The 144179-nt window shown below is 37.7% G+C and overlaps 1 long non-coding RNA gene across 1 annotated transcript; it reads left to right on the top strand.

The window, feature by feature from the left end:
- The first annotated feature begins 26319 nt into the window (after positions 1–26319).
- On the top strand, positions 26320–117328 carry LOC131479581 (uncharacterized). Its single transcript, XR_009244985.1, has 3 exons — positions 26320–26457; positions 106351–106400; positions 117272–117328. It is a non-coding gene; the product is annotated as an uncharacterized LOC131479581 (long non-coding RNA).
- The last annotated feature ends 26851 nt before the right edge of the window (positions 117329–144179 follow it).

Here is a 144179-nt window from a genome sequence, read left to right as displayed (position 1 = left end):
TAAAGGCACAATATCAGTTTCAGTGAATGGATTCCTGCCTCTTTCTTTTTATATGACAGACTTTTTATATATATATATATATAAACATCTGATCCAGATTTTGCACAGCTTGGAGAGTAGATAGATTATGATGATGATCAAGGTCCATGTGCCCCAGTAAAGCTCCTATTGACTTGATTTTTAACATGTCCTGCCCCTCAACAGAATCAGCTTTAGTTCAGCCTTTATACAGCCTTTCATATTTTCAGATTGCTACAAACACCTGCAACTAGTGCCCTGTTAAGTGGTTGAGGGATAAAAAAAAAAAGCCCTGTTTCTATCTGTCGATTCACCCATGAATGGAATATTTTAAAAATAGTCCTTTAATTTTCTATCAGAAAAGGGAAATGACAGGATATCATGACTAGGACTCATCTAGAAGGGGGAAATTTATTAAATGGCTCCCCATTGCACTTGAGGTTTTGTAACAATTAAAACCATCATGTGTACAAAGAACCCAGAGCATGGCACATGATGAATACTCAGTAAATGTTAGCTGATACTGTTGTCAGAGATGACCTCACAGGGAGGTGGGACCTCAGTTGGGTGACATGTAATCTGTCAGAAAAGGACATTTGTACAGCAAAAAATGCTTTACATGATGGCATGGAAATGAGAAAGAAGCAAGCATACCTCAACTCAAGGTGCTGAAAGGTGGAGGATATTGTCAACATGAAGTATACAGAGAGCCTATTAATGTCTAAGTACTAAGTCACACACTAGAATACAAAGAGAACTTTGTACCTTCAACTGAGGCAGTACTGTAATAGGTATGTTGTGCTTAAAAAGAGATATTTCATTTCCAGATGCTTCAGTGTGTAATTAGGTAACTGAAAACACTATGCAGTAAACAACATGAACCATTCAGTATTCTCCTGTCAAAATGCACTTAGATTCCTGTTGAAAGACAAAGCTGTTTCTAAAAGAAATAACTCAATCTCCTAGTACATACCAAAGTGAGCCCTTCTCTCCCATTTTCGCTGCCTTGGTTCCTGTTTTACCTGTACAGGAGTTATGGAGTGCATCATGGCATAAACAGAGAATTATGTCTTCACAGAGAAAGATTGTGTAATACAACTTAAAAGTAAGTGATCATTCTTATTTCTTTCCTGTCCTTTAACTTTTCTTTCAAAGCCAAGGTCTGCTTTGTATCGCTGTTTCTTTCAGCCAAGCAAAGAAAAACAAAAACCTACTATATGGTACAGTTTGCAAAATATTATACAGGAGTTCTTCAGGAATATTTGGGGTTTCGTCTAAGGTCTTCTGGAATTCTTGATTTGTTAATGAACTTTTTATAGGGCTGAATGCAGCATACATAGTTTTTGGCTTTTTTGCATGGAATGTTTTTCTGTCACATGACATGATTTCCATTCTTTTTTTGGATCACACTTGGGCTATGAGGCTTAGTCTCATGATTCTCCAGTAGAAGGAATATTTATACAACAATAATGGTTGCTACTACAGACTGGAGATAAAGAAAACAATTTTTAAGGATGTTTATTTTTATTTGAAAGGTAAATTTTACAGACTAAGAAGGAGAGTTGGAGAGAGAAGGTCTTCCACCTGCTGATTCACTCCTCTAGCAGCTGAAATGGCCAGAGCTGAAAGCATCTGAAGATAGAAGCAAGTTCTTTTGGATCTTGCACATGCCTGCATGAGTCCAAGACCTTGGGTCATCATTTACTGCCTTTCCAGGAAATAACAAAGAGCTAAATCAGATGTAGATCAGTTGGGACATGAACCAACGCCCATATAGGATTTTGGCACCACAGAGAGGAGGATTAGCCTGATGCCCCATCATGTCAAACCCAACCTAAGAATAAATTTCAAAAAATACTGCAAATGAATGGAAGCATAACACTTACATACCTTGATTAAACCAAGAAAATGAAAGTTTTTCCACTTCATGTATGGACTCCTTAAATGTGGAATATTGTCTGATTGATTTTTGGAAATGTAATAATATAAAATCAGCCCGTCCACAAGGAAGTTGAAATTTTACAGCATCCATTTCCTCTGCTACATATGGTTAGTCTAAGAGGAAGAAAAAGAGGAAGGGTGGGGAGAGCAAAAAAACTCTGATGTGATTTCAACTTTTAGAGTCCACAGTACTGGAAGCCACTATATCCCACATTTTTAAGTTATATAAACTGATTATACTTCCTTTTGCATGTAAGTTACTGTGAGTTGCTGTTTCATTTATACCCAAGACTGTCCTACTATATCAGTAGTGCAGTTGGTAGATCTAAGTTTTGGAATTAGCCATCCATGGCTAACGTGAGTGTGATGGACTGAAAATTACTTGATTCTACCCTGTTCTTTATTGCTACCATAATCCAAAGTATTTTCCAAGTGACCAAGTGCCCAGCCAAATACTGCGTTTTCAATAATCCTTTGTCAACCGGATAATGGTGTGGTGCAGCCTTGGGCAGTGAGATATAAACAGAAGTTTTAGCTAGCATGTATCTTTCACCTTGCATTTTTCTCCCTTCTTCCTGTCTGTGCTGACATTATGTTGTCTATGACTCTGTTTACTGGGTCCACACACTAAAGCTACAGAGAAGCAAAGAAAAGGCTGCTGTACCGATGATATCATGTTACACTAGCCCTGAGCTATCTACCTCTTGACATCTTATTGTGTAGAGGGCTAAAATAACTTGTGTTTGATTAAGCTGCAGTCTCTGTTATACATAGCTGAGTCGGCTTCTAAAATCATACGTGAAGGCCTATGTTTACTCAGTTGCCTGTGAATTAGTGGGACGTTAGAGAGAAAACCTGCAGACAGTGAAAGGGTACCAGAGGGTGCTGATGACTTCTGTCCCTCCTTAATAAGTCCTCTGAGAAGGAGGTGAGCTGGTTCTTACAGCTGATCTGACCAGAAAGTCAACTAATTATGTATTCTATGGATAAAATCCAATGATGTACAGCATCAGTCTACGTAAAAATTAGTTGGATTAAATATGGACATTTTTGCTGAACACTGAAGACAAACTTTGATGAATTCAAGAAATTTAATTGAGTCAGCCTTAGGCCTGCAAGTGAAATGTTTTGATATGTAGGGTTGATTAAATACCTCTATCACAGTATTGCTCAATTATATGGCATGCTCATTATTGACTCTATTGTGTCATGCAACCAAAACTTATTCCCGTGATTCTTGGTTTTTGAGGGGACAGGATGATTGTTTAAGATGATTCTATTCATACTTTTTTAAAACAGCATTGATTCTGAAAAAAACTCCCTGGATTTACCACTTATCAGTTGCTTGACCTGTGCAAATTACTAAGTCACCTTAGGTTCTTCATCCATAAAATAGAGACAATAAAAGCATCTCTAGTGGTGATGAGGATAGGAAATATTAATACATGGGCAGTATGTAAAAGAGCAGTGCCTGATTTTACTAAACAGGAGTGCTATCTGCTATAAATATTACTAATTTATTTTCATAGTGTAGAAGCTTCTAAATTTTACTAGGGTTTTGAATCCCAAAGTTGTGCTTTATAAAATGTATTGCCTTCATATTTGGAGTATCCAATGAGGGGAATTCTAGAGATAGGGATCATGGAAATAGTTGTTTGGGAAGGAGGGGTGGTCTCCAATTCAGACACTTACCCCTTTATGTGTACCTAGTAGATTCTGAAGAGATGCCTTCCAAAAGGTGTTTGTTTCAATCAGGCAGTCTATGATAATTAAAATTCTTTTCTAAGTGAGGTAAGTTGGGAAGCCTGGCAGCCACAGGTAGTGTCCTCCCATGTGTAAGTATGGTATGCTGAACCCCAGACTTTGTGCCTATCAGGGGCAGCTGACATTGGCTGCCATAGTTGGCCCTTCCAGTTCAAAGCAGCCCCCATCTGAGAAGCATTCTGCCTTGTGGCTGGGTGCATGCTTTGGGTCTGATGTAGGTAAGACAGAGGAATCACCCTGTTCTTCTGTGACCTTTATTCCTATTTGAACTCCCACAGATTTCTCTATCTCTTCCCACCTGAAAAAAAAATGTATTCAAATTAAATCCAGTTTTCATTTTGTTCAGCGTGATCAGGGCTTACAGAGGTCCAGAGACTTTATAGGTCTCCTAAGGGTTTTCATTGATCTAACAGTGTTGCATCTTCTAGGATCAATAAATAATGAAGGAGTGTTTTGAAGAGACTGCCAAATACATGTTGCTTTGAACTGAAGTGATACTATTGTTGATAGAACTGTGTAAATTTCTGCCTATTTACTGACTTGACACAGTTGGGGTTTCTTTTCTAGGCAGAATATCCAAACAGATAGTAAATGTTGGTTTCTGAAGTACTGAAGAATTAGTAGTAGTTTTATGATATTTAAGTTCTTGATTAAATATATAGGCATCCAAATAGTAGACCTGAGTTGAAAGAAATTAATCTGAAGAATTAAATTTTAATATCTAATAACTGCAAGTCTGTGACTGAAGGTAACTGAGTCTAGCAGGCAACGACTTGGGTTCTCATAGCTCAGTGTCAGGTTTTCAGAATGATGGCTGCAGGAAAATCAACCTCCAGCCCTGAGAAGGAAATCTCACATTGTTGAGTCACATGAAAGATCTACCAAATACATTATCCAAAAGTAACAGGTGTTTGGGGAAATAATATTATTTTCAACATGATGAAATGATATCAAAACAGATTTAAAAAGATGTTCCAAGAAGTTCTATCTGAGCATCTATCTTAAGGTGTTTTTATACTGGAAATGAGGTGGTGGTAGCTTGTGTGGACTCCTGTGAGCTCATGGCTTCAGTAGTGTTTTCTTATTTTTTCCTTTTGGTTGATGAATTATTGACCAATACGGGTTTCAAATATGTTCAGCTTCGAAGATTAGTGGCACAGGGCTTCCAAGAAAGTACAGAAACTAGTATCTTAATTTTAAAAAAAACATTTATACTGAGATTTCACATATTTTACACAATTTGATGATAATGATACTTTCCTTCCTCCTTTCTTCTTTTTTCCTTTTAATTTTTATGATAACATACTGTCAATTCACTTTATAGTCATAGGCTTAACCCTCTACTACAATGTGGAATTCAAGTATAACGTAGAAGGGAAGACAAGTGTATAATGAGTAATTGAGTACCAGGTTGACAGCTTCACTCAGGTGTGTTACAGAGATTATACAGATCAAAATATCTCCTACTTTTGTATTCTAGAAAATAAAAACTTAAATATGGGGGTCAACCAATGAATATTGATCAATGATAAACTTAACCATAACATTTGGGCAGGCTTAAAGTCATTTATGAGAATATCCAGTTGCACTTAGGCTCTTTCAGCTTTTTCTGTTTTTCTCTGTTTTCTTTTTTTTAGTTTTATTTTTTTTTAAACTGTAAATGCTAGATAACATTGAGTTAAAAGAAATTAGTATGAAGAATTAATTAAAATCTAACATCTAATAACTGCAAGTCTGGGAAAAGATTTCATGGGTGGATGATTACGGTATTAAATGGAGGCAAAAAGGTAAAGGCAGATGTTTCTCTCCCTTTATTCATATGCTCATTGAAAGAGCAATTGAGGGAGAGTCATGAAACAGGAAGACTTAGACCCTCATGAGAACAAATTGGAGGCTTTAGGTAGCATCATAAAATAGCCATTGAGTATATTGACCTCGTGTATTTAAAGATTATGAGATTTTACAGTAGTTGGGTTATAAAATATCAATTTAGAGCAACAGCAGATTTCTTGAGATTCGTTTCGGTTTATAGGCAATTGCTGCTCTGACAAACGATTAGGCCCAGGTGACCAGGTTTTCTGGACTGATGCGTCAGGGATGGGGAGTGTGGGAGAAGGCTTAACGGCTTTTACCCAGAACATCAGTGGACTAAAAACTTCCTTCTTAGTCAAGATATTTGTATTATAAGAAGCTTTAAAACAGCTCTGTTACTTCTTAGAGGTTTGTTGTTGTTGTTTGCTTGCTTGTTTTCCTTTCTGGGCCATCAAGGGAAAGGCAGTTTTAGGTTTATTGTGTTAACTTCATTCTACTTGGTGTGGCTTACGTAATTTCTGACTCCTACACATCACTAATTGCGACAACTAAAAATAAAGTATGACTAAAAGAGTACTGCTGTTGTGAGCCACTTGCTGTGTTAATATTCAGATGAAGAGACTTCTTGATTCATACTTCATTACAAAATTAGGGTATTTTTTCCCCTGCTTTAAAGATGTATACTTACTGAATGTATTTAAATTACTAGCTAATTTTTTCAGGGGGAGAAAAAGCCCTGAGGCAAGTGTAAAACTAGTAGCTATGGAAAGCTGGAGAATCAGATGTCGGCTGGGCAAGTTGACAGAACTCATTAATCTTCGATGCAGTGTGCTATGGAGTCTGTCCTTTCATGCACCTGTGCGGGCCCAAAGTCATTACATGATGGCACTATTAATACTGAAGAGCTGGAGTGGGGAGCTGGTTATCTTCTCCTCTTAGTAATTGATTGCCAGCTGATTAGTACACAGCATTTTTCTTGCAGTGTAATTGCCTTTGTGCTATCGTAGCCTCTCTGACCTAGGTTTAGGCCATCTCACAGATTCTGAGGCCCTGAGAATACATGGCAGCCCTGAAAGTAATGCTGTGGGACTCAGTCAATGCAAATTCCCCAAACAGTAGATGCCTAGTTAAATGTATTTCAATGATATCTTGAATAGGAGCAGTCATACAATAGATTACATTTTTAAAAAACTTTTATGAAAACCTGAAGACTTATGTTTGTAAAAGAGTGTTTTCAGAAAGGAACAAGTAGAAACCCTGATAAATACAATTTCTTTCTTAACTGTTGTGATGGATATCTCAGAAGCTGATTTGGTGGGGGCTGAAGGACCTCGTAGATTAACACTGATGTAAATAGATCCTTATTAATGCTCAGGTCAATGTTTTGCCTGGGCTTAAGATTGTTAGAAGTATTTTCAAGTCAAACCAGAGAATTAGAAGATTTTGATGCCAATCTTGTTGTATGATAGCCACAGAAATAAAAAAATGACAACTTCATTTTCATTAAAATATTTGGTGGTCTTAAGTTTTCTATTGGATGCTGGCTGGAGAGCAATAGATGGAGATGTATGTGTTTTAAACTATGAGCGTAACAGTTCAGCAAATTGGGAGTAAATGTACACTGTGCTTATTGTCTAAATGCCAGTGATGCCAAGAGGATGCCCCGTTGGATAGACCCCACATTTACACAGGTGGTAGGTAGTAAAAACCTGACAGTTTAATGCTTAAGTTTAAGGATATCACTTTAAGCTAAGGATATCACTTTAAACTAAAAGTTTAAGGATAACTTTTAAAGAGAAAAATTTTACAATGGGCAAGAGAATTAGTTTTTAAGAACAAGATCTAGCTCCTTAGAAGGGGTTAAAGATTTTCCTTATGTGAACACTGATAAAAAAAGAAGTACTGTAATGATAGTATCCCCCATTTTTAAACTAAATATTTTAATGGTTTCAAGAACCTACTCAGCAATATTTACTCATATTTCTAATTGAAATCATTGACCCAGAAAAGCAACATGACTAAATTAGCAAGTAATTTGGCAACATTACCAAATTTGTGTTTCTGTGCTTAAGAGTAAATTTTCATGAACTCCTAAACAAGAAAGCTGTGCTTTAGAGTATACAGTCCCAAACCTTTAGATATGTTCAGCAATAAGCACCCATCTTACTCTCACTTATTATTTGTGTAAGCCTACATGTTTATGGTAGCTGTGAAGACTTCTTGCAATATTAATCATAGCATAATAGTAAGAGCCGTGTTGGAAAGCCTAATAAACAGTTTCAGGATATACTGTATATAGTGGGTAGGGTGTAACTGTTTAAGCGTTGTAGTGAGCGGTGAGTGGATCATTAGATAAAGGGGGAGATTCTACAACACAGAGTGAATCAGCCAAAATACGAAAAGTATAGCATGTACATATTCAACCAGAATCAACAGGAGATGGAAAAATGTGATTGACATTCTGTTGTGTGTGTAGATGGAGTATCAGAGTGAATCCTGGGAGCATATTACCTTAAGGTAAATTTCAGTGGAAGGTTAAGAATCTGAGAACCTAAAAGCTGTGCATAGTGGAACATGAACAAACTTTCATCAAGCCCTGTATGCAACTTATTGCAATCCATACCTCATCAAAGTGAGTGGTCAGCACATTGAAGGTGCAACTGTAACTGCTGAGAAGTTCCCCATTACCCTGGCTGTGATTTTCACGAAAAGGGTTATTTGCTTCAGTGGATCTTCCACATAGATTAAATTGATCTATTTTAGAAAAAGATGCCTGAAAATGTGGCATAAACAATGTTTAAAGCCATCACGGGCCAACGTACCTGTTTGATGGAAATGTTCTGAAACTGCAGCTGAAGTCCCTTGTATTTTTGTAGAGAAAATCCAAGACCCCTCAGAATATTACCAAAGATCCGCAAGCTGTTGAAGAAGCTGAATTTTGAGTATGATTTTGACCCAGTATTTTTGAAGATTCCTTTCTCACCACATTTCTCAGAATTTTAAAAAAATGTAACTTGAATAGGTTACTTTTAAAAAGAGATTTATTAAAACCTTTTTGTCTCCCTAATTCTAAAAGCATTGGGTTTGTTTCTCATTTAACATTTAGTGATTTTCTTCACAATATCCATGTTATTTACCAATGTACCCATAACCAAGGAACTAGATTTTGGTTTAAGAAAGGTAAGCTCAAACTAATGATTAAACTGATTAAGTAAAAGCATTTTCATTTTTTCCCCTCAACACCCACCAGTAACAACCCTATGAATATGAATCACAAAAAAAACAGAATGTGCTACATATAAAAAAATAAATTCTCATCCATGACTGAAAACTTGCATCCATAAGCATAGCTCTTTAATGTATGGTCTGCAAGGGAATTGAGGAGGATGCTGAGGACCCATGAATGGCATTTTGAATCCAGAGCAGAATCTTTTATCAAATTGAGCATCTTTGCACTGAAATGATCTTTTTGAAACTATCTTTTCATTAACAATGATATTTAAGGATAGAGATGGGCAAAGAAAACACATACACACAAGAAACTGGACAGTACTTCAACATATTTCTTAAAGTACTATTCAAAGATACTATTTAAATGCAAGCATATGGCAGACCTCTAATCTAGCAGTGAAGACACTGATAGACATTCCTATATTTTGTATTAGAGTGTTTGGATTTGAACCCCAGCTCTGCTGCAGTTCTCAGCTTCCTGTTTGTGTGCTGAAAGGCAGCAGCTGATGGTTTTACCAGGTTCCTGCCACCTGTGTGGGAGACCTGATTGAGTTCCTCGATCCTAGCTTCAGCCTGGCCCACCATGGCTACTGCCAGCATCCAGGGAACAAAGCACTAAAGCAGAACTCTTGCTCTTTGTCAGTGTCTGTTTCTTTTCGGCAGCTTGTACCATCATTTATGCTTCTCTGCATGTCCAATAAAAATAAATACATGCTGTAAAGTATTCTCCACAACAGCATTGACTCCTTTTGCTTGTCTCTTTGCTTGACGTTGTCCCCAGGAAAAAAAAAAAACTTGTTAAAATAACGTTTTCTAACTTGACAACTCAGTTAATCGCTAGATTTAAGAAGAGTAATAATCGTAAAAGGGCTAACATGGGAATCCCACGCATAAACCACAAAAATAAAAGAGAAATGACTATAATCATAAGACAAATACAAAGTATGACAGGAATGATTAAATAGGAAAAGACAAAAAGTTTAGGCTTAAGAAAGTGCATGGCACTTGAATTCTCTTGAAAAGAGCTCAACATTCTAGTCCACAAGAAAAGTTTAAAAAAAAAATGAGAGCGTAAAAAGAAAGTGTGCAGTGGTTAGAAAAGAAATGCACATAATAAAAATCATGTGTTTCATTATTTCATGTTCTTATTCATTCTGTTGAATGTGAAGAAGAGGTGTGCAAGATCTTATAAAACATTGGAAAATATGCAGAGACATTCCGAGTTTCCCCATTAGAACGAATTCAGAGTCAAACCAGAATTGGGAATAGATACTGTGGAACTAGTTGGAGGAGCATCTGGTGAGTGTAGAGGGCATTAAGGAAAACAAGGAGGCAGTTTATCTGTGAGATATGAAACTAGTGACCTCCAAATTAGTCACTTCTATTTCTCTGAAACTTGCTGTTTGCATTCATTTAAAGATTCTAAAAAAATATTTGCATCAAACACACACATACAAACACACACATTGCAATAAATACAACAAGTATGTTTGCCTCTCATCAATTTTCTATCTGCCTCAATTCTCAATCACAGAGTCAGTCTTTTTTAGCTCCTTTTATTTTGGTGTTAACATTCAAAAGAATACATAAGATATCTGCACTTTGTTTCAGGATTCATGAGCTTAGGACAGTAGTGATTAGCTATGAGATAAGAAATATGAGGAGCTGTGTAATTTAGAACACTCCTTATCCTCTAAATATTTAGTATTCATCTTTGCAATTATTCAATAATGTCTGAAATACCTTTGCTTTATCAATTTTATGTGCTATTTCTTGACTCTCAAGTTAGTAAGAATGCTATCATCGCACCATTTCCTCCTTTTCATGTTTACTTTCCTGCCAGTTTTGTATTTACTACTCACATTGTTAAGGCTATAACAAGATATTGTGTCCAACAATCACAGCCAAGTATTCCATTCTATATGGGTAGAATATAAAAAAGTTTAAAAGCTAGGAACAGTGTTTGCATCATGTGACTGTTGTTTAAAGTTGGTACAAGTTGGCTGTTAAATTTCCTTCCTAGAGCATAAGTGGTTTATTGTAGAAGCAAGCAAGAAAGTTCTTGGAATCTGAGCTACTTTTTGTTTCATATTTGGAAGAATCCTGATTGACATATATCCTGAATTGTTACACTGCCTTTCTTTTCCTTTTTGATTTAGTTGTTTTCCCTTTCCTTTAAGCCATTTAAATTATATTCTTCTTCTTTCCCTGAGACACTTGATAGAACTTTCTGTCCTACTTTATGCTGGGAGTTGTAATCATCAATCACAGAATTCTTTGTGACTCATCCTGATCTGTATTTTTCTAGATTTTCTGCTTGCTTTTTATACTTCATTTCTGTTTTCTGGAGGTAGATCCATACTTAGCATTCTTGCCAAGGAATATGTGAAAAAAATCTCAAAACTTAACGTTAAGAAGATATATCTTATGATGTTAATTTTTCTAATACATTATTTGGAATTCAGGATACAAAATGATTTATGTAACAATCCGAGTCTTAAGTTGGTTACTGACTCAGTGAATATATACGCCTCATTATTTGTTCAGCAAATGCCCATGCACATATAAATATGTGCACTATTTCTTCATTGTTAAAACTTTACATCAGTGAAAATGAGAGGCTCAGTATAGTATTAAAACATAGTATTGGGACTGGTACCATGGTATAATAAATTAAGCCTCTGCTGGGGGTGCTGGCATTCCATATAGGTGCTTGTTCTAGTTCTGGCTGCTCTACTTCCAACCCAGCACCATACTAATGTTTCTGGGAATGTAGCAGAAGATGGCCCAAGTTCTTGGTACCCTACACCCATGTAGAAGGCACAGAAGAAGCTCCAAGCTCCAAGCTCTCAGCTTGCAATTGGTCCAACGCCAGCCATTGCTGCCATTTGAGGAATGAACCAGTGGGTAGATGATCTGTCTTTCCCTCTCTCTCTCTGCAAATCTGTCTTTCAAATAAAAATAAATGAATCTTTAAAAAATAGTATTTGTGAAGGTGCAATGCATTGCAAATAGTTAATGAAATGTAAGCCAGTATTATTTCATAAAGGGCAAAAGAGTGAGCAAAAATCATAGTCAAGGTAAAGCATGAATCATTCAAAGCAAATTTAGTAAGTATGAACACGAGTTTTGATAGGAATTAAGACTGGAAAATTATCCTCACCTGCTGTATGGCTCAAAGAAGGTTATTCAAAGTAATTAAATACCCTTTTAATATTTTTTTTCAAAACTTGAATTTTCTAAAAGAACAGAAATGTAAGTAAGCTGTGAAGTTATATTAAAACACATTCTCTGGATTTTAAACTGGCCGGCATCTTTGATGTGAAAAATACCAGTTTCTTTTATGAATTTTTATTTTTCCTGATACTATTTTTTTCTGATATTATTATAGTCTTTTAGCAACAGTTACAAGTCCATAATTCTGATATTTAAGTGAAAATACCAGTTCCTTAGATGCAACTGTAGGAGAGACTAAGTTGCTTTAAAACTGATGGGAGTGGGCCCAGTGCAAGAACCTATTGGCTAACTCCTCACCTTACTTCTGCTGGGGTCCCATATAGGCACCAGTTTGTATTCTGGCTGCTCCACTTCGCATCCAGCTCCCTGCTTCTGGCCTGGGGAAGCAGTAGGGGATGGCCCAAGGCCTTGGGACCTTGTACCCATGTGGGAGACCTGTAAGAAACTCCTGGCTCCTGTCTTAAGTTGGCTGTTGTGGCCACATGGGGAGTGAACCAGCAGACAGAAGGTCTTTCTCTCTGTATCTCCTTCTTTCTGTGTATCTGCCTTCCCAATTAAAAAATAATCGATCTTAAAAAAAATATATACCTGATGGGAGTTCATGCATCTAAGAGTTCCTGGTAATCTTTTAGTTAATCACTCATTGAGAAAGTAGCTTAAAGTCAATTTTCTTGCTTTTCTCTAAAATTGGCTAAGATTACACATCTACTTTCCTGCAACACCCCCCCCCAAAATGTTCTGCACCTTAATTGTCGACAAATGTCTTGTTAGAGTTACAAGCCAGTCTAGATTATCCTAAAATCTGCCAAGATCAGCAAAATTATACTTCAACACAACAAATGGCTAAATACTAAAGTGAAATAGACACAAGACAGCTGAATGGTACCTTATAGCCATTTTAAGGTATATAGCAGCCGGTCCTGTATATAAACTAAAATTGAAATGTCAATGAGCTAATCATAGGTTGTGGTTAAGAACTTGCTTCTTTTTTTTTTTTTAACATACTGGTTACTCAAAACCATGTCAATTCCATAATGTTGCAAATTGCTGTTGATGTTATATTGGGACTCGTAATTGACTGGGATGATATTCTACCAGCTCTAACTTCGGACCAGAAATGGTCTCCCCAAGAAACTGTTCAACCCATCTGGACAATAAGTAGCTGGACTCTATGCTTGGTATACGTTTGCAAGGAAAGAATCTTGATTGAATTTGAACTGTAATACTGCATCAAGGTGGAGGAATCCACCAGGGGGAGGGGCGGGGAGGGGTGGAGGGATTCCCAGAGCCTATGAAACTGTCACATAATGCAAAATAATTAATAAAAAAATAAAAAAAGATTACACATCTACTTCCTAAAGACATGATATTTGTATATTGATAGAGAAAATGCTCAGAATGGGTCAGTGCTTTGATCAAAATTTCAGGAATCCTGACTACTGTTTCTGTGGATTTACTGACACTTTTTCATTATTTATAGAGTATCTGAAAATTGATAATTTGTGGAAAATGAATATAAATATTTATGCTTTTATGTAGAAAGCATCCAGAACTTTTATACTACATTTTCTTCATCAGTCCAAAGGCAATAATCTATTTAAAAATATCAGTCTATGTTATTATGCACTTGGAGTGAGAATTAACCTTATATGATTTTCCCTTATCTGCAAATTCTGGAGAGCACAGCATTTATTGAAATGTGAATATTCTCCATAATAGTCCAAATTGTTAATTGAAGATTTGTCCAAATACTGGTATTTTTAATATGATATGTATTGCGGACAGATATTGTTCTTTTTTATAAAAATAGAAAATACATTCTTGAACATCCATATTTCTTCAATATTTTAACCACCAATTGAAAACCTCATCATAATCAATTAAATCAGATTTAATGTCTGAATTCTTCAGCCTCCAAAAACTTTCCAAACTTCACTAACCCATCTCCCTTACACTTGTCATGGAAATGAAGAATCTCAAGAGGATCAATGATTTGAAGAAGGCCTGATTTTCCTGGAGACTCAACTGTTTCTTTCCAGTTGACTCCAGGAATAAACCCTATAAAAGACATGTGGTGGGATTTTAATGTTAAATTCTATCACCCACTCCTAATCTGCTCCACTGACAGGTGGGTCATGACAGGATAGCAACGTCTAAAAGGAAAGTGAAATACAATTTTATTAATAGCTGGAATGTGCTCATTACATCCAAGTTCAGGCCTTATCTGGTAAATGGAGTGGCAGTAGTTGTCAGACCTTGAAGCCGAGGCAATGATCCCACTTCATCAAAGCTGGAATGTTAACAATGTAGGCCCATACCTTACTGTATAAGACCATGTTCTCCTGGATATAGTCTCTGAGTCAAAGTACAGCAAGTTGAGTGTTTATTAATGACTGCCCTTGAAATTCACACTTAGGGAAGTGAAGACAAGGAAGCAGGAATGGATGGATTGAAGTTGAACAGTTATGCAGATCCAATGAGAACTTTGACTGACTCTGTGGGCACTTGTAGAGCTAAACGGACCTTCGAGTTTTCTTGTGGCAGGCTGAGATTAGCAAGCCTTTATATACCTGTGTCAATCTGTGATGAAGTATGGGCACCCCTGGGAAGGCAGGGACTGAGGATGCTTGTCTAAATCTAAGTTAGTTTCTCAGGGAGCCGACTTTGAAGACCATCTGCTGGCAGCAATCCCAGAAGTTGATATGACAAGCCCTTCATTGAAGGACGACCTGAGCAGTGCATCAAAGTGGCCACCATATCAACAAATGCCATTAAATTTTTTTTCTTTTAAGTTTTAAAAATGTATTTGAGTGATAGATAAGGAGCTTCCATTTGCTGATTCACACCTTAAATACCCATGACTATAGAGAATAAACCTGACAAAAGCCAGGAGCCAGGAACTCAATCCAAGCCTCCCACATGGGTGACAGAGACCCAGCTACCTGAACGCACACTGCTGCCTTCAAGAGTACACATTAATACAAAGTTGGAACCATTGCTTGAACTCACACACTCCAGTACAGCACGTGGGATTTGGATATTCCAAACAATATCTCCTAGATCTAATGCCTAATACAAATGCTATTATCAACAGACCACATGGGCAACACTGACTGCTCTGTCTCTTAGACACTGCACTTGCAACTTCAAAGTCACATGCTGAAGAGATATTCCAAGAAGAAAAAAAAGAATGTTGATAGTGGCTCTGTCTTGAAGTCACCTTAAATAGGACTGTTAGTGAAATGTGACCATTCTGTATTCCAGGTATAAACAATGTGACCAACCACTCTTGCCTGAGTGAGGAGCTTTAAGGACTGACCTCAAATGCTTCATATTAGACACTTGCTCCGGTAAACTGACAATGAGGTGAATACAGAGATGTACCCTCAACCACTCTCCCTAATCCCTTTCAGCTACTGATGTTAAGTTCTTTTTACACTTGTGTGGCCTTATTAAAATTGCAAATTAACTATTGGAAACTAAATGAGCTTGCTACACACAGAGTTTATGAATTTTCTCTAATACATCATTTTAGGTAATTCCAGATTATAAAGAGTGGCATCTATCTTTGGTAGGTTTAAATAGGGACTGCAATGGAGATTTTATGGGTAAAGCTTGTAATAGGGTTTGCTGTTGTTGTTTTGTTTTCTCTTTAAAAATACTTTTATTTCTTATGGGTAATGGATACTGCAACCCTGATGCTGTAAATACATGGTACTTCAGTTTCTACGTAGTGAATGTCAGTGGCGATAACAGATTCTATTTGGAGGTAGTAGGCAGCCTTTGTTCATTGTTGTAGGGATTATTAAGTTTCCCTGTAAGTAGACTCTGCAATCATAGAAAAACATCCTGAAAAAATTTAGAGCTGCTTTGTATGCATCCAGCCAAATACAGTCCTGTAGTACCACTGTGTTCAGGCCAAATCTGGCAACTGTGTGTTTTTAAGAATTAATATGCAAAAATGGAGTGGCATTTCTTTTAGTGTGAAAGAGGCCTGATATTTAACTGTACCGTATAAGTTCCTATTAAATATATAAGTTATTTAATGAAAGTATTAATGAAATGCATTTATAATATATGTGCACTCAGTATCTAGTTGTGCCTCTTGTACGATTTTTATAATTATTGAAGAGCTATAGCTTGGTCAGATTGTCCTTTTCTGTCAGGTTGAATCAAATGTTCATTTCAACAAGTATGAGAACAAACTGAGCTTGTCATTAGTAGATGAGTTGCTGCTACAAAGCCTTATGTTCAGGATGAGTTCTTTTTTACCTGCCTGAAAAGTGTTTCTCTTGGAGAGCAATTACGTCTGATTGACATGTTTTCATGTGCCTCCAGCCCTGGTGCATTTTTTCTTTGGTACACTAAACAGGCCTAGATCAAGGACTGCTATTTTATTTTATTTTATTATTTTTTGCTCTTGTTGTTATTTTACTGCTATTAACTAAAATCAGGAAACCAGAGAAAAACTCACATACCTTGTAAAGTACAACTTAAAACAAATTATAAAATATGTATAAAGAGGTGTGCGTATTGTTAAGGGAGGTCACTAGACTATGTCTGAGCTAGAATTGCTGAAAGTCAATTGAAAGGCAAAAGCATAACACAGTTGGGTATGTTAATGCAAGAAACAATTTATATTTTCTGTACAAATGCAATACCTTATTTCTCGTAAATGTTCAGAGAGTGTTAGCAGAAAAAATGGAGAGCCAGGAACCTCAGTTGTTCTCTCAGGCTTATTGCTAAGTTGTGTGTAATTTCCAATAAGGCACTTGATTTCAATGGGATTTCATTTTTAACATGTAACAAAAGAGAGAAATTGTATGGTATCTGTGGATTCTTCAGACCCTCACACTTCATGATGCTAGTGCTAGCCTTTCACTGACATGGCCTTCTATGACAGAGAAGTGAAGAAAGCCATGTAAATACTGCTGAATCAGCAGCTCTGTGTACATCGCTCTGGCTAACAGAAGGAGCTGACTCTCCAGATCTGTCCACCTCTTCTCCTCCAGACTATACACTTCTTGGAAACAGGGAAAATGTCTTCTCTGTGTTGTTGCTTCTGATGATGGCTCCTTAAATTTTGGTTGTGTTGACTCTCAAAAAATATTTGACAACTTAGCGATTGAAGAAAAGCCTACTATAATTCCTGCCTTTGATCACCGTCAAGAACACTTTAATGTATTTTGTCATTATCCCAGAATAAGTAACTTTTAAAAAGATTTATTTTTACTTGAAAGGCAGATTCACGGAGAGAAGAAGACATACATACATACACACACACACACACACACACACACACACACACACACACACGGAGAAATCTTCCATTCACTGATTTGCTCCCCAAATGGCCACAACTTCTGGAGCTTGACATATCTGAAGCTAGGGGCCAAGGGCTTTGTTCTGATATCCCATATGGGTGCATGAGCCCAAGTGCACAAGCAGAAGGCTGCAATCACAGGGGAGCAGCCAGGACACGCACCGGTGCTGAGATGGGAAGCTGACACTGTAGGCAGAGGATCAACCTGTGAGCCACTGCACCAGTTCTATAACTTGTTGTTTTGTGACTCCTGGTGATTCCAGTATTCAACATGAGACATCTTTCTATTTATCTTTGAAGGGTGATCAGTCCGTGAAAAGATTCTAACCTGAAGAGAATTCTCAAATATAAACCTTAAAAATTCCATGTCTTAAGATAAAATACAAAGCATATTTTTGTTTGCCTTCATGAGATGGAGAGAATAAGAGAAAATTAGAGACAGACAGCACACCTTCTGCTGGTCACAATGGCCGGAGCTGAGCTGCACTGAAGTGTGAAGCCAGGAAGTTATACCTCAATCCTGGTCTCCTATCAGGATGATAAGAGCCCAGTTCTTGGATTATCGGTGTTGCCTCCCAGATTCTATATTATTAGGAAGCTAGATGTCAGGAGCAAGAACTGGGAACTGAAGCCAAGAAACTCCAGTGTGGGACTGTACTGGATGTGCTAAATATGTCCCCGATACATCTTCTAGTATTGAATAAACCTTCACTGTGTGCCTATCAAATACAAGTCATTATGCAAGGTAAAAGGTATGTGTTCTGTGTCATTGCATTTTTGGTTCATTGAGGGAGTTAGGCATCTAGACACAGGGAGAGTTGAAGTTATATAGCAGCTACTACAGCACAGACTGAGAGCTTGTAGTTAGAGCAGCATTGTCTTTACGGTGGTTATGGACTTAACACTTGTACTTCTGATCTTGACACTCAGCATTACTTTTTCCCTAACCCAAATGGTAAACCAGACTTACAGTGACCCAGAATAACTTCTGTGATATAAATATTCTGTGTATTACTTTCAGAAGAAATAATTCTATGGTTGATCTCAGAAGGCATACAGAATGTACTTATGTTTAAGGTATAGTTACTGCACAGAACTCCGGATGTCAAAATGTATTTGTGATGTGTTTCTATGCTAATACATCTCTGCAGGGTTAATTCAAGAATACTGACTCCTTTCTTTGTTGTTCGAAGTAACTGTAAGAGTGATTAGCAGATATCTGGATTGATTAATGTTTCCGTGTTTTTGTCACTTCTTTAGGGAAACTAGAATTTTGCAGTGTAGCACTGAAATTGTGATCAACAATTTTGACTTCTAAATTATCCTTAAATTTTTTTTACCATGATTTGTTTCCTTTTCATAGGAAGTTTAAAATGTTATAGTCATTAAAATCTTTTATAAGAGGACAATTCCTTTCCTACATTTTACAAGTACATGTTGAATGTAGACATTTCTGTATATAGAAACTGTTTATAAATCCTGAGATTGTAGAAAACAGCATATTCCCATCATAGGAGGAGCTGTTTGACAGGGAGATGCATTCCTGTTCCCAGGGAGCTCACAGTCTGGTGGAAGACACGACCGTTTTCTAGTAACTAATAATTCCCAATAGGGATTTTTCTGAGCAACTAAGGGCTGTGTGAAAGCAAAGTGACAACTCCACAGAGACTGATGTAGTCATTGCTGTAATTTTATCATCTCATACAGAGCAGATACCCAACAAGTATCAATCGCAAGGCTAAGTGTGTGAAGGAATTTTCAGTGGAGTAACACTTGAACTAAGCCCTAAAGAGGAAAATTGTCTTTACCCAGAATAGAGAACATTCCAAGAAGAAACAATTGCAGAAATGGAAGACTGAATGTTCAGAGACCTGCAGGTAGTTGAGGGTAGCAGCAAAGGGATGTTTGTATAGCAGAGTCCACTGGAGAAATATGGTGCTATGGGGTATGAAAAATGGGCAGCAATTAGAAACTATCTTTATATGCTGCTTCTTGTTCTTGCCTGGCTTTAAAATGTCTTGTATTCTGGAGATTCCCTGAAACAGATGAAAGTCATGGGACTAACTCAGAAACTTGATGAATAGTCTCCATGTGTTTTTACTAAGAGCATTTCTCTATTAAACAACAATGCATGTGATTAGAGGTTATAAATTGCTAGATTACATGACATGGAATGCATTGTGCATATTTTGTTTGGTCAGCACACTGTTGACCAATTTGGTTTGCATTCTAAAATTCTGACTTTGTGATTTCTTCTGTAATAAAGTAGATGTGCTGACTGGGTCCACATTTCCATCCGAGAGTACAGCTAGAATGCTCCCCCTGCTGACCAGCTTGCTGGTTCCACCTGCTGCACACGTGTTCCCACCCACTGCATGCCTATGAGCCTCTCAAACAGACTCTTCAACTGTCTCACCCTGACCCTGGCAGTACTGAAGCTTGATCCCTGTGCTTTGGTCTCTAAGCTCCTACTTATTTTCCAGGATGTGTATCAGTCCATATGAATTTCCCATAAAATAAATACACGGTCCCTTTGAATTGGTGTATTTCCTACTAGTGTTTTCCTTTAACTTTGTTGTCTTTTAACCTATATTTTATTTTATTTTTGCCTGATGAAAATTTGAATGTAGTCTTATACTTTGCTATGGCTTTAAAATCTTTTTCTTCCCTCCCATTCTTCTTTCTTTTTAAATAATTCTTTTAATTTACAAAGTTTTCCATTTCTTTCCCATTCATTGCCATTCCCTTCTTCTGAGTGATTTCTGCTTTTGGATAGGTATAAAAATAAATAATGTGGGCTCTGCATGATAGCTCAGTGGCTAAATCCTCGCCTTCTACATGCCAGGATCCCATATGGGTGCTGGTTCTAGTCCCAGCTGCTCTACTTCCCATCCAGCTTCCTGCTTGTACCCTGGGTGACCCAGAAGAAAATCCTGGTTTCTGGCTTTGGTTTGACTCCAGCAGTTGCAGCTATTTGGGGAGTAAACCAGGACATGGAAGATCTTTCTGTCTCTCCTTCTCTTTGTGTATATCTGCCTTTCCAATAAAAATAAGTAAATCTTTAAAAATAAAATAATAAATGATGTGTATGTGTTAGCCAACACCTGACACACATAGGAACTTAATATGAGATAGTACGTTTATTAACAATATCAGTATTGAGTTTATATTTTAAAAATTCACATTTTGTTATTGTTGGGTAAAATATTGGTTGAGTTTGAAATAGATATCTTTCATATATATTAAAATATACTCATAGTTGTGCTACCAGTAATATTACTGTTTATAAATGCATTTGATTAGAATTCAAATCTACTAATGTTTTATAGGTTTTCTAGTTTTAGACCATTACTGGATTTCAATAATAAACATCCTTGATTAGAGGTAAAAAGTTACTTACCTCCTTCAGTTATTGCTTTGTTTTATCTAAGTAAAAAAATGTTTTAAAGGATTTGTTATTTAAAAGCCAAAGTTGCAGAGAAAGACAGGGGAGAGAAAGAATGAGGTCTTCTAGCCAGTCATTCACTACTCAAATGGCTAGAAAAGTTGAAGAGTGGGCCACGTGAAAACCAAGAGCCAGGAGCTTCTTCTAGGTCTCCCAAGTGTGTGCAGAAGCCCAAGCAGTTGGTCCATCTGTCTGTGCTTTCCCAGATGTATTAGTAAGGAGCAGAATTGGAAGTGTAGCAGCTGGGCCACAAACCAGCACCCATAAAAGATGCTGATGTTGCAAGCAGTGACTACCTCTTTTGCCCCAATGCTGGCCGTCCATCTGTTTCTTGAAGTTAGAGGAAATTTATATCTATTATGACATGAATTTTTTTCAACATGGTTTTAGATAACATTTTCAACTAATTTAGTTGTAACTTGATATTTTTAAATGTATTTTAGTTTCATAAAGCATTACATGTATTAAAGTTCTGAAATTTATGAGTATGTAATCACATTTTCACTAATGTCTTCTTGACCTTTGTATACTCTTTCTCATTTTAAAGATTTGTAATTTTTTTTTTAAAGATTTATTCATTTTATTACAGCCAGATATACACAGAGGAGGAGAGACAGAGAGGAAGATCTTCCGTCCGATGATTCACTCCACAAGTGAGGCGCAACGGGCTGATGCGCGCCGATCCGAAGCCGGGAACCTGGAACCTCTTCCGGGTCTCCCACACGGGTGCAGGGTCCCAATGCATTGGGCCGTCCTCGACTGCTTTCCCAGGCCACAAGCAGGGAGCTGGATGGGAAGTGGAGCTGCCGGGATTAGAACCGGCGCCCATATGGGATCCCGGGGTGTTCAAGGCGAGGACTTTAGCTGCTAGGCCACGCCGCCGGGCCCAAGATTTGTAATTTTAACCTGTTTTTCTTGATTGCCTTTTTAGTTGTATACATTCCCTGAGTATTTTCACGCTGCCAATTTTTGCAGCATGATTTTTATAAAACTATTTTTGCATAAATGTTCTTTTTGTAACGTATTTCTATGACTGTAGTGGAACAAAAACAATGCAGTAGCATTTCTGTCCTCATTCATTAGCTTCTTATTCACTAGTTTAATAAACTTTCCATATCTAGGCATATGAGTATTTTGGAATGAAATTAACTGATTCCTATTAGTATAGATGGTTATTTCTGAACTAGAGATTTCAGCTCATGCCCAGGAATGTAACCCAATCAGATCTTTATGGCACCATTAGCCTATAATACTCTAGTTCTTATGATTAATGTGTTGGCCTAGACCTCATAAAGCTCTATATTTTAATTCATTTTAAGACACCTTCTCTAACAAGCATTTGGTGTGCCTTAAGATATCCTTCCTAATAAGCATATGCATGTAGATGCTATCCTCATTCTTTACAAAGCAATGAGTGGAGCAGTTAATTAACTTATTATAGTGCCATAAATCCTTACTCTAGCCATGACCATGGACTCCGCCTCCACCCTTACCAAGAGCATTTTCATTTATGATGAATTATCCCCAGGATAACTCAACACTGAGTTGGGTGACCATGCAGAACTCAGGGTCAAACACGATAGCAGAGTCCACACTGCGGGGCCATGGCAAGACCTTCACTCCTACCATTTGCCTTCCTGTTCTGGGGTGCCTTTATGTGTCACTGACATCAGCAGGCATTGATGACAAAATGAGGGGCTTTCTCTCCTCCAGATTTCAATTCTCTGGAAAGTAATATTCAGCATGTGGGTAGATTATGGGGTTATATTCCAGTCTTACAGTTATTAAAACTGCTCATCTGGATACTAAGGTCTAGTCAGTTTTACTGTTTTTCTTTTTGCTCTGAGATTTTAAAACATAGATTGACTACAATACTAAACTGCTGGATACTACATATAATTTATATGTGCTTCTTAAACTTGCCCTTGCAGGATTTTGAATATTTGCTTTAGCCAAATGATAGCTATTGTCAAAGTTTGAAAGTTTATAGATATTTCTTCTCATGTGAATACATTTATTAAGTTGCTAATTTTATAACACTGGGTTTGCTTTATGTAATCGGAATTTTTGAGGATATCTGTTTCCTATGAATTAAGTTGTATTGTTTTGGAAAGACATGTTGAAATCAATACCCTATTCCTTAGCATGTATCTTTACTTGAAAACAGGATTATTGTAGTGTTCACAATGCAGTTCAATACTCACGGAATGACTCCACCCATCCCGGGTTGTGGGATCTTAAGCACGTCACTGCATCTCTTAGGGTATTCTTCCTCCATAATCAGAATATAGCTTATTCTTTTAAATAAAGAGACCATATTGGTAACCATCACATAATTTTTGTAACCATCACATAATTTGCAAGGATTCAACTGGACCAAATATAACAAATGATGCTGATTCCCCAAACAATTTCTATGCCAAAATGATCTTTGTTTGAAATTATAACAAGTTATGATGTAAATATCATGCGATCTAATTTAAGTATCAAAATAATGTTATAGTGGAAGATTTCTTATACTCATTTTAAAAGTAAGGCAAATGAAGTTTTTTGTAATCAGAGATTTAAAAATTTACTCATTCAATAGCACAGGGTTGAGTAGTGACACAAGGATTCAAATGCTTTATTTCTAAGTCTTATGTTTCCAACTCAATTCTGCCCAATATCATAAAATGTTTAAAAGAGGAGTTTCTTTCAATATCATTACTTGACAGGCTTACACATAAATGGTTTTTCCATTATTTTCTCCTCATCTTTTTGTTATGAATAATTTGATATAATTTAGAAGGGTAATTATTTTGCATCTGTTTATTATCTAAACCAATTGCATCATTTTCTTCTAAATTATATAATAGAAAAATTAATAACATATTTACTGAAACATTTATTGAACTAAACAATACGATATTCCTGATGCTCTTCTGTTCATGGAAGGTACAGTGTTGAACTTTAGATGTTTTTTATTGTATAAATTTTATAATAATACCAGCAGATATGCATTGTTACTGCATTTAAAAATAACTAAAATGAATGTACATTCTCAGTTCCCAAATATCTTGTTTATTTGTTGCTTCTTCCTGGATGAAAATTGCATACTTCCATTTTTTTCTTTCTTCTTACCACGTTTTTTCTAATTAGAAAAAAAATGCATTTTTAACGCTTTGTTTCCCTACAATTTGATTTTCAGCTATGTCATTATTACTGTTTGGGACCCTTCTTTCATATATGAATTATAAGACAGTTGATTTATGACCTAAATTTACTTTTTTGATATAGATTTTAATTGGTCCCTGTAGAGGAGATGTTTAACATTGCCTGACAAATCTGATCTCATTTTTTGACTGCGGTACATGATCATCACAGCTGTATCCAACTGTTGGATTGTGAAGACCTCTTTCCCACCACGAGTGATTGCAACCTGGGATGTTTTCCCTTTCCTTCTTGTGTCTTTGTAATGCTTTGTGAATGTCTTTGTTCATGTTAGACACTTACTACGGTTCAGTTGGATCTGTGATTCCAAAATTTTGATTGTTATTCACATGTCAGTTGCTATTTTCTTGCCAAGCTTCTTACAACACTATTCGGGGCTTTAGGAATAGTTAAGTAAATTGAGTTCAAAGTGTTTCTAACTCCGGGTGAAAATGACCACAAAGATAGATATTCATACTCTAACAGAGAAAGGCAAAATCAGAGAAACAGAAACAAAAAGAAAGATGAAGTAAAATCTCATATGGAAAATAAACTTTCCAACAAAGCTATTTTTAAAGAAGATATTACTTTTTGATTATAAAATAATACATATACATTATATAAAATAGACAAACAAACATATCTGGAGACAATAAAATGTTTCTAACCATTGCAAGTATTTGAGTGTTTATCCTTCTAGACTCTTTCCTGCACATGCATCACCTAAAATAGAACCAAGATCGTGCTCTGCATATTGATAACCTTCTGTTTTCATCTAATGTAGTGGGGATATTTTTCTGTTTCAATAAATAAAGATCATCATCATCATTTTTAGTGTTTAATTTTATGTATGGACCATCATTCATTTAACTTTGCCTCTTTAATGGCCATTTGTGTTATTTAGAATTTTAATATTGTAATAAATTTTGTTATAAGCATTCCTAAGCAAATGCCTTTACTCACATGTCTGTTTAATCTTAAAGAGAAATGTGTAAAAGTATAATAGCTGTGTCTAATGGGTTTTCTTTTTCTACCTGTCTCCCTTTCTTACCAGATCAAGTCCAAATTTCTGAGCACGCCTACCAGATCTTTCAAAAATCTAGTCTAGGCCTATTACTCTTTGAGATTTACATCATTACCCCAAATGTATGCTACACTAACTCACATTTTTTTCAGAATCTAATGTGTGTCCAGATCCCTATTCTTATTTTCTGATGTTTTTCCCATCTGAAATGCTTACCTCCACATTTTTCTGCCCCATTCAACTCATAATTATCCATTAAGGTCTAGTTTGAATGTTTGCTCTTTTTTTGTATCATTTAAAAATTCTGTGTAACTAAAATTAATCTTTCCTTTATCTGTTTAGTCTCCCCCTTTAATATACCTGTATGTTATTGATTTGTTGCATGCAATGTTTTTTGAAGGTTTTCTATCAGTTTTTTGATGATCATATCCTTTGTAAGGATACATTAAGTTCCAAACTTTTTATTCTATACAAAAGTAAGTTATAACTTATGTAATATATATTCTTGTATACTTTAGTAATATTTCCATTATGAAGTTTCTTATAATGTTAAGAAGACTAGAAGCAACTACGTATTTAACAATGAATTTGCTAACTAAATTTGATCCATCATTATCATTTAACATAATTTTCAACTTATCACTGGGTGATGTGGACCAGGGAGGTTTTCATGACACTAGTTTGGACCAGGATTAGAATTATCAAATAACTTTCATCCTATCAATCAGTTTTAATAAGCCAATAGTGGTTACCTAGAGGGTGTGTTGTGAATGATTATGAGATAATTCTGGCTTTGGGAACAAGCCTATTTGCTGCGTCTGGGTGTGAGTGATGTATCTGTAGCAGTTGCTGAGGGTTTGGGAATATGAGAGGGAATGAGGAGATGGGAAGAAAGCAAAAATGGGGTAGGGAAAAGTTAGGGGGTGGGGGAAGCTGTAAGCAGTCTGAACAAATTTTTCCATACCGTGGAAGAACAGAGTTCTAACACTTTCCTTAAGGATCCCCACATCTTTTTTTTTGCCTCCAAGCATCCTCCTGAACATTTTCCAGCAGACGCAGGAGCCTACTGATTGAGTGGTCTTCAGTTCCTATGTGATGTTGCCCTAGCAGAATGCACTGAGTCTAGGATTTACCTCTTCTGGCCAAGGATTACGGGTCTTTCATTACCCCTATACGATAATAATAAGCGGAGTTATGCAGAGTTATTTGTAGTTCCTAATTTAGCCTTGTAATGCATAACAACTGGCCTTAATGAGACATTATGAGTAATATTAGATTAAATACCTTCTTGTAACTACAAACTTTGTCTTTTATTTCATTCGACCTTAGGAATGCCCGTAGCCAGGGTGATTATGTTTCATGGTGTGCTGGAGACAATCTTGGGCAAAATGTGTTGTCCTGGCATGCTTATCAGTGCTGCTCTCATTCATCTGCTACAGAAGTTTCATTTGTCCACTGTGTGAATTCATCATGGTAAGATCTTCAAATATTTGTTCTAATGGAGTCTTATCAGATTGGCTTGAATAAATAAAATAGAACAAAACCTCTGCATGACAACCCTTGAGTCCAAAGAAATATTAAATAATTGTTATGGCTTAAAACTAGGCTTTTATTCTGGTGTTACAAATGGGAGCTATGGAACAGGAGGCAATATAAAATATTTTCAATATGGAAATATGTCATATTAAAACAGTATATTTAATCATTTAAATTAAATCATACTGTGCTGTAATGGCATGGTAACTACTTTGTCTTTGGAGAAATACTATTGGTTCAAGATTATTAAAAAAAGTAGATGAAACTCATGATTTTTTGGAAATTCCTTGTCATATATATTAGCATAAAACAATAATTGCCAAATGATGTGATATTCTAGGAACAGCCCTTAGGAGCCCTGGAATCAAAATAATGCCATCGGTATCAATAGTTTTGATGTGTGGCTTAGTTTTAATTGCACTTAGGAGGACTTATTTGTTTTTAACATTTGAAAGCAAGTCTAAATTGTATCCAGTGGGGGCACTTAGAGTAGCAGGCTTTGGCACCTGCCTCAGGTAAGGAAAGTTTTTGTTTATTTCATTAGCGCTTGATGCTTTAACAGACTATGACTTTCCACTTACTGCATGAAGGGCTGCCAGCCATCCCTGCTGGGAGAAGCTGGTATGGGACTAGCAATGGACTTTTGAAAGAAGTTATTATGCCTTATATGGTTGATCTCCCATGCAAATAAAAGAAGCATTTCATACTGTAGCTAAATGGAGTAGGTATTTCATCCAGTGTAAATGTATGCCAGCATGCTTTCTGGCTTTTATCAAACACCGCATCTCTCTCCAAAGTAGAGTTCAAGTTCCCAAGTTTGTCTGTCTGTAAGGCAGCTGAGAGGCAGGGCTGAAGAAACTCAGACTCACCATCTGTATGGAAATCAGAGGGAATCCATCAGATCAGTGTGTGTTTATCAATAATTCCTGACACACTTATTATAATGCAGATTCCAGGGAGCCAACCTCTAAGTTGTCCTCGAATGGGAGCACAATTTCTGCACCACCAATGTGAGGATTGCTTTTTAAACAAGTAGTGTCATTCCGAAGCATGAACCAGCAATTTATTATAGAAGCACTCTTCCAGTCTCCATCTCATAATGAATTATGAGAAGTGAAAAGAAGCAACAGACATGGTCTCTTCTTAATGTGGTTTAGGAATGCAAAGATATCCACAATACTGATGGTTACTACTTGTGCTATTTCTAGAACACATCAAGCATGCTCTGTTTTGAGACTTTTGCACTTGGCTGTTTTCTCTGCACAAAGCACTGCCTCCAGATATCTTTTTGGCTCACTCCTTTATCTCCCTCAGGCATGCACTGAAATGTTGCCTTCTCAGTGAGATTCCCCCCTCTACCTTCAAGATCACAACTTCAGCGTTCTTTATAGTCCTGCCATCTTAATTTCTTTTCCGTAGTATTTAAACCATTTCATATGACACCAATTTTAGACCATTTTACTTATTTTATTTCTCTCTGATCTGAAAAGAACCTTTAGAAGGCAGGAGATTTTTCAGTTTTGTTCATAGATAAATCTCTAATGCCTAAATGTTTACAGTCACTGAAACAGCATTCAGCTGCTTGAGCTGATTCGAGACATGTTAGGGAAAAATAACTAATATTAGTGGAGAACTTACGTGCTAGGTATTGTCCTAAGGGTATCTCCTCTGAAAAGGCACTTAGTACCTGCAGGAAGTCTAGGAGGTAGGAATTATGATTATGTGCATTCCATTACAGATAAGGAAACCCAAGCCGAATATTGCACAAGATCATCCAGGTGGTACACGGTTGGGCCTGAAATTGAGTCTGGGAGATCTGATTACAGATACCAATCTGGTAACCACCTGCTCTGTTGACCCTGGTGATGTCTTTAAGATACTCGCTATGGATGATCCAGACACAGAGTTCTTACTTTAGTTTCTTGTGACATTTCGAAAAAGCTGAAGGTAAAACAGGGAAGCAAAGATTAACACAAAAGTCATTATATAATTTTCCCTCTTGTATTCTGTCTTGGGGTAATTTTTGTGTTAAGAGTCTAGTGGGGCCAGCCACATGCACAGCAAGTAAAACTGTCTCCTCTGATATCAGCATTCCATTTGGAACGTGGTTCGAGACGTGCTACTCCAACTTCAATCTCCGTCCATGCTCATGTGCTTTGGAAAGCAGTGTAACATGACATAATTTCTTTCAAATTAATAAAAAACAAATGAATAATAATAAGTAATATAAATAAAGAATAAATGATAGTAAAAGTTTTTTTAAAGGATTCTTTTATAAAGATGCACTTACTTACTTTGAATGTCAGAGTTACAGAGAGAAAGAGAGAGACAGAGAAAGAGAGATCTTCCCTTGGCTGGTAAACCACCCGAATGCTCATAAAAGCTGGGAGTTGGCTAGGTTAAAACCAGGAGCCAGAAACTCTCTAAGTCTCTCTAGTAGGTGCATGGACCCAAGCAATAGGGCCATCTTCTGAGAAGGCCATTAGTCGGGAGCTGGATTGGATGTGGAGTAGCTTGGGAAACAAACTGGAGCCTACATGGAATGCCAGAATTGTAGGTGGTGGGTTTACCCACTCTTGCACAGTAAGTTTGGAGTTATTTTAGAGTCTGGACTTCATTTTAGATCTTTACAATAGGATGCTAGACTCTACCATTGTCAATATCTGTAATGTCACAATACGCTTAAATAGAATAATATTGGACTTGTGGCTGTAACTGAAGGACTATACTATTGTAATAATTTAGGGGAAAGCAGTAATGGGTAATGGCAACTGGGGAGGGTGGAGGGAGAAATCCCTGAAACTATGGAACTGTATCATGAAAAAAAAAATAAAGCCCATCTAAACATTACCTCTATAGGGGTGACCAGGCTTTTGACACGCTGCTTACCACTCCTTTCCCAAAACAGACTATTCTGAAATCTCAGGGAAAATAGAACGCATCCATCCATTTGGAGTCTTTGAAAAAAGACTTGATCATTGATTTGGATCTTTGCATTTAATTATTTTGCTCATATGACTGACTGGGTATTTTCCAGCTTGATCATTCACCACCGCCTATTTGATCTTCCCAAAATAAAGCATTTGGTCAAAGATAACTTTAGTTACCACTGCTTTTTAATTCTTGTAAATACTAAGTGCATCTGAGTCCTGACCAAATCATGGTGATGACCTTAAGGCTCCTAGATAAATCAAATGCTACTGCATTTAGAATTAGAGGTATTGGCAGGAATGATGATTTTTTGATGATTGGTGATCATCTTTCCAAATTATGCCACATGTAAGCAAAAAATACAGTCACTCACTATTTTTAGAAAAATATAAGCTTTCAGTTCATATTGTTGGTTAATACTAAAGTATGGCCCTTGATCCATACTATTTTTGATCTTTAAGAAAGATAAAATTTGATTATTGAAGAATAAAATGCATCCAAGTCTTCAAATTCATTACCCTTCTCAACTTCAGAGACCACAGGCTGTTTCTGTCTTACCTTGATTGAAAACCACTTGATCTGGGCCCAGTGCCATGACGTAGTGGCTAAAGTCCTCACCTTGAATGCGCTGAGATTCCTTATGGGTGCCGGTTCTAATCCTGGCAGCCCCGCTTCCTATCCAGCTCCCTGCTTGTGACCTGGGAAAGCAGTCAGGGATGGCCTAAAGCCTTGGGACCCTGCACCTGCGTGGGAGACCCAGAAGAGCTCCTGGCTCCTGGCTTTGGATCAGAACAGCACCGGCTGTTACGGTCACTTGGGGAGTGAATCCTCGGATGGAAGATATTTCTGTTTGTCTCTCCTCCTCTCTCTATATATTTGGCTTCTCAATAAAAATAAGTAAATCTTTAAAAGAACAAAAAAGAAGACCATCTGATCTACTACCTATTTCAGATTGTCTTATAGGAAAAAGAAGAACAAGAGTCTTGGGATTTTTTTTTAATCTCTGAGGCCAATAAATCAGCTCCAAATAGCCAATATATGTTTCTAACAGCTATGCAGAATGAAGAGTAAGGAAATTCACCACTGAGCAATATTAAATTTGTAAAGATAATGGTAGAACAAAATTTTAATGCTCAGTGGATCATTATCTGGCAACAGTCCAATAGCAGAGCATAAAACATTAACAAATAAAAATGGCTTCCGAGTCCTTGGAGTTTTCTAATTGTTGTTCATTACAAAAAGCCACCAAAATCATCTTCAGCTGATTCATGGAGAATTAAGTAGATTCTGTTTAATAAAATTTTCAGGTCTCTAAATAAATTATGAGTGCATCTTGTGTGTTAGAAAGATACACTGACATTAGGAAATGGTAATGAACTGATATTTAAGAAAGGAGGAAAAATCCTTCCACTGATCATTCCATTTGAAAACGATTATAAGCTGATGAAATGAAAGTTTTTTCATGGGTAGATGTGCAACAAGTCATGAGTTGTGGACTTTAATAATATATTTTCTGCACAAGCAATAGCACAGCAATTAGGAGATGCTCATTGAGTAGAAATAATGGTAACTGCTTTGCAGATTAGGTTTGCTGAAGGGAGCTCTCAGACATACACTAAAACAACATATTCCAGGTTCTTGTTGGTGTGTAATTTCTACTTTATTTACTTATCATCTCAGTTAAAGAGGACTCTTGGCAGTAATGAGGCTGCATAGAATAGTTTAAGATGCTACAAATTATATCAAAGATAAATCTAATGATTACCTATTCTAATGACAGTGCAATCTTGTCTTTCCTCGTGGGGAAATTGTATGGTTGTGAGACACACATAGCTGGAGAGAGTGCCATGGTACAAATGTTTTCATTATTTTTCTGCCTGCTTTGCTTCTGCATGACTGTTCATGAAAGCTGGTAATTCATTCAAGCAGGAACCACTTACTGAATGGTTCACAAACCTTTCACTGGTGCTATAGTGCCTGTAAGCAACTTGGAAAATATATAAAAAACAATATGCTGCAAAACAGGATAGAAAAATTTTCAGCAAGGGAGAATGACCTACCATGGTGTTACCAAAATAAGGGGAAAGAAGGTCAGGTGGAAACTGTTTTTTACCACCTCATTTCAATTTACTGTAATTGATTTAAAAGTAAATACTCATGAAAGACACATAATGAAACTTCAGCATGGAATGTACTTCTGAGGATGTCTGTATTCAGTATGGGAAGAAGGCTGGAGAAAACATGGAAGATTTTAGTTGAGTTTTGAGATCTACATGTTATTTCAGTAATGATTCCAAGGGCCAGAAGGCATCGATCCTCTAATTTCTTTATCTTAATTTGTATCTTGCTCCAGATCAAAGCATTTTTTAAATAAGAATTTTCCCACCTAGACTTTTCCAACCAAATGAAGAAAATCTTGTGAAAGTAAACAACAGCAGACACTATATAAGGGGATATACATCTCAGTCAACAGGGCAAATTCAGGTGGCCTGGTGGTCTGTGTAGTCTGTACTCTGAAATACAGTGTTATTTTCCATAAAAGGAAAATGTAATTAAACTTATAACATTTGGTGAAATTCAGTTAATGCAGTCTTAAAAACTTTGTCAATTACAGTTTTTAATTCTGTGACTTAAATGCCTCTCCTGAGAGAGTACTTGCACTGCTGCCACACATGTGGGGAACCCAAATGGAGTTCCAGGTTTCAGGCCCAGCTCTGTCTATGGCAGGCAAATCTAAATCTAGATTTAGATTTAGATTTAGGTTCCCTAAATCTAGCAGTCAGAAGAGTTTTTATTTCTCTCTCTCTCTTCCTGTGTGTCTGTGTCTTTCCCTCTCTTGTTATTCTTCTTTCAACTGAAGTTTTAAAACTTCAAGAATAAACAAATACACAGTTTTCCTGCATCCTGCCTGCCATGTGAAGGCATGTGCAATTGATGTTTATGAAATGCTTTTCCTTGTATTAGTTGGCAGCAGCCTCTTTGATTATGTGGCTCAGGTTGAAAGGCTCCTTCTTTCCTACCTTCTCAATATGGAACATACTTCTTATCTCTAAGAGGTGTACATGGCAAAGAGCTCTACATACTCCCAAGACCCTGAGAGGTGTTGGGTAGGGGGTGCCAACCCACTGCCACTGCTTCCTCTGGAGCACGCTGGAGACCTCTGAAATAGGGCCTGCAGCCCAGCGACTGTCCCAGAACACAGAGAAAATTGACTGGTTAGAGGAAACCCACCCAGTACTTCTTGCTCAATAGGCACTTTAAGTAGGAATCAGTCTGAGCTTTGGACTCTGCTCTTGGTTCCTTATTCTTTTTTTATTATTATTTTTATAAATTTTATTTTTTTTATAATGATTACATGGTGGATGATCAATTCAGACTCTCAATGTGTACATATTCCAAGGGTTCTGTCCAAGTGATTTAGACAGTTCTGAAATGCTGCCAGTTTCATGGATCCAAGGATGATGTCACCTTCCCAATGTCCATTGGCTCCATTCACTGAGTTTTTTGCTGTCATCTTTTGTTTGAGGTCGTTGTCTAGTTAGTTTTGTTCTGTTCTTCTGCTACAGCACCAAATGTACTGCCATATTCTCCTTTTACAACAGGGCCTGGTTCCTTATTCTTTTTCATTTCTGATCATTAGTCCAGTTCAAGAAGCAAATAGCTTTGGATCTTGAGTAATAAGGTACAAGTTTTGTGATTGTCTTAGGATGAATTAACTCTCAAACTTTAGTAAGTCAATTCAATCAAGCTCAATTTCTCATACAAGTCCTGGGCCAGTGCTGTGATGCTGGGGGCCCTGCTCTGCTCCACAGCACACACTCTTCCATCTGCTGCATCTGATTTTCCACAAGATCTTGAAATCTTCCCTTAACAAGGAAAGAGAGCTCAGGGATTTCAAGAGATGTTTGAGGGAAATGTAGTTAATTGTAGACCTAGGACAAAAATCAATACACTTTTTGTATAAGAGGCCAGATGGTAAATATTTTAGGCTTTGGTGGCCAAAAATCTCTGTTTCTGCTATTCTACTTTGCTGCTGAGGCATGAAAGCAGTCCCTTTTGTTAGGTTTTAAACTTAAACTTCTTATGTTCTTACTCACAGCTGGTTCCTGTAGCCAAGTCGTCTTTTACTTTAAGCCAAAGTCACCAGACGTGAGGAGATATTAGAAGGTCCTTTTATTCCAACAGGGTAGGAAAGGGAGCAGGGGTAGGGTGGGAGGGAACAGGAAGGGAAACATCTCCTGCCAAGGTGGCAGGATGGGGGATGCCAAGGAAAGGGAAGAGGACAAGATGGAGGAGGATGGGGGAGAGCCAGGTAAAAAGGGGAGGGAAGAGAGTGGGTGTGAAGGAGAAGGGAGGGACTGTGGACCAGCCTCAAAGGATTGGTGATTGTCACAGGACTGGTGACTGAGATTGCCTGAAGGTGACTGGTAAGTGCACTGGGTTTGGGGAAAGGGCTGCGGGAGATTGGTGGGTGGGGTTCTCAGGTGAGACGCCAGGAGGTTACATTTCATTGGTGGATAACTGCAATGGCACGAATTTCAGAAGCAGTGGGAACGGGAAGCAGGAAGCAGTGCTGGGTCCAAGAAGGTTTGTTTGAATCACTTCTTATACCTTATAATATGTAAGTGGGCCTTGCTGTAGTCTAACAAAACTTTATTTCCAACAAGAAGTGGTAGGCTGAATGGGCCCAGCGAAAAAGTTTGCCAACATCACATCTGAAAGAAAAAGGAAAGTGGTTGGGTTGGCACTCTTGCACAGTAATCCAGCTAGCTGTGTGGTATAAGGTAAGCGACTCACCTCTGGGCTTTCATTTTTTCATCAGCTAAAGCAACAAAAAAGGAAATATCATTTGCCTTGATTTATCTCAATGTCATTGTAAAGATCCAGTGTGATAATGGGTCATTAGGACTGTGTCAACTATAGAACAACATGTGCACATGTTCACAAGTGCACAGAAAGGCTTGGCCAAAACAGCTGTGCTCCTGTTTCTCGAAGACACCAGATCCCTAGGGATTAGAACAAAGTAAGAGGAAAGCACCATAGTTGTTTTTCAAGATGCATAGTATTAGTTGAAATCATTCCTGGAAATCCAGTGGGCTTAAACTAACCCAATGTTTGGTTTATTCTTTCCATGAAAACCCCAGGTTGAATCCAACTTGAGAATTTAGCATAGTGAAACATACACACACACACACACACACACCTCCTCGAAAAACAAGAAAAAATCCTCTCTGTAGTTTCATTTTCTGACCTTGGTCATTTGGGGCTGAAGGAGTGACCCTAAGGAAATGAAAAGACTAAAACATAGATATTAATTGGTCATAAAATAGTATGTGTCTGTGCCTTTCTACCACTATGGAAAAGGAACCATTCCATGTGTCTTTCCTCTTAAGAATTCTTTTAGAGTTTATCACCTCTGTGATGAATCCACCCTTCCTGTAATAGCTCATTTTAATCCTTCCGACTGCAAGTACTCGTTAAACCAGAAACTGGTGTCCATGCTGAGGATATGATAGTGATCAAAACAGGCAAAAACCATTGCAGTCCTTGAACTTGGAAACATCTGGTATGCTTGGGCCTTTGCTCACATTGCCTGAACCTCTCAAACTTTCACTTGTTCTGTCCTCATATGATTAATTCTTACCTTTCTAATCTTGCTGTATACACCTCATATTTATATAACATGATGACTAACTTTATATGTCTAACTGGCTCGACCACAGCGTCCAGATATTTCATCATGTTTTTCTGGGTGGCTCGTTTGGGTGACCTTAACATTTAAACAAAATTGCCCACCATAATGTAAATGGGCTTTGTCCAATTATTTGAAGAGTTGAACAGAACAAAGACTTCCCCTGATCAAGAAGCAGTTCTTCCAGGAAATCATTTGAACTTGAGTTGCAGCTCTTCTTTCCATCATCAGCCTGCTGGCCCACCCCATCAGAATTTGTATTCATCAAGGCTGTACAGTTATATAAGCCAATACTCAAAATAAGCATTTCTCTACATACCCATCTTGTTGGTTCTGTGTCTCTGGAGAGTGCTGACTAATGCAGACAGCCTCTTATGGCTGTGCTGGTCTGGCCTAGAAGCTCTTCAATGCACTCCAACAGCGATTAGTTCTTACATAATCATATCCTCAATGCGCAGTCAATGAATACCTGTTTCCTTTCTGATATCCCCTACCACACCTTAAGCATCATTGGCACAGGTATGATCTTTTTTTGATAATCACTCTCCCAACTCCATAGTTACAAAGTTTGAAATTTATTGCGGAAGTATACAAGTTTCTCTTTAGGAAAACTTTGAGAAAGATGTACTCCATTTATCTACAGCTTCATAAGGTACATGAAATTCTAATCTGAGTTTTAAACATTCTCCAGTATGATCTCAGTAAAGCTGAGACAGGGCAAACCAAAAATAATGTGTTGTGTGGTGTGAGTGAGATCACGTCAGACATGTCTAAGGTTTATTAAGGAGTCTTTGTTAACCAAGCTTGGTAATAAGAGGGCCCACTAGAAATAGCAACACAAATCCATATGGCAATCCAGTCAGTGGTAACGCCAAAAGGAACAAATGGCTGTTACCCTGTAGTCCATCCATTTAATTGAAGACTTAGTCCCAGCTTCCCCAAGAATATAAGTTATCCTAAGAGACAAGCAACGAATAACCTGGACACACTTGCAAAGCCGCAGACATTCACCTTTCCTTGGCTTCTCTGCCCACATTCAACTACTGCTAGGCCTCATCTCTCCCAGAACTCCTGATAGTGCACAAATTAGAAATACAAAGCATCTTAACATTGCCATCTTCACAGTCCTGCCCAAGCAGTGAAAAGAGGGTGCAAAATACAGATACACAGAGGCCATCTGTCTTCAGAGTCTATACTGGCCAAGAGTCGGTGTGCCAGAGCAACAGAAGCCACGTGACCAAGAGAGAGAGAGAGAGACCCCCCTTATCGTGAGCCTTTATAGGGGCTTATGATGGGAGTTGTACAACAATGCAATACCACCCCCTCTCGGGTGATAGCTGAGAGTCTCAGGTGGGCAGGAGGGAACATCTAGGTGATGGTGGGGGAGTGGTTTCAAAGCTCATGACCCTGAACTAGCTGTCCTACCTCAGTATAAATGTAGGTTTGCTGTTACCTCAACTCTATTTCCAAGCCTATAGTTACATATTTGGGAGCCTTCTGGGGTCTGAGTATTTTCATTGATATTTTATTGGTTTGTTTCCTTTTGTCAGGAATTGTGTATAATTTACAGATATCCCTTACCAACCTTTTTTATGACATTTGCTTCTTTCAATCACTTTTGTTCAGAGATCTTATTACTTGGCCAGTCTATCAGTGTCTACAGTGGATCCTCGTCTATGTCTCAGAAATTTTCTGAAAAATGCAAATTTTCCCATTGTCCCTGCTAATAATACACATAGGGAAGAAGCTTCTCTCTTGATAATTCAAGAACCCTCTGCAATTTTTGCGACAATATTTTTCTGGAATTCAAATCAATATGTGTTGCCCTGATTTTCAGTAGAATTTTCTCTTTCTGCTCGTTGTTGTATCAGAAGGTCATTGTCATCAGAGATTCCTCCTATAAGATGGCTTATTGACTTTTCCAAGAGCAACACCACACTCAGTTTCTGAAATGGGCTAATGATAAGTCTGACTGCCTGCTAGTTTTTGTACAATTACTCCCTTATAGAAATGTTGCTCACAGCTTTAGTCTGTCTCTATCCAGGAAGTTAACCATTCAGAAAAGAAACATCAACATTCTTTTAGCTTCTTGCTGATGGAGAGTGCTTTACAAAGGAGAAAAGGCTGCTGGTATAACTATGAGTCATTCTTGCCCAGATCTCCTGTGACTCATTTTCCTTCGTTACATTGAGCAGAATCAATAGCCCTTCAGTTTTCTGAATAGTAGATATAACTGCACTAATGACTGCCTGTTGAACAAGTTCAGCTATGTTCTAATTTATTTATTAAGCAACAGTAAAACAAGTATGAAGTACCCATCATTGGCTAATGGGAGGGTAGTGATGTTTCTGCCCATGAGTCAGACCTAAAACACAGCCTCACTGGGTTGAAAATGAGAAGATGTAGTAGCCTCTTTTGGTTGAAAATGGAGAATCAGGGTAACAAAACAATTTAAATTTCAAGGCTCTGCTTTCTCCAGGTTTTAGGTTGTGCCAACTTAGCAACCATGAATAGCTCCTGTATAGCTACTATACATGAATAGCTCCTATACAGGCTATTCATTTTGTAAGTGGCAGCTTAACCTTTTATGCCATAATGCTCACCCTTATTTTTTTGTAAGGCATAATTACAAAGAGATAGGGAGAGAAAGAGAGATCTTCCACCTGCTGATTCATTCCCTAAATGGAAGCAATGGCCAGAACCAGCCAGGCCAACTCCAGTAACCTAGAATTCCATCCGAGTGTCCCACTAGGGCAACAGGGTTCCAAGTAATAGGGAGGGCCTCCTTCTGTTTGTTTTTTTGTTTGTTTTTTGGTTAGGCACATTAGCAGGGAAATGGATTGGAGGTAGAGTTACTGGGAGTTGAACCTGTGCTGATAGCAGATGCTGGAAATGCATGTGGCAGCTTAACCAGCTGCATTAAATGCCAGCCCCCTCATTACAGTTTAAAAAGAATGTTAAGGGAGCCTTACTGCACAGTGGACCAGCTGCCACCTGTGACACTGGTCTTCCATCCTAGAGTGCTGATTTGGGTCTCAGATGCCCTGCTGTTGACCCAACTTGATGATGATGTGCCTGAAAATGCAACATAAGATGTCTCAAATGCTCAGGACACTTTTATGCATGTGGGAGACCAGAAGGGAGCTCCTGATTCCTGAGCTGAGCCTGGCTAGCTGTAACCCAGCTGTTGCAGCCATTTGGGGAATGAACAGTGTGTGAAAGTTCTCTTTCTCACATTATCTGTCTCTCCCCATTGCTCTACATTTCAAAAATAAATCTTATAAAATAGAGTAGTAACAACTAAAAATATAGTTTTGTGGTGACCATCTATCACAAAAGATGATCCCATGTTAGGCTTTATAAGAGAATTTCCAGTTGGATAGATATAGGGCTGAATTCATCACTTGAGAGAGTGACTTATTGCCAGTTATTTAACTTTCCTGTCTCAAGTTTCCTCACCTGCCAATTAAAGATAATAATATGCCAACTACTGAGGTAGTGTACATGCAAAAGTGCACTGATATTTTCAAAATTTCTATTTCTCCTACAATTCTTTTACATTCATATTCACTTTTTTTTTTAAAGATTTATTCAGTTTATTACAAAGTCAGATATACAGAGAGGAGGAGAAACAGAGAGGAAGATCTTCCATCCGATGATTCACTCCCCAAGTGAGCCGCAACGGCCGGTGCACGCCGATCAGAAGCCGGGAACCAGGAACCTCTTCCAGGTCTCCCACGTGGGTGCAGTGTCCCAAAGCATTGGGCCGTCCTCAACTGCTTTCCCAGGCCACAAGCAGGGAGCTGGATGGGTAGTGGAGCTGCCGGGATTAGAACCGGCGCCCATATGGGATCCTGGTGCGTTCAAGGCGAGGACTTTAGCCGCTAGGCCACGCCGCTGGGCCCACATTCATATTCACTTGAAATTCATCCATTTTATCTAAGTGTTTCAAATTTACATGTAGGTATTTTATTAAATTTCCTCATTTCTCTGTTAGTTCACAATTGTAGTTCTAATTTTGTGTCTTTGTGGGCTACCGAAGTAATTAAATCATGATGATGATGGTGAGAAAAGGGTTTGTTGATAGAGAGTTAGGAAAACGTGATATACTTTTTTTTCCTGCCCAAAATGTATTTGCAGAGTATACCTTAACCGCTAGATAATCTTGGGGGGCTTTGAAAACAGTTTTGAACTACAGTTCCTGATTTTTTTAAGGAGTAACCAGAAATCAGAGAAAACATTAAAGTGATTTCCATTTATGTGATTCCTTTATATCTACCAGTAGCTTACATGAAGGGACACTTAGTTTAGGTGAAAATTGTTCTTGTCGTCACAGCAAGCAGGAGGACTCTTTTCCGGGATCATTGACTTTTGTCTGTACTTCCAAACCTTGATTATTTCAAAGCATATTTTTGGGTACTATTAATTAATAAGAAATGCATTCCTATTGTTATATAGTACTTCATTACTCATACATGTGGGAATTTTTGTTCAGTAATGAAAAATACACTGTTGTGATCTATTTAACATCATCTCCATTTACAAAATGCTGAGTGTCAGAAGTAAACTGACCATACTAGTGGACATTGATACTTTATTTCCATAGCTAACAAGGACAGGAAATTTGGATTGTCCCAGGAACATTAGCATATTGTTCAGTTTGATCAGAGAGATTATGGCTGCTTCATAGGCCACCTGTCTTGAAATGTGACAGATATGGAACTAGAAGGCAAATTTTCTAATGATTCAATGGAGGACTATGCTAAAATTTCTAGGATGGCAGGTTATAGGCAATTAGTCCTTGAAGTCTTTATGATTATATCATGAAGAAGTACAGAAAAAGATGTCACATCAAATAGATGCTAAACTCTTCTTCTAATGTGTTGGGCTTGCCACAAGGACAAGGAATTGTAATTTTAAGATGAGATTCTTCGCCCTTATTAATTAATGGATTCATTTAATCATTCACTTAACAGACCTATGCTGAAACTTATACTCATTTATCCATGTCGCATAACAAACCACTCCCCAAATAAATTGCTTGAAACATGATGCATTTATTGATTTTTAAAATTTAATTTAGCTTTTTAATGAAGGGAACAGATTATATGTATTTCGTATATCCAATTTCAAGAACATAATGGTGCTTCCCACCCTCCTCCATCTTTGCTTACTTTAGTTTTTGAGATGACATACTTTCAATTTACTTTATAATCACCATCCTAATCCTCCATTAAATCAATAATTGAACAAGTAGTGAATAGAAACACGATTGTTCTTCAGATTGTACAGACCAGGGCTATAAAGAATAACCAGTAATTTTATTTACCCATTTTTCTGTGAGTCTGCACTTTTGACTGGATTCAGCTGAGTGGTTCACTTGCTGAATTTCACCTGAGCTCACTCACAGGGCTGCAGTGAGATGTAAAAGCTCAGTTGGGGCTGATTCCCTCAGCAACTTTACTCACATGTCCAACAATCAATTCTCCCTGTCAAGTGATTGTAAGAGGTCCTCCTCCTCGACTGAGTTGGCTCATCTGTTTCCTGTGGCCAGTCATCCACAAAGACGCTAACCTAGGTTTCTTCACAAGGTGGCAGCATCACTTCCAGAAGATGACAGCAGAAGCCTCAGGGCCTCTGAGAGCATTGGTGTGGAACTGGCACGCAATTATTCAGCCTCATTCTGTTGGTCAGAACAAGTTATTGGGTCAGGTGTCGATTGTGAGAGCAGCAAGTACTCTTGCATAGAAGAGAAAGAGAGGAACTCCTGGTTAGTTTCTGAAATCTGTTAACTATTAAACATCAGAATATTAGAATGAAGTGCAAGCACTGATTTTCCCTGGAGAAGTGGACAAGGAGATAGAAATTGCAGAGGGGGCCCGGTGGCATGGCCTAGCAGCTAAAGTCCTCGCCTTGAACACCCCGGGATCCCATATGGGCGCCGGTTCTAATCCCGGCAGCTCCACTTCCCATCCAGCTCCCTGCTTGTGGCCTGGGAAAGCAGTCCAGGATGGCCCAAAGCTTTGGGACCCTGCACCCGTGTGGGAGACCAGGAAGAGGTTCCTGGTTCCCGGCATCGGATCGGCGCAGCACCGGCCCGTTGCGGCTCACTTGGGGAGTGAATCATCGGATGGAAGATCTTCCTCTCTGTCTCTCCTCCTCTCTGTATATCCGGCTTTCCAATAATAATAAAATCTTAAAAAAAAAAAAAAAAAAGAAATTGCAGAGCAAGCTGGAGGGTACTTTGATAGAAGCATGTCCATGAGGTTGTAGAACACAGAAGTAGAACTGTTAGCTAATTCAAACTGGAAAAACTAGAAAGATGCTCCTCTTAGCCTGGGAATACGTATTTTCCCCATGTTTATTATTTTATGCATAGCTCAGGGATCAGATCTTAAGGTCACAGAAATATCTCTTTGACTTGACATTGAGTTTGGGTATGAATTCATAAGAGAGAGGACCAGTGGAAGAGGAGGAAATCTTGTTGTTAAAGATTTATTTTGTACAAAAGGCATATTTACAGAGAGAGAGAGAAGAGAGAGAGTGAGAGAGAAGAGAGAGAGAATCTTCTATCCATTGGTTTACTTCTCAAATAGCTGCAGAGGTGGGCGGGTCCAAAGCCTCTTTCTAGATCTCCTGAGTGGTTTCAGTGGCCCCACATCTTGGGCTATGTTTCTCTGCTCTCCCAGGCACATTAGCATGGAGCTGGATCAGAAGTGGAACAACCAGGACTCAAACTGGCATCCATATGGGGTGCTGGCATCATAGGTGGAGGCCTAACCTACTATCCATAGCATTGGCCTCAGGAGAAATATTTTTACATGCTCTTCTCCCACTTATAAATGGAAAAAGAAGGGTAATGCCAGCATCTCATATAAACATTGGTTTGAGTTCTGGCTGCTTCATTTCTAAGTCAGCTCTCTCCTAATGGAGCTGGGAAGGTACTAGTAGGAATGAAACCCAAGTATCTGGGCATTGGGCACCCATGTAGGAGACCTAGAAGAAGCTCTTGACGCTCTTGACTCCTGGTTTCAGCCTGACTAAGCCCTTGCCTTGAGGCCATTTGAGGAGTGAACCAGTGGATGGAAGATCTCATTCTCTCTTTCTTTTGCTCTGCAGCTCTTTCAAAAAGAAGAAAAAAATCTTCAAAATCCCCAACAAACCAAGTTTGGTGTTGTGATATGGTGGGTGAGCCTGGAATGCTCACATCCCATATGGGTGCAGATTTGTTTCCAACTGCTCCACTTCTGCTATGACTCTATACTAATAGCTGGGGAAAAGCAGCAGAAGATAAGTGAGGTATTTGGATCCCTGCCACCCACATAGAAGATGTTCCATAGGAGGAGTTCCAGGCTCTTGGCTTTGACTGGGCCACCTGGAAAGTACAGCAGTAGATGGAAGATCTATTTCCCTCTTTCTCTCTCACTCTCCTTTGCCCCAACCCCATCACTCTAACTTTCAAATTAATTGATTAATTAAAAACAAAACAGAACAAAATGGGCACTTGAGATTGGTAGTATTAAATATGAACAAGAAGAAGACTTTTTGTTTTGGGCTACCATTTCTCTCACATTTATGTTATACTTTGAAGGTTTGTGAATTCTGACTTTAGTTAACATACATGATACTAAATACTCAAATCACGTAAAAGTCTGTTCATGAAAGCCAGATGTAAGAATAGTAAATTTGCTGAAAATTCAGTAACTGACCTGTGTACCTTAATGTAGCATCAAAACAAACAAGAAAACCCAAAGCAAAACAAAATGGGGTTGAATTAAGGATATTTGGTGAGTGTCTTCAATTCCAGCCAGGGAGCATCGGATTGAAGGAAAGAAAAACCTTGCTAGATAATAAAGCCAATTAGATTTATTGTACATATGACAGTAGGGAATTCTTTTAATCACATATTCTCAAGTGCCTTTGGGAACTTGGACGATAATAAAGTGTATGCTGAGAGGAATCAGTGACAGTGTTCTCCCAAAGGAGAAAAAATGATACCGAAGTGCATCATTTTAGTGTTTCTTGAGGGACTCAGAAGAGCAAATCTCACAAGCAGGACATGTAGAGCTTGGACTGGAAACTGTTCAGGAAAACTGCTGTGATACCTGGCTAGTGTCCTTCTGAGAAGGTCAGTTTGTAACTGTGTAAGGTAGGACAAAAGCTACGGAGGAGAAAGTGGACTTGCTCACTCCTCCTGGGCTGGGCAGTCCATTCTAAGTTATGCCTGCATAGCACAGGGTGACTTTGTATGCTGTGTCACTGGTCCTAGTTAATGGGGACCAGACTGAGGTCAGAGAAAGTTCCAGATGGTTGGGTGCAAACTATACCAGTTAGTGGCCCAGATGGCTCTAGCAATCAAATTAAATTCTGGCTATCAATCAGTGAGCATATATTTAGCACCTATTATGTGCCTGACATCGTGAGGATACACAGGAAATGTTAAGACCGGTTTCTTGTTTAATTTGAACTTGTATGCATATGTAAAGAGCATGAGAGACTGAGAACAGAAGTTAGCTTCTCTTTCTGTTTCTGTGAAGATGTGTAAAGTAAAACACCGGGAAATGATTCATAAGTTCATAAAACTACTCCTTGTGTGTTTGGTATAGCAGAGAGGCGGCAGAAATATGATCAGGTGATTTCTGCTGGTGAGAAGATGCAGTAGTGAGACATGCAACGTGAGTAGGATAAAATTACTGCCGCAAGGTCTCAGCATCTCATTTGTTAGCCATATTTCATTGTGAATAGGCATGGTAATAGGCAGTCTATATTGGGCAGTAGTACTATCAACTACTTTATATGCTTTATACATATTATGACTTTAATTCCATTGCGATTTTATGAAACAGTGACAACTGCTCTTTTAGGATATGGGGACAAGTAGATTGCCCAAGGTCACAGAATCAGAGAGCATCACAGGATAATACCACTCATGGATTATCTGGTTACAATCAGATAACCATTTGCCCAATCCTTATATTCACTGGGGTTCCTGGTTGTAGACAAGGGAAACCAAATATGGTGAATTGAAGCTGGAAAGCAATGTGTTAGAAGGATGTCCTAGATTTTACAGACAAGCCAGTATTTCCTGAGAACCAGGAACCACAAACTGGAAGCCAAAGGATGCATGTCTTCAAACTCTATAGAAAAATGTCATGAAATAGCAAGGGAAGCTACTGTCAATGTTACCGTAAGTGGTCACTTGCCTCATATCTCTTCGGATTTCTCCATGTTCAATCACTGCTAATAGTTACCCAATTCTCCTTCATCTTCATGGCAAGACTCAATTTTAAATTGACAATTCTGGGAGGAGAGGGAAAGAATTTCACTTCTCCATTCATCTCTGATTCTTTCCTTTTTTTGAGAATTACTCTTGTTGAAAAATGGTGTTAGCATGCTAAGTAGTCTCACAAAGCACAACCGACACCTGTCCACTTTGGGTCTCTCCAAAATGCTTCTGTATGTTACTGAAACATTCAAGCCGATTTCTCTCGGAAGTCCCTGATGATGAAATTTCCTACTCTTCAGTGACTATTGCTGTTTGGGGGCTTAGAATTAGACCTCACATAACCACACCTATGTCCCTGTCATAATCCACATCCCTGGACAAGTTCCCCTGCTCCTGTTTGTTGTTGCTGGAGGCATTTTACAGTAGAGGAAAGCTTTCCTTCTTGGGTATGATGTATTGGTTTAATCAATCCTGAGTGGTCAGGTTTTCAAGTTCCTTTGAGTTAGGCAGTGAACATTAAAGTGCTAACTTTCAAACTCTAAACAGATTTTTTAAAATCCAGCTAATATGATTTGTCTACAAATAATTACTGACAACCTACTAAGTGCCAACATTTTGTTAGTAACTGGGATATAGAAAGGTCTAAAGGAATTGATTTCCTAGTGTTATGGACTTCACAGATGAGGTCCTAAAATAATCACATATATAATTATAGTTGCATTAGTCCTCTTGTTGTCTCTTCAGTCTGTCTTGGTTCAAAGGATCTTGCCATAAACAAATACGTTCTGGATAAAAAAAAATAGTGGTAAGTATTTGTGGATACTTACTATGTGTCATGCAGTGTGCTGAATGCTTTGTATTACTCAGTCACTGAAACGCAGCAATAATGATTTGCAGTATGATTCCTTCCAGTCTGTGATGCGTAACAAGAATGCTGGCTATAAAGTAGATGCTCAATTAAAGCATTTGAGCCACTGACTATGTGTGTAGAAACATGCAGCTAACAAATTCTAGGAAGTCAGGTCTCTGCTCAAACCCCTAGAGGCTGAAACTTCTAGGAGTTTCTAGGAAAGATGAAGTAAGAAGAAATGGCTTGAACGTGACGTTTGGCAGCTGGATGGTTGCGCTTTTGTACTCAATGTCCCATCCTGGAAAAGTGAGGACCACCCACAAGGGGCCCTGGGCAAACACCCAAATTCCCAGTGGGACAGACTAACCTTGGAGGGAATTCATCTTATATAAGCAGGACTGCACTCATTAATCATTTTCAATATGCTCTTATTTTATGAACTAATTTCAAATAGACATATTGAATCCATTTTCCTAAGTAAAAATGGAGCTAGGCAAATCATAAACAGCTAAATTATAGTTTTGGCACATACATGTGGTTTTGTTTCATATTTAGGATTATTTGCCTCCTAGAGTAACCTAATACAATGGAAACACTGGGTAAAACACTATAGAGAGTGAGTGTTTATAGAGACTTACATCTGATTTACATTTAAGGAGCATAAAACTAATTGCAGAGAGACTGTGCTACTAAAACAGTAAGCCTAAGGGATAGCTATGTACAAATGCTTGTAGGAATTCTGATATGACTGCTTGAAATTGAGACTTTCAAAATTAATTTCCCTAACTAGAAAGAAGAGCATCTTTAAATGTCCTCCGTGGACATAGATGTATTATGAACGATTCACGGACAAAGTAACTGTTATATAACAACATCTTTCTAATATCAGATTAAAATCTGGAATTGCAAGTATAATAAAAGTATCCATCTATATTAGTATAAAAAATGACAGTCCTGTAAGAGCAATAAACAGGTAGACAGCAAGCCAGTGGTCAGTTCCTATGATTAATTGTCTTGTCGTTATTGCAATTGCTTTTACTCTCACTAAATGGCCTAATTTTTCTTTCTCCTATACCCACATATATAATGAGGTAAAAATTCTCCTCTAAAGATATTATTATTTTTAAACCACTTCATACAAAAATTCAATAAATACCTTTCCGCATGTCTATTGTAGAAGTTAGCATGTCTGGGAGTCTTCTATGATGCAAAATTCTGTTAAAAATTACTGGTTTTATATTTTGATTTTTGAACACTTTGGGACTTTTGTAGTAGTAGTTTCTTGCAGCAATAGTCACTCTTAAAAAAATGTTTTTATATGCTGAGGGTGTCATAGCATCAATTCCTTCTCATCTATGGTACATATTACTTTAAAACCATTTGCATCCTTGTATGTGTGTGTGTGTTATGCGAACACACATAATTACCTGTTTTCTTTGAATATGGCTTATGAGTTTGCTATTTTGTCATGTCTGCTGTGGTGTTGTCTGTAAAGGTTTAAATGAAATTTATAGCATGCATCATGTATTGTAAGTTTGTGTGTCGTACAATAATCAACGTGCAAAAAAGCCACATATTTGGAGTGTATATTTAAACCAAGTAAGTAATCATATACAAAACAATGCAAAATGTGAACATTGTATGGCAATTAATAACATCTCTGCCAGTGTAAATACATTTTTTCCCCATAAATCATTTCCAGCTTGTCAAAATGGATCTGTGCTGGCAAAGAAACAAGGGTAATGTTTCAATTTTCTCCATCTGGCAAGAAATTTTTTGTTAGATTTCCTCCTTCCCTTTTTCAGTTATGAAATTTATATAAGCAACTACACGTAGTATGATGAAGAAAGGGTGTGGTGTGATGGGATAAAGAACTATGTTGACTATTAGAGACTTGGCTCTGAATTATTGCCCTAAATTGTACATTCATGTCACACATGCACATAACAGAAAATATTTGGCTGCCGGCGCATAAAAATGATTCCCTTTGTATTAAAACTTTGCTCTCATTAAACAAAGCACAACTTGTAAGGACTTGAATGTATTTTAACTTGTTTGGTATAATTTCTTAAATGGGAGGAGGATGCATATTTATCTGAGAAAATTCCACCATGTAAATGTGCAAATTCCAGTAGCAGGTACAAATGTATGCATTCACAATATGGAAGTGGGAAAGAATTTATTATTTTTAATAACTCAACATTGTAAAAAGAACTCAATTGAACAGGTATGCCATAGGCACAGAGAGCTTATGGATGTCTAACAATGGTAAAGTATTGCTGTTTTTAAAATGTAATATATTTTATAATATGATTGTGAGAATAGGAACTCATGCAGAGCACCAAAATCCACTTAGTTTCATGTGCATTGATGAATAATTACCAATTTTCCTTCCTTGTTAACACTGAAATGAAATTAAAACCCCAAATGTATGTGTTGCTGCCTAGCTACTCAGCCATCTATGGTAGGCCTGGAAGGTTTGATAAACATCATTCTTGTTTGTGTCCTTGGCAAAGCACACTGAAGCCATGCTAATAGATGCATGCCTGGTCTCCTTGTCCAGGAAGCTGTGTACTTGCAGGGCACATGTAACCCAGAAGCACAGAAAATTCACCTGTCTCCAGCATGGGGTTATGCTACAAGATTCCATAGGAAGCTAATTTTTAGCCTTTTTTTCTTTTCTTTTAAATAAATGTTAATACAGATTAGTAGGGAGACAAGAAGAATATGCTGGACTCTGGTTTGGCTGATTCCCAGGTGGATCATCAATGACTATGGGCACAAACTCCCAGCTAAAGTTTTATGAGTACTCTGTGATCACTGGATGTCAGTGTAGCCTCTTTGGGTCATACAACCAAAGCAGCTTGTGCAGGTTTGTGTTTGTGATTTTATCCATCACGTAGGTCATTGAAGAGATGGCTCTAGGGTGTTGATATTAATCACTTGGAGCCAGGGTGCTTCGGTTGTCACTAACTCTTGTTGCAGATAGTTTTAGCTGCACATATGGAACCTTATTTGTCATGCACTCTTCTGAGACCCCTAGAATGTCAGGACACAACAGATGATTAAAGGATTGAGAAGCAACCTTCACTTTGAATATCTTTGTCTTAAGTTGTGAGACCAGAGCCTTAATGAAACTTGATGGTTTAGTTTTCACTCACTTAAGTTTTGTGGGCACATGCCAAAAATAATTTGTACAAAACTTTACCTGAAGAAATGGTTAGAAATAGAAATTTAGAATTAAAATATAATCAAATGAGCAGTGTTTTCCTTCTTTCAGTAACCTTCCTGTTTTTATTTTCTTCCCTCCCCCTGCCCTCACCCACATGCCATCCACAGGATGATCGGTTATTTGGTCCAAGGCTTTTATCATCCTCTTTTCTTTGCAATTAACTCTTCAGACTGAGGAAATTGGCTTCACTTCTCACTGATCTTGTTTAAATGTAACTCCCTGCCTACCATACTCCATCTTTCTGTTAAGTTCAAAACATTATGTATAGAGCTATGCACAATTATCCAACCTATGCAACCTTTTCTCAAAAGGAAAGCACAACTTTATATTTTAAACTGTATTTGTATAGTTTTATTTTTTGTATTTATTATTTGAGAAGCAAAAAGACACACATGTATTTGTGTGTAATGTAGAAATGTAGAAATATAAAATACAAAATTATAAAAATATAATATGCAAATGTATAAATACAAAAATATTTGTTATTTGAGAAGCAAAAAGACACAAGTGGGGTAGACAGAGATCTTGCATCTATTGATTCATTTTCTAAATACATGCAACAGCTGGGGCTGGGCCAGGGCAAATCCAGGAATTAGGGACTGCAGCTGCATCCACATCTCCCACATTGGTGGCAGAGATCCACATAACTGAATCATCACCTGCTACCTCCTGGGGTATGTATTAGCAGGACATTCAGACAGGGAGTACAAGTGGAACTCAAACTCAAGCACTGTAATGTGCAGTACAGGCATCCCAAACAATGCCTTATGACTCTGAAAAATGCCCACCCCCCCCCCAAAATTTTAATGTTATCATATTGGGAGATGCATGCTTTAAATATCTATAAAAAGGTTTTCAGTTCCAAAAATATTTAGTAAACTCATATGGAGAAATGGGCTTGATATTTTAATGCTATACATTTCTTTTAAGAAGGAATACTGCTGATAGTATATTTGTGAACTGAGTGTGCAGGAGACCACTTTTGTCACAGGGTGAGGCAATGATGGGGCACATTGGAAAATGGGAGGCTGGCACTAGGGTCATCTACCTCACCCTGGGAAGAGTTATTTTGCTGTTTCAGGCTGTTACCCACAAAGGAACAGACAAGGGAGAAGGGACGCTTGATCTGCATTTGAACATCTCAATAAGTCTTCTTTTTTTCTTCTTTCTTCCCTGTTTCCCCACAGCTGGACAATCATCCTATAAAATGTTCCATTTTTGAAAAGGTCAGATTCCTTTGCTTGTCTCAAAGACTTTGACATTCTTTGCCAGAGGCAGTGGGTTGGACAAAATGGATTCTCACATTTCCTTCTGGCTTGTCAGTACTGTTGATCCTCAATCTTCTTTCAGTCCCTGGAAACAGGGAAACTGATTTGCGTGGGTCTATGAAGTCTTACAGGAGGTCTTTCTCTCCATCCACAATTCTCTCCTGATCCTTTCTTACCCTTATACTGTTAGTACCCTTGTGAACAGCCAAGCCTGGATCTGAGGAAAGATCAACTATCAGCTTATTTTTTTTCTTGGTTTGACAGATTTTGGGGGGTTTATAATTACTTTATTGCAGTTTTCTCCTATCTGTGCAATCGAAAGGTTACCATAGACAATGTACTAGTTAGTTCTGACTCTTGAGTACAAGTGTGTAAAGACCAGCTTTACTGTGTAAAACATTAAATGAAGGGCTGGCATCAAGCTGTAGTCAGCTAAGCCTCCAAGTGTGGTGCTGGCATCCTATATGAATATTGATTCTTGTTCCTCCTGGATGCTCGGCTTCCAATCTAGCTCCTTGCTTATAGCCTAATAGGCAGTGGAGGATGGTTCAAATCCTTGGGACCCTGCACCCACATGGGAGACCTGGAAAAAGCTTTCAGCTCCTGGCTTCAGATCAGCTCATCTCTGGACATTATGATCATTTGAGGAGTGAACCAGCTGATATAAGATCTGTCTCTGTCTCTCCTTCTCTCTGTAACTCTTTCAAGTAAAAGTAAGTCTTGAGAAAAGAAAAGAAAGTCAAGATCAGTGGTGAATAATCAGAACCTTGAACACACTTGATGAAGGTATGCACTGTCATTTCCAATATCTACTTTTAGTCTGTCTTTCTTTCTTTCTTTCTTTCTCTCTTTCTTTCTTCTTTTTTTTTTAGTTTAGGCTCTTTACAGAGGATGGAAATCTGTACTTTATTTTTTTAAATCGTAAATTAACATTCATCTGGAGCAACTGAAAAGATAGAAGCTAAAAAGTAACATGGTCTATAAGATTTTAGTAGTAAAGGTCTCCTTTCTAATGACATCACTTTATTTTTGCCGCTGCCTTTAGTCACAGCCTAGAAAAATAACTTCTATCCTCCAAGTCACCTAGAAGGTTAAGCTCATCATCTCAGGAAACACTGTGAGATTGATTAATCTATTTTCGCTTTCATTACTAGAAAAACCAAGATATGGAGTGCCTATATGACTTTCCTGAAACCAGAATTACAGACAGTTCTGGAATATGACACCTAAAATGCAAATAACAGCAGACCAGGCTTTGAAGTGAAAAAGACTCAGTTTCTAATTCAGCCATTGTAATACCGAAACCTTAGCTTCTTCAGCTGTCCTGATCAAATAATACATGTCTTGTTGGATTTGTGTGCAGAAACAAAATGCATGTTAGCAGAATAGTTGATATGCAACCAACAAATACAGCTCTTTTTCTTTCTCCCTCTCCATATGTATCTGTATATATGTACATACACACTCATAGTATAGAGAGAACTACATTTATTAATATAGTTTCCCATTTAATGTTACTTCATTTAAAGTGTGCCGCCTAATTTACTAGACTTGATCGATCTATTGATAGCATCTTTTCATTCTTAATAGTATTAATTAGAATGGAAGTAGAAAAAAGAATGAAACTTAATTTCCCCCAGAGTCCTAAGGGATTTGTGTGGGTCAATTTATTAATGAAATGTGAAGAACATTTGGCAAACCCACCAAATGAGACAAAGCATTGTAAAGAGCCTTTAGAAAGAATTGGTATCTAATGTTAATGTCTGTGGAATGGAACTGTCATGGGATAATGGCCTTTTGATGGTACAGAAAATGCCAAGGCAGAGATAAGACATTTATTTTGAAAGCACTAGACAATCACCTTTGGATAGTGTCCTTCCACCAGGTCTTTATTTCTAATAGACCAATAATTGATATGGATGTAATTATTTTTCTTGATGGATTTGATATATGAGGCAATGGCTTTACTCATTCCATGCAATCGTTGAGTTGCTGCATCTTCACTGCTCACCAGGACGAACCTTTTATTCTGTGTTCTCTCTGATCAGAATGCTGAATATCAGTGGGTTTTTTTTTCCTCCTCTAAATACTAAGTCACAGCAGTTACTTGAATTACAGGATTGGGGAGACGCTGAAACCTTTAGTCTTGTGTTCATTGTAGCAATGTAATTGTCATTTTAGTTAGCTTTTTCAAGACTGTGAAAACAAAAATCTGCTTTTTTTGTTGTATGTTGCCATAAATATTTTCTATGTGAAAAATCACATTTGTTGATGACTACTCATTTCTTTAAAAAAAATTAAGTACAGTACCTCAAATTGCAAATGTTTCATGGAGCTATTTGTGTTGCAAAAAGAAAACTTTTTTCCAGTGTAGTAAGATCAATGCAAGGGCCAGTTCATTAAGCTTTACGCTGTTACCATACTTGTTATCCAGAGAACAGCATTGTGTGTGTGTGTGTGTGTGTGTGTGTGTGTGCGCTAGCACATGTGACAGCACCATAAGTAGGGAGCTGCTTTTCGTTGCTCTTTTACAGAGTAGCAGAAGGATACTAGAATGTTTCTTATTTGTTATTATTAATCCTACTTCAAGGAAACATGAGACAAGGTGGCTGGCCTGGATTGGCTTTTTATTTGCTATGAGTGTGGTAATTTTACCCACACACCAGCTTGAATGTACACATTTTAGCTGAATGGATTTCTTAAGAGTCAAGGTATGGTCCTGTTATGATGAAGTTCATCCCAGAATGTCATAGGATAGTAACACAAAAAGAGAAGAGCTTTGACCTTCTTTTTGGACCTACATATAAACTCCAATAGAGCTTGAGCAGCAAGAGGACAATTTTATCTTATGTCTCCTGTCCTGAACTTCTCTGATACATGTCTTGAATTTTTATTCAAATTACTTTGGGGTTTTAATTTATTCAGTCAAATGTCAACCAAGTGTTGTTTATCCTGTGGATTACATTCATGCTCACTGCAGAATTCGCTAACATTTTGATTTCTAATTATTTTCTTGTTTATCCATGTGGTAGGATGTTTTGAATTTTACCTTCAGACCACTGACCAGTTGGAATTATGATTTTTCTCTCTTTCCTAAGCATATGGTAGTAAAATTTGGCAAGTGTCTAGTTTTAGTAAATCTAATAACTGCATTGCCACATCTTTTATTTCCTATACCACTGTCTTTCTTAGTTATTTATTGTACTTAAAGAAGCCAGTTATTTTGCCTATAGGAATTGAGCCTTGGACATAGTATGTGCAATTGCAGCCTAAGATTCTGAGCACAAGGTTATGCAAAAAGGTATTGAAAAGCATCCCTGAGGAATTTCAAACCCACAACAAAACAGAATTAGTTCAAAAAGAGATGAAGCTGGTTTTAGAACAGAGATCAACCTTGCACTCTAATCCAGTGTCTCCCACTCCACTGTTAAACTTATTTCCTTGTACCCTCATCTGTATTTGGTCCTCCTTTTCTCTCCCTGTATGTTGTTTTTGAAATTATAAGTGAATATTGAACCTTTCTTCTGTCCCTGACAACCATGCTGATTTAAACTTAGGGAAGAATGCAAGTGTGGTGTTGAGAAATGGCAGAGTGACCATTTTGAAAAGGTATTAAATCAAAGAGCAGGGAACCTTGGTTTGTATCAGGAAGATTAGTCATCATGGTCAGTCACATAAAAGGTCCATTAAAGAAAAAGACTGAGGAGTCTGGCCTATTTGAAAGGTACAAGATGAAGAAGAAGCGTTGAAAGGTAAAGCTGCAGACAGTTTGGCTTAGCCTTTGTAATCCTTGAATGCCATGCTGAGGGGTTACGCTCCAGTGTCTCATGAGGTAATGTCCATAAAAGTTTCCAATCTAATGTAGAGGTCAGTGAGACCTAATATCCTAAGAAGTGTTCTTGGGAAACTGTGGTGAAAGCACTCTATAAAAGAGAGGCTGACACCAGGGAGACCCACATAGGGAAATATTATAATGCACAAAGTTAGGGATGACAGCGACCTAAAGCCAAAGGAAAGAACCAGAATGGAGATGTTTCCATTACAAGGATGATTAGGACGTAGTGAGTTATTAACAATTAGAAGAAAATCACAGGGAAGAATACAAGGTAGTTTTGGAATGATGAGGATATTAGTTTGCTGGGATCATCACAACAAAATACACAGTTTGAGTGGCTTTAAAAAAAGAAATTCATTCCAATTTTCAATCTGGGAGCCAGAAGTCTAAGATCAAAATGTCTGAATATTCTGTAAAAGCTTTAGAGAAAGATCTGTTCCAGATATCTGCCTCAGCTTCTAGTACTTAATTACAGTTTTCACATGGTTCTTCTTGGGTGTTGTTTTTAAAAAGACACTGGTCAATAGAATATCCCAATGTTATCTCATCTTAACAAACTTGTACTGACGCTATTTCCAAGTAAGGTCACATCTGACATGTTGATGGTTAAGACTTCAGTGCCATTGCCCATATCTACAATGTCAGGATATACTTAAATAGCAAAATTATAAACTTATGACTGATTATAAAGGACTATTCTATGGTAATGATATAGCAGAAATCAGTGGGGAGATGGAAATTTCGGGAGGGGAAAAGGAAAATCCTTAGAGTGGTGAGATTGGCAGCAATTCATAACTGTTGAACTATCAAAACCACTTGAGCAAGAATCTCAGAGCATGCCCCACATCCGGGACCTGGGGTGGGTGGGAGACTGGGTGGGGCTTCTCCCTCATTATCCTCCTTTACCTCAGATACATGAAGGAAACGATGTCTTACCCACTTTCCTATAGCCCTTGAACCTTTTTACCATAATTAACTATGTAAAGATTGTAAAAAAAAAAAACTTCAGTGAATGAATTTTTAGAGGATAAAGTTTGACCCAAAATAGTCTGCCATAGAAGATGCACTATAGAAACCCTGTTTTAGTTTGTAGTCTTCCCTGTTGAATTTTAAGTTATTTTAAGTTACCATCTTTTCTTATGAGTTTCAGACTTCTTACAACTGAAAATGTCAGTAGTTCTTTTTTTCTGTTATTGGTAAAATGATAGATCGTAGCTTGCTTATAGATTGATGGATAAATAATGGATGTCTTGTGCAGGTAAATTTCAACAGAGATAATTTGTGCCTATTTGTAAGGTAAGAAGCCAGGTAACAGGTACAAATGGTGAAGTTGATGAGGGAACTTTTAATACCCATCAATAAACTCTCTTCCTTCCTATGGAGAAGTGGTGGCTGCCTTTCTGAGTTTTTACCAATCTCTCTCTCTCGCACACACATTACATCACACATTTATCTTTATACTGTTTCTGTGGAGAAATCTGACTAGTACAGTGAAGAAGCTGGTTACTTACTAAAGGAATTGGGAAGAACTAGAAAATACACCAAAAATCCATCATTTCCAATGGTTCAGCATAATATAATAAGTTATTTGCAAGTATGGAACCCATTTAGAAATACAAGCTGTTGGGCTTGGCAGCGTGGCCTAGTGGCTAAGGTCCTCGCCTTGATCCCATATGGCTGCTGGTTCTAATCCCGGCAGCTCCACTTCCTCTCTGTCTCTCCTCCTCTCAATATATCTGATTTTGTAATAAAAATAAAATAAATCTTTAAAAAAAAAAAGAAATACAGGCTGTTTTCTGGAATATCCTAGGACCTAGTCCGTGTGTGGCAGCTTGAGAGAGGCAGTCTGTGTGGTAAGGGAAGAGCATTGTGGGTAGACCACATAAAACTATCTGTTTAAAGACAGAAGCTAACAGTGCCTGATGCAAATGTTCGGAAGATGCAACAGTAGTTACTACACTCAATATGATTTCATCCATTTCTCATAAAGAAGTATGAGATAGATGTGATGGTAATTGCAACTTTTACAGTTGAAGAAACTGAGTGCTAATTAATTGTTTAAAAAATAAGTTGTTCAAAATAGTGGATCTAGACATTGATTCAAAGCACATCTAGCTTCAGAACCCTTACCTTAATATTGCGTTTTATTGCCTTAATAGTCAGTCACCAAGCAGTGACTAAAATGAGGTCCAGAAATCCATGGATGTAACTGAGAAAGGAAACAGAGTCCAATAGAGCTGAGAGCAAAAGATTAGGCATCATGAATTTTAGACAGAATTTACTAAATAGTTTTTCTCTTACTTCTACCATGGAATTTGTCCTTCATTCCTGTGTTCAAGAATATTTATTGAGGTGGATATGTATTTCACATGTGAGATAGCCTGCAGCCTGCATAAGAGCATCTAACATCTATACTCAGATCCAGCTCTTGGCTCCAGCTTCCTGCCAAGGCAGACCATGGGAGGCAGTGATAATGGTTCAAGTAATTGGGTTCTTATGAACCATATGGGAGGTTTGGATTCTGTTCTTGTTTCCTGGATATCAGCCCTAGCCTTTTAGGCATGTGAGGAGTATATCAGCAGATGGGATCCCTCTTCTCCTCCCCCGCTCTTGCTTATCCCCTTCATTGTTTCTGAAATAAATAACAATTTTTTAAATTATTGAAAAGTATTATGTGCCAGGCATTGATCTGGGTTAAATGAAAATTAACTTTGAACAAAACAGATAGAAGGTCTCTGCACTGGAGAAACATAAATTCTAGATAGGGTGACAAAAATAGTAAAAATAATGAAAAATATTTGTGACATGTTATAAGGAGGTAAGTGTACTAAATAAAATGCAAATGAGTAGGGCGATTCAAGGAGCTATGGTGGAGTGGGATTTGGGCATGTTTCAGTGTGAGAGCACAGGCGGGATCACTTTTGTGGAGAGCAGTGTGGGATTAATCAATTAACTATTGGAGGTAAAAGCATTCTTAGAATGAAGAATCTAAGGCAAAAATGTGCTTGGCATGTTCTAAGGTCAGTAATGAGACTGAGCCTATGTGAAGCAGAAACAGGAAAGGGGAGAGTAGTCAGAGATGAGGATACGTTTCTGGAGAGAGGTGAGAGAGCATTGGTTCTTCTGGGACATGAAATAACTGGCTTCAGGCTGGTCTTGTGCTGTAATGGGTGAAACTGCTGCTGCTTGTAACACTGCCATCCCATATCAGAGTAATTGTTTGAACTCTGCCAGTTCTGTTTCTGATCCAGCATTTCTGCTAATGCAACTGGGAAGACATCACAGGGTTGTCCAAATATGAGACCATGTTGGAGTTCCTGTTTCCTTACATCAGCCTGGTCCATACTGGTGTGTTGTAGCCATTTGGATGAGTGAACTAGCAGATATAAAATCTTTCCCACCTTCTCTCCCTTCTGCTCTTATGTTGCTCTTTTAAACAGACAAACAAATCTATAAACAATTTTTTTTTAAAAAAGGAAACATCTTCTGTTTTTATGCTGAGTAAAATAGGAAATGAGAAACCTTGCAGAGCTTTGAGTAGAAGAGAGATAAGATCTAACTTTGATTTTAGAAAGATCTCTAGCTGTTGTATGTCAAGACTGTAGAAAGTCATGAGTAGAATCAAAGAAACCTGCTGGAGATCATTTTAATAATACAGTCAAGAAATAACAGTATCCAGCACCAACTGGTAACAGTGGAGGAGGAAGAAAAGAAATCCTAGATTCTGGGTGTATTTGAAGTCAGAGTACCAGAAATGCAAGGCAACTGAAATGCGTGAGCAACTGAAGGAATCAACAGTCGTGAATAAAACTGCTACGAAACAGGTTATAAGTGAAACTCATGAATTCAACTTTGTATGTCTATAACATATTTCAGATGGATGGGTAGGTAGATTTGTGAGTCTGTAGTTGGAGGTGGATGATCAGGAGAAGATGACAAGTTGAGAAACTTCACCATAATGCCATTATCAAAAGCCATGACACTGAGTTAGAGTACCAAGAAATGACTCTGGATAAAAAGAGGATGACTCCAGAACTAATCTCCAGAACTTCTTCAAACTTCACTGTCTCCTGACATGAAGAAATTAACGAGAATGAGAGGAACAAACAAAAGAGGCCTAGTTTTTAATTGTAATTCCTTCAGAGCCTCAAGGGTCACGCACAAGCATCTATTCCTACAAGGTTTTCAATTCCCATTTTCACCACTTTGTGATACATTTTTATTTTTGTGGCATGTTTGTTAACTTCATGTTGATGAAAATTTACAATTTCCTTCTATTGTGGACTGTACTCACTGGTTCTACATTTTAGGGGATGTATAACGGAAGTGTAGTGGGGACGGATATGTTCAGATATGGAGACAAAATGCTGTAGGTTGCTATGCATACAGACCAAAGATGGACTCCCAGTGAAAGAACTGAAAATATCCTTACAGTAGGATGATGGACTCACTGACAATATCCAGGCCTACATTGTCAGGAAACACTTCAATAACAGCTCCATGGACTTGTGACTGGTCATGAAGGACATCCATTGTGAAACCAGAGGGGAAATCAGTGGGAAGGGGGGAAGACCTTGGGGAAGTGCACGAACAACCCCAGAGCCTATGGAACTGTATCGTAAAACAAAATAAAAATTTTTAAATGTAAAAAAAGAGAGAAAGGCTAAAAAGAATGATCAGTAAGTTAGAAAATGAAGAGATAGGTGCCCAGAATGTTGGTGTGAAAATGGAGCGAAGACAGGGCATACTTCTTCGTTTGTTACCCACTGACTGAATACAAAGAGTTTGGAAGACCTAAAGGGGGTCAGAACCTTGAGATTTAAGGAGCCTGGTCACTGCACAAAGGCAAGATCTTTCCTGGATTGTGATAAGAGAAAGAAGTAACTTTGCAGTGTATCTGGCTTCTGAGATTTGGCAACTTTTGTTTTAACAGATATTGGCCTATCCTAACATAAGAATTGGTGCAATTTGGGGCCATCTTTATGGTGAAATGTGATGCCAGCATCCCCAGTGGGCTCCGATTTGAGTGATCACTTGTTTCATTTTCAATCCAGCTCCCTGCAAATAAGCTTTGGAAAGCAGTGGAAGATGGTCAAAATTCCTGGGCCCCTGTCATACATGTGGGAGACCCACAGGCTCCTAGTTCCTGCCTCTACCTGTCCCAGCTTTGGCTGTGGTTATCATTTGGGGAGTGAACCAGCAGATGGGAGATTAACCTTTCCCTCTATCTCTCTCTGTAACTTTACCTTTCAAATGAATAAATAAAATTTTAAGGAAGAATTGATGCCATTTTAATAGTGCCAATCTTAATACTTGATATATTCACAAATGTTATTCATTATTAATATCACTGAAGAAGTACTGCTGCTTAGGAATGCTTTGTTGAAGTTAGAATATACATTCTTGAAACAATGAAGTACTATTTCTGAAAATCGATTTATCATCATACTTTGCCTAGAGTGGCTGGCACTGTGGCATTGCAAGCTAAGCTTCCACATGTGGTGCCAGCATCCAGTATGAATGTTAGTTTGAGTCTCAGCTGCTCCACTTTCCATCCAGCTCCCTGCTTATGGCCTGGAAAAAAAAAAAGAGGATAATGGCTCAGGTCCTTGGGATCCTGCACCCATGCAGGAGACCCCTAGAAAGTTGGAACAGCTTAGTTCTGGTCATTGTGATCATTTAGGGAGGGAACTAGCACTTGGATGATCTCTCTTTGTGTATCTCTCCTCCTCTCTGTAACTCTGCCTTTCAAATCAAATAAATCTTTTGCAAAATGCTATTCTACATGAGATGTTATGACCACCATAATCTCTCAGTGTGAGTAGGCCTGGCTAGGTCAAGTTTTAGCAAAGCCTAATTGCAATGTGGCCTCTTTTGATCTGTAAGGGTTCATGGTTTTTTCCTGATTCTCTCTTTGATTTGGATCCTGAGAAGGACTATTCTTGATGGAAAATTCTCAGCTGGGTTTTAAGGTCCATTGATATGGTTGATACATCTTTGATTGATTGCTACAGCTAAAGGAAAATTTCTATCTTCCCCTGGTACAGTTTGGAATTGCATGTGGAAACTTGTTTGAAAACTTGCTGGTGTGAGTCTGATGTTCATGTCATGAGTCCAGTTTGAGACATAAACTTAAAAATGTTCATTTTCAAGTTTGTAGAAAGTACATGTCCAGGGTCAGGGGCGGGGGGAGTAGGGACATATGTTGGCATGGTAGCTCAACAGTAATCTATCTATAAGTACTGCCCTTCCAAAATGGCACCAGTTCATGGTCCTGAGTGCTCCTCCTCTGATCCAGCTCCATACTTATTGCTGGGGAAAGCTGCAGAGAATGACTGAAGTCCTCGGGCCACTGTACCCATGTGGGAAATCTGGAGGAAGCCCCTGGCTTTTGATTGGCTCAGCTCAAGCTGTTGCAGTCATTTGGGGAGTGAACCAGTGGATGGAAGATCTCTCTCTGTAAATCTGTATTTTACATAAAATTAAATAAACCTTACCAAAAAAAAAAAAAGGACATGTGTGAGGGTCTATTACAATGACTACCTAAGAAACTTACCATAAAAGCCAAGGGTATTGCTGTGCACTCTGGCTTCCTGTGGTTTTCCCACCTCCTCAGCCAGGCGGATCCTAGTGCATACTTCATGTGCTTCCTGCATGGAAGCTCATCATTGCATTTCCTGCAGTGGGTGCAGGTGCTCACATGCTGCTGCTTTCTCTGAACTCTGTTCCCTAGTCCTCTGGCTTTTGTAGCTAAAACATAGCTCCCAGCACTCTCCTGTCCCTGCTTCTTGTTGCTTCATACCATTTATAACTAAGTTAGGTAGCTGTTTGTTTCTATGTCTATTGTCTGTTCCTCTTACTAGAAGATAAGCTCCCTGAGGAGTTGTATCTCCAACACCCTGAATACTTGGGACAAGTAGGAATTCCACAAGTATTTGCTGATTGAGTAACTCAAAATGGGTGAATAAGTACTTCTGGTCACCTGACCTCTGAAGATACATTGACATTAGGGAGACTACTAATCATTTTTTTTCTCACAGTGTAGTTCTACATGATAATCAACCTGTCTGAGGCTTGGACTTAGGGAATTTGAAAAAAATCTGGAAAAAATGCTTGTCCCCCTATTCCTTCCATATCCTTCTGCTCTTTCATGACAACTCCTTTTGTATTCCATTTATTTCTCCAGTACACAATCAATAAAGGATATTGAGTATTGGTTCTTTCCTAGTATTAATTTTAAGAAAGCTCCAAACAGCTATCCTGATGTTACATTCAGTAGAAATAGTGTCATGAATAAAGCTTCCTTCAACAGAGTCCATCAGCTATTGGTTAAAGTTTTTCAGAGCCTCAAAGGACAAAACCCAGCCCTGACTGCAATGGTTCCTATCGAATTTATAGCCATGGAATCTATTGGTTTTCACATTTCCATATTTTTGAGGCACATTAACGACCACAAGGGAAAAGATTAAATGTGAAAATGGCCAGACATGTGTCAATAGGAAGTCGACTTAGGAAATCTGCCACACCAATTCACAGAATGCTGACTTACTTGATTTCATAAACTCGGTTACCTGCTCGCAAAGTTATCCAGTGCTTAAAATGTAATAAGAGTTAGAGGCTTTTTTTCTTTGTTTTTGCTGTGAAAAACTGTGTTTCCTTTAGAGAAGCTCACAATTTCTATACTGAAAATATATAAAGGAATTATGTGTCAACAAAATGGTGTTTAAGGTTTTAAATCATCCCAACACCCAGCCCTGAGACTTCCTCACTAGACGTCTCAGAGACTTTATGAAAGTTTTATTCTACAATTCCCTGCTTGCCTCTACTCCTAGCTGCTTCTACCAGCTCTTCTCATATAGTTTGAAAAATAGAGTTTATATGCTTTAAGTTACAAGGCATTTAGAATTTTCATAATCTCTTTATTGTGGTTGAAACAGTCAAAAAATGAAGTCTACTGCTGGTAATATTTCACTGTGCTTTTTACTAGATGAACAGGGGAAAGAAGGTAGAACTTGTGTAATTCCTTAAGCATTTCATGTTTTGGGAAGTCTTTATGAGAAATATAAAATATAATTAAGTTGCTTTCAAAATGTTTAATGAAGAGCAGAGAGCAGGGTGATACCGAGGGGTTATAAAAAGTGGATGCTGAACATTTTTTTTTCTGAAACAAAACTTAATTCATTTATTTGAAAGCATTAAAGAGAGAGACAGACGGAGCTTTCCTCCTCTGGTTCATCCCTCAAGTGACTGCAATGGGCCAAGCCAAAGTTAGGAGCCAGGAGATTCCTCTGGATCTTGTTTGTGGGGGTCAGGGTATCAAGTACTTGGACCAGCTTTCACTGTTTTTCTAGGAAGCTGGATTGAAGGTAGAATAACCAGGACTCAAACTGATGCTCATGTGGGATGTCTGTGTTGCAAGTGAAGGCTTAACCTGTTGTATTATAATGTCATCCCTGAAAATAAAGCTCCTGAGAACAAAAACTTTACATTTTACATTTCTTTTCATTCTTCCTTGTATGTTATAGTGTGTTGAATACATAGTAGGTGATCATTTAGATCTTGTTCAGCTAATCTATTCAATTATGCAATAACTTTGTGCTTTTTAACACTTTGTTTTCTGTGGTTTTGGTTACCTGCAAGTCAGCTGGGGTCTGAGGAAATATTTAATGAAAAGTTCCAAAAATAAATGATTCATCAGTTCATACTGTACACTGTTCTGTTTAGTGTAATGAAATATAACACCATCTCATTTTCTCACCAGGATGTGAATCATTCTTTATGTAATGGATTCATGCTGTATATGTTACTCACCTATTTATCAAAAATGATGCTAGTATGGTGCAGAACTGTACACAGTATCCAAAAATCCCATTGTCTTGCAATTTAGACATGGGTGTAAAAGATTTTCTCCTGCATGATTATCAGTTAAGAATGAGCTACCTTCGCTGATAACACACTTTATTTTTGTGCCACATGAATTTTCTTAACATGAATTTCCTGGTAGCACATCTCCAGGCTATAATCTACCCTTCATTTAACTCTTCCTCCATTAATTTCAGGAGCATTCTATTCAGTGTGTATTGTGTTCCAGATACTTGTATCTGGTCTTTACCCTTGGAAGAGTTTAATTCTAACTAAACAGACTGATGATAAAAGCGGAAAACTCAATTCCTCTTTCATTACATGCTTATTTACTACAACTAAGGCTTGGTCAGGTTTAGTTAGATACAGTCAGAAGAGGCATTTCTAAGATGGTGACAACTAAGGTTGAGTTGGAGCTTTCCAAGTGAAGAAATGAGCTGTATTCAGTAGAGAAAATAGTGTCAGTAAGGAAAGGCAGGAAGAAGATTATTTCAATGACTGAACTACATGTGGTTTAAGAAGTATCCCTGAAATTTGAATTATTAAATCTAGAATAGGGGGGTGACACTAATAGATCAAATCAGGTCTATTCTAGAGAACAAAGTGAAAATAATGGGATTCCATTACCTTAGGCAAGGGAGTGGCTAGGTTGTATTTACATTTTAGATGCATCACTCTGGAAGCAGAAGGAAGATTAATGTGATTACGGCAAGCAGAGAGCAGGAATGCAAGATAGGGGAATATTTCAAGCATAAGATTATAAGGATCATAACAAGAAATTATGAGTAGAAATGAAGGGAAGCCAATGTTAGCAACATTTCTGGAGTAGAATTAACTGTGTATGGTAATTTATTCATGTGTTGTAAAGTGAAGGAAAGGGAAAAGTCTGGCTTTTAATTTGCTGAAGTTGGAGGATAATGGGTCATTAGTTGAAATAGGATAGAAACAAAAGGGTAAATTTGAAGGAGGGATCTGGGAGAGAGGAGAGAGTGGAGACAGAAACAAATGTTATGATGTGGGTGCCTTTAAGCCTGAAGATGTAGGTTACTCACAGTATAAAGCAGACCATTCATTCTTTGAACACCTACTATGGGGTATATTCTACTAAAAAACTTAGAAAACAGAACTTGCTGACTACGTGCAAATGACTTTGATAGATTGGAAAACTGCTTAGGATAACACGCTAAGTTGGTGTAACATGCAAGTTGATAAACAAAGGAAGAACAAAAATATAAACTAACAATAGAATATATGATGGATTTGCTCTGGATGACCATTACAGAAAAAGATGGCTCATACTGGGAAACAGAGTGGACAGAATTCAGTGATGTAAATGAAAGCAAATATGATAGTGAGAGATTGAAGTAGAAGTATAGCAGAACATGCAATGGCCCATCTTCCCAGGAAGCCAGAGTCCTACCTGGAAGCAAAATCTGCTAAGGTTCTTTTGTTGTTATTTATTTAGGATGATATACAATATCTAATCAAAGAAGCTTTAAAAACAAAAGGAGCTTACTACTTCATAAAACTAAAAACTCCAGACTTTAGGCCTCTTACAATATATCCAAGAATGCAGTAATTTTCTTTCTGTTATAGGTTTTATAGTGTTTGCCTCATCCTAATAATGATTCCTGCTGTAACTCTAAGGCAGGTGCTGACAGAACAAAGGTTTCATGCTTCAAATATGATGAGAGATCAAGCTATAACATAAGTCATTCAGGAGGCAGAGGTAACTTGTTTTCTATAGTCCCCAACAAACAAGCCTTATGTTTGACTATAGTTAAATATTCGTTGCAGAACTATTCATTAATGATTAAAAGAGGGAGATATGATAATCACCTTGAGTCTATCACTCTACACTCCAGAAAGAAATGGAGTCAATTCCATATTAACTGTATGACTGGATGCCCAGTGCTATGTTAGGACAAAAAGCCAAGTGGTGATGATTATAGTGGTGGTGATGGCAAATGTGCACCCCCTAAATTTAAGCAAGAAATGAATATCTTGGGAGGCGAGGGTAGCACTCCTGGTGTTCAGTATCTTGAAAGGAAGGCAGGGGAATCCATTGCAGAAGTAAGACAGGAACCAGGTCAGCTATTGTGGCCTGCAGGGGAAGTCATAGGAACCAGCTGACAGTCATTTCATATGTTATTGCCAGAGTGAAACACCCTCACTGCTTTTCCGTTCATCTTCTACTCCGTGCAAGAGACAGAGTCACAGCAGACAGTTGGCCAAGCCTAGTCTCTGTGTTCACAAATCAGGTAAGAGAGGCGGGAGAACCCTGACTGATGATTCCTCCAGAACTGTTCAGGATTGATGAGAGGGATTTTTTCCCCAAACATCTTGGGGGCTTTGCCTGAATAAAGGTGGAAAGAGTATGGTTGTTCAAGCATAAGTATCCATGACAAATATTATTAAACCTCAAACATTAAAAAGGGCATTGTAACTTAGGAATGACAGAACAAATAAGATAATTACAGGACAAATACTTTTGTACAGAAAATGCGTCTTTGCATTCAACGTTTCTGTGTCTATGTAAAAATCTGAAAGATACTGTCTGCCTTTCTGGGTGATACTGTGAGTTTTAGAAGTAGCAGGAGAGGAGCTTAAAGGTCCAGTAATCTGTCATTTTATCTTCTAAGGTGAAGGGAATTAGACAACACAAGTTCAGATCATGTATATGTTGACAGAGCTGGAACTAGCATCATAGACTGCATTACTTTATTCTATCTCAGGGTTTTCTCCTGTGCCTTAATGACTCTCTTGCTAGCATTATCAACAAAATGGGTTAGGCTGCCTCTTAGCATCCTGTATCCCAGACTGAGGTGCCAGTTTCCACTCTGTTTCCAATCCAGCTTCCTGTTATTGCGTCTCTGAAGGCAACAGAAAATGGTCTGTGAATTTAGGTTCCTGCCACCCATGTTGGCAACCAAGCTGAAATTCTGGCACTTGGCTTCAGACTGACCCAACCCCAACTATTGTGGCCAGCCTGGGTTGTGAACTAGAAGATTAAAGGTCTCTGTCACTCTGCCTTTCGAATTGATACAAATAAATATATATATTTTTAAAAAGTTCAGGGGCCAACATTATGGCATAACAAATTAAGCTGCACCTAGAATTCTGGAATCTCATATGGGTAAGAGTTCCAGTCTTGGCTACTCCATTTCCCAACCAGCTCCCTGCTAATTTGCATGGGAAAGCAGTGAAAGATGGACCAAGTTCTTAGGCACCTACATTCAAACAGGAGGCCTGGTAGAAGCGCCCAGCTCCTGGAAATGCTTCAACCTGGCCCAGCTCCAGCCACTGAGACCATTTGGGGAGTGAACCAGTGAATGAAGTATTCTCTGTCTTTCTTTTTCTTCCTGTAACTCTTTCTTTAAAACAAATGAAAATAATTTTTAAAGACAAAACTTCAGAGAAAGGACCTCATATTATCTCAAATGGGAGGCAAAATTCAGAAGAAAAGTCTATTCTACCATTATTAAATGACATACAAACAAAACCCATTATTTGACTCCTGATCATTTAATTACTTGCAAGGAAGAGTCATCAGTTAGAGGAGCAAGAGAAGTGCTCCAATCCAAGTTCTTTCAGCAGAGGGTGTTGATCAGGGGCGGCAGTGCTTAGGGCTTAAATAAAACATCATCTCTGCTCACAATGGCTTTCACACCTTCAGGCCCCAGGATGGGGGTCGGTGAGACATATTGGTTCAGAAGCAGACTCTCTGAAAGGTGCCTTTTGCTCCTAATATCTGCCCTTCAGGTTCTTCATTGTATGTGAGCTGAGTAAATGCTTTATTCACATGCTCCTTCTAATTTGTTTGCTACTGTAGTACATTTCAGCATCAGCAGATGGGGCCCTTGGTTTCTTTGAAGAATGTCGGGCTTGAAATTTAGTTAATGGCTACGATTCACACACATTTTTCTTGTTGCTTTTCCAGCATGTTAAATTTGCACTCTTTAGAGTTCACAAACCTTTATTTAATAAAGAAAAATAAAACTCTCTAATGACAAGAAATTCCTCCGTTTCCCTTTCCACAATTCTATAGAGGTAAAGTAGGTCTGTTTACAAATGGAAAGAAAAAAAATGAATATAATTTACTTCTCAGACATCAGAGAATTGAAAATAGCAAGGAAAGTCAATGTCGAGATTTATCTGTTCTTTTTCGGGAAGCAGTGGGGAAGGGCTGGTGTCTGAGAACCCAGGTGACAGCCTGGTTCGATCTAAAGTTACCTTGATTGGGCCTCATTTTCCTTCCTCTCGAATTTCATTTTATAAAGACAGTGTGTGAACTGACCGTTTTTTAACACCCAACAATGTTTATTATTTTTGAGTGATATTTGTCGATAGTCTATAAAGGGAAGAAGCAGTCATCTGGTTCTTGTACCTGTTCAAGTGGGTGAGTTTTCAGCTTCTTAAAGGTAAGATCTTTTCCCACCACAAATGGAATAGCCCTTTGAGGAAGGGATGTGGTTCACCAAGTTGAAGTGATGGCAGCATTTAGTCCATATGGAGTCCTGTCTTGATTTTTCTGCCTGGCTTTTTAATGTGACCTTGATCTTGAGAATAAATCACTGTTTCTCTTGTGCCCCCAAAACAAAATGACCCAGAATTTTACTTTTGGTAAAGCACTGTGAGATAACCAGTGTAAAAATGTTTCCTATGTGCAAAGCTTCATTATGTAAGTATTTATTACAATGTGCTCACTGCATCTCTGATCAATATGATTTGATTGATAGATTAGAAACCTTTTCCTTAGTGTAATATTTGTGTTGCAAATAAATTCTTATGCTTGGACAGATCTTAGTAGCAGATTTAAAACTCAGGAGGAAGACCACTCACAGGAGACATACAATTGGGTCTCCTTTTTGTCATTATTTTGAGTTGAAGCAACTAGTTCTGTTGCCCACCACTATTGCCACATTTTATCCCAAAGACCTGAGATTTTATCCCAAAAGACCCGCGTTTTGAAGGTCCGAGCAGAATACACTCATTTTTAAATGCAGATATTAAATTGCTCATAAATCTGTAAGAATGAAGCATCTTCATTAATAAATTATCAATCTATCTATCTATCTATTTATTTTATAAGTTTGCAACCTAATGTTACAGCTCGGGATGCTATTTGCAGATTTAGCATTTACAGAGTTTAAGGTGATGAAACTAATATATTATTTCTGTGTTGAGATGATATTTGCCTTTGGTTAGCCTGAAGCAAATTTTAGGAAGGAATTGCTCATTTCTTCCCTCCTTTTGTGCTGACATGCTAAGTGATACATTCATAAATTGTGTGCACTACTTGTACTTTAGTCTGGAGGACTGCTTGTGGGGAAATTTCATTAGTACTTGATTAGTACTTGTGCTAATTAAGCCAGGCACAATTTTGCCTCTGGTCTTAGTATGATGCGTGAAGGCTGGACAGAAACTGTGGCCCTAAATGCATGTGTTGGATGCCCATAAAACAAATCTGTATAATTCATGGATAATTCTCACTTGACGCCTCCATTAAGAGTCTAAAAAAGTGAAACAGAACACTCAATTTCCAGTGAAATTTGAGTTCACTCAGATATGGGCTGTGCTAATGTTTAGATAAAGCAGATGGCGGGGAAGGCAGGCATTATTAGAGGATTGTTTTCCCCTTTCTTATTCTTATTTTCAACCAAAGAATTTAATGGGGGTAAGTTATTCTACCTCTTTCCTTGGCTTCTTTCTGAATTAAGAACATCAGTCAGAAATCAACAGTCCTATCATTATATGTCTGTGCGCCCAAGGGCACTCATGTTATCAGGGTATGGTGTAAGTGTGGCCCCATTACTTGCTGAGAAATCCTTGCTATTTTTATAATTTCAAAAAAATAGAGATATCTCTTTGCTGAACAAGGAAGAGAGAGGGGATGAATTTAGAAACAAATCCTTCTTGGAACTGAAGAACAGATGTCATGCCTCGTTCTACATCACTGATTTTTCCACAGGCTTGACAACACTGGCCCTGGTTCTCCCACTTTACTGGGGAATGACACTGTCGGGAGCCCAAGTACTTGAACCATCTTCTGCTGCTTTCCCAGGTGCATTAGCAGAGATCTGGATTAGAAGCCCACTAGCTGGGACTTAACCAGCACTCATGTGGAGCTACAGACAGCTGCTTTTCTTGTTGCACCATAGTGTTGGCTCTTCTACAATGCTTTTAACGTCACCTAAAGTTCTATTACCTAGAGCTATTCTTGAGAACTTAAATTTATATGGAACTGTTGAATCTTGAGCCGCATAAATCATAAAGTCTTACAGAAATTTTGGCAAGTGATTGGTACTTCTAAGTCCTACAAAGACACACAGAACACATGGTGAACTAGAACTGAAATTTCACCCATTTTAAAATAGGGGTGTGTCAATTACAAGTATTTCCTCTGTCTTTTCTCTCTGCGCTACAGTTTTCTTTACTGTAAACTGGGTTTCTTAGTGGCATCTTCCTCAGAGGGTTGCTGAGGGCTAATGTATATAAACATATTGTATTGCTCTTGCTCCAGGATGAGAGCATACTAAAGACAGCTCAAGTTATTATTATTACTAATTATATATGCCTTCAGGATCTAGGCACATACCCATGGATTCTATTTCTATTCCACCAGTGCTAACACTGGGATCTTTTTTTCTGGATAATATAGCAATGGGGGGGACTATTGAAAGACTCTTAAAGCCTAGGATTTACCTAGTAAAACTTTATCACAATCTGAATGGAGTCTTCTAGAATTGTGAATTTTCACCTGGGATCTCTGTGTCCCCATAAGCAATCTCAGGAGCGTTAGCTTGAGCAGCTTCAACCAGTAGTCCCCATGCTCCTCCCAGATACCACAGTGTCAAATATTTGTTCTTTGTGGGCCAACACACAAGGGATCCCTGTTGCTTTCACCCAGTTAATAGTGCTTAGCAGAAAGACATCATGGATTGGCCAGTGGTTCTTTAGTGGATCCTAGATGTCACTTTATAAAGAGAATTGCCCAATTAGTTCCCTGAAGTATAAGGTAATCAGACTGAATATTCAGTTGTATCCCGAAGATGTGGGAAGGTGGAACAACCTGTCTTTGCAGGGATTGACAGTCTGTGAAGAAACATCTGCCAGTCTTGTTGCCTGAAGTTTGGCATTTCTGGCTTGCCATGCTTCAAAAGCCCAGGACTGGAAGTCCCTTTAGCAAGGATTGATATGTTACAGGATTGCAGAACAGAACAGGTTATCATTTGTAATCTCAGATATAGATTCATTTTTTCTTTTAATCAAGAGCCTGTTCAGCCAGGTAGATAGCAGCTTCTATGGAGGGAATTAGTTTGCCAGGTTTTACCATAGGAAGTGGCTCTGGCACGCCTTAGTTTGGGACTAACTTCACAAGTGCAATCATTTCAGCAAATTACATGAAAAACACTTAAAAAAAAAAACTGTAATAGAAGGGCCAGGTGCCTTTATCTCTTCCCTCTGTAACACCAGACCAAGCCACTGCTCACAGATTCCACAATGAGCTCTTTCATTTTCAAAAGTTCTTATGGTCAGCTCTCTGTAAGTTCAAGTGTTTTAATTCAATTTGACATCTACTGGAAGCAGAAGATTGATTTAATTTTCTATTGTCTTTTGTTTTGTTCAGATGTGATTGCTATTGGCTAATTTCCTTATTTCTAGCCCTCCTATCACCTTCCTGATCTCTGCCTCTTCCGGGTTAGGATTTGAAACCAGTGAGGTCTTCTAGTCATGGTCCCAGGAAGCCCTCTAACCTTGTGTGATGGCACTGTCACAAGGGGACAAGGAGGCATGTGCAGGAATCTCAGTAACCTTTGCCGGAAGGCAGCACCAGTGCTGGCCCTTTGTAAGGTGGTTGAGTGGCACATCTTTCTCTGTGAATAACAGCATATATTCTTTAGGCTGTTACTGAATAAAATTGCGTTTACAATTGAATTGCAGGCAGAATTTTTAACTGAGCACTGCAGAAGATAGTTTTCTAAGTCAGTGAAAAAAAAAAAAAAAAAAAACACAGGGCCCAGCAGCTGAAGTCCTCGCCTTGAATGCACCCGGGATCCCAAATGGGCACCGGTTCTAATCCTGGTGACCCCGCTGCCCATCCAGCTCCCTGCATGTGGATTGGGAAAGCAGTCGAGGATGGCCCAAAGCCTTGGGTTCCTGCACCTGCATGGGAGACCCAGAGGAAGTACCTGGCTCCTGGATCAGTGAGCACCTGTCACTTGGGGAGTGAATCACTGGATGGAAGATCTTCCTGTCTGTCTCTCCTCTCTCTGTATGTCTGACTTTGCAATAAAACTAAATAAATCTTAAAAAAAAAAAAAAAAAGAAAAAAAATACAGATTAGCTTGTAAACCCCTGGCCCTTTCTTACAATATTATTTCCATCAATATTCACCTTAAAAAAAGCAGGTAATTTTATGATTTGAAGCACATGGATGTTCTTTATATAGACCTAAAAGATTAAAAAAGATGAAATGTGTTCTCTGTTGCTGAAATAGCCAAGGAAGGAGGAGCAAGACTGATAGCTGTCAGTCAGCTTCCCATAGGGAATATATTAAATACCCTTGAGAATGAGGATGTTATTCCCAGGGACAAAGAGTTAGTTCATTTAAATGATTATTACTTTGTCTCACTTTTTTTTTCTTTTGTAGTTTTCTTTGAGCCACTGTTTCCGTCCTTACCAAGTATTTACAATTTCTTTCAAGTGAGATCAAATGGGATTGTACTTCCTGTATCATGGTGGTTGGCTCTACCATTGAAAATTATGGGTGCCAAGCAAAAAGAATTGAGTAACTAAAGGGAGATTTCTCCCTTTAGAAGGAAAAGCTGCATTTGAGTTGAAAGGGAAAGACAATGCAGCTGTTTTGAGTAGCTTACATCTTTAGAAATGCTAATGAATGTGATTGAATTTCACTGAAAGTGGGGCTGAACAGTGCAAGTCAAAAAGAAAAAGGAGTTTTGAGGAACTAGTCTCATTTAGAGACAAAGATCTTATTTACAGTAACTGTATCCTAAGATCTCCATTTGCAGTGCTCCTAATTTAAAATACAGAGTCAAAGCGAAAATGTTCACCTAAGCATTTGGCTCTTCTCTGTTTTCTCTAAATGCCCTTTTTGGGAGAGGCATTGTTCTCCAAAAATGATCAGTCCAGGAAATTTGGTGTTGGATTTTGCTGGCCCATCCTTGCTTAATTGAATAGGGCCCATGAAATGTAGAAATGATGCAGGCTGGCAAAAGGAGATGCTTGCCTCTGTTGAAGAATCCCGGTGATCAGGCCGAAGCAAGACTAGAGATAGGATTGGTCATTGCCAGGGACCACAGCTCTGAGTTTTGCTCATATACAGATTTTTTTAAGATAACCATTGAACTTTCTATCTAGGCTCCTGGTGTTTGGAGGGATGTCTTTAACATCTGAGAATTTGCAAATGATAAACTAAGCCCCTTCGGGATCCTTGGGGTTCCCATAGTAACGCCATTAAGGAATGGGTGCTAATCAAGCATCCAAAATAAAAGATGGCAGAGAGGCATGGAAGTCCGAGACTCCTGTAAGGGAAAAGGACTATCTTTCCTCATCCTTTTCCAGGTATGTGGCAAAAGTCTTGCTTTGGCGTAAGTGTGTGTCCCCAAGTTCTTGTTTTGGAAGTGAAATGGAATCCCTTTAACATAAAAGCAGGACACATTCTCTTGTTTGTCTCCTTTCGCCCCTGGTGCCATGGCATGTCCTTTAAGCAACAGGAAATTACTAAATTGATGGAGGGGGCATGATTGAGATTCTAATCACTGGATTCAAGGAGTCATTTGCTACTTTTATAGATAAGAAACTTGATGACCAGAATTGTTCTGGCATGAGCAGTTACATGCACTAATAGGTATTTGGGCCACGTCCCTGGAAACTGCCTTAACAAAGGCAACCTACCACTCCTGTGTTATATTTTTATCATGAGAATGAAAAGAAGTTATCAATCACATTCTTCCGATAGCATTTTTAAAAAAGATTCATCTACATTTATTGGAAAGGCAGATATACAGAGAGGAGGAGAGACAGAGAGGAAGATCTTCCATCCGATGATTCGATCCCCAAATAACTGCAATGGCTGGAGCTGAGCTGATCCAAACCCAGGAGCCAGGAACTTCTTTGGGGTCTCCCACATGGGTGCAGAGCCCCAAGGCTTTTGGCCGTCCTCAACTGCTTCCCAGACCACTAGCAGGGAGCTGGATGGGAAGTGGGGCTGCCAGGATTAGAACCAGTGCCCATATGGGATCCCAGCATGTGGAAAGACTTCAGCCACTAGGCTACCGAGCTGGGTGCCTCCCCCATTTATTATTATTTATTTATTTATTTTTTTATTTTTGCAAATACTAGATAGAACTGTAATTCTAGTCTTTGGGGTCAGACTTTTGACCAAACTGGCTAATCCTCCACCTCTAAGTCCCGACATCCTTTATGGGTGTTGGTTCATGTCCCAGCTGCTCTATTTCCCATCCAGCTCCCTGTTTGTGGCCTGGGAAAGCAATAGAGGATGACACAATGCTTTGGGACCCTGCACCGATGTGGAAGACCTGTAGGTTCCTAGCTTATTGTTTCGGATCAACTTAGCTTCAGCTGTTGTAGCCATCTGAGGAGTGAACAAGCTGATGAAAGATCTTTATCTTTTCTCCACAAGTCTGCCATTCCCGCTAAAAATAAGTGAATCTTTAAAAAATAAGAATTCTAGTCCTTTTAATTTTGTATCATTAGCTGTTGTTCTCACTCAAATTCTGCTTAAGACACCATTTTCATCATTTTCTTTGGTCTTTCTGTCTTGAAAGCCACTCTCCTGAGCACTGCAACAATAGGTTTCTGCCTTTTAAATCTCACATTGCTCATTAAATTTATACCCATTTAAAAAAATATTTTTCTTGTGTTAGACACAAATCAAGCTTCCTTCCAGTGTTTGAGTTCCATAACATTAGGGTCTTTTGTGTAGGGAAATTCCAGTTCTAGGCAGAACGTAACTGCCACCTGTTTATGCTATCTGGTCTACCAGGTCTACTGTCTGGTCAGTCCTTGATCACCATCAACATTCCTAAACAACTCATCGCTCAACAATCGAAAGAATCCTATGAGCATACTTGATCAGCAGGAACTTGGATACAAGTTGATCAACTCTAGCATCAGTCCATGAAGCCTTTACCTGCAGCCCTCCAGGAGCTGGGGAATGAAGTCTTAGCTGCTCAGTTGCTTGCATTATGCACTGTATTTAACACCTGCTTTATTTACCATTTGACTGTCAGTTTGATTAGTTTTTGTGCATATCAGGTTAGTGAGCACACATTGAGGGTTCTATTGCAACTCCAACTAGACTGGGGGTACTGTCCTGTAACAAAAACTTAATACTCAGGGTAACAATATTAAGAGGTGAGGCCTTTAAGAAGTAAACTCAGGTAACTCCACGCTCATGGGTAGACTAACTCCTTGATGACAAGATTGGATCTGTTATCTTATGAGTGAGCTCTGTCTTGCACATGTGCTCACTTGTCTTTCCCTCATGTTGTAATACAACATCAAAGGTCTCCACTCTAGATACTGTCATGTACTTTTATACTATCCAGCCTACAGAATTGTAAGCTGAACACACTTTTATTGTTTATTTTATACCCATTCTTTTATATTCTGTTACGATAGCAGATGGACCAAGGCAGGTCCCTATTGAAAAAAAAGTCAGCCTAGTAAGTGAAAAATACAGAAATTAAATTAATGATTTTGTACTACATGGGAATTTTTAAAATTATAATACAAAGAAATAGAAAAATCTGTGTGTTTATAAGCACAGGTTTGGTGAAATATTATATGGTTGTGGATAGTGTAATTGGACGGAGGGGATTTAGCCTAATGGTAATAACCTAAGAATTTATCCACACATTTTCAGATTCTTCTTTATGGTATTCAAAAATAAGAATTGTAGATGGAAATAAATACACTCTGTAAAAAGGTTAATGTAAGTTTTGTCAGGGTATAGTATGAGAGTTGTAGGTCTGGGAGACACAAACCTGAATTTTAATGAGCCTTGTAAAGTGTTCCAAGGTGGTTAAATTCCAATCAGAATTTGTGGATTCCATGACAACAAATTTCTTTTTTTTTTTTAAAGATTTATTTACTTTATTACAAAGTCAGATATACAGAGAGGATGAGAGACAGAGAGGAAGATCTTCCCTCCGATGTTTCACTCCCCAAGTGAGCTGCAACGGCCGGTACGTGCCAATCCGAAGCCGGGAACCAGGAACCTCTTCCGGGTCTCCCACGCGGGTGCAGTGTTCCATGCATTGGGCCGTCCTCGACTGCTTTCCCAGGCCACAAGCAGGGAGCTGGATGGGAAGTGGAGCTGCCGGGATTAGAACCGGCGCCCATATGGGATCCCGTGGCGTTCAAAGACGAGGACTTTAGCCGCTAGGCTACGGCGCCGGGCCCAGACAACAAATTTCTATTACTTGTTACACAGGGAACATATCTTGCTTTGCTTGGAAAGGCTAAGGACACATGGGTGTAAATTGCTCATGTGTTGGATATTCCTGTTTTTAGAACGTAATTGGTTATGAATTTTTTCAGAGAAGGCTCTGATTGATGGTAAGAAGGACATTACTAGGAAGAGATAATGACTTTGTATATAAAGAGCAAAGGATTGCTCCTGGTTATTGTGGATGGTTAAGAGAAAGCTGATCCTTTGTGCACATCATCCAGATCAGATTAATTTAATGGGTAAGATTAATAGCTCTGTCCAATATTTCCCAGACTGATCTCAGTGGGCATTTCTCTGAATACACTAAAGAAAGTGTGTTCTTAAGATGCTCTTTTTCTCTAGGTGTAGGGCAGATACCTTTCCAATGAAGGTCTTAGGATCTATGTTAGGGGAAAAGAATGAGCAAAAAGCCTTCCTGTTTCATGAAGTTTCTCAGATGCCAACATGCAATAATTTGTGGACAGCATGTTCCAATGGAACACTGAAGAAATTTAATCAGGCCTCTCTTCCCAACTTCCTGTCTCATGTTTCTCTTTCACTTCCTTCCTGCCTTCCTTCATGCCTTCCTTTTTTTGAGGGGAGCAATCTTTTTCTCCCTTTTTCCCCATTAACTGAATCAATTCAGAATTAGTAAAACAGAGAGAAATAAAGAAACTGGAGGAATTGCATGTGTCTATTTGTTCCTATGAAGACAAGGACTTTGGTTTATTTCTATGCTGTTACGGTGCTGGTGGAACCCTGACACTTTCAACAGCATCTGACCCTCAATAAATATTTGTGAAACAATGCAATAGAAATGTTGCTAGTAACCGGAGATCTCTCATTTTTATCCTGCCTTTAGCTAACTGCAGTGCTGTTGCCAGGAAGACTGGCCTTTAGACAGGACAACATGTTCTCATCATGCTGTACATGATCAGAACTCAGTCAATTTTGTATGAGACAAGGAAGAAAGGGAGTTAGGAGGAAAGCTGGTGTTTAGCTTCACACAGAATGATTCAAATCTATTTGTTTGGGTGATAGCCTCAGAAAAATGAAACCGAAGATGAGCATGTTATTACATCTCAACATTAAAATCATAAACTACTCTCTGCACTTTGGACAAATATGCTTCTTAAAAATAAGTACAGCTTTGCTATATTTGCTTTGACTGTTAAAACTGTAATTGTCTCTGGAGATACATGTATTTTGACCTTTGGTAGCACTGTAAAAGTACGTACAGTTGTATTAAAAGATGAAAATGTGGAAGAAGCCTTTTAGGAGAATTTCTTAGGACACGCAGAAATATTTATATAGAAATACTTGTTCATATTAGGTTGAGGCTTAATCTGAGCAAATTTGAACTTAAATTTACATGTAATGAGGTTTGGAAATGCAGCCTCTTATCCATGCCTGGTTATTTTCATTGGACTGATCATTCATTCACTTGTTTGGTCTTTCATTCACTCACAGAACAAACACAGGAGAGTCCATTATGAAACACATTGTGACAGGCTGAAAAGAGGATGATTGCATCCAGAACACTCTTTGTTGTTTTGCAGAATACTGGTCAACTCCATCTTTACTGTCTACTACATTCAATGCTGTGGCCAGGCCTGGCTATATTTCTCAATGACTTTAATGGTGATTTGTCCACATGTGTGCTGTGCAGGCATGTGCAGTTTAGTTGAATGAGCTTATAGAACATTTGGAGAAAAGAAAAAACTGAGAATTTCATGTACCTTGACAAAACAAAGATATGGGAGAAGTGAAATGTTTGAAACACAGTGGGGAAAAGAAAGCACCTGGGGAAAAGTAGGTGTATGCCTTCGTGGCCTTGTCTGTGTGAATCTGGCAGGGAAAATCTATCAGGCACAAAGGCACTTCTAAATGCTGGAGGGTAAGAGAAAAACAGAGGAATCACACAATAATCTCCCTTAACAGAGAGTGGTTGGGCACCTGTGTGTGAAAAGAAAAGCACTGGTTGGGGTCTAACACAGGAATTCTCTCTTCAAGGGCAAACTTAATAGGGGAAATTGTGGAGAATGTGGAGCAGCAGTTCTTACTCAGCATAGGAAAACAAAATATAAAGCAAACAAAAACTACTAATACATGGCGAGAATGCTTTTGGTATATTAAATCATTTTGGCTTTCATCCCTGCTTATGGTAATTTATTCATATCTACTTTTTTTTGTTCAGATTGACTAAGTGGAGAGGTGAAGAGAGGATTGAAGAGGGCAAGAATGTTATATGTACAAAAAGAATTTTGGAGAAAGAAGCATGTTTCCAGAAATAGATGTTGTTTAACCAAAAGATGAATCAAGCTGAATTTAGGTATGAAAAACAGCCCAGTTCTCTTTGTCTACAGTGATGATAAGAAGCAGTTTTTGTGTATTATAAAGGTAAAAAATTAAAGAATTAGGACTGTGGAGTTAAAAATTCTTGAGGGAATTACAGCATCCCACCTCTAGCTGTCCTTTTCCCCATTTTTGTTTTTAAAGATTTATTTGATTTTTAGCTGAAAGGCAAAGTTACAGAGAGAAGGAGAGAGAGAGAGAGAGAGAGACAAAGAGAGAGAGAGAGAGAGAGACAGAGAGAGAGAGAGAGAGAGAGAATTATTCTTCCACTCTGGTTCACTCCCCAAATGACAGCAGTTATCAGGGCTGAGCTGAACTAAAGCTGGGAGCCAGGAGCTTCTTCCAGGTCTTCCATGAGGGGAGCAGGAGCCCAAGAATTTCAGCCATTCTCAGCTTCTTTCCCAGGCCATAAACAGGGAACAGCATGGGAAGTGGAGTAGTCAGAGTATGAACCAGCAACCGTATGGGATATTAGTGCTGCATTGGGGTATAGCCTACAAACCACAGTGCCAACCTCTGCCTCTATCCTTTTTTAAAAGAAAACATTCACCTGAAATGCAGAAGTGTGGAATGTTGGCATTCCCGGCAACGTTGTGATTTTTTTGTACTAAATTTGTTAGGAATTGACATCAGAAACAATAGATAAGTGAGTTTAGGAAACAACCTGGATGAAAAGCAAGACCAACGGCTTTCAAAAGGCCCTTTCAGTTACATCCAAGGGTCTGCTTGATGCACTATGATGGCGCAGCTGATCACTGAGACATATCCATTTGCACATGAGGATTTGATACCAATGACAGCACAACTTCAGGAAAGCATGCCTCACAACAGCTACATTTGGATTTGATCTTTATGTCTGGGATAGTCAAGGAAGTGCAACAGCGTTGTCTCCACCATTGTGTGTGGGCAAGTCCCGCTTAATATTTATAAGTGAAGCTTTAGTGGTCACTTTGGCTTTGTCCGCTTCAGCAGCCCCTGGAAAGCTACGTTGGTATTTGGAGCTACTGCCAACATTTTTCATTATAAATTAAAAATCATGAGCCTTTGCCACTTCTCCCCCTGTGTTGAAGAGTTGTAAAAAGCCATTTTGAGTTCGCTTTTCATAAAGAGTCCTTTTTATTCTTGACATCAAAGCTGTCAATTTAAAAAAGGCTTGTTATAAATGGATTAATTTATGGCAAGAGTGTTGATTGACAGGAAAAAGTTTGTTCTGTATGGATTTGACATCACAACTGTGCATAGCAAATTTTCCCACTAACAGCTTCTTTGTAGAAGAATACTTCCAGTCACGTTGCATAAACAGATGTTGGAAATACCTTTGCATCGATCATTTGTAATAGTTGATTAAAGTGGTACCTGGCAACATGTCTATATAGTTAAAGGGGTTCCTCATTACCAAACACGTTTTTTTAGGACTTCATTACTGAAGCTTTTAAATTCTATCAAACTCTAGGCTCATGTGTAAGTACTCACTATTGTTGTTATTTCTCTGGATAGAGTTGGTTCCTAATTTCCCAGCAGGGGTCTGATTTCTTTGAGTGCCATGGACCGTGATTGATTCTGTGTCCAATTGTGAAAAAATTTTTTCTCTTTTTTGTGATCATATTGCTCTTTGAAAATGAGTTCTTGAGTAGTCATCCCATTGCTTCTCAAGAAACATATTTAGAAGCATAGAGATGTCTGGATTGTGTTAAGGATGCCTTTGTGGTTTATAATGTGTATTTTGACACTCCTGGACCACGTTGGCAACTGGAATAATTTGTGCTCTGATCATCTCCCCAACTTCTAATTTCTCCAGCTCCATTTCCTCATATAATAAAGCACTTCTTGACTTGCAATCTACTTTGCCTTTCAACTAAATAGCAATGTTCCTTCCTTAAAGTCTATGCTGCAAGGTTGATAAAACTTATTGAGACTGGGGTTTGAGTGAGAGCTCTTTCATATGTGTTTCACTTTAAGCAAGTTTATTTGCCCATCTAGACCCTTATTTCTGATTTATTATCTAAAAATATAAGTGTGACAGGAGCTCCTGCTGTTGCATCTCAGGATAATCCTCCACCTGAAGTGCTGGCATCTCATACATGCACCAGTTCAAGTCCCAGTTGTTCCACTTCCTACTTGGTTCCCTGCTAATGGCCTGGGAAAGCAGCAGAGGACAGTGTGATGCTATGGGACGCTGCACCCACCTGGAGGAACCAGAAGAAATCCTGGTTTCAAACCAGGTTAGTTTCAACTGGGGAGTTAATCAGTGGATAATGATCTCTTTCTCTCTCTCTCCCTCTCTCTCTGTCTCTGTCTCTCTGTCTCTCCCTCTCCCTTTCTCTCTCTCTCTCTCTCTAACTCTGACCTTCAAGCAAAATAAATAAATCTTGTAAAAATGGTAAGGAAAATAGTAATATCAGTTTCTTCTATTACTGTTGAAATAAGTTAATACATGTAAGCTGCTTGGCATACAACAAGAGCTCACCTAGATAGGTGCTGCTGTCCTACTACTAATGTAGGGCAGAAAAGAATTAAATGACACTAGTTTGCCTGCATGCTGGGATTCCCTTCTAGCCTTCTTCTAGGGTCAGGGCACATTTTTGTACAAATATTGATATCTCTTAGCTCCTCCATGGGGTCCTGGCAGCTCTTTTTGGCAGCTTCAGTAGCAATGATGCCCCAAACCTGGTGTTCACTGGAGCTTCTTCACAGGGGGTAGAGGAGGAAGGTGCATAATGAACTGTGATATTCCATTAGCCTGGATAAGCCCCAGAGCATACGAAGAGCAAAAGGAGCCAGCTGGCTCCCCAGTAAGCCCTGGTTCTGCCAAGACCCACTGATTGCTGATGAGGAAGCAAAGAGGAAAAGGCTGGTGCTGGGAGAAATAAGCAGGGCATTTGTTCCTAAGATTAGAAAGTCATCAGCCCAGGCAAATTGTGAGAGTGAATGAGCTAGTGAATGCTTTGAAATCCATTGAAAAAGAGTCTATTAAAATACATTATAATAGTGTCATTTCCTGTCTCTAGGATAGTGGACCCTTGAACAAGATGGGAGCAAACTTTGCTGTTGATGAATTGCTGAGTCCAGGTCATATCCACATGCTGCATGCACAGCACGGTGCTAGGCTTCTTCTGAAATGATGCTGCAGCTGGACTCTTATTTTAAAAAAGATAATTCCACTTACATTGTTGGTGAAGGCCGAGGCAAAAAAATTAAAATTTTTCTCTCCTTTTAAAAACAAGCTTATTAAAAAGGAAAAGTAGTCTGCAGTTTGGTTTGACTTGTTATTTTCCCACATATTTGAGGTGATAGTCATAAGCAAACTTAGTAAGTTTTTCCATCAGGAACAAAATAGTTTTCCTTCTGTCCTCTCAAAAGTGTTGCTACGAGTGTCAGTTATAAAGGGTACATCATCCTCCTTTCTCCAGAAAATGTTCATTTTGCTGCTAGTAAAAATAAAAATTCTATTCCTACTTTCATACAACTTCTCATGGAAATATGGCTTTATTCCTGAAAAATACCAGAAAGTAGACATGGGAAATGTTGTGACACATTTCAGACCCACCAAAAATGCTCATGTGAGGCAGCAGACAGTTTTATTTGACACCTTGAAAACCATATGCAGCATACAATGTCCAACATTACAACTTTGGACACTATTGCTTTAGTATTTGCACCTGCAAATGATTTTTTTGTTTGTTTTGTTTTTAGTGTCTTTTTAAAGAGGAACTAGAGTCAAATAGATCTAATTAAATTAGGATGTCTCATCTAACTCTTCAGTGTATGAATTAGTAACACTCAGGGTACGGTTTACTTAACAGGACTGATAATTCATGTGTTCTACTATTGTTAAACTATTTGGTGCTGTACTTTATGTGACGCTATTCCCACCACAGTGACAGAAGACAGAGAAATCAGTGTGTTTTGATCATATTCCAAACAGTACTCAGAAAATGGTAAATTTTCTTTTTTTTTTAAAGATCTATTTTATTTTTATTGCAAAGTCAGATATACAGAGAGGAGGAGAGACAGAGAGGAAGAACTTCCATTCGATGATTCACTCCCCAAATGATTGCTGTGCTGATCTAAAACCAGGAGCTCTTCTGGGTCTCCCACACGCGTGCAGGGTCCTAAGGCCTTGGGCCGTCCTCGGCTGCTTTCCCAGTCCACATGCAGGGAGCTGGACGGGAACCAGGAAGGCCGAGATTAGAACCAGTGCCCATATGGTATCCTGGTACATTCAAGGGGAGGACTTTGGCCACTAGGCCACTGCGCCAGGCCCATGAAATAGTAAATTGTCTGAGATGAAGTAGGTGAAGACTGGCATTTTTAGAAGTATATAGTTTGATTCTGGCAACACCACCATCTTTGAATCCCACCTGGACAAGTTGGGAAGAATATCATGGCTAATAACAAGACTCAATAATTTTAGTTTTTTTAGATTAGGGGATGGTCCAATGTTTAAGCAACTGCTGATAGCATTTCCCAATTAGAGGTTATGTCAAAATCTTCTGCTAAATGTAATCATTGTATTTGTGATTTTTGGGACATATTCCATTTTCACGAGTATTGAGGATATCCCAAATGGCACTGGAAGGTAGTTGGACCAAGAATGATTGACAGTGTCTGTAAGTACTTATTATGTCAAGGCTTCAGCACGTCGATTGATGGGAAATGATGTATAATAAATTAGAATGATCACACATCATTTCCCATCGATTGAAATGCCAAATCCTTGACGGAGTAATGAGTTATGGCCAATACCACTCACTGTCTTAGGAGGAGATTGATTGCATATCCTTTCATTGATGTGATCAAACAACTAAGAAATCCTAACTACACATCCAGCTCCTAAATTTTACCATTGTTTCTGGGCTAAGCGTAAAGTCAGTATTGCCTGAGTGAGCATTGCATACTGCCATGTGGGTACTGGAGCAAGGGTATTTTTTCATCATCTGATGCAGTAAGAGCCTCACTCCCTGCAGAAATGCAGATGCATCTTAAGTGCAGAGAGACTCAGTGAAGCACCATCAACTACCTGGCTACTGCAGAATTCATTTTCTTCTCAGAACAAAAAAGGAGGGCTCCCAGGTTTCTTCACACAATCAAAGGGAGGAGTTGACAGGAAGCTCGATGGAATGAATGTCTTGTATGCTCATGTAACCAGTGGGTGGATTTCCCCCCATTTCTCTTGTTTAACTTATTCTTGGTATCATATGCTTTCTAAATCTTCCCAGTGGGTGACACCAATGCATATTCCTTTTTGGTAAGAAAAGCAGTCATGTCTCTTCATAATTAAATACCAAAAATCACCAGCTGTGAAAAAAATGTATTTATTTAGGTGTCCAACCTGTCTGTTTTTCCCAGTGGAGGCAGGAGAACTGGCATGGTGCATGATATTCACGTTCTTTGGTCCTCAGTCACCACTCAGGGACTATTTCTAAAACTTTGTTTTGGCTTGATATATATTCATAGACATTTGAAGCTAAAATAAACATTCTTTTAGGACATAATTCAAAGAATGTTTTTGAAATAGCCACTAAGTAAGACATTGTGATACCTTGAAACTGTTTCAGGGAAACCACTCTACATGAAAACTTTATCTTAGTTAAAAAATGATAATCAGACTACTTTCTGTATGCTTGGAAAATATAAACTGTTCCATATATTTGTATTAATTACAAACATTTGAGGTATTCAAAAAGTGTTATACTTAAAGCCTTATGACGGCAGTGGATATTATATCTTTTGTCAACTGCTGTATCCCCAAAGCCTAGAAGAGGACCTAGTACATTCAGGAATAAACGAATGAAAGAGGTATTTCAAATTGTAATTCCTTATAGCCTTAGACATGTTTTTAATAAGTATATGTTTTTAAAATATTTATTTGTTTCAAATGTAGAATGACAGAAAGATACACACAGTGATGGGGTGGGAGGGAAAGAGAGAGAGAAAGAAAGTGAATGAGAGAGAGACAGAAAGATGTTCCATCCTCTAATTCGGTTCCCAAATGGCTACACCACGAGACTGGAACTTCCTTTTGGTCTCCCAAGTAGATGGCAGGGGATGAAGAACTTGGGCAATGCTTACCACTTTCCCAGGTGCATTACCAGGAAGTTGGATCAAAAGTGGAGTAGTAGAGACTAACTGGCACTCCCATGTAGAATATTGGTATTCCAAATAGCCAGTTGACTCAGTGCGCCACAATGTCAGCCCCAATTCCAGGTAACTTAATCACTGTTTTTATATGTCCTTACTTATGTATTCACTTTTTCTTACAGGTAGAATTATAATGCCTGTAAGGATTACCTCCAATGTGGCACGAAAGAAAAAGAGCAGGGAAACAGAAGTAACATTTAGTAATTCCCAACTCCATATTGTAATACTGATAATATGAGTAAATAGGCTTTATCTTCACTTCATACATGTGAGACTTGGGGTACAGAGTGATGAACTTTCTCTAATTTAATGCATTAATGAATGGGACTTCTGAAAGCCCAGCCAAGTTCAACTTTACTGCTGGCTTGCTTTGGGACACCAGACCTACTTTTGATATCAAGGTGAATACCCAGGGTGTTTCTTAAGTGATTCATTCATTAAAAGAAGAGATTGGATTAATGAACACACAATTGTAGCCCTTAAATCATCCAGGATCTAAAACACAATCAACCTAAAACTAAAGGGATCAGAAAACAACCATTTAGTACTTTCATAATGCTGCATATTCTACAGGTGCATTAGAAGAATACTGTATTCCCAGTCTTCAGAAATGGCCTGGGAACAAATATTTCTGAAGTGGTAACGTAAATGCTAATGGAGTAAGTGCAAAATGATGAGGGAGAGCTGACAAATTAAATTGTATAGGGGGCTGGGAAGAAGTGGAAGATACAAGGACATCACATAGGTGAGCTTGTGTTTGGACACTTTAAGACCAGGGATTCTCCTGTGAGGCAAGGAAAGATTCCAGCAAGAGGGAATAGAATGTGCAAAAGTACCACAGCATATACAGTAGACTAAAAAGCATGTTTTTGAATTTGCAAAAAAGACATTAAAATTTATCCCATCTTGATGATTTTTTTTTCTGGAAAAATATTCTAGCTATAGAGCTAAATTAATTCTACTATGACCAAGAATATTGATGCTCATTAAATTCGCTTCATGAGACATGATGAATTAATTCAGTTACAGCTGTTAGCATTGATAGGAATATCTCAGATTGGTTGGATCATCATGATTAATTTCTTAATGACTGAAAAAAGTTGTATCAGGTTCCAAAGAACTTGGAACTTTAAGAGTGGAGCTTTGTAAATAAAGTATGAAAAGTCATTTTTTCCCATTGGTATCTTTCTATAAGTTAAACAAACAGAATACTGAATAAAAGCAGTATGAGAAGCATAATAGAAGGTCGCAGAACAACTTCCCAGATAAATGAACACCTAATAACACCTATAAACATCTATAGCAAAGCAGACTTAATGCCATTCCTATGGTCTGATGATTCTCAATGCAGTGTCATGGGCAGTGGTTCACCATCTTGAATGCCCATTTGCAGGCATGTTCCTGATACTATCCACAGGAAATCTAACTCCGGTAGAATTCATAGTTAAGTGTATGTTTAATTGATTACTCAATTAACCCCTACTGTGAATGGAGTTAAATTCTAAATGTTTGTTTAGTTTTCTTTGTACAGCAGTTATTCCCTTATCTTTGGGAGATATATTTGCAGACTCACAATGAATGCCTGAAACCAAGAATCAAACAAAATCTCATATCCACCATGTTTTATTTTTATTGTAGATCTTCCAAACTTTACTGAAAGGGCTTTTCTCTTTCCTAATTATGTTGAAAACTTTCACCTTTTCACTTGAAGTCAACACTTCTCATCTTCTCTTTGGCATATCTGAGTTTCTAGCATCTTTGTTTTAAAGCTGTGTGGCTGTTATTAAAGGAAATAAAGATGACTTGAACAGAAGTACTGCAATAAGATAACAGTGGAACTGATAACTGGCCACTAAATGACTAATGGTCAACCAAATTACTAATGTGGATTTCCAAGGAAAAGAGATGCTTCATGTCCAGGCAGGAGAGAGATGTGCAATTTAGCCACATACTTTTCTCCATCTCTTGCAAGAAGAAACCCCATTAAATAGTTTATATGAGTATAATTAATGCCCATGAAGTATTTATTTCTGTAATTTTCCATTTAGTATTTTTGGACTATGGTTAACCATAGGTAATAGAAACTATAGAAAGTAAAGCCATTGATAAAGTGGGTCCCAGTACATACTTGCATTTCTCTATGTGACAGTTGGATTCAGAAGCTATCTACAAAGTTCTGTCTAAGCCATTGTTCTCTTATTTGAAAGCAAAAAACACTAATTTAACTGACTCTCTATATAGTGCTTTTGAATGTAGATGTTAGATACCAGCAGGCCCTTCTCTGCTGTGCTTTCCCAGCCTCCTTCCATTAGTGTAAAGTTTCCCAGCCCTGCCTTTTGATGGCAAATCAAATCAACCATTTACTAAAATTAGTTCATTGAATTGAGGGAATGATGCAGCTGCAACTACCAGGTTCTAATTACTGGACTCATGAGGTCATTTCTTTGTCCAATAGATAATATCTTGATGTTTGGATTGATCTCGAATGGTTTCTTTTCTGGGAACTCTAAGGCTCAGAGCTAAAGGTGACTATCTCCTGCATGTGGGCCCTGAACTGACTGGAACCTACCTTTTCACCATCAAAGTTCCTTAAAAGACACAATGTCACTGACTGATTGAAGGAAGGTCATGAGACCAACCAGGAGATTCGACACAAACAGAACACACATCTTTTAGCTAAAGCTTCAATCTATGAGAAACTTTATTCCTAATCCCTTGGGGAGTAGAGGAATTAAGAAATAGCTGCCAGAGCCTTGCCTGGACTCTGCAATAAGTGTCTTTTCTTCTACCATCTTGATGTCAGTTATTGGCTTTCTGAAAATCATGAGAGCAGACTCAGTTTTAGAGTTTCCAGAACAACTCTGCCAACAAGTTCTGGTGGTCATTCCATATTACTATCGGTTTGGACAAGTCACATTTCAACTATATGTAGTACATCTAACATCGTCTCAGCAAGAATATCTGTGTGCATTTTGCTTCTGAATCCTGGGAACTGCTTTCCACATTCTTTTTACTGTGTGTCCATCGTTTATAAACTCTTTCTCTTTCTGCATGGGAATAAAAAGCAGGAGTCCATGAGGTCATCTACTTGCTACATTTTTTTTTCATATTAAGGAAAAGAGTAACCTTTGATGGTTGGAGTTGGGTTTTCCAAATCCACTGATTATGTAAATGGGTTGCTTGTAAACCAGGGGAAGGATGCACTGTTATGATGCCAATATGTAGGGTAACAATAATGTATGTTCTACCACTTCTAATCTTGGGTTAATTTGTTAAATTTATTCTTAAAGGTAGAAATTATAATATAGCTAACTTTTGTATACTGATTTACAATTTACACAGATTTTTATGCCATTGGTCTAATTAATGTCAAGAAAAGGAAGTTATCCCTTGAGGATGACTGAGATTGTAATGAAAAGTAATACATCCAAGACTCAACATTGTTAAGTGGTAGAGCTGTGAAACTAAACCAGATTTTTGAACTCCAATTCATTGCTCTTTGACGTCAGACCGAGATAGCAAGATATGTATTGTAAAAGACTAAAGGTCGAGCACTCAGATCAAGTTAGAGCATTTTGTGCCAGTCTTTCTTTCAGAAAATGGAGAATCCTTCTCAGCATTAGCTTGGGGTTTCTTTAAGTCCACCATTACTGAGACAATTGGATTTTCTGCCAAGAAACATTAAAGCTGATTTGACAAGAATGATGAGGCACTTTAAGAGTTGATTGACTGTTAGTAGGAGGCTTTTAGAGCTTGCTAAAATTGCATCAACTATAAGTGAAAGAAATGGAAGTATCTACACAGAGTTCCAAAGGAAAGCCTGTGTGACATAAAGAACAAATGGTGGGATGCCGAAATAGATACACATTTATCCAACAAGTCTCTTGATTCCTATAATTTACAAGTTCATCTGAGTTTTCTACAGCTTTCTAAGGTATTCACATTCGGGAATCACTGAGGTCTAAGCTGGTCAATGAAAAAAATCATTTGTGTTTATTAAAAGACTTTCAGAAGATCTATTTAGATGAGACATTTTATTAACATATGTATTTGCAGCTCTACTTTGGGATTTGCAGTCAGGTGAGCTTTCCGTCATACTACCTGAAGTCCATGGAGACCAAAAGCTTGAAAGTTGACAGGATCTTTGTGGAAACCAACCAAATGAGTGGTAAAAAGTTCCATTCTTATTCTAAACTTGTTAGCAATCTTTGGGGACAAAAATTACATCAAAATTGTCACAATTTTAAGAAAAAAGATACATCAGAATTTTTCTTATTCTCCAAAGAACATACCGAACTGCAGATATGTTCACTGATTTTTTTCACTGTTATCCTGTTAAAGAAAGAAAAATAAACACATGAGGACACGTAATTTTTATACATGTAGCTCTCTTCAATCTTACAAAACTCTGGCTTTTAAAGGAAGACAACTGTGTGTTTTATCTAATCTTTGCATTTAATTAATAATCATTCATGTTAGGATTTCACTGTCCTTTTTAGAAGTGAAATTTCAACATGAATGCGTTACCATCTAATCTTCAAATTACTGTAATAACATATGTGGCCACTGACAACTTCAGTGCTAAGAAAAATAACCAAGAAATAGCCAAACTCAAGCTTAAGGTAAACAATCAAGCAAATCAACCATCCAAATGGACTTTGACTTATAAGTAAGGCAGCAGTGACTTTTAAATTATCATTTTAAGATGTTATTACATTTGATAATATGAAAACAGATTAGCTTCCATAAAATAATAGAGAATAACACTGGTGTTTAAGGTGTAGGAGATTAATTATTCTATATTAAGTCCACATCAAATTAAGCAGTTAAGAGAGTTTAAATCTGTGGTGATGTTCTAGACTTTTCTAAATAGTTTCTTTATTTTAGAAGATGAATTTCACCAACTACTACCTAAGTATTTATTCCAAGTATAAATGCTTAAGCTCAGAATTCTAGAGTTTAAAGTTTTTATTTATCTGTTATTTGAAATGTGATTCCTATACAATGTGGCAGTTGAACAGGGTATGTTAAAATCATACTACTGACATTTTGAGTCACATAACGCTTTGTCATGGTAAGCTCTCTAATACGTTATGGTGTGTTTAGAACATTTACGTACCACACTATAAATTCTAGAGTATATGTCAGTGGCTTCTTCCTGCCTCAAGTTGGGACAACCGAAACTATTTGTAGACAGTACCAAATTTTTCATGATTGAAGAGAAGGTGGGTGTATGTAAGCAAAATCACTTTGAGATCTACAGGATAGAAGCATAGGTATCTATATTCCATCCTTCCTTAGCTTGTATAGATATTTTATTTGAAGATGAATAGCCTTAATTATAAAATTGGTTAGGACCACAGTCCAGTTCAAACCCAGATCTTGCTAGTCCTGCAATATTCTTCATATTGCAGCTTACAATCTGAATACTTCTTGTAGAAGGAGTATTCCACTGCCCCATTGAAAATGAAATTGTCATTCAAGAAAACCTGTGAGTATAGAATTGAGGATAAAGAACACAAGATATGAATACATGATGAAATGAAAGTAACCAAAAGCTGTTTTTGTTGTGGTGGTTCAGTTTTGCAAGTATCTTGGGTGATGATAACCAAATGACGTATAACTCCTGATGGAATGTCTCATTGACCCAGGTTCACGTTGATTCAGGTTCCCCAGGATTTTTCAATTAAGCCTGATTTCTGGGCTTTGTTTTCTGTATTGCACAATTTTAGTAATATTGCTGGTAAGTTTAACAGAATCTTCCCACCTATGATATACAGTCATCCTATTATTAAAATATCTCCTCCTCATTCTTCATGAGCCACATAAAGGTGATGTTTGATTGCCATGACTTGCCTTAAGCAAGAGTTTAGACAGAAATCTACCTAATTCCTGAACCTTGCCTTTAGTAATTTCTATCTACTGATCTTCACCCTGGTCATATGATGTGAATTCTCACTTGTACCTGGGTGCACTACAATTTGAGCCCAATCATTTTGCTAAAAAAGATTTTTAGTTATTTTTATTGGAAAAGCAGATATACAGAGAAGAGGAGAGACAGAGAGGAAAATCTTCCATCCAATGATTCACTCCCCAAGCGGGTGCAAAGGCTGGAGCTGAGCCAATCCGAAGCTAGGAGCCAGGAGCCTCTTCCAGGTCTCTCACACAGGTACAGGGTACCAAAGTTTTGGGCCGTCCTCGACTGCTTTCCCAGGCCACAAGCATGGAGCTGGATGGGAAGCAGGCAGCCGGGATTAGAACCGGCAACCATCTGGTTCCTGGGGCGTTCAAGGCAAGGACTTTAGCTGCTATGTTATCGCGCCGGGCCCTCCCAATCATTTTAAAAAAGATTTTATTATTATTTAAGAAAATGAAGAAGAGATAAACAGAAAGAAAGAGAGACTATCCATTAGTTGATTCATTCTCCAAAATGGCTGCAACAGCAGGGACTGGGCTAGTCTGAAACCAGGAGCCTGAAGCTTCTTCTGAATCTTCCACATGTGTGCACGACTTCAAGCTTTTGGGCTTTTACTGCTTTCCCAAGTCATTATCAGGAAGCTGGATCAGAAGTGGAGCAGCTGGGACTTTAACTAGCCTCCATATAGGACGCTGGCACTACATGCAGAGTGGTTTTTCTATTTTCTTTTCTTTTCTTTTTTTTAATTTAAATTGTTGCTAGTGCTTCCCATGATTTAATTTCTGCAGGTATAGGAATTCCTGTCTCCTCCTCTTCCTTTTTTTGCATTTGCCTCTTCCACCATCCACTCCCTCCATATTATTGCAGTATTAGAGTCCTTTAGTCACAATTACACATTTAACATTTTACTATTTAAGCTTATCATGGCATTATTGGTATAGGTAAAGGTAGAAAATCTAGTATCAAATGTCAAGATACATTTAGCTGTTTCATTAGGAGTCCTTTTATTTGGGAGTAGAGATGCCTACTGCAATGTACTTTCACTTCCCGTTATGCTTGTCTCCATTATACAGTTCATCTATAAGAATATATGCTTGGGGCCTGGCACGGTAGCCCAGTGGCTGAAAATCCTTGCTTTGCAAGCACCAGGATCCCACGTGGGTGCTGGTTCTAAACCCAGTGGCCCTGCTTCCCATCTGGCTCCCTGCTTGTGGTCTGGGAAAGCGGTCAAGGGCGGCCCAAAGCCTTGGGATTCTGTACTTGCGTGGGAGACCTAGAAGAAGCTCCTGGTTCCTGGTTCCTGGCTTTGGATCAGCTCAGCTCCAGCAATTGCTGCCTCTTGGGTTGTAAGCCAGCAGGCAGATCTTTCTCTCTGTATCTCTGCCTTCCAATAAAAATAGATAAATCTTTCCAAAAAATGAATATATACTTATACTGGCTTACCTATATATCAAATTGTTTTGCATTTTGTATGAAGGTTGCCTTATATCAGAAGGAACATACGGTATTTGTCCTTTTGGAACTGGCTTATGCCAGCACTGCATGTGGAGTCTTAATTAGCCTCACAACAGCTTTAATTCCTGTGCCCAATCTCTGAAAGAGCCCATTTTTGTGGTCATTATACCTGTCACAATAATTTCCTCCTCACACACATTTTGAATGAGGTTTACCTTACCAACTTTAGCAAGTGTTACGAGTAATTTTCTCTTTAACATGACTCACATTGCATGTGCAAAGTTGTAACAGCATTGAGATCCATCTGAGCTAGTCTTTTGCCTACTACCTTCTCGTTGAGGAGAAGAATTTGCTGCAAGTGTCTTGATTTCTTACCATTTTAACACTAAAGATAGAAAAACTGCCTGGCAGGAATGCAGACAGAATCAACAGCCCGGGACCACTCATTTCCCCAAGAAATATGCTTGGCCAGCTCAAACTGAGCCAGAGACTGACATCTTGGATTGACCCAGTCCTCCATCTATGGTTCACAAAAAGACAGTAATAGAAGTCAGCCTCCTCCTTTAGGGACGATACTGCTAAGAAAGTACACTGCTGCGCAACCAGCTGTTTGAGAAACTGAAGAGGAGGAAAAGAGGGTGAAAACAGATGGGATATATTTTGCATTTCTACTTAGATATGAATATGTACATATGATATATTAGGGCAACTTTCTCACACATGTCCCTCTCTCCTTCGCACATTATGCTAACTATTTGTCACTTTAGTATACCAACTTTATCCAAAAGTTTAGTGCATCCTTTGTTTCTTACATTTATCTCCCTTTCTTTACACTGTTTTTACTGAGCTATTTTGTTAAAAAGCTGTTAATTTTTTATAAGACATTTGATAACTTCTGCTACATGGAGTTTTTTTTTTTGTATGGAGAAGTATTTTTCTCAAGCAATCCTGTAGTATTTGATTTGTTAAGAACCCTACTAATTTTAATCTAGGAGGAACTCTACATAACTCAAGATATGCAAGAGTTAAGTGTTTTTAAATCACAATTAAAATCTAATTAGCATCACATCGTTTTTGTCACATTGTGGAATATAGGAAAATAGAAGCAATTGTAACTGGACATAGTCTCATACTTTGGAAATTACACTGCTATTAAAAAAAGATTTATTTATCAACTGAAAGGTGGAGTTGCAGATAGAGAAGGAGAAACAGAGATCTTCCATCTTCTGGCTTATTCCTCAAGTGGCTAGAATAGCCAGGATCTTGGAAATCTTATGGGTCTCCCGCATTGGTGTCACAGGCCTAAATGCTTGGACCTAATTCTAGTGTTTTCCAAGGCACATTAGTTGGAGCTGAATTGGAAAGAGCACAGTGAAGACTTAAACTTGCACCCATATGGGATGCTAGTGTTAGGAGAGGAGGCTGATCTCATTGTATCACAATGCTTTCCCCTTCCTCTCTCTTAAGACAAATTTATATGTGTCCATTTGTGTATGTACATGGGCATATACATGTGTATATTTGTTAAATAGTAGAAATCATATTTTACTATGCTTGTTCATGTGTCATGATTGGTTTTTCCATGCCTTTGGTTATTCAAAAATATATTCTAAGTGTATGCAGTTACCTTATCTGATGTTTTCTTTCTTTTCTTATAGATGAACTTTTGTTTCCAATTTTATTTGGCTATTATTACAGAAGCTGTACAAGAGAGCTTTGAAAAGTTCATGGAGCAGTCACATGTTTCTTTTTGTTTCACAAATTCTTTTATATTATTTATTTATCTTTTGTTTTTATTTTTCAAAAACTTCTTGAAAAACTAGAATTATAGAGAGGAGAGAGAGAGAGGTCTTTGTCTGTAGGTTCATTCCACAGATGGCTAAGATGGCCCAGGATGGGCCACAATGACAGTAGCAGCTCCATCTGGGTCCCCCACTTAGGTAGCAGGGGTCCAAACACTGGGCCATCTTTTGTACTTTGCCCAGTACATGAGCAGTGAGCCTGTATCACCCTTGCAGAGCTGAGGCATTGAGCATGTTGGGCTAATCTTTGATGACAACTGGTGGGACAAGATCTGGGTTTACAGAGGAACTGGTTTCACTAGCTTGCTAGAGAGAATGCCTCACCCTGTTGCAAGGCTTTAACTAGTGAGTAGTTACCTAATACCACTCCCAGGTCTTGGGGAGGGGGAAAAGTACTTTCTAGCGAAGGGGTTATTTGTGTAATAGATACTCAAAAAGATTACATGGGGTTATGTGGCTTCACCCTGTGACCCTCACATAGATTCCACCTTCAGAGATTTCCAATCCTTTATCTTAAGAGTTGCTAAGGGATGGAGATTTATTGCATGCTATGTACCTACTCCCTGCTGATTAGGGACATATACCTTGCTTATCATGTGTTTGGAAGTCTCTCCCTATTTCATCTATTGGATGTATCTCATAAACTAAAAATTTCTAGCCAGTGACAATATCTGAATCCTCTTTTGGTTCCCCACTGTTCTGAGAAGTTGCTAAGATTTATTTGTCTTCAGCTGGGTCACAGGAGTAGGCAGGCTTCTCTTTTGTGTGCACCTGGTTTTGCTTCACATCTTTGTACATGTCTATAAAAGAGGTGGCTCAGTTTTCAACATGTTTGCAGGGTTAAGACTCATGCCCATGGGCTTGGTCCATGAGGTTTGGGATCCAGAAATGTCCTAAGCCAATGGACATGAGGCATGGTCTGCCCACCAATGCTTAAGGGCATCAATGAGATTTTTAAAAATCTGATAAGGACTGGTGTTCCTGGGAGGCTTGGGTAAGACTGACCTCTGGGGTGTAGGGAACATAGACAGCAATACCTCAGGGCCCACCGCCCCCCAGGCTGCTGGCCATAACAACCCTCCCCCCACAACTCAAGGCTCTCCAGGCTCTGGGTGCTCTTACCTACTTCGTATGGCTTCATTTAGTCTTCCCAGTAAGAAGAAGAAGAGGAAAGAAAGAAGAAATCAGGCCATGTTCACGCAGTTTTAGAACCATAGTTGGTTTTGTATCTTTATTTTTCTTAGTGCATTATTTCTTTTTTTTTTTTAATTTTATTTTAAATTCATTAATTACATTGTATTATGTGACACAGTTTCATAGGTACTGGGATTCTCCCCACCCCTCCCCAAACCCTCCCACCATGGTGGATTCCTCCACCTTGTTGCATAACCACAGTTCAAGTTCAGTTGAGATTCCCCCATTGCAAGCATATACCAAACATAGAGTCCAGCATCTTATTGTCTAGTCAAGTTCAACGGCTTCTTAGGTATACCCTCTCTGGTCTGAAGACAGAGCCAGCAGAGTATCATCCCGATCAATTAAAAGCTCCAACATACCATCAGCAAAAATTTACATCATTATGGAATTAATTGACATAGTAATGAGTAACCAATATGGTAAAAGTAAATGCGATTTCTTATCCACCTTCTGTGACCACCTCATTGACATTTCAATTTTGGTTTATACACAACATATAACATTCATAACATATCAAATTAAGGCAAACATGTGGTATTTAACCTTTTGGGATTGGCTCATTTCCCTTAGCATTATGGTTTCCAGTTTGGCCCATTTGGCCACAAAGAACTGCATTTTGTTTTTTTTAATAGCTGAGTAGTATTCCATGGAGTAGATGAACCATAGCTTTCTTATCCAATCCTCTGTTGATGGGCATTTTGGCTGCTTCCATGTTTTTGCAATTACTGATTGTGCTGCTATGAACATAGGAGTGCATGTTGGTTTCTCATAAAACAAGTGTTCTGGATATATTCCTAGGAGTGCTATTGCTGGGTCATACGGTATGTTGTATTTGAGTTGTTTGAATGTTCTCCATACTGATTTCCATAGAGGCTGTACCAGCCTGCAGCCCCACCAGCAGTGGAGTAGGGTTCCCTTTTCCCCGCAACCTCGCCAACAAGTGTTGTTGGTGCTTTTATTCATGTGGGCCAGTCTTACTGGCGTTAGGTGGTACCTCATTGATGTTTTAATTTGGATTTCCCTTATTGCCAGGGAACTTGAGCATTTTTTCATATGTTTATTTGCCATTTGGGTTTGTTCCTTTGTGAAGTGTTTGCCCATTTCCCATGCCCATTTCTTGAGTGGCTTGTTTGTTTTGACATTTTGGTTGTTTTGTAGCTCTTTGTATATTCTGGAGATCAGCCCTCTATCACCTAAGTCGTGTGCGAAGATCTTCTCCCATTCTGTGGGTTGCCTTTTTACTTTATTGATTGTTTCTCTAGCTGTACAGAAGCTTCTTAGTTTGATGAGGTCCCACTTGTTTATTTTGGTCTTGATTTCTACTGCATTTGGAGTCTTTTTTAGGAAGTGAGGGCCTACCCCTAAGTGTTCCAGTGTGTTTCCAACATTTTCTTCCAAAAGTTTGAAGGTTTCTGGATGTAGGTTTAAATCTTTTATCCATTTGGATTTGATCTTAGTATATGGTGAGAGATGTGGGTCTATCTTTTTGTTTCTGCAGGCTATCAACCAGTTGTCCCAACAGCATTTATTGAACAGACCTTCCCATTTGCCTGGGTTGTCGTTTGTCTTTTTGTCAAAGATTATTTGGCTGTATTTGTGTGGGTTCCCATCTGGTGTTTCTATTGTGCTCCATTGATCTTCTTCTCTATTTTTTTTGCCAGTACCAGGCTGTTTTGATAACCACTGCCCTATAGTATGTCCAGAGGTCTGGGACTGTGATTCCCCCTGCTAACTTCCTGTTCTTGAGAATGGTTCTAGCTATTCGTGGTTTTTTGTGTTTCCAGATGAACCTTTGAATCATTGTTTCCAGATCTGTGAAGAATGTTTTGGGCAATTTGATTGGGATTGCGTTGAATGTATATATTGCCTTTGGCAGTATAGACATTTTAATGATATTGATTTTACCTATCCAGGAGCATGGGATGTTACTCCATCTTTCTAGATCTTGTTCAATTTCTTTTTTAAGTAGTTTGTAGTTTTCCTCAAATAGGTCTCCAACATTTTTGGTTAGGTTAATTCCCAGATACTTCATGCTTTCCTTTGTTACTTTGAATGGCATCTTGCTGGTTAGATCTTTTTCCAACTTGGGGCTGTTAGCATACACTATGGCTGTTGATTTTTGTTCATTAATTTTGTACCCTGCCACTCTACCGAACTCTCGTATAAGTTCTAGTAGTCTCTGTGTTGAGCCTTTTGGCTCTTCCATATAAAGAATCATGTCATCTGCATATAGTGAAAGCTTGACTTCTTCATTTCCCATTTGGATTCCTTTGATTTCTTTTTCTTGTCTTATGGCCTCAGCGAGTACCTCTAGGACTATGTTGAATAGCAGCGGAGAAAGCGGACATCCCTGTCTTGTTCCAGATCTCAGTGGGAAGGGTTCCAGTTTTTCTCCATTCAGTATGATGCTGGCATTGGGTTTTGCATATATTGCTTTGATTATGTTGTGGATTTTTCCATCTATGCCTACCTTGGTTAGGGTCTTTAGCAGGAAGTTGTGCTGGATTTTGTCGAAAGCTTTTTCTGCATCTATTGATACTATCATGTGATTCTTGTTTTTCAGTTTTTGGATGTGGTGTATCACATTTATGGATTTGCGAATGTTGAACCATCCCTGCATTCCAGGGATGAATCCTACTTGATCTGGATGAATGATCTGTCTGATGTGTTTTTGAATTCTGTTGGCTAGGATTTTGTTGAGAATCTTAGCATCAATGTTCATCAAAGAGATAGGTCTGTAGTTTTCCTTCTCTGTAGGATCTCTGCCCGGTTTTGGGATTAAGGTAATGTTGGCTTCATAGAATGAGTTTGGAAGGGTTGCTTCCTTTTCTATTGTTTTGAAGAGATTGTAGAGGATTGGAGTTAGTTCTGTTCGGAATGTTTTGTAGAATTCTGGAGTGAAGCCGTCTGGGCCTGGGCTTTTCTTTGTTGGGAGGTCTTTGATCACTGATTCAATCTCTGCTTCAGTTATGGGTTTGTTCAGGTTGATTGTTGCTTCTGGGCTAAGTTTTGGCAGGTGGTAGAAGTCTAAGAACTTTTCCATTTCTTGGTGATCTTCTGATTTGTTGGAGTACAGAGCTTTGTAGTAATTTCTGATTATGTTCTTAATGGTTGTAATGTCTGTTGTTATGTTGCCTTTTTCATCTTTGATGCTGTTAATTCTTGCTTTCTCTTGTTTTTTCTTTGTCAGACGGGCCAGCGGGGTGTCTATTTTGTTTATCTTTTCAAAAAACCAGCTTTTTGATTCGTTGATTTTGTGTATGGTTTTTTTTATTTCTATCTGGTTGATTTCCTCCCTTGTTTTGATGATTTCTTGTTTCCTGTTGTGTGTGGGGCTCTTCTGCTGCTGCTTTTCCAATTCCTGGAGGTGTGTGGTTAGTTCCTGTATTTGGCGCCTCTCTTGGGCCTTGACATGAGCTCCAATTGCGATGAGTTTACCCCGTAGCACTGCTTTGGCAGTGTCCCACAAGTTTTGGAATGTTGTGTCAGAGTTTTCATTGGTTTCCATAAATTTTTTGATCTCATCTTTAATTTCTTCCCTGACCCATTGTTCGTTCAATAGCATATTGTTCAACCTCCAAGAGTTTCCATATTTCCTTGGGCATTTTGAATTGCTGATTTCCAGTTTCATTCCGTGGTGGTCTGAGAGGGTACATGGTATGATTCCTATCTTTTTGAAGTTATTTAGATTTGCTTTGTGTCCTATCATGTGGTCGATCCTGGAGAAGGTGCCATGTACTGCTGAAAAAAATGTATAATCTGTGGTCTTAGGATAAAAAATTCTATAAATGTCTACCAAGTCCAGTTGTTCTAATGTTTGTACGAGCTCTGTTGTTTCTTTGTTGAGTTTTTGTTTTGTTGATCTGTCTATAGTTGTTAGCGGGGTGTTAAGATCTCCCACTATTATTGTGTGTGTATCTATGTCTCCCCTTAAGTCTGTAAGTAGTTGCTTCACGAAGCTAGGTGCATTGGAATTAGGTGCATATATGTTCACGATTGTAATTACTTCTTGATGGATCAGTCCCTTCACCAATATATAATGTCCTTCTCTGTCCTTTTTGATGTCTGTCAGCTTGAAGTCTAGGTCATCTGAGATTAGAACAGCTACGCCAGCCTTTTTTTCTCGTCCATTGGCATGAAATGTCTTTTTCCATCCTTTCACTTTAAATTTCTTACAGGATTTTCTGGTTAGATGTGTCTCTTGTAGGCAACATATAGTTGGGTGCTGTTTGATGATCCATTCCGTTAATCTATGCCTTTTGATTGGTGAGTTTAAGCCATTTGTGTTTAGAGATAATATTGAGAGGAATTGGTTTTGGGCTGCCATGAGTGTAAGTGTGCAAGTGTGTATTTGCGACTATTAGAGTTTTTGATTGGTTGACTTTTCTTGTATGGATTTTAGTGGGGAGGTCTTCCCATTTGCCATCTTTGATTTTGGTTTGTATTTTTTCTTTCTGGGTTTAGCACCTTCCTGAGGAGATTTTCCAGAGCTGGTTTCGTGTTGATGTATTCTTTGAGTTTCTCTTTACTGTTGAAGTATTTGATTTCATTCTCAAATATAAATGAGAGCTTTGCTGGGTACATTATTCTTGGTTGGCAGTTGTTTTGTTTCAGGATTTGATAGGTTTTACCCCATTCTCTCCTTGCTTGGAGCGTTTCTTCTGATAGGTCGGCTGTGATCCTGATTTCCCTTCCCCTGAAAGTAATCTTATCCTTTTTTCTTACTTGTCTTAGAATGGTTTCCTTGTATTCACTTGAAGGTAGCTTGAGGACCACATGTCTGGGAGACGATTTGTTTGGGTCGTATCTACTGGGGGTTCTTTGTCCTTCCTGGATTTGTGCTAGATTTATATTTCCAGTATTCTGGAAGTTCTCCTGTATTATCTCATTGAGCACTCGTTGCAAGCCTGTCTCCTTTTCCACTCCTTCGGGAAGGCCTATTATTCTAATATTTGATTTTTTGAGGTTGTCTTTCATTTCCTGTATGGACCTATTGGCTTTCTCTAGATTTGTCTCCAACTGTTTGATGAGCTGCTGCCTTTCATTCTGATTGTCTTCCAATTCTGATATTCTGTCTTCTGCTGTGTTCATTCTGTTGGTTAGGCTTTCAATTTTGTTCTCTATATCGAGGATTCCCTTTTTGACTTGATTTATTTCTGCAGTGATATGGTTTTCGAATGCCTTAGACTCTTCCCAGCGCTTTTCACTCTCTCTGACGAATTTCATCATTAGCTTCTTAAAGTCCTTATCTGATAGTTCCTCTATGTCTTCATCTTGCATCTCAGATATTGGGATTAGTTTTTGGTTGTATTGGGAGGGAGTGCTTGATCTTTCCTCTGGGTCATTGCTTTTTCTGATACTTCTCCTCATTGTGTTTTTACTTCTTGTTGTTTTGAGATTTTAGCGGTGATTCAGCTGAGCCGGCTCTGGTTTGGGGTCTCCGGCTGAGCCCAGCAGGGCTTACTGCCTGAGTCACCAGCTGCTTTCAGGGTCTGTAGATCACAGCCCCGAGTTGGGTCAGGAGGCTTTGTGGGCCAGCCCTAGTGCCAGGCCCCTTCCCCTGTGGCTCCCTCTCAAAGGCAGTGCCCTACAGATTCACTCTGCCGAGCCGCACCTGGGCTTTGGGTCACAAGGCTAATACAGCGGGGGTCTCTGCCTCAGTGCTGAGCCGAGACTCTCCTTCAGGGCTTGAGGTTAGCACAGCAAGGGCTCCTGCTGCTCGGAGCCTAAAATCCCCAACCCCGGCCTGTGCTGGGTTGGAAATCTCCGCGGCCCCAGTGCCAAACTCGGAAGCGCTGCTCCACTGAGGGCTGCAACACCACAGGCAGGTCTTTCTGAGCGGGCTCCTGCTGGGAAAACCTGTCCGGCCAGTTCAGCTGAGCCCGCTCAGGTCTGGCCTCTCTAGCTGAGCCCAGCTGGGGACTCCGCCCTGAAGAAGCCACTTCCTCAGCTGCACTCTCTCAAGGATGGAAGCGGATCTCTGAGAGGCACAGAGCCCTTTAGGTGAGACGTGCCCCCACTAGTCTGCTCCTCTGCCCAGGACGTGAGGCCCTGTCGAGCGTTGCCCAGCCTCTGGGGCTCTGGGCGAGTCCAGCAACAAGATCCACGGACTCTCCCGCAGCTAGTCCACAGCTCGGAGCTGATATGGGTATCTCTGAGCCCCAGTCCCACAGCACTGCTCCTGTTCCCTCTGCACTCTCCCACTGCCGCTGAGCAGCGGGTAGGCAAGCCTCTGGGAAATCTCCCCAGCTTTTCCTCCACTTCTGCAGGGATAATGCACCCAATGATCAGTCCAGTAGCCTCCTCTGGGGGCTCCTGCCTTCCAGGGGACTGGTGCCCCTGTCGGTGTGGGCGCCTATCCTTCCAGCCGCCTCTGTTTTCCCTGGGGCGGTTGAGCCTCTGCCGCCTTCCCCCTGCCTGGGATCGTGACTCACCAGGTTTCTCGCGGCGTGCTGTATTTTCTTTCCTACTTTTTGCGGCTGTTCCTTCACGCTGTGTAGATCTTCTTGCTTTAGTGAACTCCAGTGACCTTCTCGCTCTTCTCCCTACAGTTTCGCGCCTCCTGGCCTGTTTCTCTGCTGGATCGGCTCCCCTCCTTCCCTACTCCACCCTACACCAGCTCTCTGCAGTCGGCCATCTTTTTCAGTCCTTAGTGCATTATTTCATAGAAGTCAGGTGCTGGGTAGAAGGCCATTGAACTCATGAAATACATTGCCAGCTTGCCTTCCCCTAAATAGATGTGCTCATTTTAACTTTTTCAATAAATATATGAGAATATTTAAATTTAAATAAACAGGATTACTGATTAGGACTTAACATTTAGAAACTCAAGAATTTCAGTATGTGGATCTGCTTCCTCTTTGGGATCATATATATGCTCTTTAAAGTATGCTTTAATGAATGGGTATGAATCAAAATGAAGAAGTTGTCATGGATTACTTAAAACAGTTCCCATTTTAAAGAGAACAGATTCCTTAAATATTAAATATACCAAGATGTTAGATAGCTCAACATTCTCCTTCATTCAAAATTTGTTTAGCAACTATTATATGTCACCTCTGTAATCTTAAAGCTAAGAAGGAAACATAAGAAAACTATACTGTTAACTAAAATATAATGTAAATACTACAGCAAATAATAGGTCAGCCTCAATGGAAGCATGTGGCAGTAGAGGAACATTTCGCTTTTCTCTGGGAGACGAAAACTAAAAAAAACAAAACAAAACAAAAAAACCACCTTTTTAGAACAGCTAATTGGTAAACGATGATTAATACTTTGAGGAAAATGAAAGAAAACTTTCTGGAATGAAGCAACGTTAAGGAGACACAAGGATATGAAATTATGCAGATTGTTGATATAACAGTGATGAAGAGATAGGGCCCACATGTAGAAAATTTCAAGGTGTGAATATCAAATTTTCAATATAATCTGACGAATTTTGATTTATTTTGTAGTCAACAACGAGTGTTGAGCTGGAAACCTGATACTTTCTGGATTTAGATTCAAGTTGAAAAGGACTAGAGACAAAATGATTGGCTCTCAGTGTTGTCCAAGGGAGAGGATAAGAGCTTGCACCATATCTGCGGAGGAAGGATTACACCTGCCTCTAATAAAACCAAGAAATCAACCAAAAAACAGCAATGTAATGTGAACGAGGTGTCAGTACTCAGTGCCCCACAATCTTAGAGAACAAGGTAGCAAGTCCACACGGACTCTTGAAAATTTATTTAAGCAAGTCGGTAATAAGAAAGTAATTAAATTTCAACAATTAACTGGTAAAAGTGAATGTCATACAAGAAATTATCAGGATTGAATGACACAGAGTCAAAAGAAGTAGTTCTCTTTAGTTAAGGTGACTACTAGACTGCCTCATAAAGGGTGAGAGAAGCCGTTCATTCCAAGGGCCAGAAGGTGGAAGGCCTGAGAGACTCAGACTTGGTATAAGGACTGTTCTTGGTCTGTTTAGTTACAGAGAGTTAGACCATGAATACTGAATGGAAATTAAAATTAGACTTCAAATTATTAAAAGAAAAAATTTTTCAGACATTCAGAACTTTCAAAAAAGAGATAATTATGCTTGTGAAATGAATAATATTCAGAAGTATAACAGGTAATTGGAAAGCTTGCATGGGCTTAGGGTAATCATACTGTCTTTACAGTCACATAGCCTTGAATGCAAATCCAAACCCTGCCACTTACATTTTAAGCCTCTTCTGCTGTAAAATAGAAATAATAATGCACATGTTATAAGATTACACTGAATATTACATTACACATGAAAAATTGATCACCTTAACTCCAGATGGTAAAATTTTGGTGGATGCTAGTTGCCATAAGCAGCATTGTCATTGTCCATCAGGAATAGGGAAAAAATGGCTTAGGTGATTAAAAAGTCAGTCAGTCAGTCCAGGTTAAGAGCAAATTGTGGTGTTCAGATAGTGCCTCTGAGAGGCCTGTTGGAAATCCAGTTTGTTAGGAGAGAGGTGCATATTATAAGGCATGTCCTCTGTCCTTGCTCAAAGAAGGTAGACTAAGATAAAGGGAAGAAACTAGGGAATCTCGACAAAAATTATACATGTTTGAACATTTTCTTTTGGTGATTTGAAATCTATAGTTTACATTAATGGGTCCTGTTCAGGCATATGGAAATATATGGACTAAAGCCAATCAGTCTGAATCAGTTTATCAATTATTTGAGAAAAAGTTTTCTTTTTCTAAAACTTTTTTTTAAATTTGAAAGGCAGAGTTACACAAAGAGATACATACATGCACACATACGCATATACTCACAAAAAAGACACAGAGAGAGAGAGAGAGAGAGCTTACATCTGCTGGTCCACTCCCCCAAATAGCAGCAAGGACCAGAGCTGAACCATCTTGAAGCCAGGAGTCAGGAGCTTCCTCTATCTCCCACATGGTAAAGTGGTCCAAGGTCTTGGCCCATTCTCCACTGCTTTCCCAATCATTAGCAAGGAGCTGGATTGGAAGTGGAGCAAGCGGGACTTAACCCAGCACCAGTATGAGACGTTGGCATTATGGGTAGAAACAGCAAATTATGCTGTGGGGCCAGCCCCATTAAGCTATTATTGTTTGGCTCTCACTTAGATGTAGGAAAAATGGCTGCAAACATGTCAGAATTTCCTCTTATGTAAGGATTCTTATATTGTCTCATTATTATAATTGTTTTTTGCATACAATTTAATTTATTCTTGCTTAGAACCAAATCCAATATTCCAAACAGGATTCGATCTGTTAGTTTCAGTTATTATTTCCTTTTGTCAGGTCCTTTATAATGTTGGTTTTATCACCTAGCATACTAATTGTTAGGAATTCTCATCACCTTTATGTCATATCAATTTAATGAATGTGATTTCTAAATCTTTAAGTTATTGACAAAGATGTGTAAAGATTAATCCATGCTTATGACTAGTAATAAGAAATTCTTGGCTTCATTTGAGGAGGTCAAGTTGTACTTAAATGGCTCAGTTTGATTGGCTTAAATTGAGAGTCAGCATAAATAAGCAAAAATGAATAGAAACAAGAATGCTGGATAAAAGTTATTTGATTTAGAGGGTGATATATCTTTTTAAAAATATTTATTTATTTTTAATTGGAAAGACAGATATACAGAGAGGAGGAGATGTTCAGTTTGATGGTTCACTCCCCAAGTGGCTGCAACAGCTGGAGCTGAGCCAATCTGAAGGTGCAGGTGCAGGGTCCCAGGGCTTTGGGCCGTCCTCGACTGCTTTCCCAGGCCACAAGCAGGGAGCTGGATGGGAAGCGGGGCTGCCAGGATTAGAACCGGCGACCGTATGGGATCCCAGCACGTTCCAGGTGAGGACCTTAACCACTATGCTATCGCACCAGGCCCTAGAAGTTGCTATATCTTTGTTAGAAGTTATTTGGAGCCACCAGAGCAACAAGAAAGGAAAAGACTATTTATTGGATGTGCGTAGCTTGTAGATAAAGCAATGGAAATGCATGACTGCTGACAGATGCTTGAGTCGGGGGTATGTATATTGGGCTCAAGGAATGTATATAAGCATGGGGAAAAGAACCCGACCTTTGGGTGGAGGAGAGAAACAATGGAGTTGTCCCTCTCTTATCTTAATGGGGTTTGAGCTCTGTTTGCATAGTTCCTATGGAAAAGGAAACTGATTGCAACTAGGGAGAAGAGGCAGGTGTAGAAGGAAAGGAGGTAATTTGAATCCTAACGATAGAACCAACAGAAGCAGCAAAGAGAAGAGAACAGAAGAGCTGGGACTCCCACCAGATGAACCCTGACTGTGTGAATCGTTCTTGGAGACAGAGGGGATGGGAGGGACAGGGCATGCCGACACTCACGCTGCCAAGGGAGAGCCAAGAAGTCAAGAGTGAATCCATACAAGACTGGATGAATACCTCATTCTATACCCCAGAAAATGGATGGACTCAGGCTGCTGGGGTAATTTGTACTTTCATCTACATTAATTCAGGAACTTAAAAGTAGGGTGGGAGAAGAGAGCAGTGGCTCAGCTTGGAGTAGGCAGACAAAATGAGGTAAATTTAATCCTTGATTGCAGTGTTCTCTCTCTCTCTCTCAATCTCTCTCTCTCTCTCTCTCTCTCTCTCTCCGTGTGTGTGTGTGTGTATCCGTAATGTCAAGTATTTGGTGTAGCATTCAAGGCACCACTTAAGACGTCAACAAGTCATATTGTAGTACCTGAGTTTGAATTCCAGCCCTGCTTCCAATTCTAGCTTCCTACAGATGCACGCTCAAGTGCTTGAGTCCCTGCCACACACAGGAGACCAAGACTGAGTTCGAGACTTCAGACTTTAGCTGAACTAATTTTGCCAGTGTGGACGTTTGGGGAGTGAACCATTGGATGGGAAATCACTCTCTCTTTTTGCCTTTCAAATAAATTAAAACTTGAAAAAGCATTTTTATATACAACAAATATTTAATAAATCAATGAACTGCTATATAACTTATAAAAGATTTATTTTGATATTGATGTATTTCTAATTTTAATTTTCATCTATAAATTCTTCTTGAGATGATGCTGATTATGGTATGATGATAATAATAATGATTGTAATACCTCATTGGGTGTTTGTCTTGTGTCACACAATCTATTAAGTGCCAAAACTCATTTAATTTTCACAGAAACCATATCAGGAAAGCACTCATCTTATTTTTGCTCTTCCTTTCTCCAGATAAGGAAATTGAACATTTGAGTAAGTAGGTAATAAGTCCTGAGTCGTGCAAATTGAAAGTAAATTAATTTGGGATTTGAATTGAGCAGCATAATTTCAAAGACACCATATTATATTTCTACTTTATTATATCACTGATAATGCATGCTACTTTCAACATATGACCTTTCCTTTAAGGGCTATCTTTCAGAAACAAATATGCATGTTACTATTTCATACATTAGGTGATGACAAAATAAAGCTAAGGTGGAGAGAGGCCTCTGATTACTGATTACAAGTCCTGGCTAAATCACTCTTCCTTCTTCCACAGAAATTTCAGAATGGCATGAGCAAAAAAATTTCAGATAGGTTTTCCATCGACCTTTGGAATAAGACCTTGAAAATAAAAAAAAAAAACAATCTGTAAATACCCAGGAATTAATACTTTGTTTTTGTGTAAATGGGAAATATTTAACCCACAAGGAGTTTTATCTTATAAGTGTTTCTTAGTTTTCATGTTTATACTAAAGTTGATGCAAAATTTTTACTATCTCCCCTGGCTGTCGAAGTTGGAAAGCAGATATAACCAAGTAATAAGTATTCTGTTTGGCCACATTAATATAGTTTGAGACATATTCAATATGAACTTGAAAACTTAGTGTTAAAATGAATCTATTGATCTGTTTCAATGAGTTAATCCTCAAAAAAGTAGAAGCAATTTTCATAAAGATAAATTGGAGAAACCAGAAATTTCTGTGAATACAGGTAATTCCATTTTGCTACATAAATAACTAAATGTATACATACCTTATAAATGACAGTACTGAAATTAGAGAGATTTAGCCAAGATCTTTTCAGATGGATATCACATTTAGGTGAACAAATGAGGAAGCACAGGATGATCCAAGGCTTTTAAAGAAAAATCTCTGGTGAACTGAACAGAATATGGCATTCAAAATGCACATCTAAACGCTTCTAGGTGGAATTTAAATAACTTCATTATTTTCACCTTTTTCTTCAAACCACCCCAAATACTCTGACTGTATGTGGACCCATCACTTGACCAATTTTCAATATAATTAAAATCATGGGCCTTCAAAACTATTTGTAGGGGAAAAGCTTTTGAGAATCCTAGCTTTATCTTTTTATACTTGTGTAACTTAAAAATGACCAGCCGGAGTTTTTCTTTTTTCCTTTTCTTTAAATTGCTTTGCCACATTTCAGCTTTGAGCACATTTCATGACTGATTTATTAAACTTGGAAACTAGACGTTTATAATGGAAATACTCATAAAGCCTTAACTCTAGCATGGCTAGCTGGTGCTCTGAAGAATGGGGACAGTACCGGGACACTCACTAGCCTTTCTGGAACACAACCTGAGGATTTGATCACGTGCCTATTTATTTATTTTTAGGTGAACAGTCTTCAGCCATTGTAGTGGAAATTCTTCTTCAGTTGACAATGGTAAACATGCAGTGGTTTGGCTATGTATCATACCTTCTGTTGTCATGATTAATTTTAAGGACGCATTCAGAGAAGCTTCCTGCATAATATTGCACTCTGGGAAAAGGGGAAAAAATGTTGTGCTATTCATTCAGGTTGACTGAGGAGATTTATTGCAAATAAAATGATTCCAAACTGACTAGGGAGATTCATTGGAAATTAAATTATTAGAAATCCCTATTCCTTTTTTAAGATATTTAGAAATTATACCTAAGTGGGACATTTTTGCCTTAGTTTCAGAAATATAAACTTCTGGCATTGCTCATCATTACAATTTCCCCTGCAGGCTTTGGCTTTATTAGCAGCTTACGAGTATATTTAGCACTGTCATATGTGAAGCCTCTTCACTCTGTTAAACTAATACGGTATAAAATGTCTTTTTTTTACAGTGTTTCTCATTCATTATATCAAAATGAAAGCAACTGTTTCAGTGTGGATCAAGATATCCGAACTGTTTTTATGACAAAAGAGAGGTGACAATACATGTCCCATAGGCACATGAGAGCATTATATAAGAGTCATTAGTATAATTGATAGCCATAGAAAGAGTGTTTTATCCAGCATGATTAAAATGTGCAATACATTATGGAGGTTCCAATGTTCCAGCTGCTGTGTTGTAATCTTTCCTTTGATAGATATCTGGCAAAAAAAATAAAATTATCCTCGTTAAAAGGATAATCTTTCACGACTTAAGGCTGTGAGATGGTTGCATGCCATGTGCTTCAACCATTTCCATGTGATTTTTGTCTGTGTTGTATTTTGTTATGCGTTCCTAAACCATAGAAAGGCAAATAGAAACAGCATCAATAAGAAAACAAAAATCTTTCTTCTGGCATATCAGGGGAAACAATGGATCATAATTCTATGCCTACATCTTAAATCTGCTTTATTGGATATAACTTTCAGTGCCCAGAGAGGGGGACAAATCAGGGAAATAAGTCATAGAACCTAGAATCTGACACCAAGTTGAAAGTAATTATCTAAAGGCAAATGAGTCAAATAATTGTTTTAAAGGGGCGTCTCTACTCATAGTACTTGCATTGTGACACTGATAGATTCATTTTGCAAGTGATTATCAATTACCTACTATGCACCAAGTGCTTAGCTGGTAGTGATCCATAGAGCCACATGTCATAGGAATTTATTTTAAAATAGTGCATGAAGTTTAAACCAGGGAGGTATGGAACAATTCTGTTTCTTCTATTTAGTTCTCTGAAGTATGCATTAAGACATAAGCTAGAATAACAAATAACATGTGTCTACACAATGTTCCTTTTAAAGAGGTAAAGGCAGGGTATGTGTGCTATTTCCCCTACACCTTTAATAGTATCTCTGAGTTACTGTCATATTTTTGCTTTTGACTATACATGTGATAATCACAATGCTCAGAGCTGAGAAAAAAGTCACATGTTGGAGATAATGTGACGTACTAAGGCAAGTAAAGTCAGTGCCAAAGGAGGAGGATGTTTAATTCTCAATTAAATGCAATATCTGTTAGGGCAAAAAGGTGTTCTGAAGGCTTCCTTGGTTATCAGGATTCCATTTTCTTCTCTTTAACATATTACTTAGACAATCAAATGAAGCAATATTTGTAAAACTGCTTTGTAAACAAAGAAAGTGCTTTGTAGATTTGTGGCATCGTGCTATTTTTGTCAACTTTTCTGTATGTGGTAGGCCTTATTCGTGAATAGGGGATGACACTTGTCTATCCATCTGCCTTTCAAATGTACCTTCAATGGGATGAGGTATCAGGGATGTTTAAAGATCCTAGATACTATCAAATACGGCAATGATTAATATTCAAAAACTATGTAAATAGATGAGATGCTTGGTCATTCCATGCTCTTAATAGTTTCAGACAGATGATAATGAATCAGTGTTTAAGGTGAATTATCCACCAGGACAGTGAAAATAAGAGGTTATTTTAGCTTAACAACGTATTGAGGTAAAAACTTTATAGGGTGGAATAATGAACCACAAAGCATAATAGGAAGACTCATTTATTTACTTGTTGCTCATTTGTGAGTATGTGACTGAATAATCTTCAAATATCAAGACACAGTCATTACATGCTTCCCGAGATGGTCAAATCCCATTAGGTTGTTAGCTAACATTACTGCTGTCCCACTACACTTACATTATTCTTTTCATGATGTTAGAATATTTTGCTGGCTCATCCCCCAGCCCCACTCCAACATTATCTCCATTAAACTTTCCCCACTTCATCTGCAGTCCCGGGATAGTCACTCATTTCCCTTACCAGCATTCTAAAAAGTGACTTTGTTCCACCTATTATTTCTTCATCATTGTCCACAGTAATTTTATATTTTGCTGTGATATACCAGTTCACTGGATGTCTTCTTGCACCTGGAGACAGAAAGATTTCCTTGGAGAAGTTTTCAGAATTTTCTGTATGGTCTTCTGATTACAAAGATTCAGCTATGCTGGTGGTCTTATAAAATTTACAGTAATGAGATTGTGATTCTAATACCACATAAATATTGTTATTATTGGCTAGAGTGGTAATAATAGATGAAGATAATAAAGACTTGGCATGGTCTTTTCCTTAGAGTTTTCAGTGTTTCCAGTGGCACAATTGGTGATATCGTTTAGTATATTAAGAAGATACGTGATCATTTGGGAGCCATTATCAGCCTCTGTTAGAGTCTTTTCAAATCCAGTGCTTATTGTGTATGTTATGAATAAGGGAGCACAAAAATTATGCATGCGGGGGCCAAATCCTCATCTTGCTCTGGACCCCCATGGACCTCTCTTTGAAGTCAATAGGAGCTCAGCAGGGGGTGGAACAAGATGAGAATTTGGAAAAGAAACGAGAAGAAAAAGGGATAATTTTCTCAGACCATATCATCATTTGGTGTGCGCTAAATGCTCATACAGTGCCTAACCCCAATTCCTTTTTACTTCAGTCTCAATAAAATTGTAAGACAGATTTTTTCTCTTCTCTGTATGTATATACTGTAGGTCATTTTCAATGGGAAGAGAATTGGATAACTTCAATTACTCTCCTGTAAGCTGTTATTATTGAACTGAGCCAGAAGTGCTTTATTTTCAATACAGAAATATTTTTATTTGTGTAATGCAACTTTCATGCAAATGCAGGTGCTATAGGTTTTCAGAATTTCCTGAAAGTATGTTTTTCCCCTCACTGGCCCAGATAATTAACTATTCCTCTTTGTGGTCTTGTTTTCTTTCAACTAATTTTTGAAATTATTTTGTCCACTGTGGGAAAGCTACACAAATATGTGCTCTCCCAGGAAAACATTGTTTGAAATTAACAATGTAGGTTTTGTTCCTGCAATCTAATATCCACTCCCCTCTCAGGATTCAAATTGTATTGTGCACATAATGGTAGAGGAATGTCTAGAGAGGAACTTGGAGAAACAACGCACGCATGAGATAAAGGTCACACCTTCCTCGTTCAGAGGAATGCCCACTCTCTGACAAACTGGCACACACCTTCAGAATAAAGCCTGTCCTCAGAAATTTAGCTTGTGAGATCAAGATCATTTCAACTGAACCATTTTCTTTCAGGAAGAAGCTAAACATCATCAGAATTTCACACCTGGATGTGTGTGTTGATGAAATACCCTGTAACTTAAGGCTATTAATATTCATGGGACAGCTAACATAATTTGTGATGGCCCGTGATATATGATAGTAAACAGTATCATTTACACTGAAACTTAAAAATATTGACAAAGACAAGTTCTTAAACACTGATGAAATCTTGTATTTTGTGTTATGATTTCTTGGTTTTATACCTGGTGCGGTTTTTCAATTAACTGTTCTGTATTCAGAGCAATTATTCATTTATTATAGTCAGTTTAGATGCGGTAAAGATTAGAGGAGTAAAACAAATCATTCTAGTGGCACTGGCTAGTGATACATGGTTATTATTCTGATTTTTATTTATTTATTTATTTATTTGTCTGTTGCATGGTGGAATTTATTGCACCTCCTTTGAATGCTAAGTCTGATTCCTTCCTGGTCTCTCATTTTTTAAATGTTTTTTTTTTTAAATAAGCAAAATAAATGGCCATAAGATTTGAATTGGAGTTATTCATGTGATTTGTCAAATGATAGACATATGCAGGAATACTAATTTATACACAGATAAAACACTCTTAAAATTATTTTTGGTCAGTGACAGGATTTTCTTGGTTATATGAAATAGGTACCTGGTGTTCTTCAAGCATGAATATTTCCAGAAGTATTGAATACATAGTTGAATTTATGTAGTATATAAACTAGGCATCAATATATGAAGAATCTCATAAGAAATAGCATGTAATTCTGAATGCAAGTAAACCAAGGTAACTACACATATTAGATATTTGGAAGTTAATGACATGGAGCACAGTGCTTTGCATCAGCCTTGCAGCATGGTTTTCCCAGTGCACTGCAACTACACACCCGGTTATGTGTCATTTCGCTTCCAAAGGGGTTTTACATGCTTTTAAAAGTGCCTCAGATTTTGGCAAAGTTTATTTTATGCATTATGCATTAAAGTTGTCATCAGGATTTAACAAAGCATTTTGCACAGAAAGATTAGAAATAAAATCGCTACACACCAAAATGACTTGGATGCTTTTGCTAGATGGTGTGAACTTAAGAGAAAAAAATTAGCATGCATCCTACTCTTTTTCCCAAATTTCATAAAATTGAAACAGCCTCCTAGTGAAGAGAATTAGAATGTATGATACAGGTACAGGAGCACACCAATGCTGTGCTGCTTCTCTTTAGCCAGTAGTCTCTTACGTATTGGGTACAACATTAACAATTTAGAATGCAAGCACGTTGTGACACTTAGCCCAGAAGTTGTCAGGTTTAGTAGTAAGAGTGAAGTTGCCCCATTCTGAGAAGTGTGGCATTGCAAGAGGCATCCTTTTCTAGAAGTCTGATTTTGACAGTGTAGAAACCTCAGAGAACAAATGGAAAAGAAGGAATTTGTGGAAAAACTTATAGGAAAGGGAAACTGTTGGGATGTTAAACAAAATGAACATTATATAGTATTTCCTATGTTTTAACACATTTTAATTCTAGATGCAGGTTAGGTATTTGCATGTTTTAGAGTAAGAAATTCAAGCAGTAAACTGGAGCTGCCTGTGCTTAACCCATTCTGTGGAATTGAATCCTGAGGGATTCTGTGTTCAAGTTTGAGATTACAATAACATTTTAATTTAAAAAAAAATTACTATTTATTTGGAAGCGGGGGGAGAGAGAGAGAGAGAGAGAGAGAGAGAGAGAGAGAGAGAGAGAGAGAGAATGAAAGAATTTTCTATTTGCCAATCCATTCCCAAGTGCCTTCAACAGTCAGGACCAAGCCAGGCCAGAGCATAGCCAGGAGCCATGAATTCCATGCATCTCTTACATAGATGGCAGGGATTCAGTGTTCCCCTTCCTAGACATGTTAACATGAAGCTGGGCAAAAAGTAGAGCAGCTGGGATTTGAACTGACACTGATGTGGAATGCTGACAGATTGACTCTGGCACCAAACACCTGACGCTGGAGAAAGAAAAGAAAAAAAAGAAAAGAAAAGGAAGGAAACTGTGTCTCCAAACTTGAGCTTTGAAACATCTTTTTCTGTAGTAAAATTCAATGTCCTGAACTTCCAGTCTACTTTCCAAGACTCGCAGGTTGGTGTGCATTTGTTGGCTTTCCTTGTTATGTGTTTGTCTTTGCAGGAATAATGACTGTACCAGAGATATTACTGAGGCTATTCTGGAAAGTCATTCATGTGACTGACATGAGCAGATGAAAGTCCCTGCTTTCTGTTGCTATTTTTGAAGGTGTCTTTGTTGCTGTATTTTGGGTGCAGGTCTTGGAAATTCGATTGTTTTTCTTAACCACACAGAAGTACTCCTTGGAGTTTCCCTGAAAGTACTAAGGGATGGGTCAATTAACTATTAATACTCACAGAAACTCAGAGATCTTCCCCGCCCCCCGCCGCCCCAGTGAATGCTTGGTCCTATTAATATTAATTCAGGTTGTAAGTGGCATTTTGTTGGAGAAGTCATTGCAGTTTTCTGTCTGGTTATATTTTAATTACATTGGTTTTCAGTGGCTTTTTCAGCATCAAGATGGTTTAGAAACCATGCTTTCACTTTTGGTTCCTCACTTTCATTAATGTTCACTGGATGTGGTACCTCTTATTTGTAGACTTACTAAGGACCCCAACAACGAGTGAAGGAGCATGAAATTTCCACTGTCTGCATTAGGTTTTTCCTATGTTCTTCTCAGCTGTTCTTTTATCCATAAGCCATGTTTTTCTTTTTTTTCTTAAAGAATGCCAGTGTCTGAATTATAGTAGAAAATTGAATTGAAGGATCACATTCATAGTAATAGTGCTTTCACTTGCACAGATCTTTAACTTTTTTCAAATATATTCATTTTTCTTATACATTATACTTTTCTTCACATCCCTTTAGCATGGGTAAGGAGGGAAAGAACATTTACTGAAGCTCTTCTATAAGAAGTACTTTCATCACATTATCTCATTTAATCTTTGTCACAATGCCACAGAAGTGAGAATTATTTCCCTGAATTTCAAGGGAGATAGAGGCCCAGATATACTGTGATTTCTTCCTTTTTTGTCAAGTAACAAGTTGGGAAGCAAAGGTGCGAACCCTGCTGTGTAAGACACTGATATTGTACACTTTTGAGTTGATGGTGGATGATCAGATTATTATCTCTGTTTTAGGACTGTCAAAATTTGAGATGCGCCCTTGCAATATCTTAATAAATCTAACTTTACTCATTCTAATAAATTTGAGATGCTGGCACATGAATCTTTTTGCAATCATTCAGCTAAGTTATTGCCACTGAACAAATTTAAACACACTAACATATGCATTGGTTTGTTTCCTAAACCTGCATGTTTGCTGTTACTTCTGCCTTCTCAGATACTCCAGTTAGCAGTTGATATTGTCAAGAAGGAGTTCTCAGTTCCTCAATGTGACGCAACATCTCTGACCACGCAGCCCTTGAGGCTCCTTAAGAGGACGCTGCTGAGAGGATGAAAAAGACACGTCAGCTGGAGTCTTGGTCCATTTTGCATTACTCTAAGAGTACCATAGACAAATTGATAATGAAAAGAAACTGATTTCTCTCATTTTGGGGAGCTGGTGAGTTCAATAGCAAGGTGCTAGCTCCTGGCGAGGACTTTTTGCTGCATCATCTCATGGTGGAAGGTAACAGAGTGCCTTAGAGGGAGGGAAATGGACCAAACTTAGACCTTTTATCAGGAACTCTTGATAACTAACCCACTTGCACACTGATGTCCATTTCTGAGCACAGCGTTTATGCCTCATCTCCTCTTAGAGGTCATACCTCTCAACATCGTGGCAGCAGATTTCCAACATGGCAACTTTGAGGACCATGATCAAACTGCTACAGCAGGGGAGGAGGTAACAAGAGCTGGGATTATGCTTGTCTTGTCTAGGTGGGTTTATGAATTGCGCTAGTGCGGGTGAATTTTATGTTTAGTACCTATTCAAGTCAATGTTGCATTGCAACATAGCCCAGCCTCTAAAAATCAGATCAATACAATTAAACTTTAAGCTGGTGATTTTAATGTGAATCTCTTAGCCAGAGTTGATATTTAAAACCTGATATATTTGAGAGAACACATATCTTAAGGGAACAGTAATGGGAAAAGAGTTGGGTAGTAATAATCATCTGGGCAGTTTGTATATGTCTTGGAGATTGGAGAGGAGCAATTTTGCGTCTGTTTCATGAGCCTCTGAAGCATTTTTGGCTACCTTACCACAATTTTTTTTTTTGAGAGAGAGAGTGAGTGAAAGAGAAAGACTTCATTTGTTTGTTAACTCCTCAAATGGTGTGAACTCCATCCTGGTGTCCTAAACAGGTAGCAGGGTCCCTAGGATTTGGGTCATCTTTTGCTGCTTTCTCTGGCACATTTGCCAGAAGCTGGGTCAGAAGCAGAGCAGCCAGCACTCCAATTGTCCAATGAGAATGTGAGAAGTTAGTTGTGGTACATCTCACATGGCTTTTTGTGAAACTTCTGTTGTGAAACTCGGATATATATATATAGAGTCTGAAACTTAAACACTTTTACTGTACTCCAAAGTATTTTCACGGTTCAAAGAACAGTTGATTCCCGGAATGAAGACTTGGGCATTACTTTGGGCTTTCGTTTTTTGTTGCATTTAGAGACACAGCACCACCCTGTTAAGGTAACTGATAACACGGAGCACTGTCTATTAAAGAAATACAGATGGGACCATGGTACTATTAAAGGAATTCAGAAGCCAAAGCAAGATTGTTAGGGTAGAGTGAGATTTCAATTGTCAAGGACCATCCAGATACAAGATAGGAACAGAACCAAATTAGCGAATGAATTACAAAAGTTCATAAAAAGTAGAACTAGGTTCTTGGATGCAGGAAATGTTGGCTGGACAGATGTTGAAACTAAAGAGAGGGGAGCTAGGAGGCTTGGAATCGGGTGCCCCTGTCTGTGATAAAGTACTGATGTACCAGGGACTCATTTTCTTTTCCATGAGCACAGCCTGGAGGCCTCAGCAAGGGTCCCCAAAGAAATTTAATTTGTTCTCTTTCCTTTGTTACGTTCACCTGGCAATTTTGTCAGGAGAAAAATTAGAACTATATATTTTCTAAAGCTAAAAGTTTAAGTTCTATCAATATTGTGTTTGGGGGCAAAGAAAAAAAGATGGCATGAATATTTGATATGGGTCCAAATAGAGGTCTTACAGATTAAATATTACAGAAGGCTTAAAGTCTTCTGAAAACTGAAATTTGAAGGCATTATTAAATTGTGGTAGGTCCCCATTGTTCTTATTTTGTTGTGGGTCTGGGTCTGTAATCTGGAAAATGACTAGCAATAATAATCATGGGTTGAAACTTTTTAATGATAAAAAGATGACTTGATTCTCTGTAAAAGTGAACAGGCAACATTTTCTCATTGCTGTTAATTATAATTTAAGACAGATTCAATTTTGTATTAGTCACAGATGTTCCATTTCTCAGTTCATATATAATGTGGCACATGGAATATCTCCAAAGAGATTTTAGAAATGTTTGCAGTCTTGTCCATCTCTTTACCACTTGGTGTGGTCTTTTCCAAAAATCATGACATTTGGAAAGAAACTTAGAGAAGTTTTGAAGACATTTTCAAGACATTTTATTTTCAATGATCTCTAAAAATATTCCTATTGAAAATGAAAATTGGGAACATGCGCTGAAAAACAAAATCAGAATGTATGTTGTGTCTTTAGGATGCCTGGTTTTGACAGAGGAGCACAAATGCATGGCTTCTGAGTTGATGTGAGTCATAGAAATCTTTAAGAAACTCCCATACACCAATCGATATTAAAGCAAAAATATATTTCAAGGAATTAGGCTAAACACCAATTTACTAAATTGTTCCATTGTGATCTTTTCTGATCAGGGATGACTTATCAGCAGGACAGATCACTCATGAGATCGTGATAGGTTTGGGAATGACCCAAGACATGACAGTTTGGAATGCAATAATACTTTTATGAGGCTAGGAAACTTGGGTTGTGTCTGAGAACTGTTAAAAATTAAAACTTATTGTTATGTCACAAAGAAACTTTGAAACACAGTCACACCTGTGTTTTTTGTTATAGTTTAATGATGCCATTCAGAAAATAAAAGAGAATGATCATCAGTACTGAAGAATGATTTTTTTCTTGGGTTTTATTGATAAAAGTTGAAGTTGTATGTTACATGTCAAATTTTTCCCCAGAGAAAATTTGTTTTGAAATCCCTTTAAAGCACGATAAGGTTTACTTTCTCTAAATGAGTATTGTATTGTGCGTATCTAAGGTATACACCCTGATTATATGGAATGCATGAGGATAGTTAAGAGGTTATCATTTTTCTGTGAATTAACATAGCATCATCTCACAGTTACCCTTTGTTTTTCATAGCAAGAGCAACTAACAGTACTTACTTTGCGTGAATCATGAAAACAGTGCAGTTGTATTGTCTGTAGTTCTTATTATGTACATGAAACCTCTTGACGAGGTCATTCCATTCATCTGACATTTTGTGTCTCTTGACCTATATCTCTGTATTCCCCACCCCCTTATGGTTGGACGGTTGGTCAGTTGGTCAGTTGGTCACCATTGTTTTGTCCTCTGTGCTTGTAGCTTTGAGTTAGTTTTTTTTTTAGATTGCACATATAAATGATTCATGCACATTCTGTGTGTGTTACTGTGCTTGTTTATGGGGATTTCAGTGGTTCCATGCCTATTTCATGATGGCTTATTTCTACTTCTGTGAAAAATGCCATTGGGATTAAAGTCCCATTTCTTTGGAGTGTGGGTATTTTAGCTATATTTATTCTTGTACATGAGCACAGACTATCTCTCCACTTATTTATGTCTTATTTAATCTCTTTCATCAGTGTTTCATACTTTTATGGATAGATTTTTCACCTTCTCAATTATGTTTATTCCCAGGTATTCCTTTTTTTTCTTTTTGGGCGGGTGGGTAGGGATGGGGTGGGAGTCATCATATATGAGACAGCTCCCTTTATTTCTGTTTCAGTTAGGTTATTATTTGCAAATAAAATTATGTTTGTTTTTGAATGTTGACTTTGTATACAAAGCTTTACTGAATTCATTTTAGTCTAATAGTTTTCTTGTGGAAATTTGCTTTACATTTAAGATCATGTACTTTATAAAAATGATATTACTTCCTTTCTCATTTGAATGCTCATTTCTTCTTGCTAGATTGGACTTTCTAGTGCTTTCAGGATTTATTTATTTATTTATTTATTTATTTATTTATTTATATTGGAAAGACAGATCTACAGAGAGGAGGAGAGACAGAGAGAAAGATCTTTCTTCTGCTGATTCACCCAAGTGCCTACAATGGCTGGAGCTGAACTAATCTGAAGCCAGGAGTCTGGAGCCTCTTCTTGTTCTCCCAGACAGGTGCTGGGCCACATGGGAGGATTTGGGCTATCCTCAACTGCTTTCCCAGGCCACAAGCAGGGAGTTGGATGGGAAGAGCGGGCACTAGGACACAAATCAGTGCCCACGTGGGATCCCAGCATGTGCAAGACGAGGACTTTAGCCGCTGCACTGGGTCCGTACTTTCAGTATTATGGTAAGCAGAAAAGATACAAATGGGTATCATTGCCTGCATCAAATATTAATGCAAAAAATCTATTTTTACCCATTTCAAAAAATGTACTATGGGTTTTTCATAAATGGCCCTTACTATATTGTGGAATTTCTTTTATATATTTAAAATGTTGAGGATTATTATTTTTTAAAGATGTTGGTCTCTTTGTTTATTTTGTGTCAACTGAGGTATTATTGTGGGTTTATCTCTCATTCTATAAATGTGATATAGCATGTTGATTAATTTGTAGATGCAAGCATAGCCTTTTATTTTAGATATAAATAAGTTCTTGTTCATGATGTCTTTTTTAATGTTGCTAAATTCAGTTTGAAATATTTTTGTGTTCTGATATAATATCTCCTTTTTCAACAAATAACGCAATGTGACATATATAATGTATACCTTTGATTGAATGTGAATAAAAAAGTAAAAGAAAATATTTTACACCATTGTTCTTCACAGAGATTTTTATATTACTGCTCATTGCAAATGTAGGTCTGTACTTCTGTGTGTGTATGTGTGTTGTGTTTCTCTGATTTTGATGTTAAGGTGACAGCAGCCACATAAAATATATTTAGAAATATTCTAAAAAATTTGAAGAAATTTAAAAAAAAACTTGAAGAAGTCTTGCTACTAATTGCTAGAATGTTTGGTAGAATTCAGTTGTGAGACCATCTGGCTCCAACATTGTTTTTATTGATTTTTAAATGTTTCATTAATTTCTTTATTTGCTTAGTCTGTATGAGTTTTCTATTTCTTTCAGACTCAATCTTAGTAGTTTCTATTTTCCTAGGAGTTTATTCATTCCCTCTAAGTTATCCAATTTGTTGACGTACACTTGTTCACAATAGTCCCTTTTGACCCATTTTGTTTCTGAGGCAACTGTTGTAATATGTTTATTTCTATTTTTTATTTTACTTACTTGAGTCTTTTCCGTGTTCTTATTCAGATTGTCTAAGGATTTTTCAATTTTAAAATAGTTTTTCAAAAAGTGAACTCTAAGTTTTATTGATTTGTCCTATGGTTTTCTGTTCTTCATTTGATTTATTTATGTTCTGATTCTTATTTTTTTATTTCTGCTAGTTTGGGGCTTTTTTTCTATTTTCTTTTTTTATTCATTTTATTATTATTCTTATTATTTTATAGTACAGTTTCATATTCCCTTATCCTCTCCCCTGTTCCCTCCCCCCAGTTCCTCTATATCACTACTAATATATAGTTCTTCATACTCAGTCATATGTCCATCATTGTGGGCCTGGACAATGTCAGAGAGTCCAGAATCGTATTGTCAAGATATAGTAAACAGTTTCATTGTAAGTCCATCTTTGTCTGGAAGTAGAGATGCATACCACACTACATCCTCACATCTGAATGTTAGTCTCCATTTCACAGCTACTGTACATCCCCTTAAATGAAGTCATGTTTCAAAATCAACAATAGAAAGAAAAGAGGAAATTTACAATGCCATGAAGTTAAATGACATGTTACTAGATATAATAGTCTCCATTACATAACTACTGTACATCCCTGACTAATGTGTAGCTGAAGAAATGAAAATCAAGAACCTTCTTGAAGAAAATGATGCCACTTCATGATCTACAAGTCATTGAATGATTTAATCAGAAGGAAGTGTTTTGAAGAGATGAAAACAACAAAAAACAACAAAACCCATGCGATATAGTTTCCGCTAATCTTTGTTGAAGTGTGTCTCCTCCAGACAATAAGCAGATGGGTTTTGTTTTTTAATCCAGTCTACTACTCTGTGATGTTTGATTAAGCTTAAGCCATTTACATTCAGAGTTTAATATACATGGTGTGACGTTTAGGAATGGGTTGTTCATTGATTTAGTCTTCTGTTGTCATTTTACTGGGATGTTCTTACCATTTGCCTTTGGTTTTGGTAGGTGCTATTCCTCTTCTCTGTCAAGAGAACATCTTGAAGTATCATTTGTAGGGCAGGTTTGGAAGAGGCAAATTCTTTTAACTTTTCTTTACTGTGGAAGAATTTTATTTCATTTTCAAAGACGAAAGAAAGCTTTGCTGGAGATGTTATCCTGGGCCGATAATTTTTTTTCTTTTAGAATCTGGAATATGTCGCTCCATTCTCTTTTGGCCTGTAGAGTTTCCTGTGAGAGGTCTCCTGTGAGCTTAATTGGCATTCCTTTATATGTGAATTGATTTTTTTCACGTGCACATTTAAGGATCTTTTCCTGATGTTCAATTGAAGAGAGCTTGATGATCATATGTCATGGTGAAGATTGCTTTTGATCAAGCCTGTTGGGAGTTCTGTGCCCCTCCTGGATCTTGTTTCCCAGTTCTTTCTCCAGATTAGGGAAATTTTCCTTTATTATTTCATTAAATACATTTGCAAACTCAGCTTCTCCTTCTGCACCTTCTGGGACTCCCATAACTCTTAGATTTGGCCTCTTAATAGAGTCTTTCAATTCTTGAATACTTTTTTTGGCCTGATCCAGCTCTGCTTCCAGCTTTTTGTTTGCTTCACCCTGGTGACAGGAAATACCTTCCAATTCTGAGATTCTTTCTTCTGCTTGCTTCATTCTATTTTGGAGACTCTCCACTGTACTCTTAATTTGCTCTACTGTGTTCTTAATTTCTGATCTTGATTTGCTTTATTGCTTCCTTAAATTCTTTGAACTCTTGCATGAGCTTCTCATTGTTGATCAGAATCTTTAAAATCAGTCTTATGGATTCTGTGTGCTCCATTTTCTCGATGTCTTCCTCAGTTAACTCTGAGATTGGCATAGGGTTTTGCTCCCTTGCAGGAGGGTTTTCGGCAATATTCATTGCTCCTTTGTCTCTTCTTTTGCTCTTGATCATTGTACTTCTGGTTAGCAGAGTCTTCTCCTTTTGGCAGGTTTCTAAGCTGTGTCACCCGCCACTTGTGCCACAACCTCTAGCAAGTTCCAGGTCTGGGTTCTTATGTCAGATGTCCACTGTGGTCTCCACAGCCCCAGCTCTTGGTTCACCACCTCCTGTGATACCGTGGTGAGGCTGCACCGTTGTCTCTGCAACCTTTCTCCCACTTCCGGTTGGAGCAGGTCCCAGGATTAGAGAGACACCAGGTGTCCTATATAATTAGGTTGTTGGTGGCGCTGATCTTGCTGGAACCTGTTGGACATTAGATCTGGGTGTCACACGGACCTATTTTGACCCGTATGATGTCATAGTCAGTATTATTTTCCTGCGGGGCCAGTGCAATCTTGGACCTCAGCAAGTTCTCGCGAGATCAGCACATGCGCAGTTCACTGTTGTCCCCTGCAGTCCCAAAGCTATTGCCACAGTGCCCAAAATGGCGCCTGCCGTACAACCACTAAGGTTCTTGATTTGCTGGCCATCAGATCCAAGTGCTATCCCAGACCTGCCCTGAGTGGAACCCATAGAATGCCATGTCGTTGCAGTTCACCCAGACAGAAATGAACTCACTCCCAGCTCAGCGCATGCTCAGTCCTCTCCCTCACCCTTTGCTCCTTAGGCAAAATGGCACCCAATTCAGCTCTAGGGGGCTGACTGGACTGTGAAATGCACTCTGTTCTTGCACTGCCCGTCTGAAATCTGCTGCTCTGTCTCTGCTCCTTGTCAAATCAAACGGACCAGCAGAACGGACAGTTCTTTGGGTTCACCTCCCAAGCTCCCAGTGAAAGTCCCTTCCCACCTGGTTGCTGGTGGAGTGCAGGCTGCTGTGGAGTTCAGATCGCCGTGCTGGAATATCAGTCTCTGCAACACCACACCGTTGTGTCCGCTGCTTTCCTGTGTCTGTCAGTCTCCAGGTACCCCTCTGCTGTTGTTCTGTCCTTTCCTATTTCCTGAAATATGTCCTCTGCTTCATCCTGGTTAAATGTTTTTCCATCTGTATAAACGTGTCCTTGCCCTATTCCGCCATCTTGATTTTCCTTTTTTTTCTCTTTTCTGAGGCAGATTCTAGACAATTCATTTGGGATATTTCATTTTTAATGCAGGTATTTATTGTTATAAATATCATTGCAGTATTGGGATATTTAACAGAATATTTAAATATTTGACAGTGAGTTTTATACTTTTATAGAATAGTAATTATAATTCTTTAATCTACCGAAGAACTTTAAACATTTTGGTAAGGCAAATCAAATAATAGAGAATTTCCTCATCCTTTTTAGTTTATAAAATAATATATTTCTTTCATTTCTGAAGGAGAGCTTTCATGAATGCAAGTACTCCTGGTTGGCATTTTTTTTCTTTCAGCACATTGAATCTATATGAGTATTTTCAACATAATTCTAAATTTACTTCCTGTGCAGATATTATTTAAATAAATATGCTTACTTTTTTGTGAAAACCGGGTATTCACATAATGTAGAATTTATGACAATGACCAGGAAGTGAGAAATGAAGGATTTATTATTATATGTATGGTAAAAAATAGTATTTACAAGTATGTAGCAAATGATATGACATCCAAACATTCGTAATATTCTGTCTCTATGTATTAATGTACTCATACTTCTCTTTCTGTGTCTGCCTTTTTTTACTTCAGTTTCATTAATTTTGATGCAAATGTCAGAATGCGGTTGGGCAATATTCCATTGTATATGAATAACACCACATATTCTTTCTACAGTCATCAAATAATCAATACCTATTGGAACTACAGGTATCTCTTTAATATGCAGACGTCATTACTTTTGGATATGTTCTTGGGGTGGGATAGTCGGGCATCTGAGATGTCTACGGTATTTGTAGTTACCTAAGGTACCTATAGGGTATCAGGCAGTTAACCTTGGGAAGACAATTCTTGGGTCTCCATAATTCCTTCAGTGTGATTTCCTGGAAGTTGAAATGAGGTAGTGAGCTTCATTTAGTTCATTTTATAGCTTCAAATTAATTCAGTAAGGAATTTCCTGGTATAAAGTTTTCAATCATAGTGTAAACTTCTGATCCTAATACCTAGAGAAGAAAAGCTAGAGACAGGAGGAAGAGACAGAATAAAAAACTGTAGAGGTTGTTGTAATTGAACATTTATTAGATAGTTACCTCTGGTCTACTTGAAAATAGTATGTTAGTATTGTTTATTTCATTGTTTCTTCATTAGTGAAGTTCTATTACTGGATTCAGAGTTGGAAGACTCAGATTTCTTTCATAGTCCTTCTTTTACTTTATTCTAGGAAAAATCACTTTGTATTTCTGGTCTTGGTTCCTCAGAACACAAAAGAAATATGGAAACATTGAATTCTTCAGACAGTTCAGGAAGCCAGTGTCAGCGAAATGTTTAGGGAAGAGAGTAAGCCTGTCAGTAGGGATGCTTTGAGACCCTTGAATGGCAGTTTCACTACCAAATTGAGAGAACAGAGCAATCTTACCATTCATCTTATTTTCAAAAGAAGTGCACCACCAACTTGTTGCAGCTGCTGACTAGGACATCTGGGACATCTGGCTTTCCAAGCTACCAATCCCAGATTAAAGGCAGGTGCAGTTCCAAGTCTAGTGCTGCCTATTGTCAGAGTCATGTCTTTCATATGATTTGGCAGGGTTCTGGAGCTGTGTGGTATCCTGCTTGCCAGGGACAATCTTTGGAAGTTTAACCATTTGGTATTTGGATGCTTCATTTCAGAGCTTTTATGCAGTCAGAATTCTGAACACTGAGTGGAATCCTGTTGGTTATGGTGCCTAAGTACAGGGGAGAGACACCAAACCATTTATCAGATAGGTGGTGTACATTCTCCTTGCTTAGATCCTCGGGATTCATTCTCCATGGAAGAAACTGCATTATGGATTTTGACACAAAATTGTTCTTATTCTTTATAAATATCTAACCCATTTGTAGATATTATTAATTAACATTATGAGAAATATTTGACTATTCACAAACCGTATATCATAACCAAAATTTCTGTTATATTTGGTGTTGATAGGCTTGATATTTGAGTAATCACATGAAATTGTAAATTTGTCTCTAATTTAATCTTAACAGCTTGAGAAAAAATTCACTTTTCAGTGAAAAGGAAAATTGCATTTGTGAATATGTTGGTGTATGATTAATGAGTGAGACTTAGATAGTTACTCCAGGCACTAAGGCTTGTGTGATGGAATGAGGTGTTAAAAGGACCCAAGGAGAGAGTGCTCTGAGTGAACAATCGAACTGAAAAAATGAAAATTCAAGATAAGTCAGTGGGCATTGGTACCACTTAAAAAGTTTTGTGGTACAGCCCCTTGCCGGGTGCACCTTTGTTTTGAGTCTTGTAAGCACAGTCCAGTTGGCTTTGCACACTATGGCAGTAATGAGTTATTGATGAGAGTGAGTGCTCTATGAATAACTACTTCTTTGAAGATCTCTTCAGGCTGTGGTAGTTGGAAGCAGCACAGAAAGAGAAATTGATGGTCCACATTCAGCTTTTGAATAGCAAAGCTTGAAGAGCTTTTAGGCGCTGAGCAGCTTGAGGAAAAGCAGGATAATGGAGCATAATTGTGTACTGATTATGCAGTTGAGGTATGCTAAGGAACAGTCCTCTAAATCTGCTAAACTGGCATTTTGTAGCTCCTGTTAATATTTTTAGTAGGGGGACTAGAGATTAATTTATTGACTATTCAAAAAGATGGTATCTCATATTGGCTCTAACATCTTGGTGTTTTGCAGTTCAAGACACTTCTCAAACATTATCTCACTAACCCTTCAAGAATCCCTATTGAGAATGTGGGTGTCAAACTTTTATGAATAGAAAACCTCACCAAGTAATAAGTGACTTGCCCAAGGTTATGCCTAAGTGAAGCACTAATTTCTCTTCCATGCTAAGCCTTAGATTTTTTTTTCTGCAACCCACATTATCTCAGGGGGCAATAGAGCATGCTGAGATAGAACATTCAAAATTAATACAATAAAAATATAAGCTGTAAATTATTTCATCTTAGAATCTTTTCCAGATTAAGTCTTATCCTCTGAAAAACAGCAGATGTAGGAATAAAAAGATTATTTTTCTAAACTATCATATGGATTTGATTTCCTTTTATTGGAAGATGTTAGGAGGCATTTCCTTTCTATTTTATAGGCTTGTTGTAATATCTGTAATCTAGGAACTCTGTGTAAATTGGTGATGAGAAAGAAATTTCTTCCTTTGCCTTGCTGGGTTACTTTATCACTTATTAAATCACTAAATCTTTCTGTTCAAGTTCTCCCCAATGCATTCACTGCTGTTCATCAAGTAATATCCTGTTCTCTTTCTGTGCACATGGTAAGATGGCATTTCAAACAAATGGAGTTAGGTATGGTCATGTGGTTTATTTTGGTTTGTAGGATATGTGTTACTCTGGGTAAATGCTGTAAGAATCAATGTATAGGGCCGGGCACGGTGGTCTAGTGACTAAAGTCCTCACCTTTCACACACTAGATCCCATATGGGCGCTGGTTCTAATCCCGGCAGCTCCACTTCCCATCCAGCTCCCTGCTTGTGGCCTGGGAAAGCAGTCGAGGATGGCCCAAAGCCTTGGGACCCTGCACCCGCGTGGGAGACCTGGAAGAGGTTCCTGGTTCCCGGCATCGGATTGGCGCGCACTGGCCGTTGTGCTCACTTGGGGAGTGAATCATTGGACAGAAAATCTTCCTCTCTGTCTCTGCTCCTCTCTGTATATCTGACTTTGCAATAAAAATAAATAAATCTTTAAAAAAAAACCCACAGCAACTCTCTTTAAGCAGTTATAGTGTCAAGAAAAGCAATGGGCAGAATATCTCGGACAGTTTGTGGTACCATGGAATGTGAACAGGAATAATCAGTGAGACTTGCTTATGTTTGTTACTGGAGCATGATCTAGCCTACTCTGACTGAAATGTCTTCATAACCACTCTGTTTAAGCCATCATTATTTTAGGATTGTTTGTTACTGCAACAGCGTTTGCCATAATTGGACAGATACACTCTTCAGTTGCAGCATGGCAATATTAAAGGGAAATTGATAAAATAAATTAATTTTAGATAATCTATTATGGAACATTGCTATTTATGTATTTTCACAAAATAAAACAGTGACTAAAGAATATATAAATTCATTAAAATTATTCTTTACAGGAAAAGTGCTACATTGTGTGGCCTGTATTATAAAATGTGATTTTCATTGAATGTTAGTAACTATCTAAACCTGTGCATCTCAGAATTTGATCAGGGGAAAATCAGACACATTAGTTTTTATATGAACTCAACCCGATTTAGGGAGCAGATCAAGTTTTGTATTTTCTAATACTGAAGGTGACTTCCTATGCGGATTAGGAAGAATTCTATTCTAAGCAAGCCACTAGAAACATGTCTGGGTAGAGTGGTGATTTCCATTGCATCACTGGATATCAGAGAATATTCTTGAAGGTAGCAGGCCAATAGAGGTGAATCATGTTCTTATTTGATATATGTTATAGTTGTTTTATTTCCCAATATTTATGAATGGGTGAGTGTAAATATCTTTGATATGAATATGAACTCAAAGTTTACCCTACTTCTCAAAGTGTACAGTGCTGAATGTGTGTATTTAACAAAATAAAAGTATTATATTCTTATAAAGCAATTGTATAATAGGTACTATTTACTTTATGTATCCTGTGATACCTAGGGACCAATAACATAGACAGAATCAGTCACCAAAATAACAAGCAAGGCATGTTGTATTATTGTTTTAATGGTAGACGTTTCATAGTTGATTACTCAATAGTTGCTTGGTGCTTATGCTTGAGACTGCTGTGAATAATCAATTTCTACCTTTTGTATACCTCCCTAAATGGCAAAATTAGCAATAATTTGGTGAATGCTAAATTCTAGTATAAAAAAAATTGCCTTTGGCCACTTCTTTGACTCATCCACAACAAATAGCAAATTCATATAAAGAAAAAGTGTAGTACAACGTTTCTCAAATTGATCCACAAATTGGTAGTACCTGTGGGATTTTAGAGGTGCTAATTGAGTTGTATCAATCATAACCCCCATTTTGATTTAATTTGCAAGGAAATTTTTAAAAATTCTCCTGATAGTTCCAACATGCAATAAAAAAAATAAGAACAACTGTAGTAGTTCGTGGCAGATAAGTCTATCTTATTGCTTGCTTCTTACAGTAATGTAATGTTGAGCAAACTTTTATAGCCTGCAAGCTTTAACTGTCTTGTCTTTAGCATTAGGATAAAATTGTACTGTACATTTTATTTTTGAAGTCTTAATACTTTAATTTCACTATTTGGAAATAATGAGATAAGGTGAGAGAGAGGGAGCGAGAGAAGGAGAGAGAGGGAGGGAGAGACAGTCTTCCATCTGCTGATTCACTCTCCAGGTACCTGCAGCAGCTTGGGGTGCACATGATTGAAGCCAAGAGCTAGCATCATATTGAATGGGAAAAATATAGAAGTATTTGCATTAAGTGTACAGAATTGTACAGGGATGTCCACTCTGACCATTATGATTCAATGTAGTCCAGAAAAATTTTACCCAGGGATAACAGACAAGAAAAAGAAATCAAAGGAAAAGAAAAAGAAATATACATGGGAAAGGAGGAAGTCACATGTTCACTGTTTGCTAAATGATATGATCCTAAACTTGGGGGAACCAAAAGACTCATCTAAGAGATTATGGGAAATCATAAGAGAGTTTGGCAAAATTGCAGGTTATAAAAATCAAAACACAAAAATCGATAGCCTTTGTGCACAGACACAATGCCATGCCAGATGAAAAATTCACAATAATTACAAAATACTCTAAATACACTGGAATAAACTTTAAAAAGAATGAAGAAGGAAATAAAACACATATAGAGAGAAATGGAAATATTTTCCATCTTGTTGGACTGGGCAAGTTAACATCGCCAAAATGTCCATACTACCCACCAAATAATGAAGTTTTTATAATGAAAAGACTAAAGATGTCCTCAAATTGGGAAAAAAATTAACCAAGAATTCTTATGGAATAGCCAATGTAATCCTAAACAATGAAGATAAAGCTGCAGGCATCGCAAATGTCAGACTTCAAAACATATTACAGAACAGATGTAATCAAAACAGCTTGATACCAGCGCAAGAATAGGCACGCCAAGTAAAAGAACAGATGACAGAACTCAGAAGTTCAATCACACATCTACATCCAAATAATCTTTGAAAAACAAGCTAAAATTGGGACTAATGTTGTGGCTTAGCATACTAATCCTGTATTTGGGCCTCTACATCTGGGATGTGGGGGAGACATGGAGGAGGCACCTGGCTCAGCTCTGGCCATTGGGCAGGAGATGGAAGATCTCTTTCTGTCTCTCTCATTCTCCATCTCTCCTACCTCCAGTAAATCTGCCTTTCAAGTAAAAAAATAAATGGCTATTTAAAACAAACAAACAAACAAGCTAAAATCACTCTCAGGAGAAAGGAGTCTTTTCAGTAAATGGTGTTGAGGAAACGAGGTCTTTGCATCCAGAAAAATCCGAGAAGACCTCTATATCATGGCACATACAAAATGAACTCAGTTTCTCAGGGTTCTAAATCTGAGACTCAACACCACTGAATTACTGTAAGAAATTGGTATAGGTAAGAACTTCTTAGATAAAATTATAGGAACACAGGCCAAAACTGTAAAAACAGATAAATAAGTTGCATCATGTTAAGAAGCTTCTGCATAGCTAAGAAAATAACAAAATAAAGAGGCAACCAAAAGAATCTGAGAAAATATTTTCAAATTATAATGTGAGAAAGGATTAATATCCAGAATATAAATGGAACTCAGAAATTAAAGAACAAGACAAACTATCCAGTTAAGAAGAGGGCTAAGGATATGAATAGGTGTTTTTCAAAGAATGGTTAGGGTAAGGATTAGACACATGAAAAGATGCGCTGGATGACTAGCCATCAGTATGCAAACCTCAGCGAGACTTTATCTCACCCCAGATGGAAAGATACCATCTATGTATCAAGAATTAACAAAATGCTGGGTAGGATGTATAGTTAAATTTACCTTAATATACTGTTGGTGGGAATGTAAACTCATGCAACCATTATCGAAATCATATGGAAATTCCTCACATATCTGGAAATAGATCTGCTTTATGAACAGCCATCCCAATCTGGGAAATTTCCAGAGGAAATTAAGCCAGCACATGAAAGAGTTATATACATCCCCATCCTTACAGCAGCTCAATTCACTATTCCTAAGCTATAGAATCAACTTGTATGCACATTATAAAATATTACTCAGTTACAAAAAGTAGCATATGGAAAAAAGGAGCAACTGGAAACCACTATGCTCCATAAAATAAACCAGCATAAAAGAAACATCATTTGTTTCCCCTGATTAATGGTAACTAATATAGAGATTTCAAGCAATGCAATTTGAATGAGTGAAACAGATATTTTGAGATTGTATTATTGTTTATAATCCTAATATCTGTATTTGAGGAACAGTGAGTGGTCTTTTCATTTTACTACTTGCTGAATACTCTACTTAACAGAGATTAAACAATAATTATAAAGAAAAGTGAAAGGATGGCATTGTAAAAGCTAAGAGAAAAATACATTAACAAGAAAGGAGTTGTGAAGAGTAGAATTTCATTCTTTTTGATGGCTGAATAGTGTTCCATAGAGTAGATGAATCATATTTTCTTTATATATTTCTTTCAGCGGGCATCTGAGTTTTTCTCATGTCTTCCCTATTGTGGGCTGCACAGCTGTAAATATAGGATAATCTCATATGCAGATTTCATTTACTTTGAATATATTCCCAGAAGTAGACTAGCTGGGGTCATATGGTAGATCAATTTTCAGTTGTTTTAATTCTTCACAATGACATCCATAGTGTCTGTACTAACCTACATTCTCACCAGCAGTGAAGTAGGGTACGTTTTTCCCCATATCCATGTCAGAAGATATTGGTAAATTTGTGATTGTAGGCCAATCTCTTTGGAGCTAGCTGGAAACTCAATATACTTTTTATGCTCAGTGAAATAAGGCAATCCCCAAAGGAGAAACATCGTATGTTCTTTCTGAAATAAAGCAACCTCCATGCAAAACAAAAGATCAATGGCTATACAGATATACACGTATATACATGTATTCATCCAGAGGAACTGTATAAGGAAGACTAGGATATGAGAAGTGAAGAAACATTGTAGTATGCATCTACTCCTGAGTAAAAGATGGACTCCCAATGAAAATGATAAGCATATCTTGATAAATTGCATGTTGGAGTTTCCACCAATGTCTATACCTACAATTTCATCATACACTTAAATAGATGATGGACTTGTGACTACTGCTGATAGACCATGCTATTGTAATAATATATGGAAAACAATGAGAAAGGACAGATAGGGTTGAAAAGGAAATTGCTGAGCCTATGGGACTATCATGAAGAGTAAACATTAAAAAAAGAACTTGGAGCAAAATATACTTCTTTTCTTAAAAAAGCAATAAAAGAAAAACAAAGAATAAAGGAGTGTAAGAGTAAGTGGGGTAAGGTGGGCAAGATGATGTATTTGAAATACATGAAATTTTGTGCCTTTTTATAAATAAATATATTTGTGTGTTCATATATATTATTAAAGAAATTATATAGCGAATACATTAAACTCATTATATAAATAGCTAAAATGAGTAAAACAGATAATTATACAAATAAAAGAATGCACAAAACTACCAAGAACCACATGATGTGATGTTCAACTTCTTTAAGTATCAGGAAAATGCAAATTAAAGCCACAGACGGCACTTTCATATAGACGCTTGAATGGCAAGTATATGGAATACTAGACTTATTAGTATATTACTGATGGAAGTATAAAATGGTATAACTACTTTGGAATATAAGTTACTTATTTCTTATAAAATCTATAAAAGTAACAGAGTGATTGAACACATATATGTTACTCAATAGAAATACAAACATACCCCATATTGTGACTTACATTGTTATTGTTATTTTCTCCCAATTAAGAATATGCAAATAACCTTTGCTGGGTGAATGGTTAAGTCAACTGAAATGCCAAGCAGAAATAAAAGAAAAAATTGCTGACACATGCAATTATATTAAGTTCATAAATTTTATGCAAAGTGAAATACTTCATTCATATATACCACATGCATACACATATACTTCATGACTCTGATTATTCCAAATTCTAAAATAGAAAAATCTAACTTATAGTTACAGAAAACAACCAGCTGATGTCTGGGTCAACATGTTGAAAGAACTGACTGGCCATAGGTACAAAGAAACATTCTGGGGTAATAGAAATTCTATACCTTAGTGGGCTTGGTGTTAGCCCAAGTGTCAAAATATGTCAAACTATATATTTAATGGGTGTGTATTTTAAAAAAGGTAGTCATAATCAGCTGAAGCCTTTATGAATATATATCCATGTGCTCATCATGGATTTAAGCTAACGCAGTACTGAGAAGTATTTCTGTCACTAATGACAAAATTATGATAATCAGGGCATGGTACTATGTAATTTTCTGCAAGTATCAAGATATTGGTATACATTCCAGCTTTAACTTCTGCCAAAAAGATAATTCTAAACTTCAGGATGTCACTCTTTCTGAAACAAATACTTTAACCAAAATGAAAAGATGTTAGGCATTCCTAAATAAAGCTTAGCAGCCTCTATTTTTCCATTACATTGTTTGACTTTTTTGTGAGTATGGTGTCATTAAAGTCTGCCAAAATTTAAGGGAATGCATTTTGCTTTTGAATGATGCCTATCATGACTAATGGTTGAAAGAAAATAAAGATTGAAATTAGATGAACATGTAGGACAGTTCACAGATTTGTTACTTGACCATATTTGTGTTAGTGAAACAGAATCTTTGACGAGATTATTAGGGTTGGAGCCATGGCACTGTGGGTTGGGCTTCTGCCTGCAGTGCTGATGTCCCGTGTTGGTATTGATTTGTGCCCCAGTAGCTCCACTTCTTATCCAGCTCCCTGTTTTTGCCTCTGGAAGGCAGCCAAAGGTGTCTCAGATTGCTAGGCACCTTGTGGGAGACCAGAGGAAGCTCCTAGATCCTGGGCTTCAGGATCAACTCAGCTATAGCCATTGTATTTTCTCTGTAACTCTGCCTTTCAAACAAAAATACAACAAATGATGTAAAAAATATAGGTCACTGTAAGGAAAGCTTTTTATTCGATAACACAGTGTAGAGACTGTTGTAACAGTGCTGACAAGACATATGAGTATCTGAATGAAGGCAATGGTAAAGATGTACTTGCTATTATTAGCCATTTATAACTTACAGTGTCCATTCTACAACAAATTCAACACTGCTTTTGGAGTCTGTGAAGTCCTACGTAATACGGTCCCTGCCTGCCACCCTGCTTCACGGGCTAACAGTGCTCCCCCTGGCCCTTTGTTGAGTACCAACCATAATCACCTTCTCATCTTTTCTCAAAAACTTAATGTCTGCGTGTGTAAACCTGAAATACTCTTTAGCCACATCTTTTTAATGACTACTTTCTCACATAATTCAAATTTTGATTCAAATATTAATCCTTTTGTAAATGTGTCCCTAAACATACCTCTTTCCAGCACTCAGCATGTATCAGAATGTAAAAGTGTTTTTCTGTTGTTGGTTTATCTGTCACTGTTCTTATCACAGCAATGTAAAATCAAGGAGTTCACCTTAGCTATCTTATTGTCCAGTGAAGTCCCAATGCCTGGCATAGATATCTTTTTGAATGGATAAATAGAGATATACTGACAACTTATATGTAAAGATTTTGAATGGAACATCATTAGAATGCATTTTCATAAAAGGTATAATTCATTGTGTGTATATCTATTATATATATTTATATATATATAAATTAGGAAATGTTTACATCACTACAGTGAAACAAGTTTAGAGACAATGAAAGTCATTAGTTTCGACAGCTTATTTCCTATAAACGAGACATGAAAATTACTACATGATGAAATATTTCAGGACTTCAGAGAATAGACAACTTCTTGTGATGCTATTTTAATGAAGATTTTAGTCTACGTATTTCCCAAGGATTTAATCATCTCTAATTAAAAAAAAAAGACAATCCCTGTCATTTAGAATAGCTTTGGTGCCTCGACTTTCTAGAAGAAATTTATCTCCAACCTTTGCACTGTTCGAACCTCTTCACCCTTACTGAGCTCAAGCCAATAAAGTTGCTTACAGTGCTTTTCCTTGAAATTTTTCTGTTAACATAGTGCCTCCTTTGGTTGTCTTTTCCATAGTACTCCTTTCAACAAACACTCAGCCAAAGAGCGCAAGAAGAATCTTAAATGTTCTGCCCTGGCTCCTGTGCTGCAGCTTCCCGCTTCTCCTTTGCCCAATATGGAGAGAGAAGTGATCCAACACTTGGAATGAACCTATATGCATGTTTATGATTGTTTACATTGTATTTTTTTTAGAGATTCATCGGACTGTAAGAATAACTTAAGGTAACAGTTCAGAGGACACATACATATGATCATCTCCTTTATTGCCATATTGTACTACTTCTCACCATGAAACTTATTTTCTGGATCATTCATTCATTCAGTACTCATTGAGAGGCTCTGATTTCGTTGAGATAAAGTAGTGCACAATTCAATGGACAAAAATAAGATGTGTAAACAAATCCTGTTGGAGCACAAAGATGGAAGGAGTAATTTGTACTTGGAAGAAAATCATCAGTGATAATTGAAGGGTATGCGATAGAGACAGGAGGCAGAGGCATAACCTGAGGTGTAGACGTTGATGAAAACATTTGTGGTGACTGAAGCATGGAGTACATTGAAAGATGATCTGGTAGAAGATGATGTTGGGGAAATATGTTGAAGTCAGATATTAGAATCTTAAATGCCTTGTCAAGCAGTTTATCCAATATATAATTGAGGAAGCATCAAAGAATCTTATCTAGGAATGTGACCAGATTTATGATTTAAAATAAATTCTTACAACAGTAAGAATAAGAGCTAAAGACATGGAGATTAGCTGAAGATTGTTAAAATGTTTCAGGCAAAAGATGAGACAGGTCCAAAAGAAAACAGGGAAGTATGAATAGGGAGATGAGAATTGACTTCATTGTTTGAGCTGATGGATCACGGGAGAGCAGAGAAAGAAGGGAGAGAAGTGACTCTTGAGTTGCTCTTCGATGTCTTGCAGAAGGGCTGTAATTTATCTACTGTGGCCTGAAATTGATTGGCCTTTTAGACTCTCCTTATTTGCTTCACTGACCTTTCTCCATAATCTTAATTTCAGAAAAGACGTTTACTTTTCTTTGAGACCATTAATATTTTTTTCTCATACCTGTGATAGTAACCACCAGCTAACCTATATGAATAAACAAATCTTTCTTTTTCTATGTGTTAGTTGCTGAGTACCTTACAGATTGATTCAATATGTTCTCAACTCTTAAAGCAGAGTACCTAGAGAGCTAGTTCATTGCCTTGTACATTTGGTTATCTACTAACAACCTGTAGCAATAATTTCACTCATTTATGTTTTTCATATTATCCCCTTGTATCTGCATACCCACAGATGATATCAGCTCTGTCCTCAGTGATCTCTCAGGCTTGTTCCTAGTCTTTATAGGAGACGCAGATTTCTGACTGTGGATTCAATATTGTAGTGGGCACTATGAGGAAGCAAATACTGTACAGTGGGTGATTTCTTACAGCCTAGATAAAACTATGAGGCTTTTCAAGTGTTCCCATTACTTTTCTCTCTTTTCCTCCTTCCTTCTCTTCCTTCCTTTGCTAAATATGAATTCTCTGTGGTGTTAACATTTTATAAGACATAAAGTTCTCTGATTGTATTACAATAAAGAATTGAGTAACAAATTTCATGCCATAGAGCTTAGACAAGAATGAAGCAGAGCCAGCCTCACAAAGAAGTTACTACTATTTAAGGAATGATTATTATCAATAATATTAGAACTTAGAACTCTTATTAATAGGTTATGTTGACTTTAGAAAATCAAATAGCACATGAGAAGCATATAGTTAAGAGCATGTGTTAGATGTTTATAAAGCTCAGTGACTCCAAGGGTAGCTTTGAAAATTATAAATAAATTGGACTGATGTGGAATGGAATAATATTTTTTAGTAACAAATATTAGAATTCTTTTATCAATAATTGGACAGTCATACAAATCCAAGTTATGTAAGTTATAGTCAATAAAACAGAATTTATTAGAGTGTTACACCAAATCTAAACATGAACATGGAAATACAGAATGAAATAAAATTAAATTTAGTCTCAAAACACAAGTTCAGTTGACGTTTCAGTAACCTGCCTTTACAAGTGAGCCATAGAAAATTTCCTGGAAAACTATAGTTTTCCATGAGATCTGTGTAACTCACAGTGATATTGTTGCTAAAATACTAATCGAATGTGTTATTCTACATCAGCTCTACCAAATCATAGCTGGCAACCATTTCCATGAAAATTGCCTTTGCCAGACCACATGTGAGGTCTAATGGAATGCTGTCCTCTGTGTGCCTTCTCTTGAGATGGTCATAACTAGAATATGCTCTCAAAAATACTGCTAATGGTCTAGAAGACATACTGAGTAAGACCTCAACAAGAGATGCTTTGGAGAAAAATCTGAACTGCTACTTCAAAAATTGGAAAGATACTGAAAAGATGAATTGATTCATTCTTTCTTGTTGAAGAGATCAGAAGTGTCATGAATGGATGGATACACATTTTAGAGGGGACAAAGTTGGACTCAAATTTAAGAATGAGTGCTAATGAGTTATCTCATATGAATGCTGGGAAGTTTCCATGATCTCAACTGGGCACACTCCATCAAAGTCTATATATGGGTCAATTGTCAGGGTCTTCACTAGGTAAATCCTATAAGGGTACAGAAGAGACCATGTAAAATCCTCATTTCAGTGCTAAACTACAACACAGCCTTATTTTTTGTGTCTTCTGTTAGCAAAAGAAATTGTATAACATGATTAAAATAAAAGCATTATGGGAAAGAAGAATGGGGTAGAATATTAAATAATCTTCTTAACGTAAAGAGCATGTATTATTGCAGGAACATAAGGCAGATTTTGGTAGACATTTTTGAATTTTTTCACAATTTACTTAAGCCAGGAATGGAATTCTTTGCCTCTCTTTTGCAAAAAAAAGTAAAGCAGGAGCCAGTAATAAATTCCATGTATCTCTCTAAAATAGCTGTCATATAGTGCAAAAAGGACCAAGCAGGACCCAGTATTGGACTTCCATTTAAGGCATTTTATCCCATAAATACTAACGCTTAGCATACAGAGTATTTGCCAAGCACTTCATAAGAGCTATTAATTTGTCTTCACAACAACCATGGGAAAGCAATAAAGTTGTATCTTTATTTAGCAAATGAAAAAATTAAGGCCACACACATTCAACGTAATGAAGCAACTGTTTATTATTTTTCAAAACTTGGAATTCAAAAAAAATTTTTTGGTGCTTTTTTAAGATTTCATTTTCAGGGAGTAAAATTAAGAAACTAAGCAAACCGTGTGAATCATTCATTAGTATTGCCCTATGCATCAAATTAGCTTCTTTCCTAGGACTCACTAATTGAGCTTAGCTAATACTTTTATAGTTATATTATGTAATTATAATGTTAAAATCTGTGTTCATTTTTGTAGCATATAAATAAGTCCAAATAGTAAATTTCAGTTAATAGACCAAACAAAATTGTTTTGAAGTACTCTATATGATATAAATAGTTGCTTTAAAAAATTCAGGAAAAAAATATCCAAGCTAACTTGTTTACCGATCACTGAATAAAGTTCAAGTTCAAATGACATAGCTCTAATAATCTATTACTTGGCATGTAGAATCCTTCTAAATTACTGCATTAGCACTGACTCATCCAGAATAGCAGTTGTTGGAAGACAACCAACAAAATCCCAGGGATAGATGCAATCATTACAATGACAATAAACACTAAATTGGCAACCTTTGGGGCTGGCATTTTTATTGAAACACATTATATTTTTTTAAAAAAACTTCAGCATATTCAATACCAGTAAACTCAACTTCAAGAAACTTCCATATATCACTGCTGTTTTCTTGGTATTATAGCTATAAATCAGTGAACACATCACATGTCAAATGATTAGTTTATTTTAGGTTGCTTGAGGAGAATTGGAAATTTGTTATATGTACTATTAGAACATTTTTTAAATGACTGAGGTTAAAATATTTTTTTTCAAAAGCACCAAGAATTATTGTAGTACTTTTCTAGGACTGTCACAACAAACTATCTCAAACTGGATGGCCTTCAACAACAGAAATTTATGGAAATATAGGAGGTTAGAGGTCAGAAACCAAAGTGCCTGGCAGCCCATGGTGAAGATATTGTGCTTTCCCTGGTATTCATTTTTAGTTTGTTTTTCAAAGATCAGTTGATTGTAGCTGTGTAGATTATTTTCACTATTTATTTTTTTGAAGCTTCTATTCTGTTCCATTGTTCTACATGTTCATTATTGTGCCCGAACCAGGCAGTATTGCTTTTTTTAAAAAAAATTATTTATTTTTATTGCAAAGTCAGATACACAAAGAAGAGGAGAGACAGAGAGGAAGATCTTCCATCCAATGATTCACTCCCCAAGTGAGTGCAATGGCTGGTGCTGTGGCGATCGGAAGCTAGAAGCCAGGAACTTCCTCCTGGTCTTCCATACGGGTGCAGGTCCCAAGGCTTTGGGCCGTCCTCGACTGCTTTCCCAGGCCACAAGCAGGGAGCTGGATGGGAAGTGGAGCTGCCGGGATTAGAACCGGCGCCCATATGGGATCCTGGCACGTTCAAGGCGAGGATTTTAGCTGCTAGGCCACGCCGTGCTGGGCCCAGGTAGTACTACTTTTAACTGTGTTATGGTATGTCTTCCAATACAGTGTTCTGATGTCTTGCCTCCAGCTCTGTTTTTATTATTTAGGATTGTGTTAGCCATTCAGGGTCTCTGTGTTTCCATATGAATTTTAGCATTGTGTTTCTCTAGATCTGAGAAGAATATGGATGGTATTTTTGTTGAGATCATATTGACTTATTGACATATTGTTTGGGTAGTATGGATATTTTGATATTAATTCATCCATTCCATAAACGTGGAAGATTTTTCTATTTCCTGGGTACTTGTCTTTTATTTCCTTCTTTACTGTTTTGTGGTTTTCACTGCAGAGATCTTTTACATCCTTTATTAAATGCATACCAGTGTATTTAAAATATTTTGTAACTATTGTTACAAGTTCTTTGTCAGACATGGCATTGTTTTTGTATACAAAGGGTATTGATGCCTGCAACTTTGCCAAACTTTCCTGATTTCCCACAATTTCTTAGCTGAGATTTTAGGACCACATAATCTAGCAAAAAGAGATCATTTGACTTTCTCCTTTCCCATTTGTATCCCTTTGGTTTCTTTTTCTTACTGTTATCCATGGGTAAAACTTTCTGGACTACATTGACTCGTAATGGTCATATAGGCATCCCTGTCCAGTTCTGTCCAGCAAGTGCAAACACTTCTGTGGGTTTTTCACATCTTGTGTTGAAGAATGTTCTTTCTATACTTAATTTTCTCAAGTTTCTTTTATATTTTTATTTACAAAATGATATATTCTATCAATTGATTTATCTGCATCTTTTGAGATATCATGCAAGTTTTATTCTTCAGATTGCTAATATATTTCACACTTATTGATTTGTTTTTGTTGAATCATCCCTACATACCAGGGATAAATCCCACTTAATGCATTTGAAATGATCTTTCCAAGCTGCTGTTAGATCTGATTAGCTAGTATTCTACTGAGAAGTTTTGCTTCTACGGTCATCAAATATATTGGTCTATAGTTCTCTTTCTTGTATCATTTTCTGATTTTGAAATTAAGATGATGTTGGAGTCATGGAAGGACTTTTGAAGGATTCATTACTTTTTATGTGCTTTAAACAGCTTGAGTCGAATTTGAACTAGTTCTTGCTTTAATTTAATAGAATTCAGTGAGGAAGCTTCTAGTCCTGGGCTTTTCTTTGTCAGGAGGGCCTTTATTACTGATTCGATCTCCATCTTGGTTATTGCCCTGTTTGGACTTTATATGTCTTCATGAGTCAATTTTGGTAGATTGCATGTGTACAGAAGCGTGTCCTTTTATTTAGATTTTGCAATTTGTAGGCTTATAGTTGTTTTTAGTAATTTCTGATTTTTTTTGTTTCTTTTTTTTCCCATTGTAACATCCCCTTCTTTGTCGTTGATATTATTAATTTGTGTCTCATCTCTTTTTGTTGGTTAGTTGTACCAATTCTGTATCAATTTTATCTATTTTCAAAAAAAAGCCTCCTCCCTGATTTTTTGTTTCTTTGGTTCCAATTTATATCTTCTTCAATTTTTTTCTTCTTTTATTTTCTTAGTATTGGGTCTTGTTTTTCTGCACCTTGGGATGCATCATTAGATCATTTTCTAATTCTTGGTGTAGGAACTAATTGTTATAAGCTTCACTCTTAGCATTGGTTTTACTGTATTCCATGAGTTTACACATTACATTGTCATCTCTGTTCATTTATAAGAATTTTTATTTCAATTTAGATTTTGTCTATGTGTAACTGGTATAAAGGTGTATGTTGTTCATTCTCCATATATTTGCATGTTTTCTAAAATTTCTCAAATTAATTCCCAGCGCCGTTCTGTTCTGGCCAGAAAGGATACATACAGATGATGTCCATCTCTGTTTCTGAGTGTAGCATATCCTTAAGCATCATTTGTAAGGTTGTACGCATGGCCCTAGGTTATGTCAATTTCTGCTTGGGAAGGTGTTTCATCTGCATTTATCAGTGAGAGCTTCTCTGGGTACAATTCTATGAGTTGGCCGTTTTTGTTGTTGTTGTTCTTTCAGAACTTGTATTATGTCTCTCCATTCTTTTCTAAGTGTGGGGTTTCTAATGAGAAATAAGCTACCAGGTTAATTGATCTTCTGAAGGTAATTTGGTGTTTCTCTCTTGCCCAAATTTCAAATTTTCCTTTATGTTTTACTTTTGAAAGTTTGACTAGAATGCGTCATGGTAAAGATCTTTTATGATCATGTCTATTTGAAGACCTATTGCTTCCAAAATTCGGGTGTTCCTGCATTTCTTCAAATTAAAGAAGTTTTCCACTATTACTTTGCTGGATAAGTCTTTTTTTTTTTTTTCTAAAAAGATCTATTATTATTACTTTAACAATTTATTTATTTTTATTGAAAAAGCAGATTAAATTTACAGGAATTCACAAGACATGCATGTTTAATTTTTTTGAAAAGTATCCCATAAATACTGAACAAAATTTATGTTTTTCCTAATTTTGCTTTTTTTCTTATCTGAGGTATTTTAAGACTTTTTTTTACAGTTAGGATATCCTTTCTTCTACCCTACCAAGTCTGTTTATTCTTTTTATTATATGTTTTAAATAACATATTTAATTTTTTACTTCAAACCAACCAATTTCATTTATTTTCAATATTTTTATCTCGTAGCAGAATTTTTTTTGTCCATGAGATATATTGATTTCTTTAACTCATACATTAACTTCTCTGTATTTTTCCTACTAATGATTGTTTTGAATTCCTTTTCGTGTTCATCATTGTATTCATGTTCACTACAATACTACAATACTAAAACATTTTTGTGTCTCATTGGAATATCATATTTATATTGTCTTCCTTGTTTATGTGGGTTTCTTTTTTTGTATTTAACTTTTGTGGGAACAGTTATTGATTTCATCATCTGGCTGCTTTTATTTTTGAAATATGTCCCTTTTTCTTACTAGAGTGTCTGTTCCTTTAGTGGGTATCCAGGGACATATGCTGGCTGGGGCTAGGGAGTTCTGTCTGGTGTTCAAAATTGAGGCAAGTCTCCAGGGTGGAAACTAAGTTGGGCATGGTAGATCTGCATCCTTAGTAGAGGCCAGGGTTTGATCACATCAGCTGGAGAGATCACACACTAAGTCTCTCTCTCTTCCGAGGTGAACCCATAAATCAGAGTGGGCCCACAGTGCATATTCACCTCAGTCACACAGGTGCTTAAACTGCAGAAAGGATCTGTGCAATCCTTAATTTGAGTACAGAATCCCAAATCTCTGAAACTAGACATAATGAGTGCCCAAAGACATGGCCTGTCCCTATTACATACACTATTACAGTAGCAGAATTTCCAGGCACTGTGTGCACATCTCCCACAGTCAGGGTTTTCAGGGGACCCAGTCTCAGCCTCCCAAGCCTTCTCTGACCATGAAAAGAATAATGGCATTCCCAGAGCCAGCTGTCTTCCCAACAGGGGTTAGTTGGTATTCTTCCAACTCGCCAAGAAGATTCAGTCAGTGGGGATCATGGATTCATCCCTCTAGCAAAATCCTCTAGTTGCATGCAGGCTCTGGCACATGATTAAGGAATTGCTGGTGGTTTTTGGATTGCCACTGCCTGGTTGTACTGTTTCTACCACTCCACAGCATCTCTTTTGTTTCTGTAGAATTTTCTCTATAAACATCTTCCAATTCTCTCCTGCGAATGCAGCTTCTTCTCTTTGCTTTCATTATCTTCCTGTGGTCAGAATCTGCTGTATTGACTACAAACCACTTCATATTTTGAAGCCATGATTGACCACCAGAAATAAGAGGGATTATGGCCTGAGGATATGCATGCATCTATCTATTATCTATCTATCTATCTATCTATCTATCTATCTATCTATCTATCTATCTATCAATCTATCATCTATTTCATCTATCATCTTTTGGTACATCCTCTCTAAACAATGTATAGTCTAACTCTATGAGCTATTAAACATTATAAAAAATATCATTTTCAGCCTTTTACAACTTAATTTTCTTCCTTTTCATCATCAAGTTCCTAAGATCCGTTGACAAACTTGTGCTTCATTCATTTTCACTTCTTTATGGTACTGCATTGTTGAACTGCCCTCCCTCACCTCCAGTATTTTGGCTATTCTTAGAGCTTTATGTGTATATACCTTAGAATCTGCTCAATTTCTCAATTATTTGGTTTTAATGCTGAGTATATATTTGTCATCTCTAAGATGAATCTTGGGGGAAATTTCTTAATTCTGCAAAGTTGTCCTATCCATGAACATGGTATATTTCTCAATATATTTAGACACCCTAAAATATTTCAATTCTATCTGCAACAATTTTTCCTGTTTAAAGATGATCTTTTTGTGTTATATTTCATTCAGACTTGAATCATTTACTGTTGTTTGTAAATGTCTTTAAATTTTTATTTTTGAGAATTATTTTTCTTGTAGTTAGAACTTCGTGGCAGCAGTTATATTTCCTTTTTTTCTTAAAGCAATTTAATTGTGTTCTGGCTTTAACTTCTTCTGTTGGGGGGAAGTTAACTATCAGTTTTGTTGATACCCTTTTAAAATTAGCTTTTTTTGTTTTTAACCTGTTGACAATAAGATCTCCACTGTGCTTGGGTACAATATTTTCACAACTGGAAGTTCATAGTTATTTTTGAAAATATGACTAAGAATACCCAAAAATTTTAAAATAATCTCACTTATTATCATCTCAAATTGTTTTTCTGCCTCAAATTTTCACTCTCTCATCTCGGACTTTAATTTCGCATGAAAAAAATCTCTTATTTGTATTATACATATTTCTTATATTCTTTTCTGGTTTTTACCCTACTTTTTGTTCTTTCCATGCTTCAATCTGGATGTTTCTTATTGACACATTTTCTGTATGTTGATATTGATATTTTTCTTGACATTTTGATATATCTTCTGAAGTGTCTTGTATGCACATACATGTGCATATATGTATACAGAAATATTTGTATATATACAAAACAATATATTAGTATATATATAAAATCATTGATTGTCCCATTAATTCTCACAGTTCTGTAGTTAATCCAAGTCATGAAGTTCTTAAGTACAATTATTATACTTATTAAATCTGGAATTTCAGGTATTTTTGGAGTTTATAGCTTTAAAATAACCTGCTAAAATGACCAAGTAAAACATTTATTTAAACGTATTTAGAATAATTATTATAAGCTCCCTGTGAATCTATTTCTGTGCTTTAGCATTAAGTTCTAATTCCATTATTTGCTTTCATAAGAAAGCAATGTGCTTATAATCATATATGCAATATGCAATAATCATATGCCTGGTTATTTTTTGCTAACTCACAGTCAATTGGAGAAAAAGTAGAAAGGTGATTTGAGGTTCAGAGTTATATTATCTAAGGGAAATTTATTGTTGTTTGTGACAGGTGGGAAAAGACACTGATAATAAATGTTTGTTCAATGCAAGCAGAGTTTTTGTTCATTTGAGGCTGATTACATTGTTTTCACCTATTTTAAGGCTAAAGGGATTTCCTGTTCTCCACCTTTTCGCAGACTCTGAACCAGAATTTTTCTATTCCTAGTTTCTTGAGTGTGTTAAAAGCTCTACTCAGCTGCTTAGCCACTCAGCTTTTTGTCCTGGAAAGTTGACCCAAATGTATTGTGATTTCTCTGGATGTCTCTCACATTTGAATTTTGACTTCATAATTCTTTATGTCCCTGTTATATTTTTAATAAGTTAAACATATTTACTAAATCATTATTTAAAACATTTTGCCTACATTTAATGGTTGTTCTAAGCGTTTACTATTGGACAAGAACCATCATCTACTGAGTTTTAAAATTCATTATGTGCACATCCATATTATTTCAAAACCTTTTTCTCCAAAATCTGTCTGGTCATATTTAATATCTTCTTATTCCATGGTCATTTATCTTGCTTTTTTCTTTCTTATTTAAATATTTTGCTCATAATTTTTATAAATTTGATAGGGATTTGAACTTGTGATTTGTTTTTGTTCATTGTCACACATGGTGGGTGATTTTTCTCATGTGCATAGTGATATTATTTTATTAATCTTCTATTTTGTTGAACTTCTCTGAGAATCTTTGGGGTGTAACTTGTGGATACTCCTTCTTGTAGATTCTACTGAATACAAGATGGTCCTGGTCTCATGTAATACTTAGTTTCATGTCTCTTTGGCTGCAAGGATAATATACATTTGAAAATTTCTGACTTGAGTGATAACAGGTCAATGGGTAGTTTTCACTTTCTACTTAAAGACCTGATGAAAATTGACATTTTCCTGATATGCTTTCATTACCTGTAAATGGATACCTGCAGTGTATTTTCACTAACATTATTCAACCCTTTTGAGATCCTAAATTACTGGCATACAGGTCTTACAGGACCTTTACTAGATTTAGTTATAAATACATGTGCTAGCTCAGTTAAATGAAGAAAAATACAGCAATATATGTAAGAACAGATAAAATGGCATATTAATTGATACATAAAGTAATTATTTAAGCTAGGACTACTATTTATAGGGATCAGACAGGTAAGGCAAAAATATGACATTTTTAAAGAATAAGACAGGATGAGTGAATGCAATCTCTGAAAGATTCAAACTCAAAATTTATGAAGGCAATGGTCAAGAAAACATCTTCTGAAAGTACCATGGACTGCCAGGTTTTGACCTCCACCTATTCCTAATAATTAGCTTGATAATGTATTTAAGTAGATTAAGTAATATTTCATGATACATGTTGACAACATCCAATAGCACATTTAAATGCAATTGTTAGTGATTTGA

This window comes from Ochotona princeps, chromosome 2 (assembly GCF_030435755.1).
Source record: "Ochotona princeps isolate mOchPri1 chromosome 2, mOchPri1.hap1, whole genome shotgun sequence".
NCBI classification, from domain to species: domain Eukaryota; kingdom Metazoa; phylum Chordata; class Mammalia; order Lagomorpha; family Ochotonidae; genus Ochotona; species Ochotona princeps.
The sequence above is the reverse complement of the archived record's forward strand: the minus strand, read 5'-3'. Positions and strand labels throughout refer to the sequence as shown.